A 109,837-nucleotide genomic window follows, 5' to 3' on the forward strand; every position below is an offset into this window, starting at 1 on the left:
TGTCCAGATTAATTTATCTTTCAAACTGACTCTGGTTACATGAGACATGATAATACTAGTCAACAGTAAGACCATCAGACGGAAACAATGATTATCTTTGTTTTACATGACTGCATATCATACTGACTTCATGAGTAAAGACAGGTAATCAACTTGTGGAGGCAACAATGTTAAATGTGTTGCTGCCTTTAAGATATGTCGGAAATATCGCCAGGGCGAGTCAAGATGAGGACATGTTTGGCTATTGAAATGTCTCGTTGAAGTCATTACAATTTGAAGGGGAATAATTGATCAGAAACGTAATTTTGACGTGTTGTTTTAAGCCTATTTTTTCTTTTAAATGATTCACATCATGTATACGTGCCTCGTGATCAAATGCTGTATACCAAACCATCAACTGTCTGCAGCCTCATACTGCGCCTGTCCATTGTTTCACTTGTGAAACTGAAGGTCCTCCACCTCCCAACTGTGTTATTATTCCCAACCATGTGGCTGAAGTCACGACGAACATCAGCCTATCGGAATTCCGTCTCCGGTCGTCACTTCTGTGAAGGCAGCGCCTCCGTCGCCGCTTCCTTTGGCTGACGGACTCGTCACTCACCGGCCTCGGCCCGCCCAGCAGCATTACCGCGGCATGGCAACGGCGAGGAGACAGGGGGAGAAGGTGAGGTGAGGGGGGACAGTCTTACCGGACCAGAAAGAGAGAGGGAGAGAGAGAGAGGGAGCGAGAGAGAGAGAGAGAGAGAGAGAGAGAGAGAGAGAGAGAGAGAGAGAGAGAGAGAGAGAGAGAGAGAGAGAGCAGCACTATTCACACTCCTCACTGACTGGAGAAACGCACCGTGTTGGCACCTCGGCCAGTCAGCTCTCTCTCTCTCTCTCTCTCTCTCTCTCTCTCTCTCTCTCTCTCTCTCTCTCTCTCTCACACGCGCGCGCGCGCGGATAAAACGATGCACCACCACCGCTTCGCACCGTCAACACCGCTGACCAGGTGCTGGACTTAAGAACGGGGACGTCTGTAACGTGTCAGAAGATACAACTTGTCCTCTTATGTATGTGCTGCGCGCCCTTCTCCCTGGTCCCGTACACATACGATCGAGAAGATGCTGAGCCGACTGATGAGCAGCAGCATCAGGAGTCTGGACCGGGAATGCAACTGCACTGTGAGGCTGCTGGACGACTCGGAGTACACCTGCACCATTCAGGTCAGTGAGGACCAACATTTCCTGTTTGTCAAACCACCTTGTTGTGGAGGACGTGCCGTTCACACGTAACGGGGCGGTGATCAGGTAAAACGACTTCCTCCCAGCACATTAACCCTCTCTCTCAACCCGCTGCAAAGGACGTGTCATCCCCCTTAACTCCCATGCAATGTCACACACAATATATTTGAATGCTGCTACGTGCTTATGTCCAAGCGCATGTCATCAATGGCCTGCAGATGCCTGATTTCGTTAGAGACCATATAGCCTACCTGTGCAGTCATCATGATGTGCATTGCGTCAAGAGTTATTAATTTGCACGATGTTGACAGATGGCAAAATGAAACAAACTCAAATCTGTGTTGAAGATGTTGACATTTGCTTTATGTGTGCATGCATTGAATGCATTATGAAACACATACGATTAGTCTGATTTCAAACGATTTCATTGCAGAGGATGTCTGTATCCTCTGGCTGATGTGATGCAGGCAGGGGGATACGGTTTTTTGTCCCATAGCAAAGGGTTTGTATTCTGATTAGTCCAAATAGAGGGTGGGCACATATTCATTTGCATGAACAAAGCATTGACCATACCTGAGTTGTCAATTTGTCCTTCAGACTGACCCTGTGTTTCACCACGGAGTGTCACTTTGCCTTGACTTTTGGACCCCTATATCCTTAGTTTAGATTCAGTTCATAACATACCTACAGATCAAGTAAACTCATGCAAAGCGGTGTTTTATGAAGACGCACCCTACTTGCCACACAGAAGACCAAACGGTTCAAACTGTCTTGGGACCATGAAGGTTTGAAGCAGTCAGTGTGTTATATATAAGGGGCGGTCCAAGGTTTCCTCTGCTCTGATAGTCGGGTTTCCAATCAATTTGATTAAAATGAGTTGCAAAAACAGCATATGCAATAAGCCCACCTCTCTACATAAACCAGCAGTACAAAATGACACAAAGTACACAGCTTTGCTTTTACACCGGGATGCATTTATTGAAACTAAATGTTGGTAACGTTTAGCATTAAAACAAAGTAGCGTTTTTAACAGTGTGTTTGTTGGTCTAATGCTGTGGGCTCCACTTCAGTTCCATTTCATTCTCAAAAAACGCTATTCAGGGTCACAGGGGTGGGGGAGCTGATCCCAGCTGTGAAGAACCCTGTCTTCACAGCCTGTCTTCACCGCCAGTTTATCACAGTCAATCCTACGGGCAATTTAGAACCTCCAATTAACCAAAGCTGTGTGTGAGGAAGCCGGAGAACCCGAAGGAAACCCACACTGCCATGTGGAGAACGTGCAAAACCCCACACAGAACCCGGGCCCCTCTTGAGCTGACAGCGCTCGCCCCAACACCACTTCAGTTCCACTTAACTTATTCTCACTTTGTATTTGTTCTTTCAGTTCACATTGTTCTTCATTTATTGTTGTTCTTTTATACCGTGGCAGAGAATGCACATTGATTAGTCTCTGGTGACCGCGGCTCGCTGTCGAATAGAAGGAACTAAGGAAGTCTTGGTTGCTTGGTGTCTGTTGTTTCTTTGGCAGGTTTGTTGATAGGTCTCCCCTTTTCTTCGGTAAGATTCATTCTGCACATTGGATTAGTCAGTCAGGTTAGTGAGTCCCTTGCAGATTTGTGTGTTGCATTTATCTTTATTTTTGTACTTCTTGAGTTGTCTCTAAAATCAATTGTATTGACATGAATGAAGGCACGACATGACTCGAGTCAGTAAACACACTGAGTGTTTATAAGCGAGGGAGCAGAGGAGTAAGAGCAAGTGATTAATGTCCATTACTTCCCTTTTAAATCAAGTGTGTGTGTGTGTGTGTCTTTAGTTTGGCTGCATCATTCAGAAGTCTGTGTGCATCCTCTAACCTGGTTATTGTTGGAGTTGCTGGAACTGCGTTTGAAGGTTGCTGCTCAAAGGGATTCCATTGCTGCTGAATTGAAGATGACAACAAGCAAAGACCATCAGAGCACCTGTTTGTTTAAAGGATCTGACGGCAAAGCAAGCCTTTCAAAGTCTAACAACTTAAAGTGGCAATGCTCGGGGGACAGATGAAATGGTGGTTTTTACGTCAGTCTCGGGGTCCCTGCTTGTGCTTGTCTTGTCTATAACTAAATAAAGTCCCTAGGGTTAACTTTGTATTAATTACATTTGAGGGAAATGAAATGCTTTGTTTTTGATGCAACATTCCAACTTACCTTTCAGTTTTATTGTTAATGTTTTAAAAACTAAACACAATGTCACATTTTACCTTCTGACTGCAGGGGAAGACAGTGTGTCTGGAGTTTTTTTGATGAGTTGTGTTTACCAAAGTAGCGCCTGCACTTACTCCCTCTTCACTTTTGATCATGAGTCATTCTCTGTGAAATGTGTGGCTGTCAAGATATGCTGACCCCACCATTTTAGAAACTGAAAGCACACAGCAGGGACCAAATGCTTAATTTCTTGTGGAGCTTCTATTGAGAGAGCTGTCTATTGGCATATTTCGTTATTTCCACAATGAGAAATATGACCTTATGTCACACCATGGGGCTCTTGATGAACACAGCTGGTCGAAATGAAAACATAAATAGGATCATCGGCTTAATCAATTGTCTATTGTTTACAAAAATGTCACAATTTATTTGCTCGCATTAAAATATGTGAACATAGCATTTTTGGAGCTATATTAATTATGGTCTACACAAAGCGCCTGTAAAGCTAAATAAGCCCTTGTGAACCTGTCAAGTTTTTCGTCTGCATTAAGGAGATCTCAGTGACCTTTGTGGCACATGACACTGACTGCACTGACTGAGAATGGGAGCGGATGGCTGCTGTTCTATGAGATGAGACCTTGGAGATGTGGCCCAGAACGAAGGCCCCAAGTGGAGCTCAACAATAGTCCCACTTTTCATGTAGCTCAGTTAGCCTACACCTCTAGCTGCTGCTGTCATACTGAAATCCCATCATAGTGAAATGATGGTCGATGTGACCTTCAAAAATGGGAGAAAAAAAATATTACTGCGAAGACGGCATGTCGTGAAAAAAAGGAAGGGTGCGAGGCAAAGAGAAGAGACCAGACTCTCTTTGCCCGTCAGTTTGCCAGAATTACCTGCCAGCCTCATCTGATTGCACTACCACCACCCATTTATCTGTCCCCTGCTCCTACAGATAACATTGTTGCTGATTACATCATTACCGTGGGAGCATGGGAAGACTTGTCTTCATTAATTTCTTCTCTTATTTCAAAAACATTCCTTCCTCCGGGATATTCACAGGCTCCTTACAGTCAAAATACAATCTCTTCAAGCCTCAGTCCAGGATTAATTGGTTGGGGAAAATGTGGAAAGCGCTGAGATGGGAGCTCAAAGGCATCGTAGAAGCTTTGGAAAGCCCAAGACAGGCACGGAAACACAGCATCAGGAGTGCTAGTATGTTTAGTTTAGAGATGATGTTGGTGATACGCAATGTTTTGAGCCTTCGATTTTAAAGATATCAACAGCAGTGCAGTGGAGAGTGCTGACTCACTGAACATTGCCTGGCAATAATCCGAGCGCTGCGGCATGTAACGCACTGGCCATTTTCTCGAAGTAAAACTGTGTGATCTTCCAACTGCAAGTGCCTTCATTGCGATGAGCAAACGGCAACCCCTACACACACCTTCACAGTGTTAAAGCTATCCATGACGAATTAGTTGGAGGAGAGTTTTTCAGGATTGATTATTATTGATTATCATCAATAATATTATGGTATGGTTAATATTAATATATATTATGGTTTACCATGTGTGTGCTATCACTTTATGCTGTTTGTTTTGTCCTGCACACTATTTACAGTGTCTCTTGTTGAGATTAAGCCACAGCCCCATTCAACATATGGCCACAGTAATTAGAGAAACACAAATAAAGGGATTATTTAGACATGTATTTTTTTGGACAGTTATACACTTTAAGGCCCCACATGCCATACAGTTACATTGAATGACTTTAATATAGTTTAGTATAGGAACATACAATGTCATATATAATTCAAATCCATTGCATTGATTATTAGATGTATATCACACACTTAATCTTATGTTTTATTGACTAAACATAATGAGAAACAAGGTTCATCATCAGGGTAAAGATTAGAGGCAGATACTGTGTGGACATTTTTCCTAAATTAATATTCCTACCGTGAACCAAAAGATGTACATCAAAGGTTGAAGCCAAGATGAATGATGGAAAATCATTGATCCAGAGAAACGTACCTTATCACTGAGTGAGTGGTTCAGTCATCTGGCACCAAGTCAGATCCCCTAAAGTCCTCTAATGAAATTAGGGTCGTTCTTTAGCCAAATGCAGAACTTGGAAGGCGCTCCTCTGGTTTTGTGTTGGGAATGCATTATTGAAATAGGTTGCTCTTGTCTCTCAAGTGGTCTCTGTGCACTCATATTGTTTTCTTCTCAGCATGCACTGCTAAAATTGGAAGAGACGTTGTAACATTTTGTTTTCATACATGCAACGGTCTGCTTTCCTCTTCCTCTTTTACAGAAACACTGTTAATGGCGAGCATCTTTCATTGAAAGGCAATAGGTGTTTTAAAAAAATGTCAAAAACAGATTTCAACCAAATACTAATGCAGATGCCTTTAATCTTCTGAAACATTTAGATCAACGTGAAGTGTTTTGTTCTTTCCTTTGGCTGGTAGGTATTGGAATGGTTCCAATACACTGAACTACTGCTAATCCTTGATATAATATAAAGCACTTTAACTTCACGTCAGAGAGATTTTTGGATGCTGAAATGTTTTCGATAAGACATTGAAGATGTTGATGTTTGTGTCATTTTATTATACCTCCCTGTGATAGAAACAGCTGTTTCAGAGCGATGAGACCAGTGATGTGATTGGCTGAGAGATGTTTATTTATCACCACACCCTCAATCCATATTCCACTTTTTCAAATTGGCCTTGCTGCTCATACATGAACAAAAATAGCAGGTATGGTTGGAGACGCCCACACAGTTTATGTGCCCAAAATCTTTAATTTTACATTCATATTAGCGCTTGTAGTTCAATAATAATGTTCCCCACGATATTAGTTTAGCCTGTTAGCATATTAACATTTGCTAATTAGCTCAAAAACTACAGAACAGCTGTGGCAGACGGCGATTAGTTTTTTATAAACCAAAGTATGCACAAATATAATGATCGTGATAGATGACAAGTAACCAAAGTGAGTACAATTCATCCTGAGGACATTAACGTCCGTATCAAACTGTATGGCAATTCATCAAAGTCGTCCAGACATTACACTCAAAACCAAAAATGTCAACTCATGGTTGCTCTAAAAGAAAGTTTAGGGGATTAGCAAAGTCATTAGTGTTGGTCCTCTGGGAATCACGAATGTCTGTAAAACGTCACAGCAATCCAATGGGGCAATGATTGCTGAGATACTTAAGTCTGGACCATAGTGGTGGACTGACTGACCGAAGTAGCCATCCACAACGCCGTGATGAAAACATTGTCAAAATACATGTTGTCAAATGTGAGGATGTGCTCACATTTTCAGTTTCATATCTTAATATAAGATATTTTAGGGTTTTTAAGTAGTGGTCAGATAAAGTACAGAAGTCATAACTTTGGGCTTTGGCAACATCTGATGGGCATTTGTGAATATCTATGTCATTTTATTGACTTCAGTAAATGTGTAATCAGTCAAAAAAAAAAAAAAAATCAATAGGTTATTCAATCCGACAACATTAGGAACCCAACAGTCAAGATTTTGAAACGTGACGCAGTCAGTGGATAACCAACCAACCTCTAATTTTGTCTGAGCTGTCTGGTGTTTGAATCTTGCCAACGCCGGGACATGCTTGACTGCACTCTCTTCACTCAGAAACGGTCAAAATGTCTTTGATCAGGGCTCTCGGTTTCAGCTCCTGTGGATCTGCTCAGCAGCCGAAAACAGAAATCTGCTGCAATTGGGAAACTCCCAGATGTCGGCTAAAGGAGCAACATGGGAAATATTCAAAAGGGGTTCCACTTGTATTTTTAGGCATCTGAACACTAAGTTGATTATTGAATCTGTTGCTAGCCTCGCTCTCACACTGCAGCTAAAACACCTCAACCTCTACGAACATGTGGTGCTAAAAACAGTGCTTGCATAACTAGTCAGCTTTCATTCATAAAGGTTTATCATAAAGTATTCAGGATATAGTTATTGGATTGACAAATCTGACATCCAGACATTCAGCCTGTGGCTCACAAGCAAGGAAAGAGTTTGGCAAATAGGAATGCTGGTATATGTTTTTTTCGAACCTGTGGTTTAATACAGAACCAAAGTAGGATATGCTTTAGCTACTGCTTATCCTCTTCGGTGCCAGCTACGTGCCGCCCTGCTGAAATCTGAGAGAGACATGTCTTCCTGATGGGAAGTCCTGAGATGCCTGGCTAAATAACACGTTAATTCATAATGTGAAGAAACATTGAGCTAAACCCTCAAGGCTTTGATGTGCTCTCAGATTAGGACGTGCGGCTGTTGGCCATGGCGGTAACAACTACGACTGCGCTGATGTTCGGGCTCCGCTGACAACACTGCCTGATTGTTTTACTGCATGCTGTGCAGATGAATCGGTAAGAGATTTGAAGCAACTGATTAAATCCAAACCCAAATAATTTGCTCTCATGTTGTAAATTCATAGAAAACCAAGATTATTGGCTAATTTACGGCTCTGAGCAATCGGTGATGATAACTTTCAGTCAATAATAATACAAATCAGTGCAGCTTTATCATTTTCAATATAACCAGTGGACCTTTAACTCCTGACTGTTCCACAACTAATCACACCGTGGATTTGACGGTCTGTACTGACAGAAAACTTGCTTGAAGCTTTCATTTAAAGTAATTACATTTCCATGAAATACTACTAATAATCATAATAATGTACTGCTATGCAAAAGCGAGTATCCTTATTGACGATATGCCTCAACCATATAGCTTATTGTATGTTTCTTCCACAAATGATCTGAATGACATTTTCTGTTATCCTTATTTCAATTTAACAAGCTGATTCACCAATGATGATATTTAGTTAAGTCTAAATGACATGGATTGTCAATAGTCTCCGTTCATCTTCATCTGCAGTAATATTTACAGTCAGATTTGAATGGGGGAGGTGGGGGCGATTTATTCTCAGAGCTCGTGGGCCTCCATGTTCTGTCGAAGGCTTTCACTCTGAAATCATGGCAGCAGAGACGTCTGAAATTGTCTATTTAAGAGTTGGCTTTTTAAATGTGTGTGACATGAGTGAATATTTAATGTTGGTAGTCTCAAGTGTTTGATGAGGTCAGCCTTAGTGATTATGGGATGCAGTAGCAGGAGTAGGAGAACCCGCCAGCACGTGTAGAGCATTTGGTTGCTCAATCGTGATGTCACTGCGTAGGCTGTATAACAGCATAGTGAAGCAAAGCTTATTCGGCAATGTCTTTTTCATGCTTCCTCTCATTTTTGTGCTTTTTTTCACACTGGCTAGACCCTAAATTCCACAAAATCCTTACTTTGTTCCTTTTCCCTTTCATTTTCCCTCTTCTTCCCTCTGTCTTTGTCTCTCTCCTCTCTCAGTCAGTAACACCGCCCATGAACAGATTAATGAGGTTTCCTTGACTGAACCTGACACTGTTAGATGACACAGCAAAGACATGCTATACATAATACAGCAATAAGGATGCTGGAGGCCTTTCACTGAAGGCTGTAGATATCCACGTAAAAGGCTTACGTATGCTACTTAGTCCTTATTTGCATACACAGCGGGTCCACCACTTTGGAGATCCCTCACCTTTTATCGAGTCTAATTTCTATCTGAGCCCCCATGTTATTCTTTTCTTCTTCCTACTTTCCATGATAATATAATTGAACAAAGTAATGCTGCCTTTCGCCTTTTTGGCAACATTTAGGACGCATATTAAGCATTTGTACTAATACTAATAGACATCTGTTAGTTTTACATGCACTTATATGTTATAGTCAGTGTGGCCCCAGATGACAGTCTCTCTCTTCTTTATCACATTGCTTTAACCAGAACAACCACACTCTCAAACCAACGTTGCAGGAAATAAATGGAAGCCAACAAGTAATCCTCTTTTTTGCACTGATGAATTACATCTCTCAGGGAGGCTGTGTGTCTTCCCAGTCCCCTTTGATTCTTTTAGAAATAAAAATGACAGTGTATGAATCTATTTGTCTTGACGAATCTGTCTGCTGACACGTCTGGGGGCTCGAGTCCAAACAAACTCATGAGGAAATGCAGAAGTCACTGCAGAAGAGTAGGTCAACAGCACATTGAGTCATGCTGAGCTGCATCAGGTTCATTAAAATGGTAACGATGAGTCTTGCAGAAGTCCCCAGTATGGAGGGTTTTAATTTTGTAGCTGAAATATAATTAAGTAATTTTCCTGTCATATTTGGGAAGCATCAAGTTATTCTAGTTTAATTTGGGGAATCGAGCAGCAGCCAGACTGTAACCAGTCAAACTGCATCGCCCCACTGCATGCAGAGAGCAGTTACATCTCAGGGATTATTTAGTACGACTATCAGGAGACTGGGGGGGGGGGGGATCGAAAGGAAAAAGACGGTCTGAAATGAATGTTGCCATGTTTATAAGTCTTTCTGCGTCTGTCTTTTCATCTTTTCACACATCTGTCAATTAGTAAATCCTGTCACTACTCCATCCACAACATTAGGCCCAGCTGCAGTAAGGTGTTAGAGGTACACCACGTCTTCACAGCGCTGCAGAGAGGCTCTTCAGATTAGCAGAATGAATGTAGATTAGCCTCTCAGCACTGGTTGACGTCAGACTGGCAGATAACTCTTTCTTCCCTAAGCACAGGTTTTCCAGCAGGGAAATCTTTAAGGCTTTACAGAAATAAGGGAGCGCTTTCTTGTTCTCACTGAACTCTTTGCGACTGCTCCTCTTCCTCTCCTTTTATGTCAAAATTGAAAGGAGAGACCGGGCTTATTTTGGGGGAGCAGAAAGCCTGCAGAGTTGAGGACGTCACCGGAGAGGAGGAGTTCAGGCACAGCGGTGATTCTGTGCAGACTGATGTCGGTTTCACTGAACTTGGAAATCATTCTGGCGTGATTTTTTTTGTCCAGACACGGGCCTCATGTGTTATTCATAGTTCAATCCCTTCTGGTTGCAGCAGTTGGTATTTAATCACCATGTTAATGATGTTTTCAGCGAATCGCTCTTAATTGTTAGGTTGTGTATGTCTTCTCCTTACCTGTGGTATTTGTGTGTGTCAGGGTTTTTCTTTTTCAAAAATGGTTCGCTTGCATATCTGATTTGTGTGAAGTCATGCATAAATAAAGGATGGTGCAATCGTTTTCTGTGTCCACTGGGGTGGGTGTTGTGTGCTTTGTAAAGAAAAGGCAAAAAGCTTTAATTACACTCAGATGCTGACGTCCTGTTGGGCTGCCTGCTGGCTCGGCACATTACAGACAACAGTATTCTCGGAGTGTGTGTGTGTGTCTGCAGGTGCTTTGGAAGGGCAGGTTTTACGTTGTACAAGAGAAAATGGAGATATTACTCCATGAAGACGAGTGTCATGACTCCTGGACTCTCGTGATAGTAACACACTGCGTATGCTGATTACTCTGCAGCACAGTGACGGAGAGCAAATGCATGAATGCGTAGAGATGAGATGATGCAATCCGACATTGATTTTAAAAATGTAAATTCTATCTCTTTCATGATACTTAGAAGTATATCAGAGTCTGCAGTGCTGGGATTAATTTCACATTTTCTCATTTGAGCAGTTTAAACATGCCTGTGGATGTGCAGTGGTGTCTGACACAGCTACACTAATGCCTTTGCTGTTTGTTAGGCTCACCATGTACTAATGTAAGAGTGCTTCCATCTGTACAGTCCTTCCAGGCTGTGTGTTGCGGTCTGTGGTCGGTGTGTGTTTACGTTGTAGTCGTCTTGCTTGTTGTCTCCTGGGAGTGGGCTGTCTGCGCTCTAATGTGGGATGAAGCTGCGCTCTTCCTGTTAGATCCGCAGAGCCAAGACCATGTGCAAAATTATTATTTGGTTAAGTAGTTCAATACAGCTGGTGTAAAGGTCATGTTCATTGCTCAAACACACTGTACTGATAGTGAAATCATGGTCAAAAGCTTCAGGGTATGACACACAAAGGGTATTAATTTGTGTGATTGTTGAGATGATACAAACTGCAGTTGTAAACCCTTCATTTGAGCTCTATTCATTTGATTTCCATTTGAAAACATTTTAATTGGATAACGGTACTCTTCCAGATGATGTTTTCCAATAGTATTTTTTAATATACCCAAAATGTTACAAATAAATATGAATACAAACCCCTCACAGTTAATGATATGGAATTGGTTACAGTAAGACAAACAGTAAGAACTGATGAAACCGACCTGGCCCTCTTGCCCGCACAAACACCATCGCACTGTGTACGCTCACTCTCACACACACACACACACACACACACACACACACACAGTTTCAATGTTTCTAACGTTATAGTCAGCAGTCGTTCTTTTTATGTTTTCATTCCATCTCCCATTTTATGAGAGTTTATTTTGAAAGACAAAAACATGATGAGAACTGGAGATGGTACGCATTTTTTACAATCTGTAGCGCTCACTATTCCCCATCAATAATAAGGCAAAAAGTTCCAAAGTCCCGTTCTTACTTTTATATCACAGTTAGAGGCCATACTCACTTTCCATCTTTTATTCGTCTCTTCATATTACGATAAAAGCCTTTTCCTTGCAAAACACCTGAAGGCCTTCATTGTGAAGCAGCGACAGCAAGCTCTCAAGTCACAGATGTTAAATAAGTCATTATTTGGTTGAAGCTTGTTGGGCCACATGATACGTTTTGGATCTTTTTCACCAGGTCAAAGGGTCAACGACAGCTAAATCTTGCTGTAGACCAAAGTGCAGATTGAGTTCCTATATTATATAGTTCTTTCACTGGAAACACACGTATCCTAATTTCATTGTTTTCTCCACCACAAAATCAAAACTCAGCGACTCCTTCTGCGTGAGCCAGACTGTAGTGCGATAACAACCTTTTAATTTCAACTCATCTGCCAGGACAAGTTAGCTGAAGCACTGTGAATGTCAGTGCTGCAGTATTTTCATGATAAATATATTGGACATGAAGCAAACCACTACAGTCCTTCTGACGTGTACCGTGAATTTTTCACAGGGCTTCGTAAGAGACGCTGTTGATTTGCCGACTGTTGTTAAAATCTTGCAGGTTAGTCCCATGTGTTTTATGAAGAAGCAACTGAGTTTAGCAAGCGCACTAGATACTTCTGCCGTTTGAAATACTTGTATATTATTTTATTCTTGTTTGAATGTAGATTTTTAGGATTACTCGTTACATGGCCTTGGGAGTATATTTGCTGTTAACTTGACCCCATCTTGATGGGATAGTCTCAACTTCTTTGTAATATAATATTCTGTATATGCTAACTTTTTATACATCAAGCATCAAGCCGCTGTATGTATCTTCAGAAACTTAATGAAAGCAATCAAACTTCTGGCAATGACATGTGGCACAGTCTGCTCTGCAGTTGATGTGCAATGCCTGATATGAATTATGTTTACAGTACAGAAGGACTACGGTGGGAAAGCAATAGTTTGGCAAACACAGTGTCTCGCTTTCATGGTGAGATGTGTTGGAAAGATTGATACTTCTTTGAGAAATAAAAGTATCTAACTAAGGCAAGAACACCAATAAGCATATTCCTAAAATAAGTCAGTTTTATTGCATTTCATCATGAAAGATGGTTCAGAAGAATAAATTGGATCTTACAATCACAGTTGGACGGATAGTACATATAAACTAAACAATTAATAAATCCATTATTATTCTCTTGTGCTTTATTTTCCTTGTGCATTGATTTGGGCTTCCTATCAGTAACTAAAAGAATGCATGGACAATAATGTTGAATCAGAGCAGATGATGTTTTACCTCATTTTTCTCAAGCACTAAACAGGAGGGGTTCAGTCATACGTCTCATTACCAAGGGCACAGCCTTTCATCTCCCTCCCCTCCATATCACTCAGAGCAGTCTGGATCCCCCTCATTGTACGCGGCTGCACACTCTTTTTTAGCTCAGCTCCTCACTCCACAAGTCTGCTGCCGTCTATTTTTAAACTCTTGCTATAGTGGAGCAACTGTGTGTGCATGGAATATTAAGCACTCCTTCTCCAACTGGCTCTCGCTCTTCCTCTCTCTAACTGTGTGGTCATCATCGGCTCCCTTCCATACGCAAAACAGTCGCACACTTCATTCGTGTGCCAGCCAAAGAGCCCTCGCTTCTTTCTGGCTCCCTTGCTTTCCCTCTCGCACTCTTCACGGCACACACAAACACACACGCGGTCTGTTGTCTTTCAGCCTTTCATCACCTCTCTAATATTCCCTTTGTCTCTTTTCTGATCTTACTGCCTCCACCATCTCCTTGAATGCTAAGGATTGAGATCAGTGAGCAGACTGACTAACAAACTACTTAGTAATCTGATGACGTCTTGGAGAGAGCTGCTGTTCCAATGCGCAGGTCCTGATCATCACTATCACTCACTGAGTGTGTGTTTCTTAATACTAGAAGAAGGAAGCACAGTTCTTCTTCTTCTTCTTCTCACATAACTATCAATGTCTCTCCTCCGTTGCAATTCGGACTTGAATTGATACATATGTTTCATGTTTCATGTCAGTGTCAGCTGCAGCTGACAACTTAGAGAAGACCTGACCTGGTGCCACGCGGGCTGTTACCGGCACCTTCGGGCAAGCGGTCTTCAGACCGGCCCCGTTACCGGCCTCACAACGCTCCTTTTCTTTTCATTTCCTCCGCGGAGTTTAGAAATTCAAATATGCTTAAATTCAGTGGGAAAGCAATAAAATAAGTACACGATTATGTTGAACAATAAACGATAAAATTAACATACGCGTATAAGCAACGTATGTGTAATACGTCAAACACGTAATCAGGAAGAGAATACGTTTCTAGTCAACGTAATAGTTCTGGGGGACCGTAATTTGTAGGAGACAGGGTTGGTTGCAGTATATCTTACTTTTACTGGCAAGTCCTCAAATCCTTCATTTTCAGAGCGAGAAATGACAGCTGCCAGCTAAACTCTAGCGTTGCATTTCTTGTTGTGGCCGTGGAGTTGTTTTTTCTTCTTTTACACACTTTTAGAGTTCACCGGACAGCGGGCTCACTATCGCCCCCTTCCTTGAGGCACAGGTAATGGCTGCCTCACGGCAAGCCTTTTCCCCGTGGATTTATGTCAGATCAGTAAGACGTAAATATTACACACATACGTGAAATACATTACTAAACACCATGGAAATTAAGACGTATAATAAAAGTGTCCTTAACCATCATATTGGAAACAGAAACGGGAACAAGCACGCGCAATCTGCACACGCTCAATCCAGTTTGTGAGTGATTGCGCAATCTGAAGGGAGGCTCTGCTCGCCTGTTCCCCACCTCTCGTGGTCAAAATACATTAGGAACCACACCAAAATCATAGACGAGAGGACAAATATTAATACTTATGTTATTTTATTATTTCCTTTCTTTTTCTTTTCATGATGAAGGCACAGCCTCACCTGCCTCCTCTGACTGCACGTCACTGGTCATACGAAATAACCAGAACTGTTTCATTTTTTTGCGTTTAGTGTGTCCATGTAGGATCCCCTAACTTACAGTAATCAACTAATTGATAAACGTTTTAGAGAGTTGCAAAGTGGGAGAGGCCACCGGTTCTGGAGGGGTTTGTCCTCATGCTGTATTCCTCTTGACCTTTTTCCTTCCAATGATATCCTTAATGAATTTAATATTCATTCAAAATGGCATGCTTAATCATCAAAGTGCAATGAATAAAACACCTTCATTTCTACTTCTGAAACGACAGCACGTCTTCTACGATTTTGTGGCTGTCAGGACAGATGAGAAGAGACTCAGCCCTCTAAATCCACACACGACTATATTAAATCCAGTAAATAGCTGGAGAGGTTGGCTCTTCAGGTGAGTAATCAATTGAAGTAACACCCAAAAGGCTCGGGAAACCATCCAGGGCAGCAGTTCAACATCACTTGGTGCTGTATATCATAAACTCAACTTGCTTTGTTGACCTGTTGACGAGCTGCAGCGCACTGCTTCCTATTTCTGCTGGACACAGAAGGGATTTCCAAGCTAAGTGGATTTGAATGAAGAACTATGTGACAGCATAACTTGCAGTTGCCTATGTAGTATATGTATTAGGACTGCCCTCTCATCATTGATTAGTCGACCAATCAATGGATTTGGTCTTAGCAAACTAAGATTTATTGAGGCAAAAAGTAATTTTTCATGCTTCTTACATGCTGACTAACATGAGCATGTCTCTGGTAAACACGGGACCGTCGAGAAGTCTCATCCTTTGTGGAGAAACTATTGATATTGTTTTATTGCCCTGTTTATTAAATCAACTGATCGATTAGTCAACAAAATTGTAGTGTTTTGTCGATGAAGAGTTTCTTAGCCCTCATGCTTATAGTTTTATAGTTGTATTATGTTATTCATTTTTAATTCCCCTTCAAAACATTTTCCTTCACCTGAAAGGGTTTTATTAGCTACTTATTTCTTATAAAAACAGGAATCTAATTAGATTCCTGAGCTACTTTTCGGGGCTTTGCACATCAAGGTAAGGGCAACACTGAATTCCGATGTTGTTAGGCTTTAACTGATGATGAGATGTAGTCTCAAGAGCTATTTTTTTCTACTCTTTTCTTTGTTTCCCGTCCCTTACTTTCGCATACTATCTCTCAGCCCATTTTTCGATCCTTCATTTCTCTGTCTCTTTTCAGAGCCTCATTTGGATCTCAAATCCTCTTTAGCAAAATAATGAAGAGCTTCTCTGCCTCCCTTAAAGGTGAGGACCGACTACGAGGAACACATCATAGACGATCAATTAGTTCACTGATGATGAAAGACGACGGAGACTCTTTGACAATCCAGGTTTTTCTATTTTACCCGACCACTCTCCCCAGCCAAATTCCAAACATCTGTTTCATTAGGAGATTTACTCACGCGCTACTCTGGCTGAGGATTTGGCTAATCCCAAGTAGCACAGGTATTTTAACAGCATGTGTAAACCTGTCAAGGTCATGGAGATTTGAATCTTACATGAAAATGATTCTTCTGTTGCCATTTTCATGAATCAAAAATGCTTATTTTTAAATGTGTTAATCTTCCCGATATGTAAGTATATCATGACGATGTATATATTCTATCATACTTCTATTATTGCTTTGTTTTTAAATCAGCAACATACCAAGCTATCGTTAACTTTATGCTGCACATGCTAGCTCGATGAGAAGTGAGTGAAGACAGACGTCCCTGCAATAGCAGCTGTGCATCATCTTGTCACAGCAGTACCGCGTCCCAGCCAGCCGGCCCGCTGACTTTCCTCCGCCCTTCAGATTTTTGGGAGATGCTAGGGCACCACAGATCTCCATGGCAACAATATTATTACATCACTACTCTCCAGCTGCTGTCATCAAGCTGGTGTTTGGCTAAGCTCTGCGGCAGCCCAACAGTGACTCCACACACTCATCACACACACACATACACACTGCTGTGCATGCCACATATCCTCACTATCAACTCTTTAACAAGAAGAGCATGAACATGTGTTTTGATAGCAGCAAGCTTGTTTCCATTTAGGATTTCTTGTGTAGAATTCAACTTAAATTGTAAAGGATATGCATTTAAAAGATGGATGTCACCTCTCTCAAGTGTTCTGAATGTGTGTGTTTGAGCCATTATACTAGAATAAGATTCTAAAAGAGATTCATGCATTTTTAACAGCATTAGCCAAAGCTAAAATGAAAATTATGTAATGGTTTCAGCTTCTCAAATTTGACTCTTCCTTTCTTAAAGGATATGGAATATATCTAGATTTTGGTCTGAGAAAAAATGGCAACTTTGACCTATTTCACACTATTTTCGGATATTTTATAGATCAATAAAATATCAAAAAATAGTGTGAATGAAGAAAAAAATGAATAAAACAACTCCCTTCCCCACTTGTAGTCTTCTTTACCCCAGTTTGTGTTTTACCTCAGGGAAGGTTAGTTCTTAAAACGTTTGGCACTGTTTAAATGAGGTTAACAGTCTCTGTTAGCCCAATTTTCAGTTGACTGGGTCCCTGTGGATGCCTATGATAGATGGCCACATAAAGGCAACTTACCTACAGCCATATGCAGTGTGCTCATACAGAGGATGTCATAAGGTTGTGATTAGTACAAAAAGGTTCAACGGCGTCGTGCCTGTCTTTAGCACAGCAGGCTCTCTTTTAATAACAAACCCCTGTCTCTGCCAGCTTGTTTCAAGAAGGGGGAAAGATCCACCTGAATCATTCATCAAGTGACAGGACAGTGTATCCCAGAAGGCTTTGTGTACTTCCTGCTTTAGCAGAGGTCAGAGTAACCTTGCTGCATGACTGAACTCTCTCCAATCTGTCTGTGGTCCTTCAGGTACTGAACATGAATGTGACTGTGCACAGCGTGCTGTAAGCCCTGGGGTCTCACAAAGAGGAGAGCGTTGAGGAAAGATGTAAAAAAGAGGACGTGTCAAAAGGCTCCAGGTGGGACTCACCTGGCTGGCAGCAGCTGTAAAGCAGTCTACCTGCTTCTAAAGCAGCTGAATCATGTACTGTATGTCAGTGGCGGGCCGTCAGGGCCTTATCAGCCTTCTCTGCTGGCCTAAACAGAATCACAAAGTTGCCGTGTGGCGGAGTGAGTGTCCGCTTTCCCCACATGGTGGGCTGTATGAACGCGCCGTGTATTGAGTGAGTTGGTCTGTGACAGGAACTCCCGAGCACTTTATTCCCCCACTCCGCCCGTGAAGTGGACTATACGGCACTCACCGAAGGCCTTTCACTTCCTTCATGAGTGTTACACATTATCCTCCTACATTTTCGAGCAAAGCTAAAATAAGACTTATGATGTCAGCACATATATCTGCAGAACAGTCATGGGTGGAGGGGGGATTCAAAATGTATAGATTGTCAAAAGGTGTAAGATAATGCAGCAGAAAAGGTGAGGGAAGAAAGATTGGGTGCAGAGGGAGAGAAAAGGCATGAAAGGATGAAATAATTACACTGTTTTTGTGTAATAAATTGGTTGCCATGTTCCTTGTTGAGCACAGTTTTGTGCTTTTAATAAGAGTTTAATGTGGTTAAAGGAGAGATCATGGCTCACCTCTCAGGCTTCGTCAGTAGGATCACAGTCATGTCAGCCAAATAACTTCAAAACTTCTGCTCGACTTTGATCCCGTACAGTATGGGCCACTGGAGAGAAGATAACCCTCAGAAGTATGTTATCTTCAACTTCACCTTAAAAGTAATGCTTTTATCAGAAAAGTTGATACATCGTACAAATTATTAATTGACATTTGGTGAAATTTTTGTTAATTGGTTTGAACATATTTTTTTTATTTGGAGTGCTTTTGTCCTCAGAGCCACTGTACTAGTCTTTTGGTGTAATCAATCACAATTCAACCATGGTAATCCAGAGTAGCACTATTCGCCTGCTGTAGATCTCTGTTAGTGAAAAGCACTGGAGGCATTTCCAGCTATTTGATGTTTTAAGTGCATCAAGAATATATATATATATATATATATATATATATATATATATATATATATATATATATATATATATATATATATATATATATGGCTGAGCTGTTAATTAGTCAGTTAGTTCTGACTTAGCAGAAATGCTTGACACCTGACACCTGGACTTGGAAGGATCGCTAATTGGTTCTTGTGGGTATAAACCACCATAAAAAGTGCTTATTATGAGTTCTGGATGCAGACTGGTTGTTCTGTATGTGATTAACCTGAAACACTATTCCCATCCTAGAAGTGTTATTTACTTTGTTCAGTTTCAGTTGTATTTCTTTGTTTGCATCTTTCCTAACAGGGTTTTCTCACTGTCCTGCCCCTACATGAGATGAGATTTGGCTAATGAGAGAAGCTATGAGTTGATATAAATGTTTATCCAAGTGGCCTCAATGTGCTCAAATTAATACTGTAAGCAATGTGTGCAGCAGTGAGGACTTCTGGGACGTTTTCTGGGGAAAAAGAAATAAATCATTGTTTTGTTTTGCAGTTGACAAGTGCTAATGAAATATTCCAATCAAAAACTCTCGGATTGATTACCAACTGCGTAAAAATAGTGCATGTCTGTAAAGATGCAGATGCAATATTATGAAGTCTCAGGTCATACTTTATTATTCCCAGAAGTGATGAAAACATGGTTGAGAGACTGAAGCCATATGGCAATCCATCCAATGGTTTGTTTGAATTTCATTAAAATCAAAGTCAACCAAATCCTCAACAAGCCACAGGACCGCCAATGTCATTAGGATTTATATATCAAATGTTTTGCCATCTTGTAGATATTTCAAAACTGTTGTTGGCAAAGAGGCAAACTGACGTTTCCATCCATAGAGCCACGGCACTAAGAACAATACTCTTCTGTTTGGTGGCTAGTAATAATCCACTTTGTGAAATGCCTTTCAATGACTTGTTAACAAGTCTCTTTTCTCATGCTTGCACTCCCCTCCCCAGCCAGCCGCACTAAAGACATTTAAAATGCATCTGAATGTCAATTACCAACTCAAAGGATCAATAATTGCTCTGTTTTTCTTTTTTCTTTTCTTTTCTTTTTTCTTTTTTTACAGAAAATAGAGTATAATAATGATACTGGGACCTCAAAACCAACTGTTTCTGTTAATGAATCTTTGTTTTTACGAACAGACTTGCTCCCAGTCTGGTGGGCTATTTCACTCCAAACATAATTTGTTCATGTGACATTTGTTCAATATTGGAGCAGTGGAGCAATGATGACTGTGTAGCGAGCCTGACTATCGCTAAGACACAATCTGCTTTGGGATCTCACAGGAGGTTTGAGTGCACTCAGTTTACAGGATGCATGCGCTCGACAGCTCAAGCTCTGCTCTCCTTCTGATTAAACATGAATAATCAGGCAGGTATTGGTGTGATGGACATTTGTCTCTGACAAGGCCTCTTAATGTGTCAGCCATCCTGCCTGATGCAGTGAATGCAGAGAAATGATGCATGCTGCGTTAAAACAAGTTCACACTACATTCACAAGACTTTCAAAGTTTCCAGATCGCTGTTTGTTCTTACAACACAACTTGCTGTCTTGTAATGAGGATTCCTGAAGTCATTGAAGCTTTCATGGCCAGTGACAGGAGGGATCACCCAGATACATTACTTGTAGGTTAGAAGTATTGTCTGATCGACTAACTACATTTTGTCACAAAAACAAACTTGAGAAGAGACAAAGTACATCACAGAATATTAAAACAGGTTTTTACTGTCATCGTAATCTGTGGAACTTGGAAGTCTTGTGGATGTTGTCATTGGCCCACAAAATAGCTTGTTTCCACCATGGATGTATAAAGAGAATTGGATTTAGAGTATGCAAGTTCCTCATTGATGCAGAAAGCAAAAACATTTAGTGATTGAGTAAACAATTGAGATGAAACACCCATATCTTTCAGATAATGGGGCCCACAGCACATGCCCACTAGTGTTTCCACCTCCCAGTATCCGCTCCATCTTTGTTCTGGGAGAAAAATAACTCAGACTATTAATACATTTTACAACTTGTAGGACCTACTAATTTGGAAAAAAGGCTATTTGTGTATTTGTACTGGAAAGTGGATTAAATGATATAAGTCTATGGTGAAAAGTATTTTTGGGCCCCATGGCATAACATGGAGGAACCTGAAAATGATTGGCTTGATTTACACACGTCTTTTTCACTACATCCATACAGCCTGTTTCCTCTAGGTGCAACAACAACTTTGATCTGTGCTGAAAATGCAACATGTATAGAACATTTCCTCTCAACCTGACAACTGACTTTGACTTTTGCTCCCTGACAGACTCCACCACGGGTCCAGATATTCAGAATGGGAGATATCTGGAATGTGTCTGCAAAGCATCCACGAGCAATGTGAACTATGCAGGAGAGGCTTTGTAATGTGTGATTGTATCCTCCCAAGTCACCTGCTATTTAAGGCTTCCTTCCGCTCCTTCTTTGTGCACAGTGAGTCTGACGGAAGTGTCGGAGGTACTGAAGCTTTTAATTGAAAGACTTGTACTGGAAGTATCTCTGTCGTCCCAGTGGGATTTCCACTCTTCCATCGTAGCCAGGTACATGAGCTCAGAGCTCAATTCTTCCCTTCATTAAGGCATAGGGATGGGAACCAGTTTAGGCTTCAAGGTTTTTAATAAACACCCAACAGGGTAGAAAAGTTAGCACTATTGATGCAAGAGCTTGAAATAGAGACCCTTTTGGCTTATCTCATGGCATTTCAAAAAAGAAACGGAAGCAGGCTAGCACACCTGAGGAGAACTTTGTGTTGCCTTTCTGCACCTTCTGTTGAGAAACTCTATGAGATTCATATGACAATCTAAACTCAATGCTATATATTTTACGGACACCGCTATCTTAGGCTGATTATACCACTTATTTTGAAATATGTCACGTGCACAGATTACAGTTTTTTGCTCATTTATAGCGTAAGAAATACCTTAGAGATGCCACCAGCACTGAGTTGAGGTGAATTTGTAATCAGTTGACATAAAATATGCTACAGTACAAAAAGGTTGGAAACCATTGCAATAAACCACAGATTGTGCATTTTCACGGTCAAAGCCTCTTGAATACAGATTTAAATCTTGCACCATCACTCATTCTCTTAAGTCCCATTCAAACTGTATGCTCTGCTTTTTTTTCCTTGTGCCTCAGTAAAGACAAATACTCAAGAGAGTAGACTGCTCACTCCTCCATTGTGTTGAACATTATATTGGCTGAAGTTTCCTGTGCTGTGCTGTTTGTCCGTGTTGGCGCTGCGTACAATGGCTTACAAGACAAAGCTGGCATGGTGCTGCTGGGTTTAGCCGGGCATGTGCCCTCAGAGAAGGCTCAACACACTAGGGCAGCGGGCAGTGCCCTGTGAAATGAGCCAGCTCGGCCCTGTGTGAGATTGTGGGTCTAAATGCAGCCCCAAATGAAATATTCAGCTCCTTCTGACCAGCCGATCTCGTCAGACTGACCTCCAGCATCTAGCTCTACTCTGGCAGTCCAGTACATTGTCAGTCAGTCAATGGTAGTTGAATGCCAAATGAAGACATTACAAGGTTATGAGGCTAAGCTACAGCATTAGAAAGTCAAGTAACAACATACATCAGCAGACAGACAGAAAACCTTGCTGCTGCAGTTTTGTGAAAGCATCTCCTCCGTGACCTGTCTGTCTTGTTGGGTACATTATGTCGGGCCCAAACATACACAATCTGAAACACAGAAGCAGTGTTGTTTATGTGTGGGGAGTGTGCTGCTGAGCGGCGGGCTGTGTGACAGGAATACGAACGACTCCTGCTTGTCTTCTCAGGGTCTCAGTGAATCTGCAGGTCTGCAGCTAATTGTTCCTCCGCCGCAGGGTGTCAGCATTCTGGATGCTGACACACAGCAGCTACATTGCTCTTGTCTCAGACTACTGTTTGCCACTTACAGTAATAGAGAAGGAGCTGCCTTTTTTGATTTCAAGAACTGGCAAATGAACTTTTTCCTAAATGTCTGCGTCAAGCGTTTTTCTATATTTCTATGACCTCCCAATTACCAGACTTGTCAGTGTACTTGGTGTAGAGTATATGCTCATTTGCATATGTATGTCTGTGTGTCAGGCAAATCTCTCTCTCTCTCTCTCTCTCTCTCTCTCTCTCTCTCTCTCTCTCTCTCTCTCTCTCTCTCTCTCTCTCTCTCTCTCAGTAAATTATGATATGATCCCACCGTTCTGCATTAACAATGGAGGAAATACATCAGTGCATCTTTTAATCAACTTATCAGCCTGCACTAAAGTTTGCAGTCTTTCATTGGAAAATGTGTGTTTGGTTGCGTGTTCAACAAGCCATGGTGCCATGTTTAAAAAGCTAATATGGCTTATTCAAATTCTGACTGGGTCTATTGTTGTGTATCAGAAGACTTACGTGTCAATGCCAAAATTCGCAACCCATCCACTTCCACCTGTTTGAGTTTACAACCCAAACTGTGCTATTTCCCTTACTTTGCCCCCTGCTTTTGACCAGACAAACCCATTTCATCAGCCTCCAACAGCCGATAATCATGCTGATTTCTGTCTGATTGCACCATTCGCCAGTGTGACTTTATTTGGACAGTCCATTTTGTTGTTGGCTCCATTTCAGGATTTATCTGAAAGGTGGGCACAAGTTCACATTTATGTAGAATACATATGGCCTGGCAATACAACATCCACCACAGGCAATCTATAAGTTACATTCAGTGTTATGTCTCAACTGGCAGTGGCTGTTTTGAATTGATTTACAATTTAAAAGGGAACGACATTATGTCTACCTTTCATATTCCTACCTTTGATTAGCTACAAATGTAACAATTACACTTGGTGTTTTGTTTGCCAAAATGCATCTCGCATTTTCCATGAAGTACTTATGTGTGCATAAGCATATACACTTGTAGCTTTGGCTTTTTATCAGACAACCAGATCTATTCTCTTGCACTTATAAATCTTTTATACTCCTGGTTTAACTGATAGTCTCAGTCTCATCCCCAAGCAGTAGAAGAGCTCTAACCATGAGTCACGTAGCATTGTCTGGGAGAAAAACTAATGTGACAAAGCAGATTTTCTGTATAAAAACAATTATAAAAAAAAAAAAAATTGTAGATGGTGTGTAGTTATAGTACTTGGCGTGACTGACAGGCATAAAATGCAGGCTTTTCTTTATTCGTCAGTGCATTGCAGTGAGTCAGCTGAACGCTAGAACGCAGAATATATCTGTGTTTATTTCTGGCACACTTGCAGTGCTGCAACTAAATTGCATTTTAATGACTCAGCAAAACTAATTTCCTGGCTTCCTTTACATCCTTTTTGGTATTTCGCAGAGCAACTGTGAATGTGTAGCCAATGCGATGTGTTGCTATGCAGGAGGCTGCTGGGATGCAGTGAAATTAGTCAATAGTTTGAGTGAAGGAAGAGGGGCGATGTCTTGCCGTCACAAGGTGAAGGCAGAACTACACACCATCTCGTATGCGTAATGTGTACATCAACGTTACTGTTCTGCTGCATGTATTGTGGTCTTTTCAATTATTATTATAATAGCTTGGCCTCGTTCATTGTCTTTGGAGCTTTACATCAGTATTATATCCAAAATTATTAGCTGGCCAAATTCCTTACCATGTGTCTGTAGTAGACAGACAAACGTCTGAACTATTTATATAGTTTTTCTTGCTTTTTAAAAAGCATTTTGGTACTCTCAATTCATATTTCTGTTAAATGTCCCGCATTAATAAATACAAAAACAATTTATTACGTTTTTTTTTTGTTGTTGTGTAATTTCTTTATCACGATGGAAACAGAAAATAGCATTGCATTTATCTGTCGGATTCAACTCATTGTGGGTTCACAGATCTGCAAACAAACTTCTTTCAAAAAGTTGAATGGAATTCTAAACTAGTGCTAATTTTATACTTTTGCAAGGCAGACATGGTGAGTGCTCCTCAAAAGCTCTCCCACTAATGGAGTCCAACAGGCTGAATATATTGATATGATGTGACTGGATTTTCCACTAGTTATATGAGCTGGTTTACAGAGATGTCTGATTCAGATGCCAGAAATGTAATGTGACAGAGCTGGAGGATGACTAGAGCGGCAAAGAAAGGCCATAAAAGACTACTGAACTCATCTCACGGTCCTGGTGCAAATCTAAGAAATGAATTTGCTAAGCAGTCAGTTCAAGTCAGTGAATGTTGATGTTGTACTAAAGATTAGCTGTGCCTGCACCTGCTAACACTTTGGCGCTACAGGCTTTAATGTGATAGGTTCCATATAACTGGAGGATGTAATTGTACCTTGAGGCTTTGGAATAAGGACAGCTGGCTGTATCCCTGTTAGAGGGATTTGGTTTAGCTGGAATTACGTGAAATAAATTAGCAACAATCCATCTAAAGTAAATAGAATGCCCTTTTTTTCTCTAGTCTTCAGTTTGGCAAAAGCTTTATACTTCATACTTTAAACCTCCAATGCTCTCTGTATTCACTGAACCTGCTGTCTGTGTTAAGGCCCTGACCTGCCATTACTTTGAATCAGAGACACAACTTCTTCTCTTACTGTTATTGACAATCTTCTTCCCTCATACGTTACCATTTCCCTCAGCTGAATACGTCATAAACCTTTGAAAACACCTGCGAGTGTTTATGTGTTGTTCAAATATATAAGGATGGGAATAAATCCGGTATTTTGCAAAGGAGAAAGTACATGTTTCATCTTAAAAAAAGATTGTTTAACCAACTCTAATAGCCTAGTTGAAAAGCGCTGCCCTTCAGCAGATATCGGTTGGATATGTGGATAACAGCTCAGCGGGAGGAATTATGATACTTCTTCATCCTGCTGGCTCCAGCCTTGACATAGACTTTAGACCACAAGCTCTTTGTGTCTCAACCAGGTTGCAACTTTGAAATAAAGTTACCAAAAATCTTTTCCATTTCCCAGCCCAGTAATTGTTAACGGCTTTTGGAGTAATATCTACATTTCAATCAAGAAGACTTTTCTTTGAAATGAATAGTTGTAGAGAAAGGAGGTTTTCTATCGCTGTCACCTTCCCTCACTGTTAGCTGCCATTTAATCATTTCTGCTGTTTCCATTGAAACCGCCAGATAACAGCCGATAATCATGCTGTTTTCAGAATTTTAAACCCCTCTTTGCTCATCTGCCTTCAGCACTACTGTGTGCCTCAAAGTGTATTTCTTCAAAGGGACTTAGTGCCAAAGCCTGCTCTCTATTTATTCAGTCATGCAGTTAAAATTAAATTCATCTTTTATGTCACAGCCGTTGCGACAACACATGACCACGAAATGCACTTTTAGTATTTTTTTGACGTGAGCCTGATGGAAAGGTGAGAGGGAAAGTGCAACGAGATGAAACAAGGTGACATGTTGGTATTTTGGTGAACATTGGGTCTTTTGACATAAAATGTCAAGGCACCAGATGAATTCCTGCACAATTCAGCTGATGAGTTTCCCAAGCATTACCTTCATCCTGATTGAATGTGCAAACCATTGAGTCACACTTGATGGGGGTAAATTGAATCCCACATCTCTGTGTGGATGCTTACTGTCAGTAATTGGGCTTATTATACATAATTGTTACTTCATGCAATCATGATAGCATCTTAAATAAGTACACCATCACATATAATATTTGCAATGCTTGTAAGTGTAACTAAGTAAAACAAATTGAAAGTAAATAAGCAAAATTATGTAGCATGTTTTTCTCACTTTATTGTAATAACGGTTCATGTGTGAATCATATTTACATCTGGTAAATATGATAACCAGGTTTTTAAGAACCCCATAAATATACTTTTAATTTCCAGCAGCAATATCTTACTTGTCATTTTAAAAGGTGCATACAATTCTCATAAATTGTGTTGACTGTAGCAGAGGTTTCTATGATGATTTACTACTAATGTTATTCTCCAGTGTTTACTTACAACTTTCTTATTTTAGCAGTTTCACAAGGTTCACAATTTCATATTGATTGAAACACTTCCAAGCTGTGTTTTTGCATTTGTGCGTATTCACTGTTAAAGGTCTTGTGTGGGTGTTTAATCTTGTGTGCCGAGGTTATATAGCTGAGATGAATACCGCAGAGGGCTGTGCATGCCTTCAGGTAAAACAATGGAAAACACAGTTGTATGTCGAGCAGAGTTATAAATGGAGACATTTTCCAAACTAAGCATTAGATTTTTAAAACGAAAGAGTTTATTATTTCAGGAATTCTGGACAATGATAATCTTCTACTCAGTAAACAATTTTAACTTATCAACTAATGCTCATGAATTAATGATGTTCAGATAGAAATGGTTTGTTGTCCAAATGTCCATTTTCTCTGTGGGTAACGGTTAAAATAATAACAATAATAATAATAATAATAATAATAATAATAATAATAATAATAATAATAATAATAAATAGTGTTTGGGCAATTATGCATCTAAGAACATTTCTTTTAGCAGGCATTTAGATTGTAGAAATAATCAATATAACTCTGTGGGAAAGAGTGTCCAAGGAAGTTGAGATTCAACAAGATAAATATCAGTTTATTTTGCTCCTCAATGGACAGTTTATGCAAATTTATGAATAGAAATTGTTAACACATGAAGTTATTATTTTCTTTCCCCTAAGGTTTTATAAATAAAAGGGAATCAAAGTAAACTCTGAACAGTGTGTGACGTTTAGGGTGTTTAATCGTCAGCAATGGAATACAATATACAAAACTATGTTTTCATCTGTGTCACTAAAAATCATAGTGTTTATGTTAGCTTAGAATCTAAGCCCAGTCTAGAGGAAGATATTAATGGCTTTTATCCAAACCTTAGATAAAAGCCAGTTATATCTTCCTCTGGACTAGGCTTGTTTGAAATGTTTTCAGTATTTGGCATTTGGCTTCATAAATCACATGATCTCTCTCTGAAGGAGTGACTGTGGAGGTCAGAGCCTCTGCGAGCTGCATGCACACTTTTGATGTGTACACACACACGCACGCACACACGCACGCACGCACACTCATACACACACACACATTAAAATAGCCGCCAACGATTCACACAGTTTGTCTTTTTGTAGGAAGAGTGATAGGTTCAAGACATAATGCACCATTCTCGGCCCTTTCACTCATCACATCCACCCACGACAAGGACCTTAACTGTAAGGAAGATGCATCAGGCGGCTCAGCGGGAGTTCAGCTGGTGTCAAGTTGCTTCAACAACAAAGGGGTATCTTCTTTTTGTACAAGCTTATTGTGCTCTATTTTAGGTCTAGCATCCTGGATGTTAAGATCAGCTGTGATTTGCTGAGGTGCTCCTTCCTTCTCTAAAAGGAGTACTTAGAATTTTCTCAGGTATCCCTGCTCGCCTCAGTGATATATGTCCAGCTCCCATTATCAACAGATCGGTATAAGAGGGAAGCTGTTTCCCTGCTGCTCAGCTTTCTATTCACAAAAACATTCTGGCAGCAGCCAGACTGTTGTGACGGTCACATTGTCCACAAAGGAAATACACCAACTCATCTAATACACAAGGGTGCTCATGGTGCATTATGTGGAGTATGAGGAAAGATAATGTGGATACATTGCCTCTACATCGTCTGAGAGCATGTCTGTCTGCTTGTGCACACCATCTGGTACGTTGATGAAGTAACATAATGATAAAACTGTGTGTGTGTGTGTGTGTGTGTGTGTGTGTGTGTGTGTATAGCTATTTTCTATTTTAATTGTTTTTCAAAAATACACTACATGTATCCCAATTAGCTTTTTTTCTCATTGCACAGCTCCTGTCTTCCTCTGTTGCTCTGCTTCCAGCCTGCAGCGCTGATTCCAGTGCAGCTTCTTTTAAATAGAGCTTTCATCCAATCAGATTTCACCTCCTATGTCTCTATGGAAGAAGAGCAACCCACGGCCCTCTAGGTGACCTTTGCAGAATTAAGTACATGGGCACATTGTCATGATTGTCATGGTCTCCGACCAATCACATCTTTAGTTTGACATGCTTGACGTATTATTTGACGTGCCAGGATCTGCAAGGTGGCCTGGAAGTACGTCATCAGCATTAATATGCGCTGTGATTGATCAGTGGGCCACTATGACTTTTGTCAACAGAAAGCGAGCTAGCTGCAAGCAGAACTCAGTAGGAGTTTGCGCCGCAACTGCTGCTAAATTTATAATCGGAAAAATCCACAAATCAGCTGTGTGTGTGTGTGTGTGTGCGTGCGTGCGTGCGTGAGCTTGTTTGAGTCTAAGTGCTTGATGTGTGTGAGCTTTGAAACACACCAGCGTCCTTTCGAATCCTTGCCTGGACGCTGGCGCAGCAGAAGCAGGGCGCCTGCTATCATGGACCGTGATCAGTAACACGTTTGACCTGCTGTCTGCTCGCTCAGGGCAACGGTATCGGCTGTTTTCACCTTTTACAGAAGGAACCGCTGTCTGCGGTATCAGAGCGCGAGGCCTCGTGTTACAGTCCAGCCCTAAGGCACTGCTTATCGAGTGCTGCGAAGGTCTCAAAGAGAGAAATACTTTTGATTTTGTTTTTACAAACTACAGTTATACGGCTGTGTCTTGTGCTCAAATCTTTTTGTTGCATATTCTTTCCTTCTTTTGTTGGTTATCTCACTGATAACCTTAAAGACAAAATACTGTATGAGGTTATTCTACAGGATCCATGGCCAACAGGAAGTGCTGGATTAGTTTGTAATGGTAGGTTTACTGCATGTCCAACTAAGCTTTAAGACTAAAGTAAGGTTTCATGCTGAATCCCTTAGACTAATGAATGAAAGCTTAGAGAACATTACATTTCTATTTGCAGAACGTCTCCTGTGATCAGGAGCAATGTTCCAGATTTCTGGCACAGTTTAGTGAATCCAATTTGGAGTGTCCCCTCATTTCTTAAAAGGCTCATGTCAGAAGGACAGTAATAGTTTAATGTGACAAAAATCATCCATCAGTAATTTCTTATGGATTGAGTCCACTCCACTGACAATGACATCATCTGATACGCATGAAATTACAATATACAACTTCCCAGAACAAGACTTTTAACTATATTTACAAACATAAAGTAGATATTAAAATTCTAATAATTTAACACAATTGTTCGATATATATATATAGGTGTATTAGATTTTTTTTTAAAATTTTTTATTGTAGCTAAACACCCTCTTTCTCTCAAAGTTGTATATATATATATATATATATATATATATATATATATATATATATATATATATATATATATATATATATATATATATATTCTCCTTTGGGACAGCGTTATACGCCATTTTCATTTATCCTGTATCTTCTGTCCTTGGTGCATCTGTTGATGTCAGTCATGTTGTACTTTGTACTGATCAACAATACCAGGAGGTTTAGGCAACAGCTGACAACGCATCCATTACAGAAACCAGCTGGTCTTGTAGTGCAGTGTATCTAGAAACCTCAAAAAACTCTTAACACTGCATGTCTTTCTCTGATATTTGCCTGAAACAAAGAGAAGATAAATGCATTGTTCAGTTGTGTTTCATATATTCAAAAATGTATTTATCGACGGCAAGTTTGAAAAAAAAATCATTATTTTGCAAAGTCAAGGCATTTTTTATTTGCTGTGTGTACTTTTTAAATAACTGAAGTTAGAGCCTAAAGAGAAAATGTGCATTTGTTTAAATTCAAGACACCAGCTCTTCGTCTCACCTTCGTCTAAGAGAGCAAGTGTTCAGCTGCACTCCCATTTCACTTCATAACGTTCTCCTAGTTTGTTTGGTATTTCATGGCCATTGACGTAGGCCACACACATTTCTTTGTGTTTTCCCTCATAGTGAGCACTGGATTGTAGCTTGGTCTTATTCTGCCAACACAAGCAAGCACCTTAAAACTTTACGTTCGCTTACATACTGATATGGATGATTAGTTCAGGAACAGTACACAAGACGAAGCTTCTTGCTGCCCAATGGTCTACAATTGGATATGACTGGCAGTTGTTTTTGTTGAAAGAGCTCATGGTTTGTTTGCATCCACCACGAAGCACCCAAAGCAAGAAAGATGGGGCAAATGGAAAACAATGTGAAGCAAATCCAGGTTTAAAAGATAGGTAGAAATTGGGATCCAAATTTTAAAAAAAGCCAGAGTTATACCCAATGCTTTAAGACTCTGTGAGGACTTATTGTCAGTGCACTGCTTAGTCCCTGGAGCTGGAGGGAGGAAGGACGGGGAGAACAAGTGCTTAGTGGGTCGGCTTTTTGTCATGCACATCACTGCCCTTTTCCTGCACAAAAGCCTGAGAGACTTCTCAACTGGGACAACGCTTTGTGACCGTTGTCTTTCATTTGTACTCTTGCTCTTTCTTCTACTTTATAATTCACCTTTCCTTTTTCATTTTCCGCTTCCACTCACCTTCCTTTTCCATTTTATTGTTTTCTTTTCTGTTCAATGCTGCTTTCTCTTCATCTTTTCTCTCCAAAAGCCTTCCTGGACAGTTATAGCATTAAAACAGTGGTGAGCACTCAAAGTGTGGTTGCCCTTATAACTCTTGCACTCAGGGCCACTTCTCCGCTGTGGCCTCTCTTTAATGGAGCCCCTGGGAGCCCGAATTGCTGTCTAAATGGGAAAGGATTTACACAACTGAGCACTGATTGTGAACGCGGCCCCAGCATTGCTGGGACCAAGGGCAGTAAGATGGCAGCCTGCTGACAGAGAACAGGTTTTTAAGAGGATCGCAGTCTGTCCGTCTTACAGCTAAGGGAGTTATTAGGGGCATGTGAGTGAACTTAAAAGCTCTATGTAGAGGTGTTTTACACTGAATGGTCTTTTGTTTGAAGAGTTATTTTTCCAAAGGGGACTCTTTATGTCGACAATGCGCTACAGTCTGCTAGAGCAGTGGTTTTCAACCTTTTTTCAGTGATGTATCCTCTGTGAAATGTGTTTTCAGCCAAGCACCACTTAACCAGCGCAAAGCATTTTTGGTTGAAAAAAAAGATGTGATACATATCTCTGTGTCTCAGTGTCTGATTTAATATACAATATATCAAATTGTATTTATGAACATACACAAATATACTTTATAATAGTTATAAATACCTTTTTTTAAAGTAAAAGTTTGCTCATTTTAATTAAATGTCATGTACCCTCTGAAGTGCCTTCACGTACCCCCATTTGAGAACCACCGTGCTAGAGGACTGAAAGGTTATGTTAGAAAATAGTATGGTTTAAAGTAGTAGTTTGTGCACAACTTTCACTGTCGGAGCAGGACAGTGAAATGTGACTGCAATCTGTCTGAAGTATGAAGACATGGTTTAATAAAATGTTTAGGATTTAATGTTCTGCGTGAGAAGAGTCAAAGTACTTCACTTGAAAGTAAAATACAACATTAAAGCAATTACATTGTGAAGGCCCAGGCACATGAACAGACAGTCTCACCGGAGTTTTTTCCTGAGTTATTTTGAGGTTAAATAATAATATATCCTGAGCAATTTGAATAAGTGCCACTGTGCTATGCAGCATGAATGAATCACCAGCATGTAGCCAAATGTAAAGTAATGGCTGCAGCCAAATAAAGATCCAATCTCATACAGTTTTTGGAATTTACATGCACGCTTTAAGCAGCGGTATGAGTCATCCTCAGAGAATTAGTACGAAAGATTTTATTTATGTTTTTAAAAACAATAGAACAACAATAAATTGAAATGGCTAAAATGCAAACTGTTCTGCTAAGTTGCCACTGAATTATTATTACAATAAAATGCAAGAGAAAATACGATCCCATTAATAAAGAGAATTTGTTTGCACATTCTGCAAATTTGTTCATTCATTTCAGCTTCTCTATGTAAATACTGAGAGACAAATTGGAAGCAGGCTGTTGTGCACATCACCAGATTATTCAAATCCATGCTACTACTGTTTATCGCCAAGTTATACCCTCTGTTCATTCCCTTGAAGCAAAATGTCTGCACAACATACCTGCATAACACTGAATAATGTTTGACTTGTCTGCAGAGGACATTGTGGCCAAATATAGCAGATGTATTACTTCTATTAGATTGTCTGGGAAAGCATTTTGAGTGTAAATCCTCGAACACTATTCAGCAGATGACTTGACAGGAGCCTCCGCTACGGTCTTCAACGTCTGTGCCTGCTTCCAGTGTATGGAAAGTAGCCTCTACATTACCATATCATCAGATTATAGTAAGCCATTTACAAGCTTTGCTGCTCGCAGCTTCGGAGGCAGCAACTTCGAGAACGGCGAAAAATCAGCATAAAGATCATGCAGTGAGGAGCTGAAATATGCCGACTATCAACACTGCAGTTGAGCCGCAAAGAATCGGGGGTTGTTTAAGACCACCAAAAAGCATTCATTAACTTAATCACCTGCTAGCCAAGAGCTCAGTGCTGTATGTAAATACTAAACTAAAATAAAACACTGTGGGGCAGCGGCGTTATTAGACACTAGAAACAGAAGCATTTTAGGACCTTTTGCTTAGTTGTTGCAATTTCCATCCTCTAGTTTAAAATGACACCATCATTTATTGATGTGGTGTTTCCCAAGCTGATATGGAACCCCTCTCAATAATTAATCTGACGCAAGGCTTGTCCAGGCCCAGAGAGCGGCGTGCTGCCGCTCCACTAAGGACCGCAGTGATCGTTTGGCCCCAGTCTAGGTTATTTCCATCTCCCCGTTTATCACTTTTATTACAGCTGTGATGAGAAGCAATGCATGCTTCCATAAAGCACTTACGGGCCTCTGCTTGTTTAATACTTTCCTCTCCCACTGACAGGCCTGCACTAATCTAATTTACCCATGAGTCACTGTGGCTAATATCACGGCAGGCCATTGACGCCTAACATTACTATAACATCACATTTCTCAAAAGAAACATATTAAATACATGGATATGGGCGTGTAAGTAAGTAAATTGCATTTATAGAGGACTTTTTACAGATAGAAGTAAACTAAATTAACACAATATGAAAAGGGGCCAATAAATTACAATAAGTTTTAAGACAAGAGAAGTATTTAACAAGGCACAGTAAATACATCATCAAAACAGATCAAAAGCAGGCCGAAGAGCATGAATTTTACCTAAATGCCAGGGTAAACAGGTATGTCTTGAGTTGATAACAAAATTACAGAATTAGCAAGGCGCAGGGATGCAGACAGAACATTCAACAACGTTGTTGATACTGCCTCAAAAGCTCAGTTATTTCTAGTCCAGTGGCTGATATGGAGGTGCACACACATGTATACTGACTCCGGTACAACTATTACTACTGCACATGCTGGACAACTGTTGTTAGCACGAGCAAGTACCTTTGCTACTGCCACAACTACTATTTCAGTGTCTATACCTTTCTTCATTTTGCCAGGACTAGTATTATAGAGTCTGAGTTGCAGTGCCAGATGTTCATCTCCTCCGCCACATACTTCAATTCTCCTGTAGGATTCCGAGACACTCCTGAACCAAATGGGATGTATAATCTCTCCAGCGTCTCCTGTGCTCGATCTAGGTCTTTGTCTCGTTGAACTTCACAGGGATGCACCCAGGAGGAAACCCTGATGCCCGAACACCCCAACTGCATCCTGCAGTGTGAAGGTTCAGCAATGCTACCCAAAAATATTGTATTTGAATTATATATATATAATGCATTTATTTATATAACTCATTAAAAACCAACACATTATAATCAATCTGCAACATTTAGCAAGACTGTAGGTGTGTGTGTGTGTGTGGAGCTACAATCCTCTGTAGCGCTGTATTTTAATTTTCAAACAAATGCAAAGGATTTAAACCCCATGTTATACCATGTTTCTGTACACGGCTCAAATATTATGTTTCACTGAGAAATATATTAAAGTACAGGAGCTTGAGATGCTCCAACTTCTGTTTTACTGAGACTTCAAAGCCGAGCTCAAGACACCCTACAAAGGAAAGTCATTTTTGCTGCTTGATCCACATTATTTCAGGCACCACCTAAAGCCAATGAGAGTATGTGGGAGTCGAAATGTCTGCTATTTCTCTTCATTTATCTCACACTTCATCATACTCTCACTCATGAACAAGACCATGAGACACATTTCATTGCTATCTGGAGGACTATCTCGAGATCCTCTTGATTCTGAAGGGCTCATCCTCATTGTGTTTGCGTCCCACTCGGCTGAACCTTGAGATTCTGTCCTTCAGAATCACAAACAACTTTGGGGTGCGACAACCACTCAGGCCCCGTTTACACAAGGTGAAAACGCATATATACTCATGCGGTTTTGCCTTTCATTTACACGAAAATGGAGATTTTATTACGGAAAACGATCATTTCTAAAAACTCCGGCCAAAGCGGAGATCTATAAAACCTCCGTTTTTGTGTTTGCGTGTGCACTTGGTCAAACAGAGTTTTAGGTCCTCAAACGTCACCGCACGCGACTAAAAATGCATCACGTCATATATGAGCGTCCTCTGTTTACAGTTTGCTGACTGATCACGGCGCTCGGTGGCGTTTTATTTATCCGGGTTCACGTAAACAGAAACTTTTTGGAAAACATTCATGTGTTTACAACGTTATTTTTGAAAACGGAGGGCCAGAAATATTCGTTTCCGTAAATACCCGGCTACGTGTAAATGTGGCATAAGAATGCATTTAACGGTAATCTGATTACAAACTAATTACAAGCCCTCAATGGCTTATAGCTTGGCAGCCACCTTTATATTTCCAAAACTGCTCCTCAGAGGATAATATCTGCTTTGTGATATTCACCAAGTCCATAACACGTGTAGCCTGTATAAGCAAACTCGTATGACCCTTCGAGTGACCTTCCAACTGCTAAGACCTCTAGTCTGGTCAAACCTCTGCCTCTTGAGGCGTTGGAGCGTCTTTGCGGTTGTGATCTCTTCAAGCCTCTCCCACACGGAGTCTCAAAAGCTTCAGTGCCTCTGGCAAGCTGATACTTCTCCCAACTTGACCCAATGTTTGATTGTTGTCAAGTTAAAATCAATATCCATTAGGCGTTTAGATGATTTTATTTCCTTTAAATTTAGTTGTATCCAGAAGTTGAGGATGGTGAAACAGACAATACGGAGGACACAGAAGTCAGGGCAGTGCAGCAATCACAGGCAGTCCTGCAGGTTTTAAAGTTTTTTTTTTAATTGAACAAATACAAAAGGACTGAAATCGTAGTTCAGTCCAGAGCTCTATCAGTTCACTACACCAACTAATCTATAAAAGCCGGGCCGGTAGCCAAGTTAATCTTTTTCATTAAGAGGTGAAGCCTCTCTTCACCTCTTGTTGCATGTCTCTCTGCTCTGTCCCCTCCCCCTCCCCTCTTGTTTACCTCCCTGACGAGGAGATCAGGACCAGGTGTGTCTCTTCCCACACCTGATCTCAATGCTCTCCTGACGAGGAATGGGTGGAGCCTTCTGGCTGGAACGTAGATGCCATCAACTACCCTTCTTCTCAGGCCCTTACAAAGGTTTGAAGACTGTTTCAGCTAAACACAATGGGGTGTATCACTATGCATTATATAGTGTAAAGTTCATGGGTTGGGTAGGAAACAAAAATCTCTCCCACTGCGTAAGTTCTCACTGGATAGCCATTAATCTCAATAGCATGATACTATATTCCCTGATGTTTTGGCAATAAAAGGGTTTTAATCCTCTGATAGCGTGGATCTAATTATTTTCTAGGGATAGAAAAATGTGAGGAAAACAATTCCCACACTGAAATCACATGACCACAAACCACATTTTGCTCCATTTGATCTAATCTAAAACATTTTTGCTGCAACGTATCTACTCTAAAACAATATAAAACTACAAAAATACCTTAACTAGCATCACATAGTATTTCCTCTCTGCAGCCACCAGTGTATTGCAGCTCGGCTCCGGGTTTAAATCTCATAAGGATGTTGAAGAACACTTAACTTCAGATCAATAATAGTTCTGCCTCAGAGCCTGGCTTCGTGTCCCAGTGGAGCTCCCGTCAGCTCACTGAAGTTCAGTGTGTCTCATCAGTATGCAACACAACACCACATGTACATTAGAAGTGTTTGGTCAGCTGCCTATAGGCAAGAGAGAGACTGCTGCCTTATTCAAACGCTGCTTATTCGAGCCAGACAATGAGCACGGCGCAAGAGTGCGCTTCGATCTCATCGTAACAAACTGCATCAGTGCCGAGTCAGGTAAATTATAAGGGACAATAGAATTACCTAAGCTGCACTCATTGTAATGCGCTTAAGAAGACTCCAGATCAGAAGCTCTTCATTAAGTCCTACCATTTAAAATCAGTACTAACAGCTGATACATCCATTGTAGAGGGTGTGTGTGTGCTTGCATTGTTTTTGTGAGTGAGAATATTTTTGCAAAGGAGTTGAGAATTCTTCATTAATCTTTTCATCTATTTGCTGAAGTGTTGGACTGAGATGAATCGCAACGCTTCTCTGTTGTTGTTTCATAACTACCAACTTGCACTACACATGCACACACACTCGCACACTTAGGCGTGGTGTTTTCAAACACACTGGTGCACAGAAAACCGGCAGTAACAACATGATTAATTTGGAAGGTTGTTTTGGGCATTGCTGTAGTTTTGACTACGGTGGGGGGAGTCGAAGGTACATGTTTTGAAAATGTTGTGGAGCGAGAGGTTTCACAGGTGTGCCAAAGACATTTATTATAGAGCAAGAAAGACGGAGAATCCTCGTTTCGAGACTGCACTTTGAAGTGTGTGTTTCTATTTTTGCTGCCGGGCAAGTCAGCAGGCCTGTCCGGGAGAGTCAGGGCGTAAATGGTGACAGTGACATCCAGACACACTGACAGAGGAGATGGAGGGTCAGCCTGGTGCATCCTGGGAAAGGTCTGGCAAGCGCTAAGCTTGAATGAAGTAGACCTGAATATCAGTTTAAATTGGGCTTTGCTTTGTAAAAACAAAGCAAAGCCCAATTTAAACTGATATTGGACCGAAATCATTCATATCCCTTCTTGGTGTTTCAATGTAATATAAATCTCTTCAATCCTTATTCACATCTTATATTTATATATGCCCTTTTCTACAAATATGTAATTTTGGAGTCACATCAGACAGTGGATCGGATAGAACCACATACAGTGTGATACATAGGATGTTGTCGACAGGACTTTAAGACAAAACACAAAACTAACTTTTAGAGGCAGTAACGGAAAGGCGTAAATCAAATTTGCTCGTTCTTGTGGAAAATGTTACACTCTGAGCAAAAAAGTTTGGATGTTATGAATCTGCCTAATAAAATTCAGTGTTCAGTCAGTGGCTCAGTTGAACACAAATACATGTCAATGTCAATAAAAGCAATACATCCCTTAGTGAAACCGAGAAAGATGACTTTGCAGCTACAGAATCAGTTGTTCTTCCTGAATCCAGCGCTGTCATTTTACATTACAGTGACATATTTGGAGGCAAGGAAGCACTATAGTCTGTCATTTCAGCTTGGATTTCTAGTCCCCGTTTCTGGGTAACCAGGGAGTGCTTTCTAGGTGCCTCTCATAAACAACTTTCTATTTCTCTTATATTGCAAGCAAGCTATATCGCCAACAGTGAAAATGGCATCACATGATTGCAGACCTTGTACATGTTAGTACTGCATGGCAATGCTCCGTGAGCAGGAGAACGCAGCTTTCTCTGTCAATATAATATGCACGATGTAATGCTTCAATCAAATACATTAGCCATCAACACTGACTAAACATCAACATACTGTTAAGAGTTGACAGATTTTCTCTTTCAGCCACATGCAACCCGAAGGGTGTTTGTTCTGCCATTTGATCTGATGTTGAGTCAAACAGAAGTGTGAACAGGCTTCAGCAGAGAGATTCTCACATTGTCTTAAATAATATGTCTGATCAGGGATCGTAAATGGTACATACATGGCTCTGTTAATGTTCTCCTGTCCTATCTGTTTGATTGCTGTGCTGTGGCATGCTGCATTGAGACAATCACTGTCAACTGGCCTGGCTTATTCACTCTCTCTTCCTCCTCTGTTTTCTCCCTCTCTTCATTTGGTTTTGTCTTTCTCTTCTCATTTCCTCTTCCGCTCTCAAATATCTGCCGTTGACTATCTGACTGTGCAGTTTTGTGTCACTTATGTGAATGCAATGTCTCCTTTGAAGGGCACTAGGATATTGTATAGCATCCTCTGCCACTGAAGGAAGGAGAGCTAAAGCGTAAATGTACAGACACAGCCCAGTTGGAGAAATGTGTGTTTGTGTCGATGTAAGGGACTTTAGCTTCTACACATGTATGCTGAGATTGTGAAAGAAATAATATGTTATTGTGTATAAAATGTTTGGTAATGTCAGCTTAACTAGGGATGTTGCATGTCAATATAACTCTGGTTTGAACAGGCGCTTTAAAGCTTCAAAAGGGGCTGAGCTTGACCATAAATTTACTCCAAGCAGTTTGTGCAGGATTACACAGCCTGTTTTCATTCCCACACGAGTCCTTGTTAGACACCCGGAGAAAGTGCTCTGGGAGTATGATGGCGAAGTATAAAGACTGAAAAAAGTGACATAGACTGGGAGGGAAGGGAGGTGAGGAGGTGGATGCAGGACTTTTAACCAAGACACGAGCAGTCTACACCGGTGTTCTTATCCCAAAGTTACGTTAGTGATGTTCGTCACAGGTTTTCCTTACTCATGTTAGATTGTTTCAATGATTTTGTTGCCAAAACCTAAGTTAAGTTACATATTTCAAGCCCAAACATGATGTTTGAATTCACAGCGTCTTTTCACATGTTTACTATGCCCTGGCACTTGGCAACCCCGTGCATTAGAGTGTCTGAGAGTTGTTTCTCAAGTGAGTGCAGTATTATTACTGCGGCAAATAAGCTATAGAGTATTTATCCCAAAATTGTAAACTACTCCTAAACCATTTCAATTGTTTCGGAGAAGTCTGACAAGATAAGCTAGATAGGAAACTTGAAGGTGGCGTCAATCTTAATATATCATCGCATCTCAACCCTTGCTTCCAATGACATGTCGTTGATGATATTTGCTGTAATGCTATTATCATGCGACCTATATGGAGCATCCTCATCCCCTCATTCATCTGTTTGACACAGTTTTGACTGCAGGGTTGAATTTATTTGCAATGATCTGGTGGCTCATGCTTTGTTATACATTCAGTGGCAACCTTGTTTGCCTGCTCCTTATTGTTGCAGTTAAATCTAAATAAAGACTTGATTAAAATGTGTTTTTAATGGGTCTTTTGGGGCAGACACAGCTTTGTGCAATGGCGCCGCTCGCACTGACAGGATAGCAGGACTGTTTTCCTTTTCACACCTGGTCAAGGCTATTCTGTTCTTCTGAACGTGGGGGGGCTGAACAGCCTATTTTCTGAAATAAACATTGCATTTCCAGTTTCTTGAATGATACAAAACATATTCATACATACGGAAGGGTCAGGTTATCACATTGCATTGCAGGACTGGGGCTTCCTCTCCTTTTCAGTCTGTCCTTTGCCCGCACATCGTCTCACTGTTTCTCTCCAGGTCTTTTTCTGCCGCAGAAATCTCTCAAAGATTTCACAGGTGGCTGCTGCCTCAATATGAATATTTGATAGCGCTCATATATGTCTCCTGAGAGAAGTTAAATATTAAAACACTTTCTCGTGGCTGGTTTGACTTCTCAGGGGCTCCAAAGATGTGAGACTATTGATATGTTTTTAAATGTAATGTTCTGCTCCATCTGGGCAGTGTTAACATACAGTGATTGTATGCGCCATTGATAGGGCTTCATTTCATGACTTTTCCCATATTTATTTATTTTTCAGCGGGATGCCAAGGGACAGTACCTGTTCGACCTCATCTGCCACCATCTCAACCTGCTGGAGAAAGACTACTTTGGTATTCGATATGTTGACCCAGACAAGCAGAGGGTAAGTATTTCTTTGTAATAATAAACTACATTTCAGTTGGATTAAATTCAGTTAAAAGTGTGACACCATCTCATCTTCGTCTCTATCTCATCTGCCCATCTTTCTTCCTGTTTTTCTTTCATTTTCATTCCATCTAATTTGTGGCATCTGAAATATCTGGAAGGATTTTGAGTAGTTTGCCCCCTCACAAATTAGTTCACCCAAGTTTGCAGAGCAAATCCATTATCTCGAAGAACAACATCTTCTGTTGTCAAAGGTAATACGGCAATCTATTTAGCAGTCAAGACTCAAGTTTGAGGCTGATAACACTTCAATTGTAAATCCTAAAAGGTTCAAAGAAAGCCGGGTAAGCTGGTTCAACGATAAGAAACAATCTGTGGTCACATCTTCCTCGTCAGTCTTGACCATCTCTACTCTGTCTTTTAGAGTCTGTAGATCAATTAAGTCTCACACGGAGAGACAGATGCTTTATAAATTTGTAATGTAAGAGTGCCAGACCTCACTGGTCCAATGAGTATTTTTTTAAATCAAATAATAGGTCAAATAATGCAAACTAAAAGAAAGCCAAACACCTTTAATTGAGATGAATATCAGTCACAGACGTAGTCCTAGAATTTGCAGTCCTTGGACTGATTTTATGTATTATTCGTTGTACTTATGGATGGGAGTACAAATGCTCTTATGGCTGGAATATAGTATCCACTTTGTACGTTGTCTATGCATTTTAGCTGACAGACATTTGAAGAAAATGTGAAGGAAGGTGTTCATCCATATCACCAATGTGTGTTACATTTAATCTATCGTGATCGCAGTGTGCCATTATTGTCAGCGTGTCATCATCTCACTGCCTGTGTTGGAGAGGTCTAAATAAAAGGAAGGCGAGGAGATGAGAGATTCTACTGTGCCTTTCATCATCTCGCTCAGCTGCTGAGCAATCAGACAGTTTAGCCACCAAGTTGCACCAAAGTTTAGGTCTTTACTTCTCTTTCTCTCCCTTTCAGCATTGGTTGGAGTTTACAAAGTCAATTGCCAAACAAATTAAATGTAAGTATTGAATGATTACAATTAGTTGGTTAAATAATATACCTTCAAATGTGGGAAATATAAAAGAAAAAGAAGAACACACCAAACATGCCAAACACATGAGAAACATGACAATAGATGTGACATATTGGTCTTTCTCCCCAGCCCAGCCTCCATTCACCATGTGTTTGCGTGTCAAGTTTTATCCGCCTGATCCCGCTGCCCTAAAAGAGGAAATCACCAGGTAAGATTTTCATGGTAGCTTCATGAGCTACAAAGGGTGTTGTGATGTTGAGGGATGGATAGAAAACACATTTAAATCTTTGCCTCTCATGTCTCGCTTTGTCTTCCACTGATGGAATTTCAAAAGTGAGAGTTGTGACATGTCTACGTACTCCGCCGATTTGGCGTTGCTCTTCTTAACATTGTTAGACTCACTACATTTTAAAGTCCTAAAGGGCTTCTGTGCACTCCTGCATGTGTCACAAGTATGGCATCTTGTTTAATTAGTGAATTATCTCAAAATTAACAGAGGAAACAATCTCATGCTACAAATCCGAGCTTGCACGAAGCCACTTTGGTGAAACAGGGACTGACTAGTATATTTTAAGGGCTTGAGTAAGCACAGTTTTCCCAATCAGAAAGGTAAAACACAACATATTTTTACAAACCTTTGTACAGAAAATCAGAACATCTTTGGACACTCTCCGCATATAGTTTTTTATTTGGTATCACACAGCTGGTTTTTCATGAAAGATAGCTGTTGGGTCTGTTTTACTGATAACCACGGTGTATAAATGCTGACAAAGATCATACCTTCATACAATAACATTCAACAATTTGGACTGGTTTTATTGAACCGAAGGGAGTGTTTTTATCTTCTGTCCTACTAATTTGTCTCGTAAAATCTGATCCAAAGTATTCTGATATTTTACTGTTATAATGCCTTTGCAGCCAGCATTTAGATAATTGATATAAGGATAAGAGAACTGCAGCTTTAGAGAGGTTTTGCCTTTGTCTTAACTGGGAATTGGATAACCATTCTTATTATTGAATAAATACTGAAATTAAATCATTTTATGATATATTTTCATGGAAAATATGTTTTCAGTTAGCCTTCTTCATAATTGGGAATACAATAAACGAGAATATTTTAAATTGTAAGCAAGTTCAAATGTAACGTAAAAGCAATAAGTGATGCAGGTCGAAAAGTGAAAGCACAATATCCAGATCTCAACAGTGTGAGTCTGTGTGCAGGGGGATTTGAGTTTTCTCTTTTTTTATACAGTAAGCTGCAGTGGCATGAAGCTCCTCACCACTACTGCACTGTGTGTAGCATCCTTGACAGCTAAACAAACTGCTGTGAGGAGTGAGCCAGAAAGCTACGGAGCCCACAGATCCCAGTAAATCACATCCCTCGACTGGTTGCCAAGCAGTGAAATCTCTTATTTGCAATCCAGCTCTTCTTGATTGAGCTGGAGTGCCGGCAAGGGACAGCTCCTCCATCCTCCTCCATCTGCTCTGGCTGGAAGCTCTTAGAGACACACAAATGGTGCATATACATAGGCACGCTTTTAACTGTCTTTACAGTGTATTTTACAAGGTGGTTGCAGGATGTAAAAAAAGGCTCAATAACACAACCCAAATGTATTCTAAAAATGTTCACTGGAGAGAAGCTGAATCACAGGTGTTCGAAAAAGAATACCGAGTGGGAAAATTGACCTCTGGATGTTGTGGACAAGATCAGAAAATGTCGTTGCTCCCAGTTGACTTCAGTGCCAAACAGCAATCATATTTTAGATAATTGTCAATTCGCCAAATGATATGCCTCCAGTTCTGCCTTCATGTTGGCTTCATGTCCCGTGCGTAATGATCCATAATAGATTGCCAATCTTAGATTCCTACTTTTTTTCTCTTCTCGGTTATAGTTTAATTATAAATAGGTTATGAAAAGGCCCCAGAGTAATGGAGTTGTTGCTAGCTGCGTGTATTTTACATTTCAGTGTGTAGACCTTACGGGTACTGCAGCTTATCTGAAATAACGACAGACATCACATCTAAAGGAGACGAGAAAATACAAGGCATCTGCCTCATAAGCTGTCAATATATACATTTCTTTGTTTCTGAGAACAGCACCTTGAATTATACATATGGATTTTGACTACTGTGAAATCACAGTAGTCAACCTCAGGTTTAAATTGACCTCTCCTAACAATCTCTTTGACACTTATTCTGCTTCAAATGACACCGTACTTTTAAATTGTATACATCCACACCTTAAAATAGGTATGTCAATATCGGGCTTATCTAAATAATGACCCAGATCAGTTTCTCTGTGTTCCACTCCACAGATATCTCGTCTTCCTGCAGGTTAAGAGGGATCTCTACCATGGTCGCCTCCTGTGCAAGACATCCGATGCTGCTCTGTTGGCTGCCCACATATTACAAGGTACGATCAAAATAGGAAGTCATCATAGTCAAACACCCTAACATCACACATTTCCTCACACAAGCCAGTCTGACCAGAAGCCAATAGTGTCTTCTGACTGGTGCATGTCCCACCCTAAACTACAACTCTAAATAAATGGCCTTATGTCTTCTGACAGAGGTTTGTCTGGCACAAGGCATATATTATTCATAATGTTTGTGACCTACTGTAGGCTTTAGGATTCCCATATGACCCTGGCTCGTTGGCAAACACTATCCAGCTGTGTTTGTGTTCACATTCTGCACACATACAAGTGAGTGTGAGTGTGTGCAAATGTGCAAGCAGAGCGCGTTAAAAAGTTTAAAGCTTCATCTGCTTTTTTTTTTTTTGTTTGATGGGGACCTTGAGAATCTAAATGTGGTATGTTTACTTTGATTTGACAAAGTACTTCTGGTACCTGCAGCTAGTGTCACCCATGACGTTTGCTAAGATAGACCAAAGATTTCATTTCATTTTAAATAAGTGGATTTAAAAGTCATCATCAAACATGGAGGTAAACCGTTCTTTTTTTTTCTTCTCATTTTACAGCTGAAATTGGCGACCACGACCCCGGGAAACACCCAGAGGGCTACAGCTCCAAGTTCCAGTTCTTCCCCAAGCACTCGGAGAAGTTGGAGCGGCGGATTGCTGACATCCACAAGGCTGAGCTGATGTAAGGTGACACTTGTCCAAGGCACAATCCCAATGTTCGCACTCACTGACTCACAGACTTTGAGTGCTTGACGGCACTCTTGCGGACATTTTGAGTTTTTTCATGCACACTTTCTGTATTTCTGCATTTCCACAGACTTTGTCTGAAGGACTTTGTCCCAATTCATACCATTGGGACATAAAAGACAGGGTCACCAGGTGAAGCCTGGAGACGTAAAAAAAAAAACCAATTACGAGTGAACACTTGGGTGTTCAGCCTTACACAGAAATATTTAGGATTTAAAATGATTCATAAAAACATGGGAAATCAGAGGAATACAAGCTTAGGCTATAATACCCATCTGTGATGGGACTTCACCATGTGGTTGAAACAAAGAGAGGTCTGCATGTCATTTGGAAAGTGCAGATTGTGAAATCGTGTGAGATTTAGTGCAGACCACAACACAGACCAGCGCATACCTTTACCCTGCGCCGTCCATGTGGCTCACGTCGCTAAGAGGGGGTGAAACGGCGTTGGTGCATTTCAAGAAAAACCCAAAAATATAGTCTTAGCTTCGCTGGCCGAACAACAGACTGTTTTGTGTTCAAGAACACACTTGGATCCTGAACGAGAATCGGATAACTTGCCCCGTGCTCCGCCACTTTAACCTACAGAAGGAAGATCCCAAAATTCCAGGATTCGTCAAGTCAACATTCGCCATTTAACCCACCGACACATTGCGGGTCAGTGCCCGGTCCTAAACCGGAGAAATTACGCCAAACAAGTCCGAAGAAATACACCGACCCCTATGAAGCAATCTCAAGTAAGAAGCCTTTGTCTGGCAGAGATAGTTCATAGTGTGTTTGTAAGCTTGTTTGTTTTGTTTTAAGTTTATTTTGTAGTTCATGGACAGCTGAGTCCGGTTCAGTGTTGTGTAACATAACTTTTGTGCTCTCTGCTGCTGTAATAGTGTTGTTCCATGATGCTGTAAAAGTGTTGTGTTTGGATCAGCCACTACAAGTAAAGTCGGTAAACTGTACTTTATTAGTTAAAGGACCAGAGCCGCGGCTTCCCAATATTAGTTTACCAGTCGGGCTTCTATGTGTGTCATGACCGGGTGTGGTGGGGCAGAGACTCAGGCGCAGAGGAAAACAACGGGAAGTATGTTCAGGAAATATCAAAAAGCACTTGACTTTAAGTCCACAAAAAGGGCAGGCAGGGAATCCGTGGTCAAAGACAGGCAGGCTCAGAACCGACAGATAAGAGATAAAGCAAAGCTGGAGCACTTGGCTGTAACACACAACGGTATACAACGACAATCTGGTAGGGGACAAAGGAAAGCAGAGGAGTGTATATATGAGAGGGAAAACACTGGTGTAGGGTGTGTAGGCTGAGGCAGACAGGGGGCAGGAAGTGCGGGGACACAAGAGACACAAAATAAAACAGGAAGCCACCCAACACTGTGACAATGTGATAACGTTACAGTTACTGTACTTTACTGCTGCCTTGTTGAGGAGAGACAGTGAGTGTGATTACAGACAGTGGCGAGCGTGTGGCAAGTCTGTGGCATGCGTCAGTCAGGTGGCAGGACAGCGACAAGCCGACGACACTCGTTCAGCACGTTTTTAAATGCAAGTCGAATAATGTCTCCACTAGTCCTCTCCTTCTATGTGGTTCGGTGTCGGTAGGTGCCGCGAGATGCCAGCGCCAGTAGTTGTCACAAGAGTGCCACGACTAGTCAGAAACTTGCCACCGGTAGTCACTGCACTAGTCAGAGATGTCCCACTACTTGTCAGAGAAGTGCCAGTAGTTGTCACAGGTGTGCCATGACGAGTCAGAGACTTGCCACAGTCCTGACACCTGACCGACGCCTGGCATACGCTTGGCACTGTGGTGCCGGTGCCACAAGGAGGAGCTCGGCCTTGCTGGAGTTTTGAGTGCTTTCTTTTTCTTTTCCAGCTAAACCACACACAGGTACAGACACTCACACACAAATATATGCGTATTTGTACACATGTTAAATATGCATGCGTCCTTCATTGTGTGTCATTAAAAAAGATAAGTAGTGCATGACGAAACCACTACGTACCTACTTCCGCCATCCGGCTCCCCCTCTTTCTTTCTTCTCTTCTGCTTTATTGTTAAACATCACGTGGCGTAATCACTTATCCGCCATCTTGCTCTCTCTTTTTCTCTCTTAACCCCCTTCTTACACACACCTTTATAAACAAACACACATTCCCCTCTTGTTATTGTATACTAGATGTTTGTTAACTTTTATTATTGATCTTTGATCAGTATTGTTGAAGATAAATAAACTGTTATACTTTTAAAGAGCAGTTTTATGTGATTATTTTCTGCAGCGGTGGTCAGAGGTCATATTCAACCCTTCACTGTTCATTCTGAATGTGGAATAGTAATTTAACTATTATGAGTGAAAAACAATTTTGAGACTTAGTCCACAGTTTGGTGGTGCCCGTTATTGTTAATATATGTTATTTTATATTATTAGTATTATTTGTTAAATTTCATACTTGGTAATAACCAAACACGGTCCTTGCAGACACTAAAAACTTTTGACAAAAACAAGAATAAATGATGTGACGATCACGCCTTGCCTCGGAAGGCAAGAGCCAGGTAGATCTTCAGCCAGTAAAACAAGTGATATAAAAACCCAGAATTGTACAAAACATATTTTGGCATCATCCGGGTAACGGTTTATGTAACCGGAAAATGATGTCCCATTACAAGCTTTTCTTTAATACAGGCTATATATACTCTGCAAAACAAGGCACTGACATTTTCATGTCCAGATTCAGTACTCTCTCTGACTGCTCAACGGTCTGCAGCGTCCAGCAGAGTGCTTCCTACAATTTCACAGTTTTGAGGGGCCCTGCCTCTGGCAAGCAGCGTCCAGAAGCCAGTGCTCAAGCAACCATTAATGGTCTGGTGAATTTTGATTTGTTCCCCTTGGTGGTACAGATAGTTCAAAGAGTCTGGGAACAGTACAAAAATTTAGCTTATTTTCGCTCCCTCACACATGAGGTCTGAGGTGGGGATGTCACGGTCCATTCTTCCAAATAGTGCGAGACACTTTTAGCGCGTGAGTGCATCATCAGGTTCAGCAGCTCTACCTGGTTACTAATCCACTAAGAATGGTGATGTTGGAAAAGCTTGACCACCTTTTGGATGTTGTGTCTTCAGGATGCATTATAGTTATGTAATGCTCTCCTAGGCAAAGTGTTTGTACTATTCCCAGGGACAGATTCGCAGTGGTCAGTCAGGTTCAGTTAACGTTGCTTTTCCTCCTCGGCATTCAAGTGGAAGGGTGCCAGACAGTGCGTGCCAAGGTCACAGCCTCACATCACAGCTGGTACACACGGTAACCCTAGCACTGGGAGCAGACACAGAAACCTTGGCATCCTGCTACTCTTTCAGTTAATGACTTCGTGGTCGAAGGGTATGATAGCCAATGTAGCCCACGACAAGAGGTTGTCAGGAATGTTTTTATTGGCTGAACTAGATGTAATGAGATTAACCTGTGCTCATAACATAATAATATGTACTGTGCAAACTTTGTTTGATGTATTAGCTGATAATGCACTTTAATAAACCCTACGTGTTAATAAAAACACTTGCATTTTCTCTGTTCTTTTCTTATCGCAGTCTTTTACATACACACACACACACCTACACAGACCTACACACACACACACACACACACACACACACACACACACACACACACACACACACACACACACACACACACACAGTGTTTACAAGTCAGGTGGACACAGGCACTGGTTTGATCCTACACTGCCCTCTATTGCTCATTTCCTCTCTCTTGTTTGACAGACCTTTAAACAACCAAGATGCATCTCCCCGTACTTTAGCATCTTCACAGGAAATAGGTGTACCAGAAACCATTTTAGGGAAAAAATTACCACAGTACTGCTTGACTTCAACACCAGAGAAGGTGATGGGAAAATAGTGTTCCTATGTTTGAGAGTAATCACTTTGGTTTCAGCTCATTTATCAAAAAAATTGCCCAAACCTTGAATGAAATGATGAAGAAATAGAATAAAGGTTACATACAGTTCACCGTTGTTTTTGACAAGCCAAATAACTGACTTTTTGTTCTTTTCTCTTAGAGGTCAGAGTCCTGAAACGTCAGAGCTCAACTTCCTCCAGAAGGCTCAGAGTCTGGAGACATATGGAGTGGACCCTCATCCATGCAAGGTAGGTTTTACAAAACAAACATATTCTGTAACTATAAGCTTTTGTCTCAGCTTAATGTGCAACTGGATGCAATGAGTAATGTGTTTATGCTTTTTGAGTAAATGTCAGGTGAACTATGAAGTCAATAAAAAGGAATTATTATACTACTGTCTTGAATTGTCTTTCATCAAAGTAGGAAATTTACAAATATACTCTAACTGATTAAAAATTATGATTCTGAAATAACGAAAACATGGGTTCTTGTGCCTGCCAGGATGTGTCTGGCAAACCAGCTTTTCTGGCTTTTACTCCTTTTGGATTCACTGTGCTGCAAGGGAACAGGAGGGTCCATTTCCTCAAATGGTGAGTTAAGATAACCAGCTATAACTGTGCATGATGCAAGCTAAGTAATATGGAAATCATAAGTTCATATGGCTATTGGTTCAGACAGTATTGTAGATCTGTGGAGTAAACATTATAGGGATATGTTCAACAGTGTTAAGAGTGACACATTTAATATTGGTGACAATCCTAATGCTGCTGGTGTGTGTGTTAGACCTGATAAAGTGTTGTATGCCATTGAAAAACTGCCGTTGAACAAAGCATGTGGCCTTGACCAGATAACAGCAGAACATCTGAGGCATGCTAGCAACAGAGCTTTAGTGTTATTTGGTATGTGTTTTTCTGGATTGTTAATGCATGGCGTACTTCTTAACTCTATGCTGACTCTTTTGTTGGTGCCAGTAATCAAAAACAAAACCGGTAAAATATCAAGCATTGAAAATGACCGACCAATTGCTCTGGCTAGTGTACTTTCTAAAGTACTAGAACAGATTCTCTTCGATAGGCTTCAAGAGTACATGATAACCACTGACAATCAATTTGGTTTTAAAAGTAAACATAGCACAGACGTATGTATATGTACTGAAGGAAGTTGTTCGTTAGTACAGACAGACATAACACCACAATATGTATGTGTTTCCTAGGTGCATCTAAAGCTTTCGGTCAAATTAATCATTTTAAATTATTTGTCAAACTGCGAGAGCGAGGGGTCCATACTTGTTTAGGTTTTTGCACTTTTGGTATTCACATCAAACCATGCAAGCTAGATGGGGTAAGAGTGTGTCTGCACCCTTCCTAGTGACCAATGGCGTTCAACTACTTGGAATACTGTTACCTGCTCTTTTTAATCTGTACATGGATGACCTTTCCGAAAAGTTAAAAGGGTGTAAGACAGGATGTATGGTGGGGGAAACTCCTATGAACCATCTAATCTACGCTGACGACTTGTCTCCTTATAGCGCTGGTTTACAGCGACTGCTCAGAGTCTGCTCAAGTTATGGCTTGCACTATGATATCACATTCATCTCTAAAAAGAGTGTTATCATGATTGCTAAAACAAAAGAGGATCAGAAGCTACATTTCTTTCCCTAATTTTTTATGGGTGACCAGCAGCTGAATGTGCTGCACAAAGTTACATCTTTGGGTCCCATTATCAGAGATGGCTTAAATGATGATGACGATGTGCAGCGGCTGTGTTGCAAACTTTATGCACAAGCCAATATGCTGGCACGTAAATTTTATATGTGTACAGAAGACGTTAAAACTGCTTTAGAGCTTACTGTACTCCCCTTTATACAGCCCACCTGTGGTGCAGCGACAGTAGAGCAAACATTAAAAAGATTCAAGTGGCATTTAATGATGCTTTCAGAATCTTGCTAAAACTTCCCAGATGGGCAAGTGCAAGTCACATGATTGTGACTCATTTGTGATTCGTTAAATGTCGACTGGATGAATCCGAAAATGTAATTATAAAAGCCTTTACCATGCCAGACAGAGTGATACAAGGTATTGCTCTGGTCTCTGGAAGCATTGGAACAACTGTCTGTATGTTTTTAACCACGAGTGACTTTTTTTTTAACTAATGATGATACCTGTGTTCTCATATTGCAGTGTATTGTATTGTATTTTATATATTGTTGTTGTTCTGTTTGTTGCTATATGGACTCATGCGTCTGAAATAAAAGAAATAATTATATATATATATGCAAATCAAAAGGCCATGTGCATGCTCACATTTGAAAACAAGACTCCAAGTAAACTCCTACGGCTCCATATAGACCAGTGCAAGGTGCTAAGCTAGCAGAAATAAAAACATTTAAACATTAATGAGATATTAGCATGCATCATTCCTTAATTCCTTAATAACAGCTTAATGCAAAATATTAAAGAAAAACACTTTATGTTCAAATTCAAATTTGCAAGTTTTACGACGACATAACGCTCATAATGAGAGTGATCTCATTCAACTTTGCTTCACTTGTATTTCAAAAAACAAAAGCTGTTTAAGGTACCGTATTTTTCCATCACATGCTATACTGTGAATTTGTATTGACATACTACACTATGATTTTGTGATTTTAATGATACTATATTTACTTTTTATTACATATTATTTTTTTTTACTCTTCTACTTATGTCTTGTTTATCAAATGCTAAATTAGTACTTTTATGATTTTTTTATGACATTAAGTCATTTTTATTACAAAATATAATTGACTTTTTTTTTTCTTAAGACTTTTTCATTATTTTTTATGGCATACGAGAGCTGTAACAGTCTCAGTTAATTGCGTTCAACACAAACACAGATGGAATGAGGAGGAGGCAGCAGGAAAAGTTCAATGGTTTATTGTGGAGAATGGCTTATAACCTGAAATTCCTCAGGAAGACAAGTGAGGACAGACCGTTGACAGATAGCAGGTAAATCAAAAACACAGGGAGCATTAAACATGAGAAAAACAAAATTACAAGGAAAGACAGGCTGGAAGTCAAAGCACAAGGTAAAAAGATGAACCGCTCGTAAAACAAGAGACACACACAGACTAAACACACAAAAGGACGACGGGTGTAAACGAGGGACAGGTGAAACTAATCAGGATGTGCTGACAATCACACAGGAGGCAAAATAGGCAGTAAAACAACACATGAAACATGAGGAAACAGGAAACAGGAAACACTAAACACGTATGACTGAATCAATGAAACAAGAAAAAAACTAAAACTAAATCCATTAGAATATCAGAGATTAACAAAGAGACTAAGAAACACAGACAATCCAAAAGATCATATTGCCAAACAATTCCAAATATAATTTTATCTATCTATCTATATATCTATATCTATATCTATATATATATATATATATATATATATATATATATATATATATATATCTATATATATATATATATATATATATATATATATATATATATATATATATATATATATGCGTATATGCGTTTTCCCCTCATGTAAACGGGGCCTGAGAGGAGAGCATGCTGCTGCTCCAGCTTTTATGCACTGGGCACACCGGGCACAGGTGTGTCCAATGCCACTGATTAATCCTCAATCAGGTTTGCAGCCCTGGAAATAGAAAGAGACACAGGAGAGCAACCAAACAGAGGGGTTGTCTGTCACACATGCGACACGGAAATGTTTTTATGGCACACTTTTTATTACGGCTTTTTACAACAAACAAAAATATAATCTCTTGCACCTTTTTTTTTGTCATTTTCTGTGATGGGATTCAATATGTTGAGATTAACAACACCAAAATGAAATGCTGTTGGCCATTTTCCTCCAGCCAGAATACATATTGTGTGTAATGGTAAAATATAGTATTGCAATGTTATGTGAAGATAGAGTCAAAACTGATTTCAATGTTCCTCAGAGATGGTGTGAACAAATGGTAGGGGGAAAAGAAGAACAAAAGACTGTTGACTTTTCCTTCTGCATGTATATGAGGGGGTTCGTAAACAGATTGGGGTGTTCGTGAACTGATGGGGGTTTGATTTTCCAGGCTAAGGGGAATTGTGACTTCTTTGATCTCAAGGATCAAGGGACAAAAGGTCAAAGATGGGCCAGTACTAAGTGTTTTCTTTGTTTCCCCGTGGCTTGGAGGCATAACCCTCATGATGTATAATGGAGAGCTGTGACTGTTTTTTCATTGAATTCTCTGTCACTCAGACTGCTTTAGGCAGCTGTGGCATACTTTTCCTTCTTGCAAGAATAAACGGACAACAGACAATTTTGATTCAGAGATTCCATTCCTCCTTAGCAGATCAACAGAGAAAATCTTCCAATTTATGTGCCACCTTCATCTATCTCTGCATTGTTATTTATTGTGCTTTCTTTCTCTTTCTCTTCGTCATGATTTCCCTCTATTTTTCTGTCCTTTCTTCTGTCTGTCTGTGTATCTCAAACACAGGGAGGAGGTGACCAAACTCAAGTTTGAAGCAAAGACATTCCATATATATGCAAATCAGACAGAGGTATGAGTGCATGCATTATTAACACCTTTCCTTTTTCTAGCCTGTAGAGCTCAGGAAGTTAAATGAGTGTGGCTTTGTTTTATTCATGGGGCACTGCCACTGGGTAGCCTATGTAGTCTGTTCTTAATAGTGATGTAAATAGGAAATGATTGGACAAAAACGTGTATTCGCCATGGTTTTAGCAGACAAAAGACCAAGTAAAGGCACTGGCTGAGTGTTGGTGAATATAATGTGTGCATTGTCTGATCATAGCTCAGTAAAACTAATCGACACCACGATGCATTTTCTCTTCACATGATGAAAATGTACTGACAGTCAACACATAAAGACGAGTATGAGTTATATAAACACTACAATGTATGAATGAGTCGCTGTGCTGGACATGTTACAGGATAAGAAGATCATACTGACATACTTTGCACCTACACCTGATGCCTGTAAGCATCTGTGGAAGTGTGGAGTCGAGAATCAGTCCTTCTTCAAGTGAGTCACAAGACCTGCAACACAAAACTGCAGAAAGGACGTAATGTTTATCATTGTTATGGAAATCATGTTTTCTCTTCCCATGTTTCTCACAGGTTGGAGAAGTCGAGTCAAGTCCGCACTGTGTCCAGCAGTAATCTCTTCTTCAAGGGTAGTCGCTTTAGATACAGGTAACTTATTAAGTAAGAATATTAAGTACACATAAGTATAAGTAAGTACTCATTTACATATTAAAAACAACCTTGGAGTTAGTTATAAGTTATACATATGCCTTTGGGTGTAATAGTTCCTTAATTAGACCTCAAGTTTTTAAATCACATACTTTTTTTAAAAATGTTTTCTCAGTGGAAAGGTTGCAAAAGAGGTGATGGAACAAAGTGCCAAAATTAAGAGAGACCCACCTGAGATACACAGGTCAGAATCCTTAAACATATAAAATATGTAGAAGAAGATATAGCCTGCAGCCCTAAATGTGGGTTAACAATGATTTATAATTAGATGTATTTGTGATGTGTGCGTATGGCTGTGTGTTTTTGTTCAGGCATGGCATGGTGCCCAGTAGGAGTTGTCCATCCATCACCCACGGCCCTCGTTTGACCAGTGTGCCAAGGACCCGACGGAGAGCTGTGCACATCTCCATCATGGAGGGTAAAACACACACACGGAAAAAATATTTTTGAGAAAATACTAATTTAGAAATACTGCACAGTCAAAACAAACACATGTGGCTGACTGAAGGTCACAGTTGTGGTTCCTCAAACTCTCTGCGTGGAGAGAATGAGAAAGAGACCATCTCCATCAGTGTGAAGCAGATGTTGCACAAGTCTTAGTCCAGTGGTTCCTAAACTTTTATCCAGACGCACCTCATAGTCCTGTCACATAAACTGAGTACCCTACTTTATATATTACAAATCCTGTCATTTAATTGATGAAAAAAGGATTGTTAAATACTATTACATTGAAGCAAATGTTGTACAATGATTTGTATACAATCAAAGTGTTGCACTAGTGGAAGGATTGACATTTCAACCTATCCATTACAACTCACTGTTTCATTATTCAACTTTTACTTTTACTTTTATTTCAACCATTTCTTATGTTAAACCCTTTCACCATATCAACTACTTAAGCTACGTCAATTAATTACTGTTATAATTGTTTGTTCATTACTTCTAGGTAATGCTCCCTCACTTGATATACCTATATTTAGGTGTTACAGCTTGACTCGGCATGTGTATTACTTGAACTATTAAACAACCCTCTGGCAACTGCATCCTCGTTGGGTACAATTCGGTTGAGAATTACTTTCTTAGTTCATTTGACTTGATTCAATATGAATTATACGCACATTGCTCAATTAATTTGTAATCCTTTTTTAAGGCACTCACACAATTTGAATACACTTATATATCCTGTTTGCTGAATGTGGTCTTTTTATATGAACAATCCCCACTTGTGAGTGTCAGTCATTCTCTTCACTTAGCGTGACATCTCGCCTTTTCTCTCTTGGTGTGCTCTTTCTGACACACACACACACACACACACACACACACACACACACACACACACACACACACACACACACATTCTCTCTCTCCTGGATCTAGTGGCTTGTGGTCATATTTTGACACAAGAAAGTCACTTTATAAAGGGCACTTACTGACCTGTCATTTCTCCAACAGGCTATTAACCTTTTGCCAATGCTGTCATTGTGAGTAAATTTGCTCTCCGTTGACAAGCCTCGCTAAAAATAAATAAACCTATCGCATCGGGTTTTCAACAAAGACGGCCTTTTGTAAAACTAGCCCCCCTCTTGTCATTGTCATCGAGAGAAGGTGCTGACATTGCAACCTGCTGTTGCAACACTGAAACAAACCCCCTGTGTTTAATCCCGGCGCTCTGTCTGCGCTGGCATTTCCACTGGTAACAATATCTCAGCCTGAAAATAGCTGCTGCTCTCAGGGGCCACGCCATGTGTGCCACCGCGGGAATGGACGAGGTGAACTGTGGCACAAGTGAGCCGCATTCCTGGGCCTTGTCTTTCACTCTACGTCTGTCTTTCTATTTTTCCACCACTGTCAGCCTGCCTGCCAGGACGTGGGAGCTCTCTGTGGAGGAGGGAGGGCTGCTTGGCTGGCCAGGCACAGTCAGAGAAAAGACAGACAGCAGGGAGATAGGAGAGAGGAGAGGCAGTATCAAGTACAGAGAGAGATAAAGAAAAAGGAGCGCAGCAAACGTGTGTTGGGACACAGTTAGGGTTAGACAGATGCTTGTTGTTCTCCTTGAACCATGGTGAAGTGCCTGATCCGGATCCAGACCAAGGTGAATGTTCAATTGCGCATGGTTAACCATTGCTATCGAGATGTGAATGTGCGCGTGCTGTCTCTGGGACCCAGGCTCTTGGGCAAGGCTCTGGGGATCCTACCGCTCTTTCCCGCACTCCCTGGGGGTTCTTCCAGCTCAGGCTCTGGCCCTGGGTCGGGACAGAGCTCCAGGACCCCTTCCAGACTAGCTGTCCCACCACCACACGGCCGCAACCCACCAGCCAACTGTGCAGGTAAAACCCGGTGCTAGTTTTGGTCATGTAGGATTAGAAAGTGCTGCCTTTTTGTGGTTCTTGTTGTGGATTCAAATTGGACAACTTTCTCTTAAAGAGAGTCTGAACAATGAGCCAGATATTTCAGGGTGATCCTGTATGTTTCTTTGATTCCAAAACCGAAATGAAGACCACATCAACTTATGTAATTATCAAATTTGTTAAGTCCAACGTCATGGATGTCAAAGTTAAAGTCAAAGTGATATTATCACATTTTCCAGCTTCCAGGGAACACGAGGATCGTGAGAGAACTGAGTAACAGTTGCTCCAATGAGTTACTTTAAGGTCAAGGTTGCCATTTGTTGAAGATGGGATCAGTCCCTTGTGCTTAGGTCATGACATGCTGACCACCTGTTGCCAGTGTTCAACAGAGCAGAGTGCGCGTGAATACTCCCAGTAAGCCAGGTTGAAAGTCAAAGCAACTAAGCAGAGCTCTGCTCGAGGACGAATTAAACTGAACAAAATTAACCCTCTTTTAATTGCCTAAAAAACAAGGTCAGGTTCACTGCAGGCACACGTTTGCATCAATGACAATGGGCTACATTTCTCATGAGTCTTATAAGGTTGGAGGTCAAATTAAGTCACGTCAGAATCTTTCTTCATTGCCTTCCTCTGTGGTGTGTGTTTCCAGGTCTGGAGTCCCTTCGAGACAGCGCTCACTCCACGCCCGTACGCTCCGTCTCCCATGGCGATTCCTTCATGTCTTCTCGGGGCCATTTGTCGGACGGCAGCGAGGCCAGCACCTCAGCAGTCATCTCTGACGAGGCCTACAGCCCTTCAGACAGCATGCTGCCCACACCTGTGGCCGAACACGGGATGGACATGCCCTCGGCGCGTCACCTCAACGGTGCTCCCTGCAGCGTGGACGAGCAGCAGTCAGAGGCCGGCACATCGAAGGAGGGGCACGCGGCAGAGTTTTCTTCCGGCAGGAGAGCCCTGCGCATGGTCAGGAGCAGACCGTCACCACCGAGCGACGTAGAGGAGCTGAACAAATTCATCCTGAGCGTGTTACGTCTGTTCCTGGTGACCATCGGACTGCTGTTCGCCCTGCTGCTGCTCCTCATCATGCTGACCGAGTCAGACCTGGACATTGCCTTCCTGAGAGACATCCGCAAGACACCGGAATTCCAGCAGTTCCACTTTGAATACTTCTGCCCTCTGCGGCGCTGGTTCGCCTGTAAGTTACGATGGATGGGAGGGTTCCTCATCAGTAAGTGAGGCCGAGACTGAAATACACAAGACAGGAGATGCGACACGTACGACAGACGATGGGAAGAGAGAAAAGGATGGCACCCCTTTTCCTGATATCAACTCAGCTTTAGGTTCCTGTCCCAAGCCACAGACGGTTCCCTGCCTTGTTTATTATGTTTGACCATCACTGCGAGGAAAAGAAATCACATTTTACTTTGGAAATTCAGGTCATTTCAAGGTATTTTATTTTTACACAAAGCCACAGTAACAAAGTGTGATTTAAACACTGAAAAGGTACGAGCAAGTCGATCAGTTAATAGTTGCCTTTATTTTTGTATTAATTTATATGTTGCAATATTATTGTCAGACAGAATGACCTGGTGTGTTATGGTGTGTGTTGTGTAACCTGAGAGTTTGAGTTAAGCACTGAGAGAAGATGGGAAGCTCATCTAATTTTCATATTCCAAAGCTAACAACAACATTCACGATGATACAATGTTTTTATGGTCACTGCTATGAGATTGAAAACTGCTGCTTTGAGTTGTAGTCGCGTCTGAGGGTTCGAGAAAGTATGAAATGGGAAACTAATTAGCACCTGCTGACTGTAGATTGGTCCTGAGTCAAATAATACTTGCAAATAGTATAATTGTTTTTATAAACAGTTGAGCCATAAATGGATTTGCCATGTGACACATGGCCTGAAAAAGTACACAAATTAATTTTGCACACTTTTAGATGGTTGACAACTTATACAAATTGTCCTAATGTGGTATACAACCCAACATCTGGTAAATCTTATTGAAACAAATGTTAAGAATTACTTGCAGTAGCTATTTGACCCAGGAGTCATGTTGGTGCTGCCTGTTAGATGGCTTGAATTATCATTTTTGTAATAAGTGTGACTTCGATAGTGGTCAGACATCCATTTAGAGTGCTCGCGTTACCATTTTTGTCCAGCCATTAGAGCACCGGTCAAGTTGTATGGTCCAGTGACCATAAATTATGAATATTTGTAAGGTTATAAGTAAGTAAGGAGGTGGTAGGTTTATAAAATAGCAGCCAAATAATGACTATAACTACAATCAACTTCAATGTGTAAGGAACAGTTGTCACTTTGCGTAGTTTCTTTGACAGTAGTTGTAACGGTGATGGGACTATGTGAGCTAGAGCTGTAGTGATAGTGAAGTGAAGTGTTTGGTTAGTTCTTTGACTCCCACACTCTGTAGAAGGAGTTTAGCTTGATGTGCTATACTGTTAATATAAAAAACTTGATCCTTTCCACTAAGGGGAATTTGACCTTGTTTTACCTTTTGTAAAGTGCAAAAATTAATGATATATTTCTCCCACATGATACTGTTGAGAGCTTGATTTTAGGTCATGTTGAGTGAAGGTCATAGAACTTTATTTATACCTGCTGTGTTCACATTTGTGCGTTCATCCGTAGAGTCTGGATACATTTAAATCATGTTTCCACGTCTCATTTACACTTCTTTTTTTCTTACAGTGGATGTATAGTTTTCAGACCTGCTTCCAAGAAAGCCTGAGTTACGTCACATTTATGTCCCACTGCAATCTTTATCATCACACCTACCAAAGAAACCAGTTTGCATCAACAGATGGAAACTCTTGATAGTCTGCTCTTCTTCTCTAGCCTTATGTTTTTGTATTTCACAGTTCAGCCTGCAGTGAAGTTAACACAAAACAGTACTTAAGTTCATCCCTGACGTATTAAATACCTTGTCTTTGAATGTTGATTGGATTTTTGTACAGTAATATTTTAGGATTTAGAAATGTTAAAACAAGCATTACTAATTATGTGAGTTGGATGACTAAGACATATTCACTGATATATTTAAAACATTTTGTGGTTGGTTTTCAAACTTGATAAATTACTTATGCATTTGCTTTCATTCAGACGATGCTCGCTGGTTTCTGATTGACTGTTAGGTGAAAGGCCAGGCGAGGCAGAAAATATGTGACTAAAGTCTCATTTTATGTTCATGTGTATGACAAACTTAATATAACTTGAGCAATAAATAACAAGTTATGATAATAACCATAAACAGCAAAAGAATGTTTGTCAGTTTGCTAAACATGCAAAACGTCCCTTCAGATGAAACCACTTGTAGATGCATGTGTGAAGGGAATGGTGCCCATTGATCCTGAGCCAACACAGTGGTCACGTTGTCATGCAAGTCCTGTTTAATTGTTGCCCAAGCGAAACTGCTCTTTACTCATTTTAGAGAAACAGTAGATGCAAGTTTTCTTGTGCAAGTACGTGTAAATGAACTGACACCCAACAGTAGACCCATTTTCACTTGACTCTGAACATGTTTTAATAGAAGTAAAGCGGTTTGTATTTTTTAGCTAATTTAGAACAGCAAAAGTAGCATACTCAACCTGAACATCTTCTCTTGCAATGGAGTTTTGTTTTTATCGTTAGAATCCATTTCAAATCACTTGTACCTGACAAAAAGGGGTGACAGTTCCCTTGACAGGCAACTCTTGTTTTGGTTTTGCTAGATCATGTAAACAGGAACAAGTCTTACTGTCAGCTTCCTTTCTGTACCATGGCCTGCACATGGAAATGTCTCTGTAAGCATGTGTTCTGCATTTATTACCTCCAAACAAGACTGCTCATTTCCAAATCACTGACCTAAGACTCCTGTAATTTATTTATGAATAAATATAATTTATTCTTCTGGCAGCTAGTGCGTCTACAAGTCCAATCATGAATTCACAGGGGAAACAAACAGTCAACCCAAATCGGCATGGTTTGAGGTTTTTCAGCATCCGTCCCTGCTTGTAAACTAGAGACTGAAGTCAATGATGGCAAACTCTTTTGCACAATGCTGCCATCCTCGGCTAAAAACGGTACTACCCCCGCTAAATTAGCACTCACAAGTCACAAATTCAATTTTTATTCTGTAACAGGGATCAATTAACACAAATTTTAGAAAGTGCTCTGGACTAGTGCTGAGACATCCATCTACACTGTGCAAATTGCACACATTTTACTGTGTGAAAAACACTTGTTCTTCCTACTTTAACAAAGGGAACTAAAAGATATTTTGGTCTTCATTTCAGTCAGAGAAGACATACAGGCGCCCTGACACATTGCCACCTAGGAAGGCATTCCTTGTTGGGTGGAAAGCAGTGGCCGACAGCACTATGTGACGGTGCTTAGTATCGATGAAGGAGTGCTGCCTCTGGCCGCTTTCGTGGAACACCTGCACCATCCGAGGATGCGCCATGCTGCTCACTACAAAGCAATCTTCCTGTTTGGGGTCCCACTTCGCTGATAGTTTGGTCAGATATCGGCCAGTGCGGATGTGTCTGAAATTGAAGATCAATAAGACTGTTTAAAACTTGTGTGAGCTGAACCTACTCGTAACCTAACTCAAAAATACATAAGAACAAGGCAGCACAAAGTGGTGAATACATATTGGGATTTACTTGATTGTTGTCAGTAAGGGAGATTTCGTTGTCATTGCAGACGTGTCGTATATCCTGTCAAAGGAGTTCATGATACAATTTAGCCAGAATTGAAAAAACAACGAGTAACACACGATTATCCCAAATGCTGAGCCAGCTTCACCTTATGTAGTTATCCATGCAGGTGGAGAGAACTCTGTTGCCTGTGTGAGGGGAGAAATAAGCACTCGATATGCTGAAAGAGTGTCCACGCAGCACGGAGACTGCCTGGCTTTCAGTCTTTGTCAGATATCTGCTGTCGTAAATATTCACGACCCTGCAGACAAGATCAAAACATTCCTTTAGTTTGTTACAAAAGGCAAGAGAAATATGGATCAAATTATCTGCAAAAGTACATTAAATCACTAATCAGACATACTTGCTTCCTGCAACAACAAAGTACTGCTTCTGTGAGGGGTGGACGCTAACGCAACGCAGAGTCTTGGGGTCCAATGAGTGGAGGAACTCGTGGGTGTTTCTTAAGAGAAATAAAATACCAGAAGACCATGTTTATGGAAAGAGGATTATTTGACAAGCAAGTTCAAACTATTCACCCCCTACTGTTATTCTTCAACAGTGGAGAGAGACTAAAAACTAATAATTCTCAATTGTTCATTACCCTGGGGTCCGCCTATCAACAATGGCAACTTCTCCCAACGAGTTCCCAACTACGAGTGTGAAACAGTCGTGGGACATGAAGTCAAATGTGTTCAGGCCTTCAGCAGTGTCATAGACCTAGAACAATGCACAAACAAATTGCTGTGAACCGATTAAGGTGGCACCAATATTTTAAAATCTTAGAGCATTTTGCATGTAGGCAGTTAAGCTTAGAACCTTCACAATATGTTTTTTTACAAGTACATTTTGTGAAACAAACGCTATCTCACATCATGAAAGACAGCCTTCTCTACATCCATACAGCGTAAAGATCCGTCATAGCTGAGGCTCAGCAGCTGGGTGGGATGAGCCCTGGAGAACGCCATGCAGCTTACTGGACCAGTGTGGGGCTCAAAGAATAGCACACCATCGTCACCCCAATCACCACCCTGAGGGAAAATACAAATGAAAGAAGAAAAAAATGTGAAGTGTCTTTTCTTTTTGTAGATTTCCTATGATATCAAAGACATGTGGATATAAAAAGGGCACTTATGCGGCAACTTACGGATGTTTTGCTTCCATGAAACCAGTTTTAAAACACTTTCTGAATATTAGCCTCACATTTAAAGTCGGCGAGATAACTCCTACTGTCCTTTCCTTTTAAAATTGTGCAAATAAAAGAAAGCCATTGTAATGAAATAACTATGATTTTTACTTGTACTTTAAGTCCTGTTGTTTTGAGCTAGTTTTGGAGCTCACAGTGCCCTCTCGTGGCCACACCAATTTATAATATCTTTAAGATCAGTGAAAAGAAGAAAAAAAAAAAAACACACACACCAACTTCCAGAGTTCAACTTTGCCCAGTTTGTCTCCTGTAGCCAGCAACAGGCTGCTGGCAGAGGGGTGGAAGGCAGCAGAAAAGATATGCTCCATCACCACTTTGGCCACTCTGTCCTTAGTTATCTTCATGCTCTCAAGGGCTGAGCGGTACCTGCATAAAGACAGTGTGATGATTTGAGTTCACCTTGAGAACTTTTGCAACTGTTTATAATTGTGACTATGAATGCAATAACTAAAGGGAGACGAACACGCCTTATGAGATGGAGAAGTCACTAAAATGATCTTAAAAATCTTACTCTTTCAGATCAAGCCTCATTTTTCTTTCTTCTGTTGAATCCTATGAAAAGAGCCATTTTAATTGTACTAATTGATTCAGGAGCCGCATATGCAAACAGTTATCACCCTGCAAAGACATAGGAGAACATATATAAACAGTAGACATCTGCTAAATTGTTGTGGCTTTAAACATTGTTGTGTTCTTGTGGCACAACAACTAAACATTAATTTAAAAAAAATTAAAATAAAAAAAATAAAACAAAAAAAGCAAAGTAGTGCCAACACGAAACTTTATAAAAGCCAAGAAAGGTCAGTCATACCTCAGACCAGAGCTCCAGAAGTTGTGATGGCAGCTTGCTTCCCTCTTCCATGTTGACTGCGACCATGGGCAGAGGACCAGGAGGTTTCTTGGGTTTCTTCAAAGCAAGTCAAATTACTCAAATGAGTTACAAAAACAGAAAATAAAGAATGTAAAAAGAGCAGCAAGAAAAATAAATGCACTGGAGTGGCAAGATATATCTTACTATTTATACGTAGCTACCTTTTGCATGATCAGCATCACCCTGGGTTCAGGAAGAAGTGCCAACGGCTCTGCCTTTATGTTTTGGAGACGAAGGGATTTGCGAGCTGGAAGCACCTCTTTCACAGCAGCCTTTGGCCTGCTACCACAGAAAGGAGCATTAAAGTAACATAAAAAAAGACACTGCTTGTTGGACTTCTAAAAAGCTCATGCTTAAATTTAAAAAAAATGTACAGTCTAATATGAGGCCTACAGGCAACTTGTTTGTCTGACCAACAGTAAAATAAACCTATTTAATTAATTGTCAGTGGTATGAATTAGAAGACAAAAGATGTAATGGGATATATTATCAACTGACAACTTTTAAAACATTTTTAACCAATCAACTAAAAGGCATTACATTACTTACACTTGCTACACATTTCCTACACTTGTTTAAACCCAAATTAAAAACGGTATACTCTCGAACATTTAAAAAAATAATGTACACATCAGATATCAATTACTAGAGTCAGTATTCACACTGTCTTCTGACCGTACCTCATGAGACCTCTCTGCGATGGCTTTGGCCGTGTCAACTTCTTTAACTCCTCATTTGCCTTTTGAGAAAAACAAAAAAACAAACATGAAAACTCATCTTAGCTGTTCAAATAATGCAAGACGAATCACAAAATGGCTGTGGGGAAATTAGTGCAGTGGGTGTAGTAATGACTCTACTTTGATAAGAAAATAAAAGAACATACTATTTACAGTATTCTACTATTGATAGTGTGTCAATCCAAGGCTGGGACTACAAACTAGAGTTATTTGCACTCCCCTGTTCTACAATGACAATACATACATGTACACTAACTCCGCCCATTTACCTACCTGAAGTAAGTTGATGGATGACAGAAAAGCTTGGTTCTGTCTGATGTTTTCCAGACGCTCCAGTTCATAGGATGATAGTCCGACATTTGCACCCTGTGTTAAAGAAAGACACAACTTGGACATTCTGTACACACACACACACACACACACACACACACACACACACACACACACACACACACACACACACACACACACACACACACACACACGAAAAGCGATGTGCAGGGGTGTTCATACTTACAGATGAAACCTCCCCATCAGCAATTCCAACATCCTTTCTCTCTTTTTCAATGGGCATTGTTCTTCTTATCTTTCATTAAAATATTGACAGGCATGTTAGAAAGAAAAAAAAAGAAATATAAAATGATTTATTGAATGCATTTCGGAAGTGCCTCCTACCTTTTTCTGGTGGGGTGGTTTAAAGCCAGGTGTTTCCGGTGAGTACTGGAAGCGTTTGGGTGCCTGAGCTTTTCTTGAAGACCGTCGGACTGGTCCCTCGAGAGTCACAGTGGTCATTTTCTACAAGGTGTGCATTATAACAATTAACTCACGTTGAGGGTGGGAAGAATTATTCAACTTTTCCACAGAAGAACACGTGTTTGTTCACACCAAAAGAGTTGCGAAATATTCGAGCCAGTAGATAACGCAAATGGTTGCAGAAAATCGATTTCTTTTTTTGCCTGGCGGCGTAAATGACGCGAAAAAAGTGTTGCGAATATTCGCAACTGTTTATGTGAAACCAGCGTGACGCCTAATAACAAGCTTTGCTGTTGTCTAAGCAGTTAAGTGACATATAGCATTAATTATGTTAAAATACCGGTAACTTTACTCACCGTCGTGTTTTGCTCGTCTTGTCTCTCTATTAGTGCACTTATTAGTAGTACGTATTAACTATTTATTCAAGAGCAACAAGGTGACAAATACTCACTTCCAAGGCTGGTACCTGATAATTGCTTCGCGCCACACGCTGGAAATGCTATTTAAGAGGCCCCGCCCCTTGGTGTTGCGAAACTGAATGTCAGCAGCTCATTGGTTGTCTTCACATCTCATCAGCATAAGGAACTATTCGCCTTTGACCAACAGCCAATGAACGACCTTATACTTTAATTGACATCTCCTCTCTGGCTTTCGGCTTCAACTGCCACAAAGCCATAGATACAAAGCTGGTTCGTTAGAGCTGCGTCGCTACAGGAGGCGTTCATTAAAAACTGCGATTTAGTCGGAAAGTTTTCAGCTGCCAAGGTATACACAGGAAGTCACAGAAAAAAATGCACTGGGCCAGTTCTGCACCGAATCGGTTACCGGCGACCGGCGCACAAAGCATGTTGGTTAGATTTGAGTCCAACTTGATCCCGACTTGCTCTGACGTCATGCTCACGTGGTCAATCTCAGGGAACGAGGCAGCCGCCGCTTTTAGAGCCAGGCGCGGCAGTAGCTCTCCACCATCTGCGTGGCCCAGTGCATGATGGGAAACGCTTGGCTGTCGCCACATCAGAGAGCTGATTGGCCCCTAGATCTGACGGCAAACATCACTTGTGGTAGAAAAATCATATTTTATGTGTAGTTGTAATACTTAACGCTTGATTGTTGGCAATTAGTTTCATGTTTATTCTGAAAACATATATTGTGTGGTTGATAATAATAATAAAGCTTATTTATAGAACACATATCAAAAGCAGTAGTAATTTATTTCACAGGCAGACAAAAAAAGAACAAACGATGCAACTACACAAACATTTCTACATAAATATATATTTACAAACACACATGAATAAATCAGGAGATTTGTAAACTGAAAGTAGACTACAGATCGTAACTCACTGGAAGTATTTTTTTCTGTGAGGAAGCTGAAAATTGTCCTACTTGACCGCAGTTTTTTGTCAACGGCCCCTGCTGCTGCCGCCTGCTCCCGGCTGGATTACAGTCGAGGGGCAGCTCTTTCGAACGAGCGTAATGTCGCTACCTTTTGGCAGATGTTTACAAAAGCAGACTGGAACATGACAATGTCATTAATCTTGATAGTTCTGTTTTTGCATGAAAGCAGCCACAAAAGTATTGTCAATAATTTTCTAAAGTTCAAATAGAAAGTAGTGCTGTGGACAAAAACACCCATGCACACAGGAATAGATGTAATCAGTCATAAAGGCATATGATGAAAGACCCAGAAGCATACAGGGGATGATCGTTTGTTAACATAACTTGTAGAATTGGAAACAAACAACTGCTTCACATCTGAGTTGGCTCTTTAATGTCCATCTCTAAAGTGTGTTAATCGGGTCAAAGACGATAGAGAACTGTGGATGTCAAGGAAGCAGCCCGTCCTTTTCTTTGAAGATGTTCAGAGTTTTACACACGTGATTTTGTCTTTGCGAAGCCATAAAGCAGCCTTTCACAAACATAAGTTAGCGGCCCATGGAAGATCTGCAATAACATGTATCATTTATCTACAGAGATGCATCAGAGAAACACCATGCACGCCGCATTACTGATTATATGAAATGTTGATGAAGTGGCTGCTTTTCTTGGTATTTCTTCTTGGTATTTCTTGGTTCTTAAAAAAGTACTGCATGGTACAAGTGTCAGTACAGGCAAACTTTATACGACTAAATACATTTTCCCTCTTAGGAAACACAAGAAACAAAAATAATAGATGGAAAACCTCAACCTTAAAACAATGAGAAGCAAATGCACCACATGCACAAGTTTACAGTGTGACACAAAAGTTTAAAATTATGATTTTAGATGACATTTACATCATGTTAAGAAATCAAACTTTTCCATAAAACCCTTCAGGGACCATGAAAGCAAGGACTTTCCATTACGTTCCCTCCATGTATGTTGTCTCTGGGATACGTCTTAATCCTCAAACTAAAGGTAGAGGGTAAGAAGCGCATGCAGCCAGTCCGCACATGTTGTTTCCTCGCTCAATCAAGAAATATCTGTTGGAATAGAAAAGAAAGGTGCCTGTGACCACTGGAATTGGTAGCAGGTAACTACACTAAAACACACACAGACAGACACAGACTATATTTACCCGTCCATTCCCCAGTTGGTGCTCCAGGAGTTCTTCACAATCCAATGTGGCATCCCGCTCTCTTCAGCACCGTAACCCACCGCCAGGACCGCATGGTTCACCGTGTCTGTTCTGTTCTTACACTTGGTGCTAAACAGACAACACTGATGCTTTTAGATCAATGAAGTACATGTCTTTTGTAGGGTGAGTGGGATGCATCCTGCCAATGCAAAGATGTGTTTTTGCTGTTTCTGTAGATATTTGTACACCCGTTCAAACACAGAAACACAGGCTATTATTAGCACTGTTATGATTGAGAGGACAGCAAGTTCAGTGAAGTGAATCACAAACACTCATAACTGTAGGCACCATACCAACTGAGCCATCCGATCGTCACAGTTGTCAGCTTATGAATAACTCCTTATTAGGGATGGACATGTTGCACGCCAGCAAGCAGTAGGCTTTGTGATGAAAGGACTCTGGTCACTTTAATGTTGAAGCAAACAGGCAGGCAAAGTGGTAAAACATCACTAAATCAACCAAAAATCTTAAATATACATTACGCTCTTATGTAGGCACAAACAGATTTTTGTCACATCATGCCAATAGCCATCCACTATGATTTTGTAGATTTCACTGATTGTCTTGTTAATTCCATAATCCTCTTTCATGATTAAATAACGTATGTGCTGGTGGTAGACAGTAGACAGAAATCCCATTACTGTATTATACATATATTTCCATAGTGCAACAGGTACAGAAACAACATGGCCACACCCAGTAGTCCTTTGAACATTCCAAACCACATGTTATTTTTCAACAGTAAATACTTGTTGACGCATTAAAGTCCTGAGCTCACCTGGAGTAAACACCTTCTTTGTAGTGCATGAAATCGGCTGTGACTTCAAAGCCAAAGGACACAGGGTTAAGCCGGGCCACAGCATCAACTATGGCCTTTTCATCATACTGTAGATAGACAAACATACCGAAATGACAAAAAAAATCACATAATTAAACATAACAAAAAAGCTGTCTATTTGTTCCCAAAATAGTTGCTTTTGTCTCTTCCTCTTATCTTCATCTTATATGACTTTGTGACCAGGCAGTCATTTCTTAAAGGACACTTGTACAACGTCTTGCACAATGCAACTCAACATGTATACACTTGTTCACTCACACTTGTTATGTTGACAACATCCAGGACAAAAGCAGCTGCAAAGGCAGGCTCAAAATGGCACGTGTCATCCTAAAAAAAGAAACAGAAACATTCTTGAATTGTACAATTATTTTACATTAAAAAAATACAATGAGACATTACTCCAGAAAAGTCATACATGTCCTTTGTAGGGATAGTCCTCCTCTGTCATAAGGCCGTTGTTGTATTTGATGTACTCAAATGCCTGGCTGGGGAGGCCACTGAAACAAACCAGCTAGTGTTTAATTGGTTTAAGCCAAAAACAAATATTCTTCTGATTACTAAAACATATAATGTTGTTTCAAAACTAACTCATCTGTCAACATGTTACTTACCCCATGCATCCATGATTGTTGAAGTCTTTGGCACAATCTATCAGCTGCTGCTCAGACTGGTAAAGAAAGCAAACTGCATTATGCTTTTATACAAAAGCAATAATTCTAATAATATTACCGTACTACTACTCTAATCACCAAAAAGGACAAACCACAGATCAAACTGTGAAACAGATACTCTTCTGCGAGTACGTCGGCATTACGTGCCTCATGTGAAATCTATAAGACAATACTGAATAATAAAAAACCCACCAATGATATTAGCTTCCCAGTAGCGATAGCATTCACAGACTCCAAACAGCCAGTAGTAGAGAAGGTCCAACAGCTTCCACAGTGACCCTGAAGACGCAAACACAAAACAACTCAAACTAATTTTAATTTACTTTTGTTAAAGAGGAACTTCACTTTTGTTTTGCATAAAAGTCTATGGTTTGTGAAAAAATGATATTGTGTTCTGTGTCTCTGGTGGAGCTTTGTAAAGTCGGCGGTCTTTGTCACTTTGTCATGCTCATTTCGCCTCAAATTAGTTAAGCCACATACATAAAGATTGTAACTAAATGTTGGATTAATGTAACCACTGTGCTTGTAAATTAAACATTTGTTGCTTTTCCGTTTTCAGTGATCACATTTAAATCAAAGTAGTTTAAAGAGGAAATAATGAGTGTTCCTCTAATACGGTCGTTATGATGGCTACTTATTGCTTGACAAAAACAATGTGAAATGAGGTACAAGCCTTCAGGGGTGTGGTGCAACACTTAGTTTCATTTTACACAATAAATTAGCAGAGAAGTTAATGCAAATGCTTCGATTAATTTCCTTGTCCACATTCCAGTCATCCTGATTTTGCCTCCAGACAGTGGTGTTATTGTTTTGGTGGTTCAGCACCATATCAGGGTACCTGGTTCTTTACGGGAGTCACAACGTTGCCTTTCATCCTCCAGTCTATGGATTCGGGATAAGGACCCGCACTGCTGACATGACCCCCTTTAGTAGCTGAGCAGTTCTACAGAAGAAGACCAGAACCAAAAGATTATCGTCAAAAAAGTTGTTGAGTGAAAGCACCAGCCGCATAAAGTGTGTTGTAAAATGTGTCGTACCTGAGGCTCTGTCAAAAGAAATGATTTCTTGAATTCCTCAAATGTCATGTCTGAGAACTGATTCAAGCCCACTAGATTTTAAAAATGAAAAACATTGTGAGGACATGTATGTCTTTCATAACATTACAGACTATCACACCTTTCAGAAGACAGTTGACAGTAATAATCTATATAGTACACATAATGAGACATTGTGAGGAGCTCTACTGTACTTGTGAACGAGTGATTCTCAGCATTATAGTGATCAATTCCCCTCTTATTCTCAGTGAATATTTGAAGCCGGTGGTAATACTCCTCGGTGTCATAAACATTGTTGTACTGCAGTTAAAAAAAGAAGTGTAATGGCATATAAAGAAATAATAGTTTGTTAAAACTTTTTTGCTGAAGCAATCAAAATCAATTGATTCATAAGACGGTATACATTCAGTAACATTGTTATTATGTAGGTTACATACCTGTGACATCCACTGTTTGAATTGATATTCCTCTGATAGGACACAAAATAAAGTCTTCTGTTAATAAAACAGCCCAATAATCAACATTTTAAACTTTCAAGTTTAGTCCTGAAGTCATTAGTGAGGGCAATGTTGTACTTTCACTCACACATTGTTAGGTTGTATTGCTTTACCTCATGGTATTAGTAGGACAACTAAACTACTTTTCAGAAGGAATCTGTCATTTTACTTCATTGGATTTATCTGGCAACTTTACAGATTAAGAATTGACATGCAATACATTTGATGATCTTGTAATTAGATCAATATAATTGCATTAATATATTCATCTTCACAAAGACCAAGTACAAAAGTTGAATAACTTACACATCAATGCATCAATAGCCTGATAATAATCTAATAATAGACTAATGGGATGTTTTTACATAGCAGGATTGAATCAGAATTAGACAATAACCAACAATAGAATAAAGTCAAGTGTTCTCGGGGGAGGACGGGGGGGGGGTATGTTTACTAAAGTAAAGCAGCTGCTATAGACACAATAACTATATATTTTCTTTGCCTATCCACTAATATTCTGGATGTTCACACTTATTTAATTGTCTGCATTCAAATTAGTTTCAACAAGATATTCGTTTACTGTAAGAGACAGCGACTTTGCGACAACCTAAAATAAACAAAAACCAAACAACCGTTAAACTCCATAAGTTCTTACTTACCTTCGGGTAAAATAACCGGTGTTAAATTAACTAAACTAAAAATGGTGGAGACGAAGCACAAAACACGGAGCGCCATACTTTCCCCCGTCGACTCCAACAAGCTGTGAGAGCGTCAGACGAGTCGGCTGCTTTTTAAGGTAACACCCATTGTCCCCCCCTCTTTATCGTCCCCAGTAAAGTGTCTGGTGCTCGTGCAGCTAGCTTAGTTAAATGCAGAGTGAACAAATGTGGCAGTCTTGAAGACACGTCTCCCCCTGAGAAAGAATAGATTTATTAACAAGAGGTAATCAGGAAAGAATACACTTTTATACAAAACTGGAAATACTACTCAAGCTGTTGAAATAGACTGAAAGATAACTCTCATACCACTAGGTATTGCTCACTGCAAACATGTGATGTGCCTGTTAGAGGGTAAAGATTCATGTGCAAGGGTGGGGTTTAAATACAGTACACACACGGTTCTAGATATAGATTTGATTTGAACACGTGAAAGTGGTACATGCCTGCCACTTAAGCTATAGGTGTTTTTTTCTATACAAAGCCTGTAAAAAATACCTATAAATATTCCAAGAATAAGCACAATATTACTACTGAATAGTTCCTGCTAACAAATTGGAGTAGACAGGATACAGAATGTGTTACACTTATAAGTTGTTTTCAACATTTGCTTTAAAGTATCATACACAGAAAAGTTATTACAGAGTTGAACGATCATAAGGATAACACATTTCGAGGGATATGTTTTTAACACATTGGACATTAGGAAATGCATCAGACTGCCTGTATACAATATTGTACACAGCAAATATTTCTGCTTCATTGGCAAATTGTAGAACAAAATAGTTTACATACTTTTGTATATAATCCATTTCATGATTAAGGCAAAACCATAATGCACTGGCCAAAGAGGATTAACCATAAAAACTATGCTCTTGCTGTCTAAGTGAAGCTTGAAATTTACCTTCCTGAATTGGCTCTATATTGGTTACGTCTGCTACATACACTGCCCGGTGCTTATGCTGTATATACATCATGTTGCCCACCAGGGGAATAAGGTGCTAATAAGCAAAGCATAAAAACCCATCTCTCCAAACAGAAAATAGTGTCCCAGTTCAAGAAGAAATCAGTAGGTATTCTTGTTTCAGTTTCTCAGCACTTCCAGATCTCTCATCTTTATCATTCAGCGGCTACATAAAACATCTGAGCACATGGTTCAACTTTAGCCATTACAGCACTCTCACTTTTCACTCCCTTTATATCTATCAGAAGATACGTTTCAGAATAGTGTCATAATAGTTGTTTTCTTAAAGTCAAACTGTGTCTTTGAGTCTGCCACTCTCACTCTCCACTCTATCCAAATCAACCAGGACGGACACCTGAAGGATTACACATCTTTGAAGTACATGCAGCCAGTGGATTAACAGATAGTTGTATTACTTTTACATTTAGGATCTACACTTGAGGACAAATAGGCTGAAGAAATAGATGTTGTAATCAGGCAGAATGTGTGTCTGGGGACATGTTTAGGGACAATTGCACTTGCTTGCAGATCTTTCTTCAACTTTAACATTAAAAAAAAGTGGGCGTTAATTATGTGTCAAATGTGACCACCATTTCTCAGGAATGAGAGCCTTTTTCCAGACTGAACATTCCCAATGGGATATGACTAAATAGCTTCTCTACATACTCTCTCATCTGTTTGCTCCGCGGTTGAAAATAAATGTATCATAAAATGGTATTTAAGACAAGAAATAACATATAAGTACTCTGTAACTATATAAATAAAACCTCTCTGGGCTTCTACTCAGTCTCTAATAACGATTATACACAAACGAGTCCATTGGGGAGCACATACTAGAAGGGCACAGCCTACTGTGTCTAATACAAATAATAGTGTATGTACATTGTGATATATTGTTCTTGTACACTCCTCTACCGGCTGACTGGCTGCATCCCCGCCTGGTATGTCAGTCCTCTACCGCCCTCTACAGCAACGCATTACAGAGGGAGGTGAAAACTGCTCAGCACATCACCAGGACGGAGCTGCCAGCCGTAAACCTCTACACCCAGCGGTGCAGAAAGAAGGCCAACAGGATTATCAGGGGCCGCTTTACCTTTATAGACCTCATCTTACTATTTTAAATATCTGTGTAGATCTCAGTTCATTTGAGATTTTATATGTGATCCCTATATTTTAACTTTTACAAACAATTTCATGTTGTAGATTTCCATTTTTGTTGGAGTGGGCCTGAGAGCTAAGCGTTTCATTGCCAACGACTGTTTCTCTGTAATTGTTGTGCACATGATAATAAATAACTTGTAAGTGTGTCCATATGAGGGTTGAGAGAAAGAGAGATCCTCTTCATGATGAAGTTTTGGGCTCGATTCTCAGAGACGCGTCATAAAGGCTCTCCTCATCCAGCGCTGTACTGCTGTCCAGCAGGTACTTTGCAACCTAAAGCAATAATCAACACAAACACATTTTTAATGAGTGTCACAAGTGTGCATGCATATCTAGAACAAACATAAACGTTAGCCTGATAAATTGGGAATACACAGGAAGTTACAGAAAAAATTACTTCCTGTTAGTTGCGATCTTTAGGCTACTTGTAGTTTATAGATCATGTTTGGATTCATTCATTTGATTATAAATATATATTTATAGAGAAATGTGCATGTAGCTGCATCCTTTGATCTTTTTATGTCTGCCTATGAAATACATTACTACTGGTTTTGATATGTGTTATATAAATACGATTTTGTATTATCAACCACACAATGTTTTTTAGATTAAACCTGAGATAATAGTCAACAATCGAGAGTAAAGTATTACAACTACACATGAAATAAGACTTTTTTTTACAAAACGTGGTGTTTGCTGTCATATCTAATCGGCGGTCGCCTTGCTCTCGTGAGATTAACGTGGACCATGTGTGCATGACGTCAGAGCAAGTCGGGATCAAGTCGGACACAAATCTAACCGGAAAGCATTGCAAACTGATCGCCCGTGATAGATTCTGCCTCACAAGCCAAAACAGTGTGGGCACCCCTGGTCTAAAATACACAATAAAACAAGACCGAAAAACTCACCTTCGGTTGATAATCAATCTTGTAAGCCGTTTGCTGAAATTGTCGTATTTCTCTGATAATGTGAGATATCTGGAGACAAATGAAATAAAAACGACTTAAGACAGAAACAACCTAATGTTCACGTTGTTGTGTGTTTTTCTGCACACTGGGGTCTTTACCATTCTCATCTTGGAAAAGTTAACCAGGCTGTCCTCGGTGTAGTTGGGTGTTCCCTCCTCGATGAAGGCCAGGTCAGTCAGGTACATTCCCAGGTAGGGAACACAGGGAGGGTCACAGCTGAGGACAAAAGGAGGGTGAGGTGCAGAGATATAACGCTCAAACATAAGAAGGAATGTATAAACCTCCACCACAATGTGTGACTGAGAGCTATAGAAACGTACTTCTTCAGAGCTTCTCTCAGGTTTTTGAATCGCCCCTCTGATGACACCAGCTTTTGTAACTTGTCGATCACAGTCTTTGTCTAGAAAATGGATCAAAGTAAAACTGTTTTACTAGCAGCCAAAAAGGTAATTGAAATCTTTATCAGAGTTGTATGAATTAAGGGCAATGCTCTTTAAAATTACCATTAGCTTTGATGCTCACGACAGTGAACATTGTATGACTGGTATTCACTTAACTTAGCTTAGCATAAAGACTGGAAACAGGGGGAATCAACTAGCCCGGTCATGTCCAAAGGAAACAAAACTGGCCTATCTTCACCTCTAAAGCTCAATGATTAACAAGTTAGACAAGTTTTGTTTAACATGTACAAAAAATAAAGAGTTTCAAAAACTACAAGAAGTATTTCTTGGCCAGGAGCAGTGACTTCTTGGAGTCTGGTCACCTGACAGCGCTGACAAACTCCAGGAAGTCACTGCCTCCCAGAAAGCCTAACATTTAGTGTTCAAACATGAGAACAGTATTGATCTTCTCATATAATGCTTGGCAAGAGAAAAAAAAATAAGCATATTACCCAGAATGGCAAACTATTCCTTTAGGGCCACCTGCACCCAGTTAACTTCACTGATGGGAAGCGACGCAACGATACCTGCTTGGAGACTTTTAGCCAGGTCTTCTTGAGGCGGAAGATGGAGCTGCGATTGAGAGAGGATGTGATCTCCAGCATGGCGTTGTAGTTGTGGAGGCAGCGACAGATGTCAGCCACTGCCACCCATTTCTCGATCACCGCCACTCGCATGTTGACATCATCCCACTGCAGGATCTCTGTGGCGATCTTGTTGCTGATCTGACAAAAAAGAGAAGAAATACAAGGTCATAATGACCATCTATCTATCTATCTATCTATCTATCTATCTATCTATCTATCTATCTATCTATCTATCTATCTATCTATCTATCTATCTATCTATCTATCTATCTATCTATCTATCTGTAATACACATTTACATTTTTAGTCACAATACCAGAGTAAACACATACATCGTTGAAATGCTTGGTTGTCTTCATAATATAGGGAGTTCTCTCATTCTTGTCGTTCTTCATCCAGCCTTGACCAAAGAACTCCCTGTAGAGGAAAATGATTTTTCCAAATAATCAACAATAAAAAACACACCAACATTTACTGTGTCCGTTTCCCTTAACTCCCCCACTTGGCCTTTATCGTTTTTATCGTATAGTGCCTGTGTTTGTGTGTTTGTGTTGCACGTGCGCACACACATGCTTGTGTACTCACTCATATGGGATGACCTTGAAGACCAGGTGGTCCAGTAGAGTGAGTTGCTCAGCTATCTCCAGGGCAGAGTGGCTTTCGAACGGCTCAGTCTTACTGTCTTCAAGGGCCTGACACAAACACACACACACACAGAAAAAATTATCACAATGAATGCACCAATCATTTCCACAGGATGTATAGTAATCTTTTAAGAAGTTGGGGTTATTTTCTACAGAAATGGCTGTTTTTATCACTCACCATCTGTGTGATCTCTTCCAGTGTGACCTGGTTGTCTCCAGGGTCCTCCTGAGTGAGAGTCCTACATGCAAAAACATACAAGTGTCATTATTTGACAGTTTTGTTCACAATTGCCTTGACCTAAGTAGACATGAATTGACTCCAAAAGTGCTCAATTTTACACTGCCGTCTAGGTATTCATTTTTCTCTTTGTTCAGTTTGGGTTACAGCCCTTTTGGTTTCAGCTCCTCTGGTTGATAATGTGTAGTAGCAGTAGGGCATGCTGACAGGTTGTTATCTCACACACCATACTGGGGGTTCACTCCAGTTTTGCCACGCTGTACAAGTGTACAATGTAAAACTTCTGCTCAGAGGAAAAGATGAAGTTTCTATTTTGTTGCTGCACTGTCAGTGTCCAGGTTCATTTTATGGAGGTCCAACAGGAACCGCGGATGTACTGTATTTCTATTTGCTGACATCAAAAATACTTTTGCGGACGTTTGTGTTCTAAAGGGAACTGAAAAACAGATGTGTCATATATGGCTGTATGTGCCATCAAGCGATGATAACAGAAAACCAACCTGATGATGTTGGCAGCTGCCTTTCTTTCTTGTGTCAGGAGCTCTGGGTCATGCATCACCTCCTCCAGGAAGCCAATTACCCGCATCTTTAGCTCTGTGTTGAGCTCAAAGTCCTGAGGACCAACACATGAACAACAGCAGAGTCATAACAGAAGTCTTGTTTTTCTTTTCTGCAAAGGCATAGAAAGACAGATTGAAGCAAAGAAAACGATAGAGGGAAAGGTACACTATACCTGTGAGTGTTTGGAGACCCAGTGACGCAGCACATTCAGGACTCTGTTTGTGGCAGCTCTCCTGATAACAAACTCTTTGTCCCCATTCCTCTGGTCTGTTGGAAAACCTGGAACCCAGTTTTTACAAAGTTGCAGCCAAAATAAATTCTCACTCTGATGTAACTCTATAACCTGCCTCCATATATATATATATATATATATATATATATATATATATATATATATATATATATATATATATATATATATATATATATATATATATATATATGTGTGTGTGTGTGTGTGTGTGTGTGTGTGTGTGTGTGTGTGTGTGATCATTTTTTTCTCCAGATATCACTGAAACAGGTGCTTACATATATGATGACATGACATTTCTAATTTGTTGGGAGGCCCTCTGGTGGTCTTAAGGCATAAAACTAACTGGCTATGCTTTTGCTTATCACTGTGGATAATTTATCCCACCCGAAATGAATTATTTTCCGAAGTCATCTGTTGTCCAATAAATGAGTTTTTTTTTTTGCTAATCATACTATATATAAAGAGACAAGAAATTTCCATAATAGTCCTCATTTGCAGTAGCACCCCCTCAGGCGACTGACCTGTGCTGGCGAGCGACATACGGCGATACTTCTCCTTGGTTGGCGTGCCTTCATTGGCACCAGCCGTGGCGATGGCAAAGGCCGAAGCAGCAGAAAGGGCGCTGCGGTTATTGTCCAACTCCCGGCAAGAGGACACCACCATGCCATTGTTGAAGGAAAACAGAGAAAACTCTACAGGGAACAAAACATTAACTTTAAGATTAAAACCCTTAACTCTTCATTGTTGTCATCAAACAGTTAAAGGACACTTCCACTCGAGCATTTTTTATTTACAAAAAAAATGTTACAACTCTTACATTTCCGAGCCTCAGGATTAGACAGAATTGAGGGTGGTTTATCAGGTAAACTATTAAAGGCTATTTCTGGAAAGTGCTGTGGAAATACTGATTGCGGATTATCAAACTAAGTTGTTGACCAGTGGAGGGCAACATAGAGCTAAAACAAACCCAGCACAGTGTGTCCTGCAGCTTGTGGCAGTGACGGTGTTCACTCCACTGTTTCTGCCTCTCTGCCTCCCTCCTTCACTCCCCTCCCTTCCTCCCCGCCTTTCTCCGTTTAGCCGGGGGCGGTATAGAAGAACATGCACATCGTTGCTAAGGTACAAGGTTTCCTTCCACCTACTCACACAAGGCACTGGCTTCCCTTGTATCCAGCACCGTGGGAAGAGAACACGCTGGGGATGAATTGTGCCTGACTACCTACGGGGTGGATGCTCCCTCTCTGTGCGGTACGGGGAGGGCCAGGAGGCTGTGGGTGGTTTTTATCAAGACCTTATTTGGTTATAGTTACGTTTGTCATTTTCCGAAAAAAAAAAAAAAGAAAAAGTTTGCTATACAGTCCACTGCTGCAGTGTTTATTTAACTCTATGAGTTACTCTTATCAACTCAACCTTACTTCTCACGTGCACAGTTTGTCTCTTCCGGATGGTAAAAATTGATCTGACTGAACATATCTAAATAACACCCTTTGTCGCCTTTGATATCATTGATTTCCTTCTAAAATGCACCCGTTTCTTCTATTCCGAAACAGCTGCCTTTTTCATCTGCTTTGCTGACGTCTTTTAAGAATAAGACAAACTCTAAACGTTTTAAATGTATTAAATCAATAGTTTGACATTTTGGGAAATATGCTCCTGTCTTATCTTGCCTAGAAATAGATGTGGTCAACAAACTGATGTCTGTGCAACCAGTTAGCTTAGATTTGTGCACAGGCACCACCGGTTGAAAACCGCTTATCAACACGTTGTGGTTTTACAGGGGGGTTTATGCTTAATTTCTGAGCTTGAGAAATGCTGGTAGGTGGATTTTGGACAGAGCAGGGCTCGCTGTTTCCCCGTTTCCCATCTGTATGCTAAGCTAAGTTAACCAGTAGGCGGCAGTGGCTTCTATATTTACATTTATATTGACATAAAAATGCTATCAATATTTTCATCCATCGCTCTGCAAGAAAGTGAACACACTGTCAGGAAATATCTTGCCGAACCTGTATATGAATACCAACTGGTGTTACCTCTGCTATGGGTCTTTTCAGTACTACTCCCCTGGACAATTGCTCTTTTTAAAACGAATTTAATTTCAGTTGAACTGCTCATTTCACATTTTCTGGTTTTCTGACAAGTTGAATCATCAGCCAGCTGGAATTATTCATTGAAGTGCTCACAGAGGATGTGACATAAGAACAGCATGCCTGTTTGTGCTTCATGAATTGTTGTCGCTATTGACTTAATATCTATTATTATTGATTTTATTTTGTCATTTTCTAATTCGCCACTCCTCTGGCAAGAACTCGATGTCACTAGCACTAAGCGGTAATCTGCTGCAGTTTGCCAGCTCTTACATTCTTGCCAAGTTACTTAACAATCTTGCCAACTCGTTTGTTTTTAAACTGGTGGGTTGGTATTCAAAAGTAGATCACACGATATCGCGGACATGGAACCTCTTAAGCATAACACCGTGTTGTAACACAGTGTTGTAACACAATGGCGCAGAGGCAAAGTATACTGCACCAGAGTTTTTGGACTTGACGCTTTTGGGTGTTGATGGTGATTTGGGAGGAGACATTTCTGCTTCTACTTCGTCACTCTGTCTTGGATCCTCCTCACATTCCTCTCTCACAGACAGATCTGGACAGAACAAAAGTTTCACAATCAAGAAAACAAAAAGGCAACAAAGGAGGATAAGTGTATGAAAGTAATGTCTGGGCATAGCTGGTTGAGCTTGGTGGTAGCTGGCAACGCTTTGTGCACAGTGTCAGAAAACTGTTTAAAGAAGCAGTTTATTGATTTATTTCACATCATACAAATGCAAAGTATATTCAGTACCACTCTTACTTTGATGGGATAGACAGTCAAAGTTGCTCGAGTATGAGTGGAGGAAACATACAAGATGTAACCAGCATGACAGGGGGCTTGTGAAAAAGCTTCGACACACATGAACCTCATTAAAACTGAGCAAAATCCCACGGACAGTGATTCTGACCTTGCTTGTTGAGAACAGACTCCTCCGCCTTGCCTTCGGCTTTGGTCTCTCCCTCATCGGGGATTTTGCTGGCCATGGTGCTAGACACATAAAGCTTGTTGATGTCGAGGGTGGTCTTACTGAAGGGCGACATGGTAGAGTGCATGCTTGCATAGCCATTGGGAGAACAGCTGAGTGCAGCCAGGTCCAGGGCTTTGCCCCCTGTGATGATGGGGATGTTGAGCGAAAGCTTGCGACGGCGGTTGGGCGAGGACGTCTTGGTGATGGAGAGCGGAGGAGGGGAGGAGAACTTGCGGCTGGCACGTGGCGACGTGGGTGGCTCGCCGTAGAGGAGTTTGTTGTTCTGGCTGCTGGCAAAGAAAAGCTCCAAAGAGCTGCAGAAGAGGATAGAATGAAAAAGCGGAGGGGGGAAAAGACAGAACATGAAGACATTAAGAAGAGCATCATTCACATCTACAAACATCACTTTGGGGATTTTAGTTAATTATTCCCAGTGACCTGAATAAAAGAGAGAGGGAAGAATTTATGATAATGGGGGTGCACGGTGCACTTGGTGTCAGTACACAGAAGCAGAGAGGGAACACATTAACCACAGGGCTCTTCGGGAGCTCCTGCCTCTTTTATTTAAGCTACATTGTTTAAGACAGCATCCTTCTTGCACTGAGAGCCACCCCCTCTGAAGGCCTATAAATAGCATGTCAAGTGACAGTGTGGGAGGCACGGGTGCTGCCAACAGCAACCAGCCCAGGGGAGGCCCACAGAGACATGGGGAGAGAGAAACAGAGAGAAAAGGGAGCCAGATAGAGAAAGAGAGAGAGAGAGAGGGAGAAAGAGACAGAGGTGCAGTGCAACAAAAAAAAAAAAAAGCAGGGGCAAAAACAGTGAGACTGAAAGGAGGGGGCGAAAAAGGAGCAACATAGTAGATGTGGATTCCACCACAGCGAACGCTGCTGGCTAGGAGTGGGCGAACGGGAAGCCTCCAGTCCTGTATGGTGTTAGCTGCGGCCATGTTGTGTCTCCTCGCCTAAATTTGCTAAATAAAGGAGGTGAGAACAACAAAGATGTGAATTTGGGGAGTCCGGGAGAGGGAGAGAAGGTTGAGTCAACAAAAAGAAAAAGGCAACGCACAAAAAGCAAAGTGGAGAGTTGAGAGAGGACACAAGTCAAGCCGGAAAGAGGGAAACCGAGAGGAGATAACCAAGCAGGAGAAGAGAGAGGAGTAAGACCAAAAATAAAGAAGGAGCAAGAGAGGAGAGCACGGTCTGGGTGCAAAACACCACCATCAATATTTAATACCGTAGAGCCGCTGCAGATGATGTGAGAAAGGGAGAGAAAGAGGGAGGGAGGGAGAGAGAGAGAGAGGGAGAAGATGAGGAGAGAGGGAGAGGGTGGGGTCCTGCAGCAGAGTGAAGGGTTGCCATGGTGACAGCGCAGCAGAGAGAGGAATGGTCAGACTCGCGGAAAGAAAAAGAAAAGTGAGAGAATGGAAAAGGGTAAAAGAGAGGAACGAGAAAGAAGAGGAGGGGCTCGGGAGAGGTGGGTGGACGCAGGACCCAATTGACTGTGATGGTGGACAGCGGACGAGAGCAGTGGATGTGTTGGGGTGGCCTCTCGCTGCCTCTCCTCGAGTCCCGTCTCACCTGGACAGGGTTGGATAGCATGAAGGGCTGCTTACAGACAGTCCACGTGAGAGCAAAGACAAATCCAGACACAGGGGAAGTCCCACCTTTTCACTGCACCACCACAGCACTGGTGCTGCATCCTTCGAAGAAAAACACATTTCAAACTTTGCTCCTTTTTCAGTTGTCTTCATGAATGGGCCTCGCACTCAAGTGCTTGGGGGAGTTAAGTGCAACAAACCGTTTTAACTCTCCTGTTTAAAGGTAGAAACACTTCGTGAAGAGGGACTCGAATAACTTTGAATTAACTTGATAAAAAAATTGCAAACACTGTTACATCGGTGGGCGATGTGCCGGCTACAGTTTCAGCTGGTCGAGACACTTTTCCTTTGATTTTCTTTTGGCTGAAGTCCGCCACATGCACAGCACACTGCGTTGTTGTTAAAAGGTGCTATACAAATAAACTTACCTTCAACGCCTTCACACATCAAATAATGATGTTGTTTTTCGTCTGATGGACCTGAAGATTTCCTTTGTCCTCGGAGCTCAGCTAGTTGTTTCATATTGGTTTACTGTAACAAGACTAAAAGTCTTACTGACAGCAATGTTAGCTGTCCTGTGGAGCTGTACTTGGACACAGTGATGACGGAGCTAACGACCGTGTGCTAACATGGTTACAGTGATAATGCCAATGGGAGGCTGATGATATTTGTCATTAGTTTTGGAAGTATTTGACTTGAAACTTAACTTCATGGTGCTAAACGAGAAGTCAGAGGATCCTCAAAGTGAGTATAGTTCATCATTTGGGACAATGCATATCTGTACAAATTCAAAATGTCATGGCAATCAATCCAATAGTTATATCAATAACATATTTCCTTTCTGGATCAAGGTGGTGGACCGACCAACCGAGCTTCAAGCATGGTTAAACAAGTCACATAGGGTTGATTGCAGACCTCTTTACAGCTGACAAATGCTGCTAAGCAGGGTTTGCAACTGTCTCTTCAAAGTAAAAGGCATTTTCTTGTGAACTAGAGCTGAAGACTTTCCCATAATCCACACGTGTGGAATAAAAAACGATGCAGACTGTAAATATGACATGAAGAAATGCCATCTTGACTTGACTAAAAAAATGATCAAACCTATACAAACAATGTGTGTGTGCGCACACAGAGTAAGCAGAACAAGATGTTGGGTTGTTATCTTCAAACATTATTTATTAGCCTGCAACTAAAACATGTTTAGTGTGTAAGATTTCATACCAGTGAGCTCATAAAATCTCTTAAACCTCTTGGAAACACCTCACTCGGTGGATCACTCACCGTGCAGGGATGGCACTGATGGGCTTCTTGTAGATGGTGATGAGCTTGTCCAGCACTACGTCAGCACTGGTGAAGACGCGGTAGGAGTGGAGGAAAGTGTTCAGGAAGTCGATGGAGAGGAAACGCAAGTCAGTCAGCCTCTCCAACAAACGCTCCACGCTGGCGTAGCGGATCTGCAGCACCTTGCAGGAGTTCATCATCTTGCTGAAGCGGATGTCGACATCATCGCAGTACAAGCTGGTGTCTGACCTGCGTTGGGGTTTAACTGAGGTTAAGAATGTGACTCATAGGGATTTGGCTTCCAGTAGTTATGCAGGCCACCTCCAGTACATGTGTATGGTCACAGGTACGTCAGAGGGGAAAGCATTACCATTGATACGGGTTGAGTAGTTTTTAAACTAGAAGAAAAAAACACTTACTAAAATCTCTACAATATTGAGAAAGTCCAAATGTTGACATTTTAACTGTATGATTAATATGTATTGGTTACATACAGCAGTAAAAGACTTGTGTTTGAGTGTATGAACCAATTTCCTTAAAAGTGAGTAGATTTTTGAAAATTAAAATCATGTTGTCTGGTTTTCACTTGTATAACTTCAGGGTACAATTGGGTTTAGGTTTGGGTTAGGCATGTAGTTGTGATGGTTAAGGTTAAAGCATGGGGAATATGTTATGTCATTAACGGTCCTCAAGTAGAGCGCTAAAAACGTTTGCTAGTTTGGGCACACATGGTCATGCATATTTCATGTATGTAAGTAATGCCAATGCCAATCTCTGTTTGTGCATGTATAATGTATGTGCTTTTCTTCGTGGTGTCAGACTCTCACTTAATCATTTGTGGCACGGTGACTTTACTGTTTTCCTCGAAAGCGTTCATCATCAGACCATTGCAGCGAATGTTGTCAATGCACTGTAGGGCAAGCAGACAGACAGAGAAAAGGCTTTTAGGGATTATAACTAAGCAAGAGGGAGTTAACAAACCTGTGGATGATACATGTTTCTATCCCGAATGGCCATGAGAGTTCTGTTGTAATCTTTGTCATGTTATGTTCTGTCCCAAAATAATGTTTGCAGCCTATAATCTTAGCTCTAATTGTATTCCTTCAATTGCAATGTAAACTATCTTCATCTGATGATGCTTAAGTCGAATCATCACTTCTGTGTTGAACCCATTGAGTATTTATTCACGCAGGTGAGGACCCGTACCTGGCTGATGTCGCTTGTCCACGCTGATTTCTCCTGTCGAGACGAAGGCACCAGGATGACGGTGAAGGGCTGGACGTCTTTGGGCTCCACCATCACTTTAAAGTCCAAGTGCTCTGTGTCCTGGCCACTCCGCTCCCCCTTGGCTGCAATGTTCAACAATATTCATTTTATAATTATTCTGCCACAGCATAAAATATACTGAGAGCAAACATTGTGAGAAGGAAACAGAAATGTCAAATTAAGATTAAAGTGTAAATTAGTTGTAGTTTCTAATTGTGAGCCTACCTCAAAGTTATTTGAATCAGATTTGAGATAAGACAAGATAATACTTTATTAGTCCCTCCGTGGGGAAATTTTAGGATTACAGCAGCACTGCTCACAAGTAAATGAGATAATAAAAAAATAATCAAGTAATATAAATAAACAGTAGAACGGTAATAAAAACAGATTAAAAATTAGCAGTAAAAAAGAATATTAAACATACAGATGGAATAAAAATATACAGATGGAATAAAGAATGTGTACTAAGTACTTAAACATACTTAAACGTAGTGGATATTGCACGTCATATTTGTGGGTCATGTTTATTATTTATTCATACATTCAGAAACATTTAACACAAGTACAGGAAAAAAGTGTTTTAATTCTTGACATTCCCAGACCAGTATAGAGGTCAGCATTATATGTGTTTAAAGGTCTAATATTTGTTTTCCACTTGCAGTTTCTAATGAAGAAAGAGCGGCCTGAACGCACAACACTATTAGTAACAATGATACATTGAGGTTTGCTTAATTAAATGTACAACCAATACCATTTCAACCAGTTATGAATGAGTGAAATCTAGCTTGGGCTAAGGCAAGAACAACAGGTTCTGCCACTGACTGGCTAATGTTTAGGAAGCTAAGAAAAAATAATGAATTGCCAATGATATAAAAATCTGCTTTTGTTCTTCCGCTATTTAACGGTGGTGACCCAACTACTTTAAATAGGCCTACATCGAACTTATATATATATATATATATATATATATATATATATATATATATATATATATATATATATGTATATATATATATATATACACATATATATGTCATATATATATATATGTATGTCATATATATATATATATATATATATATGTATGTCCTATATATATATATATATATATATATATATATATATATATATATATATATATATATATATATATATATAACCTCATATGGTTTATCCTCTGATATTGCTACTGTCTGTAAAGGTGTACCACAAGGATCTGTATTTGGTCCACTTTTATTTACTATTTATATAAATAATCTGAGCCAAAATGTGGTGGACGCTAACTGTCACCTCTATGCTGATGACACTTTGATATATTGGGTATCCTGATTGATGACTCCCTCACAAAACGTTGAGGTTAAAACTGGGTTTATATTTTCAAAGTAAGCTGTGCTTTTCAAATAATGTTAAGAAGTGATTAGATGCTGCTAATTTTTTGCCTGTGTTGGACTACGGTGATATATATATATATATATATATATATATATATATATATATATATATATATATATATATATATATATATATATATATATATATACATGCCTTTGCTAGCTATCTTCGTAGGGTGAACGCAGCTTACCATGTTCATTTCAAACTGTAAAGCTCTGACTCACCACTGTGAGTTATACTCTCGGATGGGATGGCCTGCTTTGGCCACCCGTAAGCTATGTCATTGGTACACTTTTATTTATAAGGCAATCCTTGACTAGCTCCCAAACTACCTGTGTTTTTTATCATGCAGAGAAGTGTCGGACAACACTCTTTGCGTTCTCAGGACTGTTTTATGCTCACTGTCCTGGATGCCAGAACAGAAATGGGAAAAAGGGCTTTTGTGTACTCTGCCCCGTCAACATGGAATATGTCGCAGAATGTTTCAAAGCTCAAAGAACTGATCGCTTTTAAATCGAGAATGAAAGAAACAGAGGCAGGTTCCCTAAAATGTAAATGTTTCTTAAATTGACTGTTTTAGCTTGTCTTGTTCTATGTTTTCTGTCTGTAACTATGTGTTTTTGATGCTGCTGCCTGTCTTGGTCAGGTCTCCCGTGAAAAAGAGATTTTTAAGCTCAATGGGACTCTCCTGGTTAAATGAAGGTGTAATAAATAAATGAATGGAATTGTGTTGGTTGTTTGAATGTGGTGAGTGAAAAAACAATCAGTGACTGTTGCAGTTTTTTTTGATAAGGTTTGCAATTTCTCAAGTCATCGGGTTTACTGAGCAACATTCACTGAAGAACTGCATAGATTTACTGTATGTTTCAACGACTGCAAATGCATTTTTGTACAAACTGGGCATTGTCACTTACTCTCATCGTCTGTGCCCTCTGGCTCCTCCATCAGTGTGCAGTCTATGAGAGAGATCACTCCATTCTGTGACAGGGTTGAAAGGTCACAAGGTCACATACAGTTTGCTACGAGCTAAGTGGAGGTTTCTTTGTAGTTTTAGGACATCCAAACAAATGCTGATGAAAAAGCTACAGACTTTGTAAATGTCTCCTTCAGGGCCATTAAAAATCTGGGTCAATGCTATATGATTTGATTGGATGTGATGCATATATTTTCTAGTGAAAAACAAAATTAATGAAATTATACATTATATTTGTTGGGAAAAAAATGTAAAGCTTTGTCAATCTTTTCATTTTCCGGCCTCAATTTCTGTGGAAATTCCAAACTAACAAAAGTCTACCTCAATTAATTGGGTTAAGTACAAATCCTACTGTACCTTAGTGATGTGTAGTTTTCCCCCAGAGCCGCGGGTACAGATGATGAGATGCTTGGAGAAGAGGAAACACTGTCTCTCGCCTTCTTTCTTCAGAGACAGAGAGCCCAGTCGGCCTCTTGTGATCTTCCCTTTCTCGCTCATCGGCACCTGGATCAGGGAACCTGCCGAGAGTCACCGTCAGACACACACACACACACACAGGTGAAAACACATGAAATGTGACTTTGACCTTGATCTTATAATTGGTGTTTAAGCTTCAAAAGCCTTTTATAGGAATAATCAAATGGCTCTCTCAGCTATTCCTGTACCACACGGTCCACACACCTTTGTAATATCAGGTGTTATAACAGTTAAAGACAAATGCACAACATGTTTGCTCCTACTGGAGCTGTAAATCTTGAGAATAAAATGGTGTGTGTAAACATACAGACTTCTGTCGTTTGTAGTTTGCCGTTTCAGTGAAATATATAAGAGGCATGTGTTTGGGCAAAAGGAATCAATGATTTTATTCACATGTCTGCAGAGATGGAGAAAGGTGTTGAACATCAGGTTGAGATTATATGTGATGCATCGCAACAGAAAGACTGCAGAAGAGATGTGTGAGGACAGTGTTAAATGCATGCTGAAGAATGGATATATAACTGTAAACAAATACTGCCTGCTGTGCCGGTTGATAGTTAGTGGCTGAGTTGATAGTTAGTTACTCAGTTTGAAATTCAGTAATGACAATACAGTTACTATTTTCAGTAATGCTCTGTTACTTTGACATCTCAGGTCGGCTTGTTTGCTGTGTGACCAAAATGTAGACACTGGGTTATTATCAGCTGGGTCTCTTCGTGTTCAGTGATAAACTGATCCAGAGGAGGTTTTCAGTGTATATGCAAATATTTTTTTTTAACACTGAATCCTGAAACTGAAGTGACTATACTATCTGTAAACAGTGGAACTCCCCTCACTGAGGACTGAGAGCACCATTGTCAGCGCCACTGTGATAAACCGTACGTTACTTCCTCTTTAAAAGCCTATTAAAAGACTGTGAAAGCCACAGAAACAATCATAATCTGATAAATCTGCCATCAATGGTGCTGAGCTGTGAACCGTATGTGCAGTGCCTGTGCTGCTAGTTTTGCATTGAACTGACCATAACAGCTTGGACCAGAGTCAGACTGAAAGAACTGAAGTGCATTTGCCCATTGACGCGCCGCTGAGCTTATAAGAAAAGTAGACAAACTACATATTGATTGAATCTTTGACTTGACAATATGATTTGAATCATCAAAGTGGTTGTTGATTTCCACGTCTTCAGTCCGGACTCAAAGGGTTTTGTTTAAAATCGGGGCGTGTGAAAGTGCTTTGGAGGTTGGGTCCTCTAGAAAGCTTTGTGCAGCGCCCGGGGGTAAGGCCAGTAAATCCCTCCAAATTGTAGGCCTTGTTAAACAACATCTCATTTTCTATTTCTACCACATGTGAAATACAAAAGATGTGACGTGTGGGTGTTTGTTGTGGAAAAGTACCTTTGACAAAGCGGGGCTGAGTAGCACACGTAAACTAACTACTGTAGTAATGTAATACAATACTTTTTATTTCGTGCAATCATTAGTAAAAACATATTTTATTGAGTGTAATGTGTAAAGTGTAATGAATAATAGTATAGTTTAAATTGTGCAATTCTGGTTGTGTGACCTTTCGTTTGGTAATGTGGGTTATGATTTGGCCCTCCTAATCAACGAAACTAAACGTTGGTGTGTTTGTATAAATGAATGAGTCTTCAAAGCGTACACGTTAGAAATCATCTTTCGTGAGTTTGCTGAGGATACAAAAATCCCTGTTCATGATTTTGTCTTGCTTACCTTGCCTGACGAATGTCTGACTGGTGTCCAGCAGCACTTCACAACCCTCCACAATCATCCGCTCAATAGCTAAGTTCTTCCTGATGTTCTCCGTCTCGCTCACCTCATCATGCATGATTCTGAAGGTAGAGAATGAAAATCAGAAATTCTTCACCGTCCAAGTTGTTTGTTCGGTTCATTGAATGTAGTATCCCTTCACAAAATCACTGCATGAATCTGACAGACATCTCTGTGTCCGTTCATTCACACCGAGGGAGTTTTAGGATGTACTGCAGCACAATGAACAAGATATTTTCAAGTGCTCGATTGATTGACTGATGAGCTACCTGGAAAGTTCCTCCAGTTTTGACTTGGCGTAGTCCAAACTGTTTCTCTCGACATGCTCATGGGGGGTGTGAGCCAGCAACTCATGCAGAGTCAGGATGTAACGTGGGATCTAAGAGAGAAAGAGAGAGAAAGATGTTTTTGTTAGTTATTGAAATGGGTATCTTTAATCTTTTAGTGTTAAAATGTGTTAAAAGAGATTTCAAGCTTTGCAGAAAGCAGTGTCAAACATCTGGACTCTAATGGCTTTCTACTGGTTATGAACTGAAACCCATTCAGGTTCAACTGTTTGAATGTATTGTCATTGTTGAGGATTATGAAACAAAGAAGTTGTCTGTGTTTGATTAATTTATTTTCATATGGCCAAGAGAGGCAATTTTTTTCCTTATTTTTTTTAACACCACAACTGTTGTATTTGTGACGTTACTATGATAAATGCTAAGTTATTAAAAAATGAAAGATAAAGCATTAATTCCCAACTAGAAAATTTCGCAAGAAATTTTGAAAGTGTGGCTACTACTGCCGTAAGACGTCGCAATATATAGCTTTTGTTTCTGACGCCCGTCTCTCCTCCAAAGCACTTGAGTTGGTTTGTGTGTTAAACTGATTGGCTGATATGAAGCACCTGTGTGCTGCCGTCGTCATGGTGACCAAGTGAGCGCCAGCAGACTGATTAGAGGCAGACTGGACTGTGGACTTAAGGAAATAAACTACTGAACGTCCTGAACACACACAAACGTATATGAAATATCATATGACCTTATTAATGATCAGTGTTGACAACTACACAATATAAAACACACGTAAACGTCTTTGTGTGTGTCTGTGTGTGTGTGTATGTGTCTGTTTGTGTGTGTGTGTTTGTGTGTCTGTTTGTGTTTGTTTGTTTGTGTATGTGTTTGTTTGTTTGTGTGTGTGTCTGTGTGTCTGTGTGTGTGAGACAAACAGACAGAGAGACAGAAGTCATCTGTGTTGTGTGTGCGTGTGTAAGTGTCTGTTAAACTGCCCTAACGAGAACACCTGTGGGTCGTTAGATCAAAGGTTGCCATGGTGATGACTTCAAAGGGACTTCCTTACGCTGAGCTTAATAGACCTAAATACTGTGGAACTCCTTTCAAACTATTTAAAAAAAATGGTACTTTAAAAGCCACTATTGCTTCGATATCGCATATTGAGCGTTAGGAAGACCTGATGAACAGATACTGTGACTGGCGAGTCTGTACGATAAAACATGTGTCTGTACGGGCGATTTACAAATCAGGTACGAGCTTCAGGGGAGACGTGGCTTTGGAGGGAGATTTAACATGGCGGCGGATGGCAGAGCGAGGTGGACTTGCTCTCACATTCAGTCCGATTTCAAGACGTCTGAGTCTGTTGGATTCCTATCGACCGCAGTTTATGACAGAAGACAAGATTTCCAACGTTTCTATCCAACAATGGTGTATGAAGAGTGAACATTGTGGGAGTAAAGACAAAATACGTTTTATTTTTTTAACAGTTTCTGTCGCTTCTTCTCACTCTGTTAATTGGCGCGCCACCCTCTACGAACGTTTCGTGAAATTTTTTTTATGTTTTTTGCATTTTTCGGGAAAACGTACGGGCGAATCTCTTAGAAAAGTCATACCTCACGATTCCCGCGCAAACCGCACGTTTCGATGTAATTTTTGCGCATGTGCTGGCAACGCTCTGGGAGGAGTAGTGGTTTGACTATAAGAAGAATAATAATAACTAGAAAATTTCGCAAGAAATTTTGAAAGTGTGGCTACTACTGCCGTAAGACCTCGCAATATATAGCTTTTGTTTCTGACGCCCGTCTCTCCTCCAAAGCACTTGAGTTGGTTTGTGTGTTAAACTGATTGGCTGATATGAAGCACCTGTGTGCTGCCGTCGTCATGGTGACCAAGTGAGCGCCAGCAGACTGATTAGAGGCAGACTGGACTGTGGACTTAAGGAAATAAACTACTGAACGTCCTGAACACACACAAACGTATATGAAATATCATATGACCTTATTAATGATCACAGTGTTGACAACTACACAATATAAAACACACGTAAACGTCTTTGTGTGTGTCTGTGTGTGTGTGTATGTGTCTGTTTGTGTGTGTGTGTTTGTGTGTCTGTTTGTGTGTGTGTGTGTTTGTTTGTTTGTGTATGTGTTTGTTTGTTTGTGTGTGTGTCTGTGTGTCTGTGTGTGTGAGACAAACAGACAGAGAGACAGAAGTCATCTGTGTTGTGTGTGCGTGTGTAAGTGTCTGCGTGTCTGTTAAACTGCCCTAACGAGAACACCTGTGGGTCGTTAGATCAAAGGTTGCCATGGTGATGACTTCAAAGGGACTTCCTTACGCTGAGCTTAATAGACCTAAATACTGTGGAACTCCTTTCAAACTATTTTAAAAAAATGGTACTTTAAAAGCCACTATTGCTTCGATATCGCATATTGAGCGTTAGGAAGACCTGATGAACAGATACTGTGACTGGCGAGTCTGTACGATAAAACATGTGTCTGTACGGGCGATTTACAAATCAGGTACGAGCTTCAGGGGAGACGTGGCTTTGGAGGGAGATTTAACATGGCGGCGGATGGCAGAGCGAGGTGGACTTGCTCTCACATTCAGTCCGATTTCAAGACGTCTGAGTCTGTTGGATTCCTATCGACCGCAGTTTATGACAGAAGACAAGATTTCCAACGTTTCTATCCAACAATGGTGTATGAAGAGTGAACATTGTGGGAGTAAAGACAAAATACGTTTTATTTTTTTAACAGTTTCTGTCGCTTCTTCTCACTCTGTTAATTGGCGCGCCACCCTCTACGAACGTTTCGTGAAATTTTTTTTATGTTTTTTGCATTTTTCGGGGAAACGTACGGGCGAATCTCTTAGAAAAGTCATAGCTCACGATTCCCGCGCAAACCGCACGTTTCGATGTAATTTTTGCGCATGTGCTGGCAACGCTCTGGGAGGAGTAATGGTTTGACTATAAGAAGAATAATAATAATAATAAGCCCGCAGGAGAACATGAAGTGTGCTTCCAGCATGGGGTCTCTGACCCCATGCGGCTGAAGCCACACTTAATAATAAGCCCGCAGGAGAACATGAAGTGTGCTTCCAGCATGGGGTCTCTGACCCCATGCGGCTGAAGCCACACTTAATTAAACAACTTAGTCTTATGAGGGACTATAACAAAGGTATAACTCATAAGTGATATGTCAGACAACACGAGGATATGAGGCATTTTGGCACTGTGTAATGTTTAAAAACTACACCTGTTGGTTTAACTGTGACAGAATTCAAAGTCAGAAAAGTGAAAATGTAAAAAAAGCCATAGTTTAGATTAAAATGTGTAAGAAGGCTCTGCATTGCTTGATAATACTAACATGAATATTGATGTTTACCTCCAAGTAAACCAAGTTTGGTTAATTCAGGTCAGTACTTCAGAAAAGTAAACACAACACCGTGTTTGAATATATTTCACCACAGTGTTGTTGGAGCACAAAGACCTTTATCAGAAGGAAGTAATGTTTATGTGCAAGCGCTAAGTAACGTGTAAAGGCTTATACTTTACGGATTATGCAATAATACTGCTGTAATCAACACAGTAACCCTGAAGTCTCACCTGAAACATGGGGTAAGTAAGGAAGGTCTCCAGTGTCCTCTCCTCACAGTCGGGCTTGGCCTCGTACTGCTTCAGCAGCTTGTCGAAGTCTCGGTTCTGTTTGCAGTGAGCCAGGATTTGCAGGCTGTACTGATGGTTCCTCACAAACTCCTGGTAGATGTTGAGCATTGGCAGCAAAATATCAAACAGGTCCGCTGCAAAGAGACACAGAAATCCTCATGAATGTATGCGTTTTGTCATGTTCATTCTCACACTACATCCAGAGCAAAGGCTAAAAATAGGCTATTTCTTTCAAATCATTCACACTGAAAATTAGTAATTTGTATTTTATTTGTAAAACTTTCTGAAAGTGGAACATAAGTTCAATATCATTCTGAGTTATGTTGTTTGCAGTATGAATCATATGAGGAAAAAAGACATTGTTTCAAGAGTGGCTGGTGGCTCTCTCAGGTATCTCAAAAACCTGCAATACATTTTATTATGATGTAGGATTTGGGGGAACTGACCCTTTAAAACCAACCTAAAAAACAAATGTTGAACTGTGTGGGTGACTGGAGGGGGGGTAAGGTAGTCTCTAAGTCTCTTACCCAGCACAAGTGTCGGCCAGCTGGCTATCCGGGCCTTCAGGCCCTGGTAGAAGATCTGATGGAGGAACATGATGGTCTCACTGATAAAACAAATTCAAAGCAAAACAGAGGTCACAAACTATTGTTTCTCCATCTCCTGTTGACAGTGTTGGCAGCTTCCACTGTCTCAGCACCAGCCACCTGTTAAGGAAGATGCTGCTGACGTCATCGTGAGTGATGGGTGGCTTCTTGGAGCTGGCGGCCATGCGCAGTGGTCGTAGAAAGTTGTTGACCAGGATGTGGAGTTGCTGGACGTATTCAGCCTCGGCCTCCAGCATGCTGAACACCACCTGGTTCCTCTTCCTCATGCTTTCAGCGTGGGGTGAACGGATGTAGTCCTGGATGATGGTTTTCCACTTCCTGCGGCAAATCCAACCTCGCAGGAAACTCTGAACCTGTGATGTAAAAGGTATGCACGTACAAGTTGAGCTACCTTTGTTTGCATTTGTGTATGCATGCAGGTATTTGTGACTATATTGATTCCGCCCGGTGAGTTTTGAGTTTTACAGGTAGACGGTAAGCTATAAAGTTACTTATGCTGCAACTTTGGGAACAATTTGGAGATAAGTCATTTTCATTGGGCAGCCATGACATGTTGATATATTGATCTTTTCATATACATTAAAACAAGTATTTCATTTCAAATGAGGTCTGGGAAAGGGGATTCCACTAGAGTCACAGAACGTTTTTGGTATTTCATTAACTATTTAGGACAATTATCATCGTTGACATGAAGCATTGTCAGTTGATTGATAGTGACACACTGTCACTGTCATTCTTCACTGAACAGTGTAGATAATAGTCCCTCCCTGAAGTAGATATAAAGATGTCCAACTTCACAATGAGAAGAGGAATACACAAATGCACCAAGTATAAGATCCAGAAGCTAATAGCTAAGAAGACAAGCTTAGCTCGCTCATGTTTAGGGCATCACTCTGTGAGGAGCTAAACAATTCCTTGTGTTTTTACCAAAACCTGCATTAATTTATTTGTGTGGTCTCCAAAATTCTCCTTTAAGGTTCATTTTGGTTTTTACTAACTCCTGAGACCTGTTTTGCCAATACTAGTTGATAATTGTGCATTGTTAATGGGTCTAACTGTGTGTATGAATCATAGATGTAAATACAGCTGCAGTAGGGAACAATTTCTGTTGAAAGCACTGAGAGTAAACCAAAACAGAAACTTTGAAGGCGGCAAAAATCAAAATACTGAGCTCAAAGACACTAAAATGCTCTGGAGAGCTGAGAGGAAAAGCAGAATTGGGTCATAATTATCTGTAGGTGCGTTGCCAGCTTTAAAGTAACTGCCTTTTGAAAACTTTCTAGCTTCATTAAGGGCCAGACAGCTGCTTCAGTAGAGCTGAAGAGCAAGCCTGTGGTTGTAGTGGATGAGGAGCGCCCTGCTGTGAATGCAAGAGTGAGCTTCCTTGAATAAATGAAGGTTAAAAATAAAACCTGTTTCAAAAATCATACGTATATCCCTAGTAGAACAAATCAAACTTCCCCTCCGTCCTTTCCTCCTTCCCACTTAGCGTTTCTCTTTGCATTACCTTAGTTTTTCTTGATAAAGACATAAGAGTGATTGAGGCTATCTCCTTTAAACGTTGCAGCACTAAAGCATTCAGACTTCACCTTTTTGATCTTCTTAATCTCTGTGTCGTCTTCACTGGGAGGCACCTCTGGATTTGACTGGATCTTTTCATTGTCCTTCAGCAGTCCAGCGATCTGAAATCCAACACAAATCGAACAATGCATTGACTGAGTACCCAACACTGTGTGCATCTATAATCCTGCTCTTGATCTTGTTCATGTCATATTCTTTAATTGCACTCACTGTTTTCATCACGATTCAGAATGTTTTTATTTGCTTGCATTTGGTTCAACTTCGTCACTGTCCATTAGCTGGTTTCAAAGATTTCATATATAAAGAAACTGTACCAGATACATCTAAATGTATTTCATTGTATTCAACCCTTTTTTATTTACTCCCATTAGACTCACACAGCGTATGAATAAGAACAGCAGAGACAACCAGCTTTCAATAAAGGACTGAAATTAAACAAAACAACCCAAAATCCATTACTACGACCCGTTTTAGCCATGGAAAGTGAGACAGTTGATTATCATTTTGTAGTGCAGGCGGCACTATCAGGTACAATAGAACTGATTCATGCATATTGAAAACATTCGATTCAAATGGAGCTAGCCATTAGCACATTAAAGAGAGATGTATTTGATCAATTTTAGACTGAATAATTAGGATACAAAACACTCAGTCACAGTGCTGCAGAGTCTCTAACAAGGACATCCCGGGGGCGCCGCAAGCTGCGGCGCTTGCCTTGAACTCAAAACATTTTGGTTTGGAATCCGGGTCTTGACCTTTGTCCATTGCTCTTTCTGTCTTTATACTCCGTGAATGACTATTTTTACTTTGATCTTTTCTCTCTGTGTCTCTGTAAACCATACAGTAACAAAAAACAAACACACACAGGTATTACGAGCATGAAATTACAACGAGTTACCTCTGATTTTAGCCGTTCTATCTCGATTTCCCCGTCCTCTATCTGTTGTCGAAGTTGCTTGGCAACCATTTTCTCCGTCTCCACTATTTGGAGTAGATGGAGATACTTCTGCATGAGGGTCTCATGCTCTGTAGCCAGGTTCCTGTAACTATACAGACACGCACAGAGACATTGTGAGGACCTCATTAACGCGTGTTTCATGGGCTCGCCATAGATTTATCAAAGCAAAAGCAGACATCTGATCAGCATATGTTTGAACCACAGACCTCGCGTCCGCACTGAGCCCAGGCATTTACGCAAGAACTTCTTTAAATACTTGTGGGCTTAGCAAACCATGTGTAAAGCCTGCTCCTGCATGAGCAATTATTCTGAGCATTACCCAATTTAACAAAAGGTTTTAGATTAATTTGATTCAACATCACAAAACAGTGTGTCAAAGTGGAAAAGCGCTGAAATAAAAAGTTGGAAAAAATCAATTTAAAGCCATAGAATATGGCATTTAAACTTGATAAAACCTCAATAAAGATAATAGAGAATATAAAAAGATATAAAGATATAAAAAGATAATATAATACTATGTGTATATATATTACCCCGCTGTGTATAACATGCTTATGGGCCAACTTACTAACATTAGTTTGTAACCATGTAAACGTACCTGCAAATGTCAAAAGAAGGGATAAATAAATGGTGTTTCAGTTGGACCTTAAAATGAGATATAGTTGTATCCTAACAATAATTTAATTATAGGGCTGTACTAGGGCACAGCCGTGATTTAAGCTAAAAGCTAACATGAATAAGGCTAATACACTAACCCAATGAATAAGACTAATGCACATTTTACCTGACCCAAAAAGACTGGGGATCACCAGAGTTGTTATAATTTATTCCCTATAACATTTGTGTTGCCCTTAAAAGTCTCTTTAAACTGACTAAGATGCTAAGGACTACAACAGAATGTAATCAACAACAATATAAATGATAATCTGCTATGTCTTTTCCAATATATATATTTTGCCTTCAGCTCAAAATTAATGCACACTAACTTTCCCACCATTCTTCTACACTTTAAAATTGTGAGCAAAATGCCTCTTTAGGATTTAGAAACAAAAGAGGGTCATGAAAGCCAAGCAATACAATCACTCTAAGTGTCAGCAGTGTGAATTTGTAAGGCGAAAGGTCAATTGATTGGACTTATTGAAGATCACATTGATTAGTTCTCAGTCAGAGCAGCAGCACTTACTGCCAGCAATGCACGATTCCCCAGTGAATGTTTGTTATATTGCATCGGTGGAGGACAAGACGTGTGTTCGCAAGTCAGATAAAAAGGACACTTCAGCAGAAAAGCTAACGTAGTTGCTATCCTGTGGCTCTTGTTCATTATGCTGCTGTCTGGCTCAGTGTGACTGTCTGTTCTGCATATGAGAGAATGCTGAAATAATGCAAATCTACGGGATGCAATCATGAAACCACACGGCTATCGGGTTTTACAACCCAATAGGCGCTGGAACCCCTTTCAATGTCCGACATCACAGGGTACACACACACACACACACACACACACGCACGCGCACACACACTTCCACAACATCCTTGGCTGACTGTGTAAATGTAGGTGAGAGGTCATGTGTGAGAGGTACCTGGCCTGTGTGATGGCAGCCACCCACTCATCACAGTCCTTGACGTCCTCTGTGCGTAGCTCCAAAGCCTTCTGGTTGTCATGATTGAACGTGACGGTAAAGTAGTACTGAAAATAGAAAAGATGGAAAGAGTTTGACAAGACAATCAGTGTACATGGATTTTAGTGAACGATTTTCAGGGTGAAACATGCGTTATTCGTCATCATCCCGGACCGTCTTTTTTCATAAACCTACATGGTATTAAAATTGAACTTGTGTCTGCACACATGCATGCCCATGTTTGTGAATGAGTGGGAGAGAGAGAGATCCTGAGGGAAAAGTCTTGAGAGATTCATTATAAAGCCTCTGTGCATTCTGCCTGGCAACTCACCTCTGAATTGGCGGAAGCCTCTCGACTGACGCCACATTTTGTTTTGCTTTGTCCCAGTGATTTGGCTTGATTTTAGTGACACAAACACCTCTGTGTGCTTTCCCGTTTTCACTCCCTCGCCAATTATCCCCAGTGACCCTACAGCCTTAAAGGTTCAGAAATGGCAATTATGGCAAATGCGTTTGGAATGGGTTTTCTAATAGGCTTATCAGGTAAAATCCTCAAATCAACAGAGTGGTGGTCATTGCATTAATAGTACAGACAGCCTTTTTGTAGTAGAAACACATTAAATTATATAACACTAATGCATTGTAAATAGACCCCCACAAATCCAATATATTGGATTTTTTTATCCCTCCCAAATGGCAAGAGCAAATCATTTGTGAAGGGGAGTAATGTTCCATATTTCCTGATGATCAGCAGAATGGGCCTTTTGTCAATAATGTGCTTCCAATCTCTCGCTTCCTGTGAGCTGTTATGTCAAGCCTTTCTTTTTGCCACAGAGACACTATCTCCCGGTAAGTGAGACAATGTAGTAAATCCTTGTTGAAAATCCATGGACAAAAGGTATTTGAGAGAAAGTGTGAACACGTGTACTCGACCACTACGCAGTGATTATGATACATGTGGCCTCCACTGAAGTTTTACAGTTTTATTTTTAATACACACGCTTTTCTGAGTAGGCATTCTAAAAAGCCTTGTTCAAATGTTCAGTTTAAAGTCATTTATAACTTACTTAACATTGCTTTATCACCATGATACATTCTGAGTTGTTTTTTTTATTTCCTTAGAGTTGCTTATAACTATGATTTTAAACAGATGACACAAGCAGAAGTACGTCTGTACGCAAATAGGGTTTCAAGGAAAGGGAAGCGTTATACGTGAATACTTTTGTATATGAAAAAAAGCATTATTAACTAATAAAGATGTATTATTAATAGTGGTTGTGTGGCACTGCTAACTAGGGGGAAGCAATACTCTGGTTGAGTAGGAAATGGTCATGTTTTTTCCTTATGCAATTTCAACCACCTGCAGTAAACTGAGAACATAACTTGTTTAAATTGACATCTCTGAAATGTAATAAGACAAAATGAATTAACAGACACATTTCAAAACAATTGGGACCATATTTAAACTACTGATATAGTGCAACAGATAAGCACTATTGATGTGTGCAGGCATTTAGTCTCGACAAGTCATTGATCCGCTCTGGTATTGACCTTTGGACACACAGAGTGTTGAAAATTACGTCCATAACTTAACACTGACCCATGCTGTTTGTACAGTACGATATGGTTTACTGTATAACCTGCACTTCATGATTATACTTAATGAAATATGTCAAAAAAACAAAGAAAAGGATAAAAACTAAAACATATCAAGCATCTGTACTTTGCCCGCCCTCTACCCCTCACCACCTCACATTTCTTATATGCCCATATTTGCTGCACTTGCTAAGTGAAGCACAATGCCGAGGCATGTTGTTGCACATTTCGTTGGCCCCTTCAAATGCACTTTTTCTGATGCAAATAGGGGTTGCCATAGTAACTGTGGGCTTAAACGCAGCTCGCCTTCTAAATGGGGAATAAGAACATTTAAAAAGTAGAACAGGCCAAAGAATACAATGAGAAGGGAGAGACAGACGGAGAGGGAGGAAGAGAAAGATCTTTTGCCTTCTTGAGAAGTGAGGGCTATAAAAAGCGCTGTAGCCCTGCAAGGTGGCAGTTGGCTTGGCATCTATTCGCTGCATTGTCCCTCTCCCTGTCACACACAGATAAGATCCAGCACTCGCCCGACCATTCCTCCTGCAGCTCTGACACACACACACACACACACACACACACACACACACACACGCACAGTACATGCAGACGCACCACTAAGACGCTCACCAGAAAGCTGTTGTAATCTGCATATGGAGGTTTAATGTCAGCAATCTACGATCACATTGCCTCAGATGACCTCCGCTGTCTGCTCATTGACTCAAGTGTCATTCTTTGTTTTTTCCAGAGTGGGGAAAGTGAAAAGGAAATCTGTATGCCCTCAGACACCTGGAGCATTGATTACTCTTTCGGTTCTCATTTCACCTTTTTGAGATGGACATCGGCGCACGCCAGGAGGTCACAGTGGGGCAAATCCAGACTTCAAGCCAGACACAAGATGTCCAGATGTGGACACATTCAGACGTGTACACTTGCGTGATCAATTGTCCGCGACAAAGTGTGCAGTTCGCACACATGAAAAGCTCGCATTTGTGCAAATACAAATACAATTTTTATACGTACGTGCACAAAAATTTCGCAACCCCACACAAATAACACAAAACTGAGAGAATTTATTCCTGACACATATTATGTAAAGGGACACGTGCTGAACAGAAGACTGTGTTATGCTAATTGAAGGCTTTCAAATTCATTTAATTCACTGTTGAAATAAATTCACTGGAGCAGCCTGCGTGAACAGCTGTCATCATAGATGTCACTCAGTCCATATTTCATCCCAAGAATAGAGCTCTTGTCCTGACAGGGTTTTAAGGAAATAGGCTTGACGGTGAGCAAAGTTTAATAGTTTACGTCTACAAGACTCAACCAACAAGTTCTCGTAACGAAATGACAAAGTATGTTCGTTAGTGCCTTGCAAAACAACCCATTTTGACAAATATAAGTTATTTCTGCTCTGCTACATTTAGTTCTGCTAATTTTTAAGCAATTAAAACTACTTGGTAAAAAAATAAGTTCAAAGTTCACGTGACTGCAACATATTGCTTGTCAGGAAAATAACAAACAACCAGTGTTTTTGTTGTTGTTTCCTGCTGAGGACTGCAACCCCAAAAACCTACGTTTGAATATGTTACAGGAAAAAAAAGGTCTCTGGTAAAATAAACATGCATTTACTTGTTGTGAATCGTCTGAATTCTGCTGGCACATCTGGCGCCTTTTTGGTGACACTGATACTAATCCTGACAGATGTGCCAACAAAGAGCAGAGGGCAAGTGTTTGAAGTAAATGATGTGAGTTCAGCTCAAAGGACAGCAACAGGTACAGCTGATGAAAACAGCCGCAGACAGAAACAGTCAGAGTGCAATAGTCTCTCATAATGAATTTACACTACGTCCATCCTTCATCTGTCATTCATACAGTCGTAACTCAGGTTTGAGTTCCTCACAAGACAACCTACAGTAAGAAAGTTGGATAATTAAATGAATTTGTTTTTAGAATCATAATAATACATTAAAAAAAAGAAGTAAAATTTAGACCTGAGAAAATATATGCAAACATCTTCAAACATTGTTTTGGGTAGATATATAATTTAGCTATTTATATTAAATAAGAAATCTCAACACATGGTGCATACTCAGATAACATATGGAATGGTGATTTTTTTTTGAGGACTTGATCTGGAAGTTTTACTTCTCTAAAAAAAAAAAAAAAGAACTATTGAAATTGAGTTATTTTACACACTTGAGTCCAGAATATTGTGAGCATTCATTATATTGTTTTTATTTTAAAATGTGTATTCAAAGGGGGTAGAATAAGGCGATCATGAACCCATATGGCCTTGACTTCAGCACGGTCAGGGTAATTTGTTGCATGCAGACATTGACAGCCCAACACTCCACAAACACACAAACATGATGTGTGCTCTGCTTTTTAGAATGAAACTTGTTTGTTTCAATGTTGTTCTCCAGACATATATGCTCATTAACGTGCAACATGTCATGCAGAAAGTCCAGGTTTGTAAACATTATTTACACTCAAAAGGGAAATAAACGCCAAATTAAACATAATAATGCCATTGGTGGAAAAAAGTAAGAACTTTTTTTTTTCCTATACAAACAAAGATTATGATGACTGACCAGATAGAATGACTTTTGACTTCAATTATTCATTGGCTCTGCTGCAGGGAAGGCAGAAGAGACTGCAGCTGGCAGAGCAGATTTCAAAAGGTGACTGCAGTCATAGCTCACAGCTGCTTGACCACTTCTCTGACTCTTAAATGCTTTTATGCCACAAGGTTTATTCCTTCCAGCAGCAGCCTTCATAAGCCTTCTAAAACGGTTTCACTAGAGGCAACCATGCTTTCCTTGAGATTATGTCTGACTCTGTCACACTGGCATAAAAGAAGAGTGGAAATTGTGTAGCACTCACACATGTTAATCCATATCTGTAAATGCCTAAGGAATACAAACGAATGGGGGATGCACTGAAAACAAAAGCATGGGACGTATCTTTTGGGTTTTATTCATGTCTGCCGTTATCAACACCATGATAATGACAGAGCTATCAAATGAACCAAGCCGCTATATGAACCGGGGAGACGCAGTTGCCAAGGTAGGATGCTATTAATATCAAGACATGGAATTAAATCAATACGTCAAAACGACAGGAAAGGGGCAGCTCTCCTGCGCAAGATGGCAACCTGCAAAGTTTGGATGGTGTTTAAGTTTACTCCCCACCTATGAGCTGCGACCCTTGAGCACCGAGGTCTAAAAATACAGCCTCTTATATAAAAAAATAAATAAATGTGCCGCAACCCATGTTGTTGTGATAAGGAGAGGAAACGGTGGAGGACGGTAATGTTTGCAAAGTTCCTCAGAGAATTGCATTTATCCTGTCAACTTTAAACCACTGCGTGTCTCCGCATTTCTTTTGAGGCTCCGTCGCCGCGAGGCTATTTTGGTGCGAAATCGAGGCAATCAATCAGTTCGAATGACGCCATTACGTAACACCGAACGTAAAGTGAGCATCCCCGGGACATTGTTTGCGAGATGAATAGATGTCGGGATAAAAACAACAACTCCATCGGTTGCGGTTGTGCTGCGTGCACAGAAACCGCCTCTCTCGCAAATGATGCTTTCACCGAGCGTCACACTGATGAGAGCAAGTTTCTCCCAACAAGGAGACACGCCAAGTGTCATCAAGCATTCACGAGCGAGCCCGCTCGGCGAGATGATTTACACTGACAGCGGCAGTCAGTCGTACTTTAGTGAGCTTCGTGTGATCGATATCTCACCTGCTTCTCTAAGCATTCCTTCGCTGAGAGGGATGGTTTCGGTGACGGTGCCCTGTCACAAACGCAGCCCTCCAACAGGTACAGTCCGGAGGGGCGTGAGCTGGAGTCGTTCTCGAAATAAAACAGCATGTTCTGCAACAAAGCGAACCACTTTGAATGCCATTTTGTGTTGTCTGAGCTTTTCTTACTCAGGCAACCTCGCCTCGTCCCATCCTTCTTCGCCAAAAGAGCCAGATAGGTGATGTGGCCATCATTGAGTCGCATCCCTTTCTGCATTTTGGCTGTGAATCCGAGAGGATCTGCGGGGATGCCTGCGGACTCTTACATGTTCTTCTTCTTTTTCTTCTCAGTACCTCCGAAACCCAGTCAGACTTGGTGGGCAGCAGCCCACTCCCGTGCGCCCATCATCCACGGTTGCCACACTAGTGTCTGCACGGCGAAAGAAAGAGAAAAAAGAAGAAGAAGAAGAAGAAGAAGAAGAAGAAGAAGAAGAGGATGCACGTAGAGTCAAAGTTACGCATTCAACTGCACTAATTCCACGCTGCGAGCGCACTACAGTGCAGCTACCGCCGACGCCGTCTTAGAAAAGCCTTCCTCGTGAGCCCGAATCGCTCATGATGAGGACTGAGGTGTCCCCGTGCTTAGCCTACACACGCGCACAAAAGTGAGCGTGCGCGCGCGCGCGCACACTGCATCCTTTCCTCTCACAGAGAGGGGGGAAAAAGCGCAGTCACGTGACCCTTCCCCGGAGCAGCAAATTTCAGCACCTTAAAAACTCCGAGGAACAACGCGGAGGAGATGAGAGACGCAGCTTCTTCATGTGGAGAATCCCGACGCAGATGAGGCTTATTGGGAGGCCCTGGAGACACACACACACACACACACACACACACACACACACACACGCACACGCACACTCACACTCACGCACGCACACGCACGCACACACGCGCATCTGAGAGGAATGTTTTCTTTCTCAAAATTTGAACTACTAGATCCACATGTAAGCTTATGCAATAATACTCATGTCATTGGGATTTTCCCAGGGTTGTATTTATATTCGGTCCCCAAAACAATGGTAACCATGCTTTATGCATTGTTCTTGTTCTTTTGCCACTGTACATTACTTTGGTCAACTTCTGTTGTTTAAATGTGCTCTATAAATAAACCAAACTTGATCTTTGAACCTATTGTGATTCAAATATCCTTGCTCTAGTTTACTTAAGTGTATTCATTTTATTATGATAGTTCTTTGCCTGTTATCTATCTCTTATTGTATTGCTGGAACACATTGATTTCATTCGGGATGAATAAAGTCATGCCTTATCCATAGGAAACATTCAAACAGTTGATATAGAAGACAAACAAAAGGAACACTAACCAGAGAGTTCCTGCGATAATGCAGAAATCCTGTATTTTCTGTTTTTGTACGCTTTGTTGCTGTTGATGCATGTATAGTTGTTAGTACTATTGTTTCATCCTAACACCAAATAATTATCTACAATACATGCTCCATCGATACATATTGTGTAACTGTCTCTACATCAGTTACAGTGCAACACAATACTCCCCTAATGCCCCCTTTGACTGTTTGCCAGCATGTCCTGATCTTGAATCAGCATATTTTCTTCTTTGTGCAAAGTACAAAGCTGAGAATCTTCCCACACTGCCATCACGAATATCACCCCCCACCCCCCCCCCCCCCCCCTCTCTCTCTCTCTCTCTCTCTCTCTCTCTTTCTCTCTCTCTCTCTCTCTCTCTCTCTCTCTCTCTCTCTCTCTCTCTCTCTTTCTCTCTCTCCTCATCCATCACCTTTCAAGTAAAGAGGATGAAAGTGTTGCACGAGCACACTTCCCCTCTGCCCATATTCACACTTCCTATCTAATTCAGCTGAGGGTGGTGAAGCAATTCACCACCCATGTCCACCCGCTGTTTAGGAGACAGGTAGCAAGTAAACAGTCCGTCAACAGCCATTTAAAAACGGGTCCAGGTCAGCTTGTACACTGAGTTTATCATAAGTTACACAATGTGTCCTGATGCACACTCTGTTCTTTACAGATGTTTGCCTCTCGTCCCACAAGTGGAATTCCCTCAACTAACATATACTGTAAGTATCCACTGATTTCTCGGCAGCACTACAAATGACTCACGTTAGCCGGTAAGTATAGGTTTGTTTCATTCCAGCATTGATATTATTTGAAATAGTCTATGGCCACTAAACCTGTATCCTTGTCTCTTTCTGTCCTGTCCGGCCTCTTTTACAGAACACAGAGAGAACAGAGTTAACAAAAGCCTCTCGACGCTGTCCACTGCTGGTACATTAACATATCTAAGAGGGCGAGAGAGATACTCATTAGGGTTGGCCCATAATTAATCCTGGATTACCATATTGGGGCGAGGACACACACAATGGTTTATTTCATCACAGGGTGTCTCACAGTAGGATCACAGTGCTTTGTCTGTGTGGGATCATTAAAAGGATCCAGGGAGGTAACACATCATAATTGAATAAGATTCGACTGCTCTCTTTGCTGGATGCAAACGGCGTATTGGTCTTTTTATTAAAGAGGAGAGAGGACAAGCCATCGTTCTTAAGTTTTTAATTTCTTTTCCCTATTTTGGTGTCAGGTACAGTGAAAATTGGCGTGGAAGTGAAAGAAGATAGATGCAACAGTGTGGAATGAGCCGCAATTCAAGCCCATGCAGCCATTAGCAGACTGAGCCATCGGGACGCCCCAGGCTCAGCTCTGTTGGCGGGTCTCCTTCCATCCCATAATCAGCCCCTCAGACAAGGGTGGTAATGAGGTGGTGATTCTCCTCTCTGACTGGCAATGATAGTAAAGATTATTTTTATGGCTTCTTTTTATAGACGGGATAAAATGGAAAGTGACGCAGAAGATTGGAGAGACGGAGCAGTGATGACATTTGACAAAGGTCATGAAGGAGAGTCAAACCTGTGAAACTTCAACCAATCAGAAAACAGCAGAGCCTACCAAAGTGATTTTGAACATGATTTTCAAGCATTTCTTCTGGGTTTCTAGGTGTGTATCAATAAACAAGTTATTCATCAACAAAGGGTGGTTTCGGCAAGCTGATAATCTCCAGCTCCAACATATTATAGCCGTGTATAATATGTTATGATGTCATGGTTTGTTGGAAAAACATTCGGTATTCATTTTGAGTAGTGGTTTTAGCTGCCTGAAACAAATAAGTCTAATATTCTTTCTTTTTTTCGCTTCATTTTGGTCTCTACCAACCCCTGAGAAAAATGTCAGGCTATTTACCTGCATGATGCGAGACTTTCTTCACCAGCTCATATCTGTATGCTTTCTTGCTTGTTGTCAAAGGCAGGGCCTCACAGCTTTTAACATATTATCTCTTTCATAATAGATTGATCTGTGGATATACCATCTGCAAAGTTGATTGTATGACGGATGTCCACATATTACAGCCTTAATTTCCTGAATTAATTATGAAGATGGCCTCTGAATTATTGCTACTTTTCATTTATGCTGTGTCAACTAATCATTTTCAATATTTCAGGAAAAAAAACAATGTTTGGCAAAAAATGATTCCTATGGATCTTGAAATGTTTATTTAGGTCAGTGTTTAATGTAAACTGTAGTATGAATACTCTGAATTCCTGTGTGCACTTGCTTTTTGTAAATGTCTCCTAATATGTCAGTAAGTCAGTTTTAAAACTGTGAAGACCACGAATCCTCTCATGCCTGGCAACCATTCAACCACAGTAATTGTCTGAAGTCACATCCCATTCGGGACGCTGTCAGTCTTCACAGAACATTGAAGCAAAGACTTGCTGGATTAGGGAAGCAGCCTTGACACTCAACTAACATTTGTCAATGAAATGCCAATTAACAGTAAATGCGTGTTAAAACCAGCTACATACATACTTATATTGCGGTTTGACGTCTTAAAAAGAATTCAGTCGCTTCTGTTTGAATCTTGGTCAATTACTGAATGTGGGAAATCTTCGAGATCGGCCGAATTTTGCTGACTGAGACTACACCGTAGTTAGTAAGTAGGCCCACTTCTCTTTCTCTGTCTCACAGAAGTTGGCACCGTTCAAAGAAAATTATATTTGTTTCTCCAAAATAGTTTTTTTAAGAAAAATGTTTTTTTGTTTTTTTTTAGATATTTAGGGGCTGTGGTTTCATGAGATGTAACCACAGCCCAGTGCCAAGTGCTGGCCCTCGATAGCTAGTGGGCACACTGGCATGAAGTAACAAGCAAGCACGGCCAGCCCGACTGTAAACAAAGCAAGGAGAAGCTCGGATTACAACACAACGAGAGGGAAAGAGACCTTTCTGCTCAGGTAGACATTACGCCACTATATGGTGACATATAAATAGTTCTTTACTACTATATCAATGCTCTGAATATCAACTTCAGCACCTTTAGTGTGGATTTTAACAGTCAATGTGATGACAACGTTTGTCTTTAAAGCCATCCTGATCAGTGACGATAGCACAACTTTGAAATTCTAACAGAATTATTCACAAAACAACTAAAATCTTTAGAATAAGTAAACAATAACAATAAACATAAAAATATGAGCGTTTAATAGTCATGCTAGAGTGACTGTGTCTGCTGCTCATTCCCTCTGATGGCAGATTGGCCAATGTGGGCAGCTCTTGGACTCATGGATTTGGCTGCATCTCCACGCACTCTGCTGTGTACCAGGTACTGCATGCAGGGTCACCACCTGGCTGCAGCATCCTCAGCCAAGCAGCATCTGAACTGACCAAAAGCCGGCATTTTAGACAGGGACAAACACGACCAACAGATCTCACCCAGGTAAAACCTGAACTGTCCCAACTCATACGAAACCAAAAAGGAGGAGAAGAGTGGGTAAAAGATGACTCGGGGCCCTAGAAATTACAGAACAGGAATTTATCACATCCTTGCGCTGAGGTGAAAAGACATAACTGATTTTACTTTTTTTTTTAGCATATCTTAAAAACAGAAGAAGAAAGTTAGCTCAGTCCTTGGTCATTGGTGAGTCAATAGTTCAGATGTCATACTGAACGAGAGAAGGCTTCACAACAATGGGCCAAAGATATGCAACAATTATTTTGTTTTTGGAGAGAGTATCACTTCTGGTGCTGATGTCTTATTTTGTCAGCCAAGCCTCATTTAAAAAAAGCTATGTTTCCTCTCAGGAGGAATTTTACTGATCCCTTAACTTTCAATCTAACGCTCTCATTCTGTCAAAAGTAGAATATGACTAATCCTTTAATTTATGACCAATCAGCAGTAGAAAAAATAGACATTCCCATCATCTTAAATTGCATATCACATGTAGTCATAATTAGTGAAAGCATACTAATAGGCTAAATTAAGAAGGGAAACATCACATCCATTAACACCATTGACATAGTAAGTGTGTTAGCATTAAGCTCAAAAGACCCGTGCCTTCCTTTCTGCTGCAGTAGGTTGGAAAACACATTTGTAAATATTTTTGTTCAGGATTTGAGATGAATGTGAATTCCACTGTAACATATAGAACTGCAACAGTCCTATACCACGGCTGGACATGTTCCCACGCCCCGATAACTGTCGACACTCCCCTGGTCTTCCACCCTCTTCCCCCAAACCTCCCGTGTGTGACCCTGTCTGAGTGGCATCTCTGTCTAACAGGTGTCATTCCCACAAGCTCTGCACACCGCAGTGTCAAACGGCTGGCCCAAAGATAGATCCTAATGTCAAGCAAATGCCATGTAGCAGATCTGGAGGTGAGCCATATTAATGAAAGGTAAAGCATGACCATCAGCCGGAGGAGTGCACTGTCCTTGACAAGCGGGCCGTCGCATCTTCAAATGTTACTGAAGGTCAGCGGACAGCACTTCACTGGAGACACGGCTGAGGCTTCAGGCAACATCTGCTGTAACACGTGGCCGCGCGGACACACGCGAGGGGTCGAGTCCGCCCGTGAACATGCACACATTTGCGCTTACAGACATCACATCACACACAGTCCTGGCAGTGGGATGAAGGAGGCTGACTCATGAAGGCATGTGTTCAATATTATAATGTAGTCAGTGGAAGTATCAGATGAAATATGTACTTTTTTACAGACTCTCACGACTTCTTAAATGTGATGTCTGGTTTTCACTGTTCTTGAATTCACCAGTCGACAACAGACCCGACTAGGTTTGGTGCTCGTTCCACCGACGTCTTCAGTGCACACAGTGTGTGAAACAGAAAGTCAGAGCAAAGGGTCAACTGCAGGTCAGTGTGGCGCATTGCAGCACTACGGTATGCGAAGAACCAACAGGAAGAGGGTCCTCAGTTCAGCAGACAAAATGTCATCGAGTCACTAAACCCCAGGGTCACGTACGGGGAAACTGTTCCATCATCACAACTGCTGGAAATCTGTAACACTCCTAAGGAAATGCATATAAATTGGTGTAAGAGTATCGCTAAAAATGGAGCTTTAAAGTGTCTCGAATCAATATTCTTATATCAACAATGCATCATATGACTACTTTGATGTGAATGGGATCGCTTATAGCAAGCCACAGTGAATGACTGGAGTTCTATATCAGCTTATTATTTTGGTTTTCCGGACCCTAACATTTCTGTTTTGGTTCACTCTCACCGCTCTGGTTTTTGGGCTGGATAAAGCAGCAGTTTTCAGCTCTAAACACCCGCTGTACACTACCTGTTCAGCACCAAACAGCAGACATAAAGTCAGCTACTAGCTGGTTAACATAATCAAATGACACAAGGAGCATTTAGTTGCCAAAAAGATAAATATTCACCACAGGGGTTGAGGTGGACACCAAAAAAAAAAAAGAAAATTGTACTTACATTCATCACGTTGACAGAAACATGACTCCAAACAAGTGGCAAAGTTGCTCCCTTTCAACTTAATGTGTAAATGAGCAACTACTTCCTTAGAAATGGTTTTTCACAGCTTGTGGC

General features: G+C 40.6%; 4 protein-coding genes across 5 annotated transcripts; 1 reads left to right on the top strand and 3 right to left on the bottom strand.

Moving 5' to 3' along the window:
• Window positions 1-756: 756 nt before the first annotated feature.
• On the top strand, window positions 757-60,401 carry LOC137800393 (FERM domain-containing protein 5-like). Its single transcript, XM_068597612.1, has 14 exons — window positions 757-1,202; window positions 40,668-40,772; window positions 41,774-41,816; window positions 41,961-42,039; window positions 44,147-44,244; window positions 44,812-44,935; window positions 49,069-49,156; window positions 49,410-49,498; window positions 53,406-53,469; window positions 53,861-53,952; window positions 54,048-54,122; window positions 54,298-54,366; window positions 54,494-54,600; window positions 57,180-60,401. Exons 1-14 carry the CDS (start codon window positions 1,101-1,103, stop codon window positions 57,764-57,766), a joined length of 1,722 nt encoding a protein of 573 aa, XP_068453713.1. The 5' UTR covers window positions 757-1,100; the 3' UTR covers window positions 57,767-60,401.
• A 227-nt stretch (window positions 60,402-60,628) lies between these two features.
• On the bottom strand, window positions 60,629-64,618 carry wdr76 (WD repeat domain 76). Of its 2 annotated transcripts, none has more exons than XM_068597988.1 (13): window positions 64,561-64,618; window positions 64,317-64,409; window positions 63,987-64,045; window positions 63,468-63,585; window positions 63,247-63,342; window positions 62,947-62,987; window positions 62,648-62,801; window positions 62,101-62,259; window positions 61,833-61,948; window positions 61,593-61,691; window positions 61,338-61,490; window positions 61,196-61,249; window positions 60,629-61,075 (listed from the first exon to the last, which is right to left on the bottom strand). In XM_068597988.1, exons 1-13 carry the CDS (start codon window positions 64,615-64,617, stop codon window positions 60,823-60,825), a joined length of 1,452 nt encoding a protein of 483 aa, XP_068454089.1. In that variant the 5' UTR covers window position 64,618; the 3' UTR covers window positions 60,629-60,822. The 2 variants fall into 2 exon arrangements, with proteins under 2 accessions (XP_068454089.1, XP_068454014.1); XM_068597913.1 differs by having other exon boundaries at window positions 63,468-63,588.
• Window positions 64,619-65,964: 1,346 nt separating this feature from the next.
• On the bottom strand, window positions 65,965-71,239 carry LOC137800919 (pro-cathepsin H-like). The gene is made up of 12 exons (XM_068598323.1): window positions 71,134-71,239; window positions 70,415-70,446; window positions 70,172-70,277; window positions 69,960-70,030; window positions 69,761-69,865; window positions 69,115-69,201; window positions 68,863-68,918; window positions 68,667-68,748; window positions 68,510-68,578; window positions 68,192-68,298; window positions 67,354-67,482; window positions 65,965-67,258 (listed from the first exon to the last, which is right to left on the bottom strand). Exons 1-12 carry the CDS (start codon window positions 71,207-71,209, stop codon window positions 67,183-67,185), a joined length of 996 nt encoding a protein of 331 aa, XP_068454424.1. The 5' UTR covers window positions 71,210-71,239; the 3' UTR covers window positions 65,965-67,182.
• Window positions 71,240-71,369: 130 nt separating this feature from the next.
• Window positions 71,370-103,646, bottom strand: LOC137800825 (ras-specific guanine nucleotide-releasing factor 1-like). The gene is made up of 27 exons (XM_068598217.1): window positions 102,893-103,646; window positions 97,510-97,616; window positions 95,870-96,017; window positions 94,980-95,072; window positions 93,490-93,743; window positions 93,310-93,389; window positions 92,723-92,916; window positions 89,110-89,219; window positions 88,784-88,902; window positions 86,934-87,094; window positions 86,518-86,581; window positions 84,152-84,294; window positions 83,773-83,855; window positions 82,946-83,194; window positions 80,005-80,378; window positions 79,533-79,649; window positions 77,528-77,698; window positions 76,926-77,032; window positions 76,693-76,805; window positions 76,133-76,193; window positions 75,896-76,002; window positions 75,643-75,727; window positions 75,251-75,448; window positions 74,604-74,683; window positions 74,382-74,499; window positions 74,224-74,292; window positions 71,370-73,588 (listed from the first exon to the last, which is right to left on the bottom strand). Exons 1-27 carry the CDS (start codon window positions 103,166-103,168, stop codon window positions 73,496-73,498), a joined length of 3,774 nt encoding a protein of 1,257 aa, XP_068454318.1. The 5' UTR covers window positions 103,169-103,646; the 3' UTR covers window positions 71,370-73,495.
• Between the last annotated feature and the right edge of the window lie 6,191 nt (window positions 103,647-109,837).

The sequence above is a fragment of the Clinocottus analis genome, unplaced genomic scaffold, assembly GCF_023055335.1.
Source record: "Clinocottus analis isolate CAN_PGR_092001 unplaced genomic scaffold, fCliAna1.0.p SCAF_1, whole genome shotgun sequence".
Taxonomy (NCBI): Eukaryota; Metazoa; Chordata; class Actinopteri; order Perciformes; family Cottidae; genus Clinocottus; species Clinocottus analis.

Coding starts and splice junctions, on each gene's coding strand:
- LOC137800919 (XM_068598323.1), bottom strand. CDS start 71,209: ATGGCGCTCCGTGTTTTGTGCTTCGTCTCCACCATTTTTAGTTTAGTT. Junction 70,278..70,414: donor TCAAACAGTGGATGTCACAG/GTATGTAACCTA, acceptor TTTTAACTGCAG/TACAACAATGTTTATGACAC. Junction 68,919..69,114: donor CTGGGAAGCTAATATCATTG/GTGGGTTTTTTA, acceptor TTTCTTTACCAG/TCTGAGCAGCAGCTGATAGA.
- LOC137800393 (XM_068597612.1), top strand. CDS start 1,101: ATGCTGAGCCGACTGATGAGCAGCAGCATCAGGAGTCTGGACCGGGAA. Junction 54,123..54,297: donor GGTAGTCGCTTTAGATACAG/GTAACTTATTAA, acceptor ATGTTTTCTCAG/TGGAAAGGTTGCAAAAGAGG. Junction 54,601..57,179: donor GCACATCTCCATCATGGAGG/GTAAAACACACA, acceptor GTGTGTTTCCAG/GTCTGGAGTCCCTTCGAGAC.
- LOC137800825 (XM_068598217.1), bottom strand. CDS start 103,168: ATGCAGAAAGGGATGCGACTCAATGATGGCCACATCACCTATCTGGCT. Junction 95,073..95,869: donor TAGAACGGCTAAAATCAGAG/GTAACTCGTTGT, acceptor GTTGGATTTCAG/ATCGCTGGACTGCTGAAGGA. Junction 75,728..75,895: donor TTCAAGGTCATCCCATATGA/GTGAGTACACAA, acceptor TTTCCTCTACAG/GGAGTTCTTTGGTCAAGGCT.
- wdr76 (XM_068597913.1), bottom strand. CDS start 64,617: ATGCCCATTGAAAAAGAGAGAAAGGATGTTGGAATTGCTGATGGGGAG. Junction 64,410..64,560: donor CTGATGGGGAGGTTTCATCT/GTAAGTATGAAC, acceptor TCTTTAACACAG/GGTGCAAATGTCGGACTATC. Junction 61,250..61,337: donor TGCATGGATAACTACATAAG/GTGAAGCTGGCT, acceptor CTCCTTTGACAG/GATATACGACACGTCTGCAA.